Raw genomic sequence first — 139,545 nt, 5'->3', positions numbered from 1 at the left:
CCCCAGGAGGTGGGGGGAGAGAACTTCAACCCAGCGCTGAACAATGTCATTTTCATTGATGGCTTCAGGTACCAAAATGTCTAAACTGCTGTTGCCACTCTTTCTTCTAGCTTTGCCATTTCCCTTTCACGGATTCTTTCCCTAAATTTAAATATCATCCTTTAAGGATAGTCCTTATAAGGCTCTGTTAGTCAAAGCATATAAGACCAGCAAAAGCCTGAAAAGAAGACATTTGGCCATGTATGTGACTTACCTTATTTATATCTGGGGGTTCTGGATCTGAATTAGTTGATCATGCAAGGCTGCATTTAAAGAAAAACTCATGTTACTATATATGACAAGAGTAAAAACATAGCTTGCCTATGATGGCTCTATGAGAAATGACTGATCAAAGTAGGCCTCTCCTCCCTTACCATTAACCCAAAAGCTAGTTGGATTAGGCTTCCCAACCCCCCCCCCCACCCTGGCGGGGGACCCCTGAATTTGCCACCTCCTCCCCCGCTCTCCAAAAATCCGGAAGCGGGAGAAAAACGGCGCCAGTTTTGGTTCCACTCTCCCCAATGAGTTTCCCAGTCCTTATTATTGGGCGGCAGCAGGTAACTTTTTGTGTTGCCGCCGCAGCAACACCAGCGCCGCCAGCCCGGGCACAGACAGCAGCCACCGCCCGAGCTTCAGGCTGCCTGAGGAGAGCGGCAGAGGGTCTCCTCTCCCTCCATCCCACCAGGCCCCAGCAAAGGAAGAGGCCGCTGGCCGAGGCCCACCAACCCCAACTCCACGGCGGCAGCAGCGTGGAGCTCGTACCCCCCCCCGACTCAGAAGCCCACCACTGAGCGGCCAGGCGGGAGGAGGCAGAGGAGAGAGGAGAAGAGAAGCGGAGAGGGGAGAGGAGAGGGCGCTGGCCGGACACCTGCCTAGGCTGCCCAGCCTTTGTTTCCCGGCGCCTCTGGGAGCCTCTCCTCTCCCAGCAGCGCAGCCTCCTCTGACCTTCCCCCACCCCTTTCTTGGCCCTACCTGGGGTTTTTTTTCTTTCTTTTTTTTTGGTCCTCATTAGCAGGCTGGGAGTTCAACGTCACCCATGGCAACCGGCTCTGCTTCTTTCACCCTCATCTTCCTCACTTCCCCCCCTTCCCTCCCCTTCGTGCTTGACCCAGATGTGTGGCTTTGCCTTGGCCCGGGTGCTTGCGGAGAGAGAGAGGGGAGGGAAGGGGAGCCCTGCCTCAGGAATGGTGGAAGAGAGTGGGGGGGAGATCGGGCCAGGGGTCATTTTTGTAGACAAATAAGTGCTGCTGCAGCGGCGGGGGGTGCACGCTGCCGAGGCCAGGTGAGGTGGAAGTCCAGCTCGTGCGCCTTCCCAAGGTAAGCCTAGCCTTTCTTCTCCTCCTCCTCCTCGCCTCCCGCTTTTCTCTCCTCCCTCCCTCCCGTGGGGGCCGGCGCTGCCTGCTTGGGTGTGAGAGAACCTCCGCCTTCCCTGCCTCCCATGCCATCCCTCCCCAATCCCCGTCGTTAGCGAGTGAGCAAAGGAGCGGAGCAAGGCATGTGCTGGGAGCAGCGATGGCCCAGGGCTGGGGGGCTTGTGGCGAGCGGCAGCAGCGCTGAGGCGAGGCTGAGGGGAAGGTGCCCCTATCCTTCATTATTTCCTATGGAGGGAAGGAATTTAAAAGATGTGCGGTCCCTTTAAATGTGAAGGCCAGAACTCCCTTGAAGTTCAATTATGTTTGTCACACCCTTGTTCCTGGCTCTGCCTCCAATGTCTCCTGGCTCCACCCCCAAAGTCTCCTGGCTCCACCACCAAAGTCCCCAGATATTTCTTGAATTGGACTTGGCAACCCTAAGTTGGATGCAACTCTGTGGGAGCAGGAACAAGTTCATTTGAACCAAATGGTTAAAATAGGGAAGAAGATTATTCCCAAATGACTTAGCAAAGTTCTTTTCCAGGAGGATGGTCCATTGTTACAGCATGGTTACAGTAATAATAATAATAATAATAATAATAATAATAATAATAATAATAATAATAATAATAATAATAATAATAATAATAATAATAATAATAATAATAATACTTTTTATTTGTATCCCGCCCTCCCCGCCAGGGCAGGCTCAGGGCGGCTCACAACATACGAATGTAATATACAATAAAACCATACATAGTGATTACAATTATAATTATAAAATCATCATTAAATCAATTTACAAGTTGTATTAAAATTAACATTGTGGTGCTATAACTTAGGTCTTTAGTAAAATTCAGTGGCTAAAAACATGTCCAGCGGCACTTTCTTGGCTCGGTATTAGGTGAAGGCTATTTTGAAGAGGTAGGTCTTACAGGCCCTGCGAAATTGGTCTAAGCATTGTAGGGCCCGTACCTCCTCCGGGAGTTGATTCCACAGCAATGGAGCTGCAATGGAGAAGGCCCGATCCCGGGTGGTCTTCAATCTGGCCTCCCTTGGCCCAGGGATATTCAGCTGGTTCTTTCCAGCTGACCTCAGCGCTCTCTGGGGCTCATATGGGGAGAGATGGCCCCTCAAGTAGGCAGGTCCTCAGCCATATAGGGCTTTAAAGGTGATAACCAGCACTTTGTAACGGACTCGGTACACCACTGGCAGCCAGTGCAGTCCGCGCAGCCCCGGCTGTATGTACTCCCATCTTGGGAGTCCCAACAGCAGCCTAGTCACCGCGTTCTGCACCAGCTGCAGCCGCCGAGTTCGGTACAAGGGCAGCCCCATGTAGAGGGCGTTGCAGTAGTCCAGTCTCGAGGTGACCGTAGCATGGATCACCGTTGCTAGGTCCCGGCACTCCAGGAAGGGGGCCAGCTGCTTCACCCGTCAAAGGTGAAAGAACGCGGACTTGGCATTATCCATTGATAATGAAGGCTCCAGAAGAACCCCCAAGCTCTTGACCCTATGGGCCGCTTTCAGCAGCACACCGTCAAAAACCGGCAAGGGGATTTCCCTTCCTGGGGCACCGCGGCCCAAGCAAAGGACCTCTGTCTTCGTTGAATTCAACTTCAGCCCACTCAGCCTGAGCCAACCTGCTACGGCCTGCAACGCTAGGTCCAGGTTTTCTGGGACGCAGTCAGGTCGGCCGTCCATCAGTAGATAGAGCTGGGTGTCATCTGCGTATTGGTGGCACCCAAGCCCAAGCCTCCGAGCAATCTGGGCAAGGGGGCGCATGTAGATGTTAAACAACATCGGAGAGAGAACTGCCCCTTGTGGCACCCCGCACACTAGCGGGTGCCTCCGGGACAGCTCTCCCCCAATTGCCACCCTTTGTCCCCGTCCATCAAGGAAGGAGAAAAGCCACTGTAAGGCCGACCCCCTATTCCCTGAGTCGGCGAGCCGGCAGGCCAGTAGCCGATGGTCGACCATGTCGAACGCAGCCGACAGGTCTAACAGCATCAGCACCACCACACCGCCTCGATCCAGATGCCGCTTGAGGTCATCCACCAAGGCGACCAGCACTGTCTCCGTCCCATGATTTTGCCATTATCTTGATCTGAACTGATAGCTTATTTTGAACAATGGGAATGGAAAAACCAGGGAAGTGATCACATCCTCCTGCATAGAACAAGACAGCATTGTTGTGTCTGCTTGTTTTCCTGGAAACTATTGCATTTCTTCTTTCATACAATGGTGGGGGTTAAGTTTAAAGAAACAAATCTAAGGAATGGCAAGGATGCTCATTTGATTACCTTTATTTTGGAAGGTGGAAATTGCTTATGAAGTCCTGTAAAGATTTCTCTGTCAAGACTATGGACTGAAGAAGACCACAAAATCTTACTGCTGTCAGAATAAATATTTTTGGCCAAGTTTACAAACAGAAAAAGGAATAATGAAATGATGTACCTGAAGACAATGTCACTATGGACTGGGGGAGAGAGGAGAAAGGGCTATATCTTAGTGGTGGCATTTTTTTTTTTTACTCAGAAGGTTCTAAATACAGTAGGTGAGGTTGGCTCCTACTACAATTTATAAGAACATAAGAGAAACCATGTTGGATCAGGCCAATGGCCCATCCAGTCCAACACTCTGACACACAGTGGCAAAAAACCCCAAGTGCCATCAGGAGGTCCACCAGTGGGGTCAGGTCACTAAAAGCCCTCCCACTCCCCCCCCCCAGCACCAAGAAAACAGAACATCACTTGCCCCAGACAGAGAGTTCCATCTATACCCTGTGGCTAATAGCCACTGATGGACCTCTGCTCCATATGTTTATCCAATCCCTTTGTGAAGCTGTCTGTAAGGTTTCTACTGGCAAAAGACAGAGTAGGGGCCCCTTTTGACCATCATGCAGACATTCTGGATCTTATTAGGACCTAAATAAACAAAAGCCATGTGAGATGGGGGTAGTTTTTTGCAAAGAACAAGGAAACTGGACAAGATTGAAATAAAAGTCATTGGGATCTAACCCCTGCTATTTACAGCTAAAGATAGCAAGTGCTAGAAAAGATCTTTGTCTTCCTGAGTTCACAAGGTACCTCTAAATCACTTTACACTGTTATGTTGATGGCAAGGCAGAAAAGTACTGACAATTAAGAAGATGGTATCTCATTCTTAAATTGCAGTTATGGTGATGACATTGATTACAATAATCATGGCAGTGGTGTTACAATAGGCACCAAGGAAATGATCAGGATATCCTTATTTGCTCTACCCAGAGGAGTTGGTTGGGTTGGAATAGGGTGGGATAACAACAACCTCCTCCATGTGTTTAAAACTGAATGGTTGCCCTCTTGGTATTGTTGTTCTACAAGATGGCAAGTATAATTTGACACATGGATTCTGGATATCCAAAATGCTGCTGTCTCTTCTAAACTCTGCCCCCAGTGAACACTTGCATTCATTTTATCATTGGCCAAGTTTAAGATGTTGCTGAATTATAAAGCAGAGCCTAAGAACCTTTCTTTGGAATATGTGTTCCCATATAGCAGGGGTGGCCAGCAGTAGCTCTCCAGATGTTTTTTGCCTACAACTCCCATCATCCCTGGCCAGCATATTGGCTCAAGGTTATACTCCAATAAAACATGTTAAACTGAGATGGTGCCAGGTTTCCTGATTGACAAATTAGAGAACCCACAGCTGTATTAGGAAATAGGAAAGGTCCCCTGTGCAAGCACTAGTCGTTTCCGACTCTGGGGTGATGTTGCTTTCACAATGTTTTCACGGCAGACTTTTTACGGGGTGGTTTGCCATTGCCTTTCCCAGTCATCTACACTTTCCCCCCCAGCAAGCTGGGTACTCATTTTACCAACCTCAGAAGGATGGAAGGCTGAGTCAGCCTTGAGCTGGCTTCCTGAAAACCCAGCATCCACCAGGAATCGAATTTAGGTCGTGAGCAGCGCTTAGGACTGCAGTACTGCAGTTTTAACACTCTACACCACAGACTATACACACAAACAATATACATAAAACTGCATGACATGCATACGTAATAGATATAAATCTACAAAACCAGCAACGAAAAAGGGAAAACCAAAACTATTGATAAATGTACAAGTTAATACAAATGTAAACAAAATACAGACTATCCACACAAGCTGTTTGAAATGATAAGGATCTGAGAGGAAGCGGAAATGCAAAACAGATCACTGGAAAGGGTTCATGAGTTGCAATGACTGTCAACTAGAGAAGCACGCACATAGTTAGCCAGTAGTTTCTAAATCCAGAAGTCATCTGATTTAGGGTTGCCAAGTCCAATTCAAGAAGTATCTGGGGACTTTGGGGGTGGAGCCAGGAGCCTTTGGGGGTGGAGCCAGGAGACATTGGGGGTGAGGCCAGTTGCAAGGGTGTGACAAGCATAATTGAACGTCAAAGGGAGTTCTGACCATCACATTTAAAGGGACCGCACACCTTTTTAAATGCCTTCCTTCCATAGGAAATAATGGATAGGGTCTTCTTTTGGGGCTCATAGAATTGGACCCCTGATCCACTCATTTTGAAACTTGGAGGGTATTTTGGGACGAGGCACTGGATGCTATACTGAAAATGTGGTACCTCTACCTCAAAAAACAGCCCTCTCAGATAGGGTCTTCTTTTGGGGCTCATAGAATTGGACCCCTGATCCACTCATTTTGAAACTTGGAGGGTATTTTGGGACGAGGCACTGGATGCTATACTGAAAATGTGGTACCTCTACCTCAAAAAACAGCCCTCTCAGAGCCCCAGATCCCCTTGGATCAATTCTCCATTATTTCCTATGGGAATAAGTCTCCATAGGGAATAATAGAGTTCCCAGCAGATATTTCCCTCCCCTCCCCCTGCTTTCTGAAGACCCTGAAGCAGGGGGAGGGCCTTCAAACCGGGGGATCCCCTGACCCCACCTAGGGATTGGCAACCCTAAAAAAGTACTTCAAATAGAAGCTTTATAAGGACACATTTAACTTTCCCCAGCTTAAATCAATGGGACTTAAAAGTACTTAACTTATGATGAACGTAGCAAACTACTTTTCACTGAGTTAAGCTATTGTTACTTCTAGTGCAGTATGACTGGTTTGAATGGAACCCATGACCTTTTGCACAAAGCACAGGAATTCATATGAACACATGAAGTTGCCTTATACCCATCAAGGTCAGTACTGTCTAACTGCTGGCAGTGGCTTTTTGAGGTCTCAGTTTAGAGGCCCTTCACATCAGTTGTGACCAAATTCTTGGAGATGCCGGGAATTGAACCTGGGACCTTCTGCATGCAAATAAGATGCTCTGCTATTGAGCCACGGCCACCCCCACTGATTTTTGCCTCCATCCCTCCAATAAGCAAACCTCTATTCTAATTGGCAGCAACTTTGCAAGGACTCAGGCTGTGGCTTTTCCCCAACACTGATACCTACCTAAGTTCTTTTCATTTTGAACAGCCATGGATTGGGATAACCACCATGCAATCCAGATGTTCAGCTGCAGTTCCTCTGTGTCTAGCCTTGACTGAATTGTTTCCTCAGAAAACAGTCAACACAAAAATTGAGCTAAGAGTATTTGCTTGAGAATTCCCTCTACCCCCTTGTATCAGCTTTCCTTTTTTCCTTAAACTTGGGTTTCAAAAGCAACACAACAAGAAGACATTTTAGTACCACATGGGGTCTCTGTAATGAATGCAACTTGCCTATCCAAGCTAAACTCCAGCAAATGCGGATTCTTGAGCTGTCAATTTTCAGACATTTGATAAAAGACCACATTGCTGAGACAGATCTATTAATCTTGTCTCCCCATTTTGCTTTCTTATCTTCTGTAGTGATCAGCCAATTAATAAGCTGTCAGTCACGACGGAGTCTCAAGACAACATGTCGCCCATCTTAGAGGTGCCTTTGCCCCCAGGGCTACAAACTTGCCATGGCTAAACGACATTTATATCAGCTATTTTGCACCATAATGGAAAGGTGTGGGGGTACAGCTCCCTGAAAATATGAACATCATAGTTTTGAAAGACTAGGCCTCCAGCATCAAAAAGTGCAATGTGTTCTTGTTTTACCTTGTGATTGGGTTACATAGCAGCTATAGTATGTGGTGTTCTGGGCCCCCAATGGGGTAATGAATGGGGTAATACTGGACCTGGGGGAGATATCTCTCAAATTTTGCTCAGAGAGTGCAAGGGGCCATTACTCCTTGGAGCGAGGCCAGAGGCAGAAGGGAAAGTTAAAAAATCAATCCAGCTTCACCTGAAGTCCAAATCAGAAACAAAATAGGGGGCATTATTTGTCAGAGACACTGACAAGAAAACAAAGACTGTTGGAGTGTAGGCCAACAGTGTAGTATAAACAATATTGTGGACTGTTGGGGTCTCTTTTCCATAGTGTTGCCAACTCCAATTCAAGAAATATCTGGGGTGGAGCCAGGAGACATTGGGGGTGGAGCCAGGAGCAAGATTGTGACAAGCATGATTGAACTGCAGAGGGAGTTCAGGCCATTACATTGAAAGGGACCACACGCCTTTTAAATGCCTTTCCTCCATTGGAAATAATGAAGGATAGGGGCACCTTCTTTGGGGGCTCATAGAATTGGATTCCCTGGTCCAATCCTATTGAAACTTGGAGGGTATTTTGGGAAAAGGCACCAGATGCTATGCTGAAAATTTGGTGCCAATATCTCAAAAAAACAGCCCTCCCCCCTGTCAAGTCTGGCTTTAACTCTGGCTCAAACAAAGAGCATGCTGGGTAGAACCAAAGTGTAACCAAATGCTGCTAGCAAACCCTCTCGTGTTCCCCCTCCCTTCCTTAGAGAATATCCCTGCTTTGAAATGGTGATGTGTGAAAAGTCTTATCTGAACCTTCTCAGCTCAGGCTCGAGGGAGAGGAAAGAACCTGAAAACATCAAGGCCAGCTAGCCTCTAATCAACATGAGAATGTATTGGTAACATCTATGTGTGAATGTCCTCTGCACAATTCCCCTACCCGTAGGAATCCCTTTGAAGTATTCCTTATATGCAATGTATTCGGGGAGGGACAGTGGCTCAGTGGTAGAGCATCTGCTTGGGAAGCAGAGGGTCCCAGGTTCAATCCCTGGCATCTCCAAAAAAGGGTCCAGGCAAATAGGTGTGAAAAACCTCAGCTTGAGACCCTGGAGAGCTGCTGCCAGTCTGAGAAGACAATACTGACTTTGATGGACCAAAGGTCTGATTCAGTATAAGGCAGCTTCATATGTTCATATGTTCATCTACTGTATGTCCTTTAGTCTTTTCAAGCCTTGGCTTAGGCCACAAGTACTCGGTATCAATAAAATAGTTTCTTTGTACCTACAACGATTCATCATTGAATCTGCAGACTTGACATTTTGAAAAGACTCCCTTTCGGAGCTCAACTGCCCTGGCAACTTTGTAACCTGATGGCCGAAAAGATTCCAGGAGACGGAGAACTCCCTAACCTGGAGGAAGAGCCGGCGGCACCTTGGCATGTCTTAGATGCCAGACAAGCCGTGTTTTCCCCTCCACAGTTCCAGCTCATGGTCACCCCTCAGCAGTGGCAACCGCGAACCTCAACCACCACAATGGACGAGGCACCTGCTCGCAGGGAAGCGATCATGACCCGCCACAAGAGGAGAGTGCAGATGACCGAGACGGAGCCTGACAACCCGGGCGCCCTGGAGTCGGGCGAGGCCGATGCCACCCTCGATGTCCGAGAGCAGGAGGAAAATCCTGAAGGTGAAGAGAAAGGGGGAAAGGAACCGCTGCCTAAGGACATGCATGAGGAAGACGCTTGCATGTTTCAGGCCATGGTCCGAAAAGAAGTGGATGGTGCGATCAAGGGCCTGAAGGATGAGATGCAGGCTATGACCACCCAGATTTCCCGCGACCTGGGATTAGCTGGGTCACAGAGACCCCCTCAGCCTCCACCGGCATGACTACCCACGGCCCCGCCACCAGCCCCGGCGGCACCGCAAGTAGCTGGGCAAGCACCGCAGCAAGCAGCACAGGCGGCCCCAAGGGATGGAGGTCGCGGCAGGGAACTAGAGGCCACCTTTGACGGGGACCCGGACGAGGTGGAATACTTCGCCATCCAGGTGAACAGCTACATGTACTACTGGGGGAACACCTTCCCCGATGAGTTCAGCCGAGTAGACTACCTGGGGTCGAAACTGAAGGGAGCCGCAAAGAGATGGTACGTGAGCCTGTACGAGGCCATGAGCCCAGAATTGGACTATGTACAAACTTTCCTCCAGGCTCTGTTGGCCCAGTACGAGGACCCGCTCCAGGAGACACGAGCTTTAGCTGCCTTGCGGGACATGCAACAGGGTTCCCGAACCATCCGTGAGTACGCCACGGAGTTCTGAGCCAACGCGGCCAAAGTACGGGGATGGAGAGAGCTGATGAAGATCGAGCACTTCATCTAGGGACTGAACACAGGTGTCCTTGGATTGGGCCCTCACCCAGGCCAGACCCACCACTTTGGTAGGATGGATACAACTGGCAGGGGAGGTCGAGACCAACATGAAGCAAGTGGCGATGCAGCGTCAGCACCAGTCCGGGAAGGGGCCGCAGAAAACTCCCCCCCAAGGCCAAGCCCAAGAAAGCCGCCGGGGGGGGCACCTACGGGGCCCCGCAAGTGCTTCCACTGCAGCGACCCGAATCACCTCGCCTCCAGCTGCCCAGCCCTCCCTAAGGTTCCACCAGGGGGGCCAAAGACAAGTACCCCGACTCCCAAGAAACTGACCGGCCACCCTAAGGAAGCGGCGAAGAGCAGCCTCACCACAGTGGAGGAGCCAGAGGAGGATGTACTGCTGTCGGCAGAGCTGAGTGACCTGTCTTCGGTGCCCGAGCTGGCGGGAAATGAGAACGACCTGCTCTAAAAGGTGCCAACCAGCAGGTCGAGGAGGAGCCGGCACCACTGAGGGTGAGAGTAACGGGACGTTTGTATTTTGTAGTAGTGAGGCTGCTGAACACTAAACTGAAAAGGTTCATGCAGGTGCGGGCCCTAATAGCCTCAGGGTGTAATTGGGAACTGATCACCCCCAACCTGGTGGAAGCTCTGGGACTCGAGAGCTCCCCTTTACCCTGCCCGATGCAGTTCGAGTAGATGGATGGGTCGGTAATGCGAGGGGAGCCGTGCAGACTAGAGACCCACTTTTTGCCAATGGGAATTGAGGAGCACTGGGATGAGGAGTCCTTCATCATTGCCCCTTCATGCTCCTACCCAGTAGTTCTGGGGGTGGGCTGGTTAGCGAAGCATGAACCCCACATAAGGTGGGGGGCACAGACTATCAGGTTTATAGACACCCTTTGCAAGACACACCTCTGGGACCCGGCCTGGGGTCCGCGGGCTCCGGTGGCCAGGGAAAGGGTGTGTATGTCGGTGGAGAAGATCCACACCATCCCCAAAGCATACCGGGACTTGATGGGGGTGTTTAGTGAACAAGGAGCGAACCAATTACCTCCCCACTGGGACACAGACTGTGCCATAGAACTGATCCCGGGGGAGACCCTGCCCAGAGCCAAATTGTACCCCATGGGCTGGAGAAGAAGGAGCTCTGCAAATTCTTAGACCAGAATTTGGAGAGAGGATTTATCAGACCGGCAACGGCCCCCCACGCGGCTCCAGTCCTGTTTAGGAAGAAGAAGGATGGCTCGCTTAGGCTTTGCACGGACTTTTGTGGGATTAATGCGATTTTCACAACCAACGCCTACCCCATCCCCCTCATCCGAGCCTTGTTAAGCACAGTATCTGAGGGCAAGATCTTTACCAAGTTGGACTTGAGAGATGCGTACTTCTGAGTGCGCATCAAGGAGGGGGACAAGTGGAAGACCGCATTTAACACGCCCATGGGACAGTTTGAATACCTAGTCATGCCCTTCGGACTACAGGGGGCCCCGGGGGTATTCATGAACTTTATAAATGATGTACTCAGAAAGTTTTTATTTAAGGGGGCGGTGGTGTACCTGGATGACATCATTATTTACTCACAAAATGAGCAGTCTCATGTGAAGTTAGTGAGAGAGGTGCTAAGCACCCTGTTGAAGCATCAGCTGTATGCCAAGTTGTCTAAATGTGAATTCCATAAGACCGAACTGGATTATTTGGGGTTTCGGGTGTCGGGAAAGGGGTTAGCGATGGACCCAGCCAAGGTGCAAGCAGTGTTGGAATTGGCTCCCCCGAGGACACGTAGACAGCTCCAATTATTCCTCAGGTTCACAAATTTTTATAGGACCTTCATAGAGGGGTTCGCCCAGATCGCCCTCCCCCTGACCGAGTTGCTAAAAACCAAGGAGAAGGGACCAGAGGCGAAACAGCCGGGAGCCCGTCTCAATTGGAGTCCGAAGTGCCAAACGGCCTTTGAGAAATTAAACGCTTGTTCACTAGTGAGCCAGTCCTGAGTCACCCTGACAAACAACGGCCCTTCATTGTGCAATGTGACGCTTCCGATGTGGCCGTCGGAGCCATACTCATGCAGAGGGACAGGGAAGGGCGACTGAAACCTTGTGCCTATATCTCCAGAAAATTCTCAGGCGAGCAAAGAAACTGGTCAGTCTGGGACAAGGAGGCTTTCGCAGTAACTTTTGCTTTGAAAATGTGGCGATCCTGGCTGGAGTGAGCCAAAGTGCCTTTTGAGATTTGGACCGACCACAAAAACCTCAAAGCCCTTATGGGCAAGAGGAAGCTGAGCGAAAAGCAAGTTAGGTGGGCGGGATTCTTCTCCAAATTTGGCTTCACTCTGAGGCACATCCTGGGGGTGAAAAACTTCTTAGCAGATGCTCTATCCCGACTCCCGCAACATGAGAGCCAGAGGGAGGAAGTGGTGGACTCTTTAGTTCCCCCCTCGCAGGTAGCTGCAGTAGTAACCACACGGTCTCAGAAGAAGAGGGACTTGGAGGGACTAGGCACCGAGAAATTGGCCACAGAGACTGAAAGGGAGGGAGACGACTGCCCAGGAGACATCCAAAAGAGGGGGCTGTGGTATAAAGGAGAGAAACTCTATGTCCCCAAAAGCTTAAGAGCGGAGGTGTTGCAATTCTGCCATTCTAACAAACTGGCAGGGCATTTTGGCTACATCAAAATGCTCCACTTAATCAGTAGACAATTCTGGTGGCCGTCCCTCAAAAAGGACGTGTCGGAATTCGTAGCCTCATGCCCCATCTGTATCATGGCAAAGAGAAGGGGTGGTAAAGCTCCGGGGCTACTCAAGCCCCTAGAAACGGCCAAGCGCCCCTGGTCAGTGGTGTCAATGGACTTTATTGTGGAGCTGCCGCCCTCCCATGGAAAAACGGTGATATTGGTGGTAGTGGACACTTTTTCCAAACAATCCCATTTCATTCCTTGCGCCCAACTGCCCACGGCTAAGAAGTTAGCCCTCCTCTTTTTCAATCACGTGGTCCGGCTCCACTCATTCCCCAACAAGGTTATTAGCGACCGCAGCCCGCAGTTCGTTGCCAAATTCTGGCGGGAGTTTTGCAAACTAGCCGGAATAGAGCAGGGGTTGAGTTCCACCTACCACCCCCAGACGGACGGACAGACGGAATGTGTAAACGGACTTCTGGAACTATATTTACGTTGTTTCATTAACCATCGGCAGTCCGACTGGGTAGATCTGCTCCCATTTGTTGAATATGGGTACAACAATAGCATGCATAGCTCCACCAAAGCTTCCCCCTTCTCCACTGTAAACGGATATGAGGGAAAGCCAGTGCCACTATTGCCTGGAGAAGACCCCTCGCCTGAATCAACGTCTTTTGAGCAATGGTGGCAAGGGCCGAGCGGAAGCTGGAAAACCATCCAGGAGAATTTAGAAGCGGCCAAGGAAGCCTACAAAAAACAATATGACAAGTCCCATGTTCCAGCTTGGGACTTTAAAGTAGGAGACTCAGTATTTGTATCCACTAAGAACTTGCCACTCAGCCAACCTTCTAAGAAATTGGCATATAAGTCTTTGGGACCTTTCAAAATCTTGAGAGTTATTAATCAGGTAATGGAAAAGCTAGAGCTGCCAAAAATGTTTAGTAAAGTGCACCCTGTATTTCATTGCAGCTTGCTCCGTTGGGACCCCGGGGCTTTTGTCTGGCACCCTCGAGCACCAGCCCCACAACCTATCCTGATTGGGAACCAGAACCACCACGAAGTCCAAGAAATCCTGGACTCTAAAGTCAAAAGGGGTGTCTTATACTATCTAATAAAATGGAAACATTTCCCCTCCAGCGAAAATGAATGGGTGGCCGAGAAAGATATATCAGCACCGGATCTGATCAAGAGGTTCCATCAAAAATGTTCTAACAGGGCAGTAGAGGCAGCTTAGGGGGGGCAGTATGTAAGTCTGGCTTTAACTCTGGCTCAAACAAAGAGCATGCTGGGTAGAACCAAAGTGTAACCAAATGCTGCTAGCAAACCCTCTCCCTTCCTTAGAGAATATCCCTGCTTTGAAATGGTGATGTGTAAAAAGTCTTATCTGAACCTTCTCAGCTCAGGCTCGGGGGAAAGGAAGGAGCCTGAAAACATCAAGGCCAGCTAGCCTCTAATCAACATGAGAATGTATTGGTAACATCTATGTGTGAATGTCCTCTGCACAATTTCCCTACCCGTAGGAATCCCTTTGAAGTATTCCTTATATGCAATGTATCTACTGTATGTCCTTTAGTCTTTTCAGGCCTTGGCTTAGGCCACAAGTACTCGGTATCAATAAAATAGTTTCTTTGTACCTACAATGACTCATCATTGAATCTGCAGACTTGACACCCTCGAGCCCCAGATACCCACAGATCAATTCCCCATTATTCCCTATGGGAACCAATCTCCATAGGGAATAATGGAGTGTCCAGCAGACATTTCCCCTCCCCCTGCTTTCTGATGACCCTGAAGCAGAGGGGAAGGGCCTCCAAACTGGGGGATCCCCTGCCCCCACCAGGGAATTGGCAACCCTACTTTTCCAAGAGTTATGCTTGCTGAGGCAAGGGGAAAGTCCATGACTGGAGAGCTCAGCACATACGAAAGTTTGGAAACACTAATGCTGCCAAACTGAAACAACTATGGTTTGATAGAGAGGGTGGGGTTTGGGGAGGGGAGGGGCCTCTGCATTGTAAAATGCTATTAAGTCCACCTTTCAAAGTGGCCATTTTATCCAGGGGAGCTGATCTCTGCCAGCTGGAGATCAGTTGTAAAAGCAGGAGATCTCCAGGCCCCATCTGAAGGCTGGCAACCCTAGTAGGTGATGTGAAAGACCTCAGCCTGAGGCCTTGGAGAACTATTGCTACTCTTGAGTAGACAATACTGACCATTATGGATAAAGGATTTGAGTCGGTATAAGACAGTTTCATGTTCATTCATAGACAGAAGATTCTGCCTTCTTTTCTTCCCCATACATCTCAGACCAATCAGATCTGAAATGCTGAATGGGATGCTGTAGTGGTGGGAGAGGTCTAAGGGACTTCAACATGCAACAGCCAACAGGAAAAAAGGGAGTTGGGGTTTTGGAACAGTAAGAGGTATGCTGGAATAGATAGGGCCAGCCTTAGACTTTCTGGCACCCTAGGCAAGGCTAACTTCTGCCCCCTCTCTCCACACTGATAATGTCACCTAGTCACATGGGGGATGCCAATTCAGTGCCCCCAGACAATTGCCTAATTTGCCTAGTGGCAGGGCTGGCCCTGGGAACAGGCAGGGAGTCCAATAGAGATTTTAGAACATTGTTTAGCCAAGCAGGGTTTGTGTGCTGTTCCTATAAAAAAACAATGAAGTGTGAATGCTTGTCTGGTTATTATTTCCAAGTCTGAGCTTCTTCAAAAACACGGTTTGTAACAATCAAGCATAGAGCACCTCCCTGTTCTGGCAACTTGTATGGAAAGGAATTAACAAACACAACAAACTTGAGTGTGTTTGTTACCTTTGACTCAACCAATATAACCCAAAGACTGCATATTGGATCTAGGAGGAAGGATCCTGGTGAGTATTGGCAGCTGGGTGCAGGATTACAGCTTTACACAGGATTAAGAGATCCTGTGTAAAGGAAGAAATAAAAATAAACAAACTCTATTTTGCCTCACACTCCTAAAGCTAAAGATGGATCTTTTAATAGAAAAAGTGTGTGGTGAAGTGATTCTAAATCCTCCAGACTAAGGGACTTGGCGTAGGGTGCTTAAATCAAAAAAAGGCCTGATTTAGGAGTTGTGCCGAATAGGTCCCCTTTCGCCACCCAAAAAAGCTTTGGTGGGGGATCATGCGATCCACATAGAAAAAGCCATGCAGGTGGCAAGATAAGGAAGGAAGAGGAGAACCAGAATGAATAAAAAGCTGGCTGGATCCCACCCAGAAGGGCTTTTTTTAATCAGAAATGCAAAGGCAGTTCTGGCTGGCTTGGTGTCAGGGTGTGTGGCAAATGCAAATGAGTTCCTACTGGGCTACTGCTACAAAAAGCCCTGTGTTAAACAATGGTGTCGGGGGTGTGGCTTAATATGCAAATGAGTTCCTGCTGGGCTTTTTCTACAACCCCCCCTGCCATCTAGTGTGTGCAAAGGTACTCTAACTGGCATCAGATCTCCAGGGTCTCTGTCAGCAGTCTTTCACATCGCCTATGACCAGATCCTTTTCACTGGAGAGGCCAGAAATTGGAATTGGAACCTTCTGCATGTTAAGCAGATGTTCTGTCACTAAGCTAAAGCCCCGCCTTCCATCACAGGACTGTGAAGCTTCATGCTACTGCTGCTTGCATGGCATAGACTGATGTAATTTGAACGAGCTGATAAACTCCCCTGTAATTTTCACCTTCTTTCATCGTGGATTAAACACTGGGAGCACAGGAGTGATGCAGATTTTCAAAGCTGGGGGAGCCTCCCTTGGTCTTTTTCAAAATCTGGCAGATTGGTCTGCAACCTCTTGCACAAAAGCCATGTGTACAGTTTGCTGAATTAAAGGAAAAGGAAGAATGTTCTGAAAAGTTGGAACAGGCAAGCCCTGGAGCATGTTTGGAAATTTCTTTCACTGTGTCTTTCCAGCTTGGTGGAACACAATGTCCAAGCATTTAGCAAAAGGATGCTTTAAAAAAACCTGAAAGAAACAGATGAGTATGGATAAGGTCAAATAATAGTAGAAAGGGCAGGGGAAGAGTTGTGAGTTACAAAAGAGTACTCTACGTGCTCAACTTCTTTAGGGGATTTTTGAAGACCTGCCTAGGGTTGCCAGGTTTGGATTGGAAAAAAACTGGAGACTTTGGAGGTCGGTCCAGGAGAGGGCGGGGTTTGGGGAGGGGTAGGGCCTCAGCATGGTACAGTGCCATAGAGTCCACCTTTCAAAGCAGCCATTTTCTTCAAGGGATACAATCTAAGTAACTGGTACCGATGTACAAATGGGAAATATACAAAAATCACCAGTCAGCAATAAAGATATTCACACTTTCAATGTGTGTACATGCATTTGATTCAGTGCAAATATAATACAAAATAATAACAAATAATAATATAAAGGAACAGTAAGGTATCTGTACTCCCTCAACTCATGCACTATGAAATTTCTACATAGAACACAGCCTTAATATAGTCTGTAGCTAAGTGCTGTAGGGTAGAGTCCTTAGTAGTTCCGCTCGTGATGTTGTCATGGAGAGAATAAGGAACCATATAAAAAGGAATCCTCACGGTTTTGCTTGTCTGGTTCTTTGTCAGCCTCTTCTCTCACCATTTTTCAAAGCCACAGTGTAAGAAAAAGCCCCCTACTTTTCATACACATGGACATCGTGATCACTAGTATGGTTGCCAGGGTGCCTGGAGTTTTGACTTGCACACGTCTGCTCTAAGAAGTGGACTTTGCCCATGGTTTCTAAGGTTTATGTGACTACTATAAGCCTCAGCTTTGCAGCAGCATTCTACATCTCTGGATGGGTGTTAGCCAGAACTACAGACGAGCTTCCAGCTGCTCCTTGTGTGCCCAGTCTTGGCCACTGCAGTGGAAGAAGCCACACCACCATGAACTGTACAGGCAAACAGTTTCCAGCCTGTTTCCATGATCCAAAGGCTAATACCACCAGAATCCATCTTGTTTTCCTGATTCCATTACAGCAAAGCAAGAAACTCACGTATCCAACAGCTGCTTCAACTTCTGCATAAGGCAATCAAGCTTTTCTTAGGCGTGGATCCTGCCAGACCGCCTAAGCCTTTGTCCAACGGAACGAAGGACAAAGACTGGTGCCAAGAAGAAGACTAAAGAAGAGGAAGACCATCTTCAACCAGAGCCAAGTTCCTTTGTGTACACCGGGTGTTACCTAGGCAATGATTTGACTCTCTATTGTCACCCTTTTAGATAAGTTTAATAGTCTTAAGCATCTCTCCACCCAGTAATCTCCCCCATTCTTCTCCCCAACTGTCATTTTGGAGCCTCATCCTGGTCCATTGCAACCTGAAAGTTCAACCAGGTATCCCTGGACCAAGCTTGTTCATTGGTCAGTCATGGGCACCCAATTAGGTGCCACCAATTAACTTGCTATTGGCTACTCCAGAAGTCCAGCCCTTATGGTCACTGCAGAGCCTCCCCTTTCTCCTCCCTGTACCTCCCATCCCCTGAGGGTCTAAGTCTATTTAACCTCTGACCCAGCTCCACTCATGTGTGCATCTAGCAGTACCCCAGTTCCGCTGTCTAGATCCATTCCCGATTCTGGTCACAGTTGAGGGTCCCATTTCCCCCGTCCTCTTCCGTCGCCATTGGAGCCTTCCTTGAATACTACGATAGGTAAATATCACCCTGTTTGTCTACCCATGTGTTGTCGCTATATCTCTCTCTATTTTTCTTAGGACTGTATGTATGATTGTATGAGGATTTTATCTTGTGTGTAATCCTATATTTTTCTGGAATAAATTTTAATTGTTTTACTTAATTAGAGTCCCTAATATTTTAAGCATTAATTTCTGGATGTGGAATCTTGTATCCTAATTAAAAGATCCTAATTAAGCCAGGTGCCCACCTGACAATTCCCCATCCTCGTTTTGAGGGCATTTTGGCTTACAATAGTAACTTTGTTTCAAACACAGATCAACACATGCTCTAAACCTCTGCTGCCAGCTTTCACAGATACTTCACAGCAGAATTGTGACCACAGTATTTTCTGACAGAGCCTGGTCAAAAGTGGGGGGGTCAGAAGGTGTTTTAAAAACATCTTTATTTTTCTTGCAGAGTCACATTTCTACTTTCCTCTATACATTCAAGTTGCATTGCCAGTTATTAAGATCAAATTTTTAAATGTTAAAGTAGTGGTGGCTGCTACAATACTGAAACATCTTGATACTAAAACCATTGTACTGATCTATATTATGAGTCAGGGATATGTTGACTATCCAGATTTTTTTATAAGTGGTATCTGCTTTGTTTGGGGAGTGGGTTCTCGGCTGTTATTGTCCAATGCACACCTTTCTTATGTAATCTTCAAACAGTGTGTTTCTTTCAGCCACCTTTGTGTACCATTAAAGATCCGTGAACACAAGTGTGCAAAGAGTTTTATTGATATGTGACATTTTGCAAAACTCACATACACCACACTCTCAATTGACTGGCAACTGGATACCATTTTAAATATGCTGAACATAAGAGCCCTGCTAGAATAGACCAGTGGTCCACCTAGTCCAGCATCACACATTGGCCAATCACTTGCCCTGGATGGCTGGTAAACAGGGCAAAGAGGCCATGGACTCCCCCGGATGTTGCCCTGTAGCACATGGAACATGAAAGTTTCCTTTAATTGCCATGACCAGCACTCTCCTCCATGCATCTGCCTAATCCTCTTTTAAAAACATCTACACTTATGGTGATTACTACATCCATGGCCAGTGAATTCTACAATTTAATTATTGCTGGTAGGTAAGAATATCATCTGTGTGATCTTTCGTGCACCCGGCATCTCTTTTAACCTGGGCTCTCCATTGTTTGATATGAACTTTCACCATACCAGACATCCATGGCCTGGAGCATTAATGTTGCCCATGAGTGGCATTGCATGCATCGCAGTGCAATTTAAATACAATGTTGGCAGCATGTAAGATTGCATGCATGTGTTCCTGTTGCCCACCCACATGGCATTTAAATCAGGCCTGGAGTTCTGCCTCAACACTTTCCCTGAAACAGCTCCATTCAGCTTGGACATTTGCAAGGCTCTGTTTAGATATTTTGCTAAACACAAGACAACCAGATAGAGATGAAGGAGGGACTCTGGTGTATTTACCATTAGCATGAAAAAAAGATCTGTACAGGACTCCAATTGTCTGCTGTTCAAGCCACAGATACAGGGGTTGGTTGAAAACCTAGCAAACCACATCTATTGTGCATGGGCTTAAAAAAATTCTTCTTGAGTATGCATTTGCGGAGAGGGCGGGATATAAATGTAAAGTAATAAATAAATAAATAAATTTATGAAAATAGTTATGCCCTGCTTTTCATTTGAGGCTCAATGCGGTTTAAATCCAAACTGAAAACATACAAGGTACAAAACTCTCCAAGTTAGCTCCCTTCCCCCACCCCCCCAAAAGTCTATATCCTATGCCTCATTAAAAACCCCACTGCAGACATGAATATGAATTAGATGAATTTGTTGACATACTTTAACTGGAGTGTTTGCAATAAAGAGCAGGGCTTTCTTATGGGCAGGAACTCCTTTGCATATTAAGTCACACACCCCTGATGTAGCCAATCTTCCAAGAGCTTACAGGGTTCTTATTACATGGCCTACTGTAAGCTCTTGGAGTACTGACTACATCAGGGGTGTGTGGCCTAATTTGCAAAGGAATTCTTGCTGCAAGAAAAGCCCTGAAAGAAACTATTATTACTGATTAGACTCTGGGTTTGTACACAGCAGCTAGGGTTGCCAGTCCCCAGGTGGGAGCTAAGGATCCTCCAATTTTGTGGGCTCCTACTTGTTGCTGAAGCTCCGCCCCCAACAGCCATGACCCTGTGTGACACCCCCAAAATGATGACATCACGCAGAAGTTATGTCATCACACTGGGGACAATGCACAGCAATACTCTAGTTTGAGGACAAAACTCTATGGTTGCCTAGGTCTCATGAAGGGCTTTTTTGTGCCTTCAGGTTTTTTGTGTCATCAGAATAATCCTGATCATGGTGTTTTGGTCAAGGGCCACTAAGAAGAATCTGTTCTCTTCTTGTTTTAGACCAATTAACTGGGCATTCACTGAAAACACAGCATCATTCTCTCCAGTGCAGGTTTTCTTCTCTACGACAATTTTTCACAGTTCCTTGCAGGGAATTTGGACAGTCAAATGGAAAATGAATACACAGAAAGAAAGGGGCAAATGTATATAAGCATATTTAATTTAACTGAAATGTAATTTTAGAAGTATAGTCAGTGTGTATTTAGAGAGAGGATATATACAGGAATTTCATGAATGGCTTTGTGGAGAGAGCAGCCTAGGAACAAAACAATCCAATATAACTTAAGCTCAGATTGCCTTGGGATGGCACATTAAGGGATGGGATTTGGCCCAGCTGACAACTAAACAGCAAATTAAATTAGATGTAACAAGCAGAGGACCTGCAAGGACTTGGGAAGAGCATCTCATTTTCCACTTCAACTCTATTTCCTTTTTCCCTTTCCCTGAAAGCCCCCACAGCCTCTTGCTTCTTTCTGCCTTCTTCTCTCCTTTCCACCCAACAGCCAACCTATCCTTATCTCCCCCGCTCTGTTTTCAATTTTCCCTCCTTCCCTGGCAGCCTCTCCCTTGGAACAGTCTAGCCAAGTTGCACAGTGCCATTTGATGGGCAAAGGCCCAAACAGGCATAGAAAGGGTGCTGTTTCCTCCTTGACAGTAGTGAGATAGTAAATTTCAGAAACCCAGTGCTAGGAGGTAACAGCATGGGAGGTCCTTAGCCTCTGTGCCAATTTGTTGGTCCTCTGGGGCAACGGGCTGGCTGTGTGTGAAACAGGATGCTGAACTAGGTGGAACACTAGATGAAAGAGGTAGAACATTAGTAGACGAGGTCAGAGAAGATTCTGCCTGGGTCACCTGACAAGGAGCAGGGCACCAAATCATCACTACCAAGACATTCATATCTGCTACATTTGCAAACTTCTGCAAACATACACTTAGGGTAAATGGAGGCCAAAACATGAGAACACTGGGCTGACAAACTAAGGAATGACTGGGAAATGGGAAGGAGGTGAAAAAAAGGATGACCCCACACCACATGTCCACTTGCGGTTTCTTCTTTCCCCAGATCCTATGCCAAGACTTGATTGAGAGTCCATGCTAAGACCAGCAACAGAGTAGTGGTGAAGAAAGATAGTCCCATCCCATTGGTTCTTCTAACACCTGTATTCTTGACCCTGATGTTAGCTTGGCTAGGCTGAGTGAACTCCATATCAGGGATATGCCAATGAATCCAACCCTGGTAGGCAGTCAGACGGATGTACACACCGGGACGGTTCCTCTCAGCACAGCCTTCTCCCCAGCTCACAATACCAGCCAAGAGCCATTCTTTGTTCATCTTGCACATCAGTGGGCCACCCGAGTCACCCTATAGAGACACAAAGTTGTGAGATACATAGACCCCTTCCTGAAGAAAACTAGATCTGTGTGCCCTTCAAACTTGCAAGGAAGGGGGATCTTTTGCCTTTTGCATTGACTCTGGCTGGAGGTTTCTATCAAATCTACTTGATCCTTGGTGGAGGGGAGCATGACCCCCCAGGGCTGCGATTTTAAGGGAGAGACCAATGCTCATTTAAAAAGTAGTAAATACAGACATTTTGAGGAGATGTATGACTGCTGACTCAGTTTCCCCTGCCTGTATTTGTAGTTCAGTTTTTATTATTTGATTTTAAACTATTTAAAATTGCCAATCATGTTTGGAATGCATTGGACTTGTTGCCATTAATAATTAATTATTATACAATTTAACTCCAATGGGCTGAAAAATAAACCTGAAAGTATTTAAGTGCAATTTAATACCCAGAGAGGGCACTGCTTCTCTCACAACACACTATTAAGTAAGTAAATTTATATACTGTATTAATACAGATTCATATCTTAAAGAATTAAAAGGAATAATACTGAGAACATAGTTAGATACAATTCACAGTCAATGTCTAATAGAACCATCATGTGGGAAAATATGAGAAAGTCCCCAATAAAGCAGTTTATGATGACAAATAATAGCTTCTCTAAATGTAGTCCATTATGTATGTGGTGGAAAGCCTGCAAGGCAGACATAAATCTTGTTATCAAATTGTGTGAAGGCCGAAGTCTGTCTCAATGACAAGTATCCTAGGTAGGCTTCTTGTTGAGGTTCTTCCTCAGAATGTCAGTACAATCACGCAAGAAAACTTCAACTGGAATTAAGATAACATTAATGAATGAATTATTGCTCTTCCTTAACCAGACAAGGAGAGGAGCCCAGGATGGAAAAAGAGCCTGGGGTACTCGAGATAGACTACGGTCTTCACACAATTTGATAACATCAAGATTAATGTCTGCCTTGCGGGTTTTCCACTGCATACATAATGGCCTATATTTAGGGGAGCTATTATCTGTTGTCATAAGCTGCTGCACTGGGGACTTTCTCCTATTTCTCCACATGATGGTTCTATTATGCATTGATGGTGAATTGTATCAATCTTTACTATCAGTATCACTCCTTCTAATTCTTTATTTATCTGTATTAACACATTATCTAAATTCATTTACTTGGTAGTGTTTATTAATGTTCATATTAAGTTTTCATACAGCTTATGAATGTTAATTAGCATTTTGAATTACAGACGTATGCTGTGTTCCCTTGTTAGTGGTGCCCCTCACAACACATACACATTTCCTAATAGATCCAAGCAGGTAGCTGTTTTGGTCTGAAGCAACAGAACAAAATTAGAATCCAATGGCATCTTTAAGACCGACAAAGCTTTTATTCAGGGTGTGAGCTTTTGTGTCCACAGACACTTCCTCAGATGGTGAGACAGTCTGAGGAAGTGCATGTGCACACAAAAACTCTCACCTTGAAAAAAACTTCATTGGTCTTAAAGGTGCCATTGGACTCGCTATGGGAAAGAGACATCTGTGTGACCTGGGAGGGGAAGATAGATTGCTTGAGGAAGGCAATCTTCTACCTTGCAGGTGTCCTTCATGCCCTCAGCATAACCGGCACACATCATGTCATCCTGGATGCTTTTGGGGGGCATATTCTGGCCCATGTCAGTACTATATAGTCTCCTGCATGTCTGGGTGTCTATTATGGGCACCAGGAGCTTTTGGAGCTTCTTTGGAGCTGGTAGGTCCTCTGAAATGAAGAATACAAAGCGATGGGCAGGCAACATAGGAAGTGTCAGCGAAGGTTCATTGAAGTTCCCAAATAAGCAGATGTTATTTGAAACAAAGTTGCCTTTATTGTATACTCCAAAGTTACCCCAGCATGATAGGCATTGGAACTGATGATGAGCAGTTCAAATCATTTGTATTTAACATCTAACATCAAAGCAATAGCATCTACACCCCAGTTCCCAAAACAAAGGCTGCTTTTGCATGTGAGAGTTTCACACGGCTCCCCCCTTATCTTTTCAGTTGGTAGTTACAATTCCCGGCGGCAATGTCCTTGCTGCCTCTAGAGAGGAGGTGCCTCTAGGGAGGAATCTGGCAGACACTTTCTACTTCAAAGCAGGCCTGCAAACCTTTGATATTCCTGGAAAGCTACTTTCTACTTCACCCCCCCCCCCTCTAATGTTCTATGGCTATAGGTTAGTGAGCATATATGCGCATTGATCAATATGGTTAGTAACCAGCAATTAGCAATAATATCAATGAACAGAGCCTGACATACTGCCCCCCCTAAGCTCTTGCTTGGGGTTTGTCTGGGTGCAGTAGGTAAAATTGCTTAAGCAGTAGCGGAGCATTTAGATCAGAAGCTTTAACCCATTCATCACAGCTGGGCGGGAAGTAGCGCCAGCGTACTAGATAGTAAAGCACCCCCCTTTTGATCTTAGAGTCCAGGATTTCCTTGACTTCGTGATGCTTCTGCCCTTTCACCAAGATAGGTTTGGGTTCCGGACCTCGAGGATGCCACCTTGACCCAACCAGATCTCGACGAAGAAGGCTGCAATGGAAAACAGGGTGCACTTTACTAAACAGTTTGGGCAAGTCCAGTTCTACAGTCGCTTGGTTGATTACTCTCTTTATTTTAAAAGGTCCCGGGAACTTGTAGGACAATTTCCTGGAGGTCTGTGGCAGAGGCAAGTTCTTGGTCGATCGGAACACCGTCTCTCCCACTTTGAAGTCCCAACTTGGTCTATGCTTTTTGTCAAACTGGTTTTTGTAATCCCTTTTTGCCACCTCTAGATTCTCCTGTATTATTTTCCAAGTTCTCTCCAAGCGGCCCCACCATTGTTGACAGTCCGTGGGCTTGGAATCACCTCCCCCTCCTGGCAGCGAAGGGAATGGCTTTCCCTCATAGCCGTTCACTGCCTGGAAGGGAGTCATTTTGGTAGAACTGTGAAGACTGTTGTTATAGCCATATTCAGCAAACGGCAGCAGCTCCACCCAGTTAGATTGTTGGAAATTTATGTAGCATCTCAAATATTATTCCAGAAGCCCATTCATCCGCTCACTTTGTCTGTCCGTCTGCGGATGGTAGGCGGAGCTCAGCCCCTGCTCCATCCCCGCCAATTTGCAAAACTCCCACCAGAAGTTGGCAACGAACTGCGGCCCGCGGTCGCTAATGACCTTATCGGGGAATGAGTGGACCCAGACCACGTGCAGGAAGAACAAGTATGCTAGTTCCTTCGCTGTGGGTAGTTTTCGGCACGGAACGAAGTGAGCTTGCTTAGAAAAAGACTAAAATTGCTTAGAAAAAGACTAAAATTACTGTCCGCTCCTGTGAGGGAGGCAATTCTACAATAAAGTCCATTGACACCACCGACCAGGGCCTCTCGGCCGTCGGGAGGGGCTGTAGCTGCCCTGGCACTTTGCTCCCCCTCCTTTTGGCCATGAGGCAAGTCGGGCAGGTTTGCACAAAGTCTGAAATGTCCTTTTTCATTTGGGGCCACCAGAATTGCTGGTTCACCAGGTGGAGCGTTTTTACGTACCTGAAGTGCCCAGACAGTTTATTGGTGTGGCAGTGCTGCAAAACCTCCAACCGCAGGGTCTTTGGGACATATAGCCTCCTCTCATAGTACCAGAAACCTCCCTCTCCTTTTAGCAGCCCATCTGGCCGCTCCTCTCTCTCCTTTTCGCTTTCTACTATTAGTCTATCCCCCCCCCCCAGGGCCTGGCTCCTTGGAGGTCGCTTTTGACTGGGTTCATATTGCCCCCGCCACCACCTCAGGGGGTATTAGGGAGTCAATTATTTCCTCTCGTTGGCTCTCATGCTGGGGGAGCCTCGAGAGGGTGTCCGCTAGAAAGTTCTTAGAGCCAGGGTGTCATGGGCTGGGGCCAGGCCAGGCGAAGTCCAGGGGCAGTCCAAGGTCTGTAGCTGGGTAGCAAGGAGGGTCCAAAGCGCCAAAACCAAATCACAGTCCAGGTGTCGTAGGTCAGAGGTTCAGAAGCCAAAGTCAGGGGGTCCAGAAGTCAATGCCAGAGTCAGGGGGTCCAGAAGCCGAAGTCAGAAGCCGAAGTGGATGCTAGAATGTCAGGTAAGTGACTAGTTGCTTCCACAAAGACTTCTCTCAAAGCCCACAGCTATATAGCCCTCTGCTGTCTGTTGCCCATTTGGGCTAATTGCTGACTCAGAGGGCAGCCAGGATCCTGCTGAGACTCAAGCACCCTCACTCCTAGAAGGGCCAGAATCCTTTCAAAACTCAGGGCTCAGGGAGCGTCTTGCTCGTGAGCGTGCCGCCCTCCTCCGATCCCTGAGGTCCTGACGAAGGCGGTCACGCACATGAGCCACCCGAGAGGGCGAGGCAGGGGGGCTTGGATCTTCTCCAGCAGGAGGCAGGGGCACTGGTGCAGGTGGCAGGGGCACAGTTTCTTCTGCAGGCTCGGCTTCTTCTGCAGGGCCCCCAGCACCCATGACACAGGGATGTGTCGCAGGGTGAAGTCAAATTTGGCAAAGAAGCCTGCCCATTGGATTTGCTTCCCCGTGAGCTTGCAGCGCCCCGTGAGCACTTCCAAGTTTTTATGGTCCGTCCAAATTTCGAACGGCACCCGCGCTCCCTCCAACCAAGACTGCCAAGTTTTTAGGGCGAATGTCACGGCAAATGCTTCCTTGTCCCACACTGACCAGTTACGTTGTTCATGGGAAAATTTTTTGGAGATGTAAGCGCATTGCCGCAGTTGGCCCCCCTTGTCTTTCTGCATTAATATGGCTCCTACGGCCATGTCGGAAGCGTCACATTGAACCATGAAGGGTTTAAGCTTGTCAAGGTGCACTAGCACTGGCTTGCTCATGAACAGTCTCTTAAGAGTGTCAAAGGCCTTCTGGCACTCTCGGGTCCATGTTAGCTTGGCACCCGGCCTCTTGGCATCTGGCCCCCTTCCCTTCGTCTTTAGGAGGTCTATGAGGGGTAGGGCCACCTTGGCGAACCCCTGAATGAACGACCTATAGAAATTTGCGAACCCGAGAAATGATTGTAGCTATCTACGTGTTCTCGGGGGTTCCCAATCTAGTACTGCCTGTATTTTCGCTGGGTCCATGGCTAAGCCCTTCCCGGACACTCTAAACCCCAGGTAGTCCAGTTCCTCTTTGTGGAACTCGCATTTGGATAACTTAGCATACAGCTTGTTCTGATACAGGGTGGTTAGGACCTTCCACACGAGCTTCACATGCGAGGGGAGGTCCTTGGAATAAATAATGATGTCATCCAGGTACACCACCACCCCCTTGTACAGGTATTCTCTCAGCACTTCATTGATAAAGTTCATAAACACCCCTGGGGCCCCCTGTAGTCCGAAGGGCATCACTAGGTACTCGAACTGGCCCATGGGGGTATTGAATGCTGTCTTCCATTTGTCTCCCTCCTTAATCCTTACTCGGAGGTAAGCATCCCGCAGGTCCAGTTTGGTAAAGATGGACCCCTCCGAGACGGTGCTTAACAAGTCTTTAATTAAGGGGATCAGGTATGCATTAGACATAGAGATCCCGTTTATCCCACGAAAGTCAGTACAAAGTCTAAGGCAACCATCCTTCTTCTTTCGGAAGAGCACCGGGGCAGCGTTAGGCGCTGTGGCAGGGCGGATGAGACCCCACTTGAGATTTTTGTCCAGGAACTTCCTTAGTTCCGCCTTCTCTGCCCACCCCATGGAGTATAGCTTCGCTTTGGGGAGAGACTGGCTGGGGATTAGCTCAATGGCACAGTCAGTGTCCCGGTAGGGGGGCAATTAATCGGCCTCAACCTCGCTAAACGCCCCCCGCAGGTCCTGGTACTCATGGGGGATGGTGCGGACCTCTTCGACTGACACGCACAGCCTCTCGTTCTTCGGCGGGGCTTTGGGGCCCCACTGCTCCCACCAGAGGTGGGAGGCGCAGCGTCTGTCGGTGAAGTCTATGGTTTGCTTCCCCCACTGAATGTCTGGTTGGTGCCTGGCCAGCCACCCTACCCCGAGCACCAGATCGAATGAAGAGGATGGGGCGATCACAAAAATTTCCAAGTCCCAGTGATCGTCGATCTCCACAGGGATCCTTTGGGTCTCCTCCACACAGGACTCGCCCTTCATTACTTTCCCATCCATTTGCTCGAACTGGATCGGGCGTGGGAGGGGCTCTCGGGGCAGCTCTAACATGTCTACCAGTCTGGGGGTGATGATCTCCCTTGTACACCCCGAATCTATAAGGGCTCTGGCATGCACGAACCTCTTCAGCTTTACATTCAACAAAGTCAATGGAACATACAAAAGGGAGCCAGATATGCTCACCCTCAGTGGTGCCGATACTTCCACAACCTGCCGTCCGGCACCCATCAGTGCAGGTCATTCCCGTTTCCCACCAGCTTGGTTTCCCAGGGGTCCTCCCCCAGGTCCTCTAGCATTATAGAATCCTTGTCTACCACCATCGACAGGGTGGTGCTGCTTCGACTCGGCTCCTTAGGCTTGGTTGGTTTCTTGGCCCCTACCGATCCCGGCTTGGGGGTTAAGGGGGGGCCGTGGGGAGGGGGCTCTGGGCAGTTGACCGCCAGGTGATTCGGGTCCCCACACCGGTATCATTTGCGGGTCGAGGGAGGGGGTTTTGCCGCTCCCCCTCCCTCTTGGGCCAGGCTTCCGGTTTCAAGCTCGGCTTAGCTTCTCACCCGGCTCTGTCCCCTTGTTGCTGCTGGCGTTGGAGGGCCACCATCTTCATGTTGGTCTTGACCTCGCCTGCCAGTTGTATCCACCTGACCAACGTGGTGGGTCTCGCTTGTCCCAGGGCCCGATCTAGTAGGCTAGCTTTTAGGCCCCGTCGGTACGCTGTTATTTTCATCATCTCGCTCCAACCCCGGATTTTGGTGCAGTGGGTCCGGAATTCAGCCGTGTATTCCCGGATGGTCATCGTCCCCTGCTGCAGGTTCTGGAGCGTGGCGATGGCCCTCATCTCTTATAGAGGGTCTTCATACTGAGATAGCAGGGCTTGGAGGAAGCCCCCCACTGTGTCTAGCTCGGGCCCCCTGGTCTTGTACAGGCTCATATACCATCTCTGGGCAGCCCCTTTCATCTTCGACCCCAATTAGTCGACACGGCTGAACTCTTCCGGGAAAGTATCCCCCCAGTAATGCATGTAGCCGTTCGCTTGAATTATAAAGTACTCCACTCCTTTGGGGTTCCTGTCAAACGTAGCGTCCAGCTCTCGGGATTTCGCTCATCTCCCTGGGCCGGCCGGGACCGCGGGTGCAGCCAGTCCTGCTGGCGCGGCTGGGGCTGCTGGCGCCGCTAGGGCGGCCGGAGCTGCTGATGCCTCCGGGGCGGCCGGGGGTGCTGCGGGCGGTAGCCGAGCTAGTCTCCTGACTCCCCCCATCAGGGCGCAGTCGATCTGCTTCTGGACTTCTTGCAGCATTAGGGCCATATTCTCCTTCATCTCACGGCTCAGGTCCCAGGCTAGGGTGGATACCTCCCCTTTTAGCGCCTCGACTGCCTCTGGGTACTTCGGGGAGGGCCCGTCGTCCTCATCTTCCGACTCCGATCCCTGTTGCCCATCGTCGGGGTTGGGGGATCGCTCCCCTTTGTACGTGCCCGGCGGCGAGTCGCTGCCGCCCCCCAGGTTCCCCTGGTTTCCTGGCCTGCTGAGGATGGCCTCGTGCTGGATTGTGGCCTCGTCCATTAGGGTGGTCGAGGTGCGGGGGTACCATGCTCTCGAGGTAATGAAAAGTTCCTGTATGTGCGTCATCCCCCCTAGTTTGGCAGGGCTCCTCTCGGTAATATGCCGTACCAGAAATGTCGGGATGTCGATTGGGTCTGAAGGTTCTCGGTCACTGGGTGCCTTTTCAGCCATCTGCTACAAAGTTACCAGTGCTGATAAACCTTCATAGGGATCAGTTCCAAAATGTCAGCGAAGGTTCATTGAAGTTCCCAAATAAGCAAACTTGTTATTTGAAACAAAGTTGCCTTTATTGTATACTCCAAAGTTACCCCAGCATGATAGGCATTGGAACTGATGATGAGCAGTTCAAATCATTTGCATTTAACATCTAACATCAAAGCAATAGCATCTACACCCCAATTCCCAAAACAAAGGCTGCTTTTGCATGTGAGAGTTTTACACGGCTCCCCCCTTATCTTTTCAGTTGGTGGTTACAATTCCCGGCGGCAACGTCCTTGCTGCCTCTAGGGAAGAGGTGCCTCTAGGGAGGAATCTGGCAGACACTTTCTACTTCAAAGCAGGCCTGCAAACCTTTGATATTCCTGGGAAGCTACTTTCTACTTCACCCTCCCCTCTAATGTTCTATGGCTATAGGTTAGTGAGCATATATGCGCATTGATCAATATGGTTAGTAACCAGCAATTAGCAATAACATCAATGAACAGAGCCTGACAGGAAGAGGTTTTCAAGAAAGCCATTGGTCTTTCTGCCAGTAAAAGAATGGGTAGTGGGAGCATGGGGATCTCAAACTGGACTCCCAGCAAGCCCCTTATCTCACTAGCTCTGTGCTTCAAGAGTGCCACGTAGGCCACAGTACTAGCCCTGCCACCACCTAACAACACTCAGGCAGGTGATCTCAAGGACTAATCCCTGCTTGCCAGGCCCTATAAAGCCTTCAGAGACTGTTCTTCAGTCTGAGCAAAGCCTCTATGGAGAAGATTTTCCCTGATCTTCTGGTTTTTTAATATCTGACCACATGCCTGCCTGCCTTTTTTTCAGATAAAAAAGCATGTCCCTAGATTCACACCATGGAACACCATGAATGTATGGAATATTTTCATTTTAGAATTAGAAAACACGTTTTTTGAGTCTCACAAATGCCCTGTAGATGTTATGGGAAAGATGTACTTGATCTATGTTAGGAATATAAGCAACATGCTTTTTTTGCTGTGCATAGGCACATCAGTCAACTGTGCTCCCTTGGGACATACTGAGCTTTATGCATGTGAAAAGGGAGGTGGGTGTCCCCTTTGACCACCTAAAATAACTGTGATGGGACTTCACATCTGAATGAACAAAAGAAATGTGTAACTCAAATTCTCCAACAGACATATGGTTCAAATGTCAATGACTAGATTTGAATGTTCTTGATTTTAATTGAATTAGCATGTGGAAATTCCACTGACCTTGAAGCCTCCTTTATTTCTGGAAGGATATTGATGGCATAATGTCTGTATAACCAGCCAAGAAGTGGCTTCATGGGGCACTTGCTTCTCACTATGGCAGGGGCATCAAACATGAAGGAGGACTCCTATCAGGCCCCCGAGCAACTGGCTGTCATCTGCTTTCTTCTCCCTCTCTCTTGCTTCCTTCTGCAAAACAGTTTGCTTTGCAAGGCTTGCTCAATCGCACAGGAACTACAGAGCAAAACCTCTATCTTCTCCATGGACTGAGGAAGGGGGAGGGGAAGAAGAGCTTGTATTTCCAGGCAATCGCACAGCAAAGCTACTGAGCCAAGCTTGTCTTCTTTCTATTGGCTGAGGCTCTTCCTCCTCCCCCATCCCCTGGGGAAGGAAGAAAAGAGCCAGAGCTTCCTTTGCCCAGTTGCCCAGTTCCCATGGAAGAAATAGAATGAAAGCACCTTTAAGATCAACAAGTGCTAACGTTTTAAGCATGTTTTAAGTTTTTTAACATATATCTCCTGATTTGTGTTTGTCTGTATCCTTTATAAAGTTTACATCTCTGCTACTTAATCTTAAACAGGTATACACATGGCTTGGCCTGACATGGCTCGCCCCAACAAGGTCTTATTTATGTCAGATCCGGCCCTCATAACAAATGGGTTTGACACCCCTACTGGTCTTTCAATATACCAATCCTGCTTGCAACAGCAGACTACATACGTCATGGTGGCACTCTGCTGTCTGCTATAAAAAATGAGGCACTCAGAACTCATAAGGAAAAGATTGCAGAATTCTAGAACATTCTGTTTCTGCAATTTCAAGAAATTCAGAGGAAGCTTTCATTGCTCAATAAGAAAATCTCAGTTTTACCCAAATCAACTGTGCAGCATACAAAAACTTATATGCAAATCAAATGTTGTATTATGATATAAGAATATTTTACATCAAAAATCATAACACATATCATGAGACAATTCCAAATACATAATTCCAATACAGTATACAGAATGAATAAATCAATACAGAACCAACTCACTACTAAGAGAACATAGCATCAACGGGCTTTAGCTATAGTCAATTTTTTTAGAGTCTCCCAATTCTGGAATTCTGCAAGTCAGTTCAATGATGCCAGAATATCCTTATATAAGCCATTTGATAGATGCCATTCACTGAACTCTGCTCACAGATCTGGCCAGTGGTTCAAACTGACAGTCTTCATCAGCTTTACATTTCATATGGAATAGTAAATTTTGATATAATTCATTGAAGCACCAATCCCAATTAAAATCAACTGTAGTTCACAGGTTTCTATGGCTGGTCATGCTTCTCCTCCAACCACTGAAACTTGTGAAACTAGGTTTTTGTTTGCTTTGGGTAAAATTGAGTACTGTAATACAACTGTTAGAGCCCCATGGTGCAGAGTGTTAAAGCTGCAGTACTGCAGTCCTAAGCTCTGCTCATGACCTGAGTTCGATCCCTGGCAGAAGCTAGGTTTTCAGATAGCCGGCTTGAGGTTGACTCAGCCTCCCATCCTTCTGAGGTTGGTAAAATGAGTACCCAACTTGCTGAGCGGAAAGTGTAGATGACTGGGGAAGGCAATGGCAAACCACCCTGTAAAAAGTCTGCAGTGAAAACATTGTGAAAGCAACATCACCCCAGAGTCGGAAACAACTGGTGCTTGCACAGGGGACCTTTCCTCTTTCCTAATACAACTGTGGGTTCCCTAATTTGTCAGTCAGGAAACCTGGCACCATCTCATGTTAACATGTTTTATTGGAGTATAACCTTGAGCCAATATGAGTTAATTTTCATTTAAACTTTGGACAGTTTTCAAACTGGCCAGGGAGTTATTACAAGAGGTGAGCAAATCAATATACACAGTAGCCGTTGTCTTTCTAGTCTTTTTGTCATTCTTTATTTTCAGAATCAATAAATGCCAATAATAAATAGAACTACTATCATGCAGAGAAGATCCACAAAAATCTGATGTTAAAAAGTGGTCCTCGTGCTCAAAAAAGGTTGGGAACCACTGTTTCAGGCTGCTTTTGTTATTTACCCTACTTCATCACTTTGCTTATCTGTTTGAACCTCTGAGTAGGGGTGTGCATTCGGTTCGGCCAAACCGTATATACAGCCGAATAACCACTGATTTGGCTGTATACGGAATCGGCTGTAGCCGATTACCATTGAAGCCTATTATGCGGCAGCCGAATACGGCTCGCTGTATACTGCCGAATAGCTATTCGGAAGTATACGGCTGTCAATGCAAAAGGTGGGAAAGTAACTTCTTCAGCCTCAGGGGAGCTGCTTGCCTACTTTCCCGCCTTTAGTAGCCTCTTCCCGCCTCTTCCCGCCTCTCCCATAGCCTCCCTGGGATCAGGGAGGGGGAGGAGGGGGAAGAGGAGCCCCAGCAGCCAATCCAAAGCATGCATTTGCAAAATGCATTGCAAATGCATGCTTTGCAGGGCTGTTGTGCAGCTGATGGCCCAGCCATCAGCTACATTGTTGTTATTTTGATATTTTGCTTACTTGGATATCCAAGTAAGCACTGTTGTCTGGCCAATCAGAGAGCAGTGCTATTTTTTGAAATTGCTCTCTGTAGGGCCAGAGAACCTTTTTAAGGAGTCTTCCTGGCTGGACTCCTCCATTGCTGCTGTGTTGGTGTATGTTGGTTGGTGTGAGAGATTGTGCTGCTGCTGGCTGGCCCTTGGCTTCAGCTGCTGCCTGCTGCTCTCTCACTCAGCCTTACCAGACTTCCCTGGAGTAGAGAAGACAAGGTACGACAGTTTTGGGGTTCTTGTTTTAGTTTTTGTTGGTAAAAGGACTAGAGTCCCTTTACTTGTCCAGATTTGGGTGGGTGAGTACTGGATGGGTAGCCTATTTGGGGTTGGGGTTAGGTTCTGCTGGGGGTGGGGGCCTGGGGTGGGGGGGTTTGCTAATTTGCCCATATCTTAATTTAGTGAGAGGACTTTTAAAAGTGCAGTGTCCTTTTACTTCTCCTGATTTGGGTGGCTTGGATTTCTTGGGGCTAGGGTGAAGGGTTTTTTTTTTTGGGGGGGGGGGGGTTGGCAAAGTTCCTGTATTGTTAAAAGTTGAGGTTTTTACTGTTTTAAAAGTATTCAGTGTTTGATTTGTTGCTGCTGTGTTGTGCTGCTGCTGTTCCTTTTCTCTTCAGGTTATTGGGGGTGGTGGTGCTGTTTGGCCTAATTTTCATTGTTTAAAAGGCCACTTTTGTCCCCCTTTTCCTGGTTCTGGTTTTAGGGGTGGGGGTGTTGTTGTTGACTGATTTGGCCTGAGTTTTCTTATTGGTGAAAGGCCACTTTTTAAACACTTGAGTTGCTTGGTCTTTTTTCCTGTTGTCCCTTTTCCTGGTTTGGGGGTGGGGGACTGGGGGTGGGGGTGTTGTTGACTGATTTGGCCTGAGTTTTCTTATTGGTGAAAGGCCACTTTTTAAACACTTGAGTTGCTTGGCCTTTTGTGATTCTGCTGGTTTTGTTTTGGTTTTTTTAAATTACCTCTGGTTGGTGTGGGGGTTGGCGAGGGTATGTGTGGGCTGGGTCACTTTCTTGTTGTTATAGAGTGATTTTTGGAATCTGAGTGTGCTCTTGGTTTGGCTAGGGCCACTAAATAGGCTGCCCCACTAATAAGGGTGTTTTTAGGGATTGTGTTTTTTTGAAATTTAAAACAAAATTAATCCAGTTTAAGGCTTCATCTCCTTTCACAATTCAAGTAGGCCAGACAGGGGTGCTTTAAAAAGATTTTAGGTTTCTCATAAAAGGCAGCATGACTACTAGGCCACATCAGGCTCCCTTTTAAAGAGACTAGGGTTGCAGCAGCGGTGCATCTGGCTTTCAGCCACTGAAAGTCGGTGCATCCTTAGATTTCCATAGGGTAAATGGATACCCTATCGTTTTAGTGAACGATCTTGCTTCCATAGCAGTGCCATGGTCGGATCACTATGCCCTCAAGGCTCGTGTGGACGTCCCACCCCAACCCCGTTTGGGCGGCGAGCTTATTTTAGCTCGCCCGCGGAGCCTGATGGACCCGGAACGGTTCCTGACGGCTCTGCGGGATCCCTGGCCCCCTGGCGATTCCCTCGATGACCTGGTGGAGTCTTGGAATAGTAGGCTCGCCGGGGCCATCGATGAGATCGCGCCTAGGCGTCCTCTGCGCCCTCGTTCAAGGCCGACACCCTGGTATAACCAGGGGTTGCGGCGGTTGAAACGAGGACTCAGACGACTAGAGAGGCAATGGCGGCGTACCCGAGATGAAGCGACTCGAACATCTTATAGAGAGGTTATGAAGTCCTATGAGATGGCAGTCAAGGCCGCAAAGAAAACTTACTTTGCGGCAGAGATTGCGTCCGCAATTTCGCGCCCGGCACAACTGTTCAATACAATTCGGACCCTTACAACGCTGCCACAGGGCAGACCAAATTTTAATGAATTGGAAATTGGCTGTGAGGCTTTTGCGGATTTTTTTGCGGATAAAATCGCATCGCTCCGTTCCGACTTCCCTGCCACATTAGATACAGCTAGTGAACCTGAGGCTCCGTGCCTGTCTTCGGATTGTGTTCTGGACGGCTTCGGCGCGCTCAGCCTGGAAGAAGTTGACAGGATCCTCCTATCTGCACGCCCAACAACTTGTAAATTGGACCCATGCCCCTCCTGGCTTATTAAGACCTGCCAGAGGGAGCTAAGATATCCTATACGGGATATCATAAATAGATCCCTATTGGAGGGACATTTTCCATCAGCGCTTAAAGAGGCGGTGGTCCGTCCCCTCTTGAAGAAAACAACGTTAGATCCGACCGAATTGGCACACTATCGGCCGGTATCGAATTTGCCCTTTTTGGGCAAACTTATAGAGAGGGCAGCGGCGTTGCAGCTACAGAGCTTCCTGGAGGATGCTTCTGTCCTTGACCCCTACCAGTCTGGTTTCCGCCCGGGCCACGGGACGGAGACGGTGCTGGTCGCCCTGGTAGATGACCTTCGGCGACATCTGGATCAAGGCGGCTCGGCGGTGCTGATGTTGCTGGACCTATCGGCAGCGTTCGATATGGTCGACCATCGGCTTCTGGCATGCCGCCTTGCCGACGCAGGGATTCAGGGGTTGGCCTTGCAATGGCTTTCCTTTTTCCTTGACGGTCGGGGACAAAGGGTGGCGATTGGGGAGGAACTGTCCCGGAGACACACGCTTGATTGTGGGGTGCCTCAAGGGGCGGTGCTTTCCCCGATGTTATTTAACATCTATATGCGCCCCCTTGCCCAGATGGCCCGAGGGTATGGGCTGGGTTGCCATCAATATGCTGATGACACCCAGCTCTATCTGCTTATGGACGGCCGGCCCGCCTGCGCCCCAGAAAATCTGGACCAGGCGTTACAGGTGGTGGCTAGGTGGCTTAGGCTGAGTGGGCTGAAGCTGAACCCGGCGAAGACAGAGGTCCTTTGCTTGGGTCGCTGCGGCCCGGGAAGGGAACTCCCCCTGCCAGTTTTTGACGGCGCTCCATTAACAGCGTCGGGCAGGGTTAAGAGCCTGGGGGTGCTGTTGGAGCCTTCATTGACTATGGAGGCTCAGATAGCAGCCACTGCCAAGTCCGCTTTTTTTCATCTTAGGCGGGCGAGGCAGTTGGCCCCCTTCCTGGAACGTGACGACCTGGCAACAGTGATTCATGCTACGGTCACCTCGAGGCTGGACTACTGTAATGCCCTCTACATGGGGCTACCCTTGTGCCGGACCCGGAAGCTGCAGTTAGTGCAGAACGCTGCTGCCCGGCTGTTATTAGGGCTCCCAAGATGGGAGCACATTCGGCCGGGGCTCCAGGGTCTGCACTGGCTGCCAGTAATATTCCGAGTCCGGTACAAGGTGTTGGTTATTACCTTTAAAGCCCTATATGGCCTAGGACCTGCCTACCTTAGGGACCGTCTCTCCCCACACGTTCCCCAGAGAGTACTACGCTCAGGTTCACAAAACCTGTTGGTAGTCCCCGGGCCAAAGGAGGCCCGTCTAAAATCCACCAGGGATCGGGCCTACTCAATAACGGCACCTTATTGGTGGAACCAGCTGCCGGAAGAGGTGCGGGCCCTGCGGGATTTAGGGCAATTCCGCAGGGCCTGCAAGACAGTCCTCTTCCGGCAGGCCTATGACATTAGCTGACAATGTAAAACATCTTGGATGGAACAAAATGTATCTATAGGCCGCCGGTTTTATTCTATCTTGTTTTTTTACTAATTTATGGATTAATTGTATTTTTAAATGTTTTAAACTGAAGTTGTTTTAATTATTATGTTGTAAGCCGCCCTGAGACACTTAGGTGAGAAGGGCGGGGTATAAATCTTAATATAAATAAATATAAATAAATAAATAAATAAATAAACCACAGCTTCTCTCAAGTTATAGGGGACACCTGATTTCTAGTTTGCAAGGAAATCAGGTTTGTCCCAGGATCTAGTTAGGAGAAGTTTAACTAGGAGGATATAACAAGGATTGCCTTCATCTCAAGCTAGCCTTTTATAAACTGCAGCCAGGTAGAGGCAGGATCACCTAGTCTCCTAAACTTTACCAGACTACTACCCCAACCCAAAGAAGGACAGGTTAGGGACCAAAAAAACAAATAAACAAGCTTTGGTGGGAGGGTTTTAAAAAAGAAGTCAGGGCACCTGTTGGTTCAGGGTACAGTGCAGTGAGTTAGGTATGTAAAAAAACCCCACTCTCATTTCAGGTTCTGTGAGACTGGCCAAGGGTGCCATGAGTGACAGGCAACAGAAGAGGGGCCCTGGGGGCAAGGCCAAGGAGAAGACTAGAGGGGTGGAGGGGAGGGGGAGGACCCAGGTCTTTCCCCCACCTGTGCGTAGGGCCACTCCACAGCCGCCTACCAGCACTCCGACCTCTGGCCAGAGTGTGATGAAGAAGAAGGCCCACCTTGGGCCCTTCATTGAGGCTGCTGCTGGGGCACCCCCAGCAGAGGTGCCATTAGGTGCTGGCACTGAGCAGGGGTCTGCTGCTCGGGCAGTCTCTCCTCCAGCTGATGTCGCTCGGCCTCAGCAGTCGGAGGAGGGGCAGAAAGAGCAGCCCTCCTTGGAGATGAGCTTTGAGGACAGTTTTCTGTCCAAAACGATCACCCCAAGGAGGGTACAGAGTGTCATGCAGGAGCTGGAGGAGAAGCTGGTTGAGGAAGACCAGCCCCCTTCTGCGGTTCCTTCGGGCACCAGCAGTCCTTCAGGGGATGGCCAGGAGGGGAGGCTGCATGGGGTGGAGGGGGAAGAGATGGAGAACACGAGGTGCCTCCATCTCTGCCCACTTCCCCCCGGTGGCCAGCCCCTCCTGCCACCCCGAGACATGATGTGTCTGCCCCGAGCACCTCAAAGGAGGTGGCTCCAGACACTCAAACTGCCAGTCAGTTTGGGCATCCGTTCATCTCTGAAGTATGGAAGCATTTCCAACTAATGGAGGATCCACGCTATGCGCAGTGCCAGCTGTGCAGGGCCCGGATCAGTCATGGGCAGGACCCTGCCCACCTGACTCTGGGGGGGATATGGAATCACCTGCGGAAGCACCACCTGGGGGTGCTTCTTAAGGGGGAGAAGCAGGCTGGTGCTGTGTTGTCCAAGCGGCCAACAACACCACCCAGCCAGGAGGTCCGTCCCATCGCGACTACCTCCGCTCTCCACGAGCGTTCCGTGGGAGAACAGGGACACCAGGCATCTCTGCCTGAGATGTTTGGTAGGGGCACCTCTGTGCCAAGAGGGGGAATCAGGCACGGCAGGAGGGTGATTGCCTGGAACCTTGCCAGGTTGGTCGCCCATGGGCTTCCATTTTCAGTGGTCGAGAATCCTGGGGTGCGGGGGTTGCTGGAGTACCTGGCGCTCTGGTACAAAATTGCTGCTAGAACCACCCTTAGCAGAACCATTGTGCCAGCTGTTTTCAGGGCGACCAGATCTGTGGTGAAGGAGTATTTGTCCCATGCTGCCGGGGGGGACTTTTCATTTCACCTCAGATATCTGGACCTCCCAACATGCATTCGAGGGGTATCTCTCCCTGACTGCGCATTGGTGGCAACCCAGAGAGCTGCAGGGTGGGGGTAGCAGTAACGACAGGCAGGGTCAGGGCCGCCGAGCCGGCTATCGCTGGGCCTTGCTGCACGCCGAAGCAGTTGACACGCCGCACATGGCAGACACTCTCAGAGCCATCCTCTCATGGCAGTTAGAGGGCTGGGTAGGCAGCGGGGACGTCGCCAAAGGCTTCATGGTGACTGATGGTGGCTCCAACATCAAGCCGGCAGTCCAGCGTCAAGGCCTAAAACGCCTTCCTTGCATGGCCCACCTTCTCCACCTTGTGGTTAAGGATGCATTGGGACAGATGAAAAGCCAGGATCATCTGTATCTAGCTGCGACCCATGAGTACCGACTTCTGCTCCAGAAATGTCAGCACATCACGGGTCACTTCTCACGCAGCAATACAAACTCGTATCGGCTGCGTGAGAAACAGACACTGACAGGCGTGCCAGGGCACCGCCTGATCGGTGACGTCAGCACATGCTAGAACTCCACCTGCGCCATGCTGGAGCGCATGGTGGAGCAGAGAGCAGCCCTGGATGCCTTTGTCTCTGAGACAAGGGTCTTTCAGGATGAGAACCGTCTCACCCAAGAGGATTGGGTGGTCATTTCTCAGACTGTGGAGGTTCTTGGGCCCTTCAAGACCTACACAGAAATGATCTCGTCTGACACGGTGAGCATCGCACTGGTTGTCCCCATGGTCCAGATGGCCTGTGAGGACCTGGCCTCGTTTCTAATGCCAGCTCAAGGCTGTGCAGACGTTTGTCCAGAGGTGCGCACCCTGGTTGTTAGGCTGCAGGAAGGGCTTGAGACCCGCTTTCAGACTTTCACCCAGGATAAGGTCTACATGATGGCAACCATGTTAGAGCCGCGCCTTAAGGGCACAGTCGCCGAGCGGGCCAACGAGCTCGATCGCTGGCGAGACGCACTCTCTCAGAAGGTCGAGCATTCCAGAGTCAGGGGGGGCCCAGTGCCGGTAGTTGAGGAGGAGGGGGGTGGAAGCAGCTCATCTGTGACTTCCGCTGCTGTTGTTCATCCCCAGCCTCCCCAGCTAGGCAGTGTTTCCCCCCAGACTCACGCCACGAAGAGTGCTGAGGTGACATTCATCGGGCCGGTCATTGGCCCCTCTAGGAGTGGTAGGGCACCGAGAGCGAAGACGGGTGCTGCGATGGTGAGGGACTATCTTTTTGAGCTCCTCAAGCTGCAGGAAGCGTCTCCTTTGGACTACTGGGTCACGAAGGAGCGGGTCTGGCCGGCCCTCTCCTCCGTGGCCAAGGTGTTCCTCTCCTGCCCACCGACGAGCGTGTAGAGCGAGCGCATCTTTTCACATATGGGCGACATTGTCTGCCCACATCGCAATCGCCTGCAACCCTGGACAGTTGAGCAGTTGGTCTTCCTGAAGGTCAACTTGCCAATGTTCGGCTCCCCAAACATGGACTTTGAGAGTGAATGAAGTGATCGCACCTACTTGTGCCTGCATCCTCTCTTGGCCCGCGCTTGGAAGGTGGTTGTAAAACGCTCCTCCACTAAAAATTGGCTAGAGTCCAAAGACAGCCCAAAAACTCACTCACAAATTGATTGGCAGTGCATCCCCCCCCCTCATCCCTCCCCAAACCAAAAGTGAATGCTGGTTTAAAAACTGCAAAGCGATCCAAATTTCTCTAGTCCTCCATCCACACATGCCTAATAATACTGAAAGGGCCATTGCAGCCCCCAACTGTAACCGACATCACCCACAGGCCCAGCCAGGATAACCCAGTTTTTTTCAGGGGCAGGAGGAAGAAAGAGGGAGGTGCCAGTGATGATGACAGGCAGCCAGCAGCCATACCAATGCTGAGGTCCCTCTAATGGGACAGTGATGCTGGTGTGTTACTGCTGAGCTGAGATAGAAGGAATGGTTGCCTTCCTCTCACATAATCTGAGGCCCTCCCAGTGATCTTCTTCATTTGGGGTGCAATTCTGGCTCGCCTCCTCGTGGTGCACCCTGGGTAACGCGAAAGAGCCGGGACCAGCCAACCATCCATCATTCAAGGTAAGTCAAAATGCTTCTTGCTTTGTGTCAGATACAGAATGATGTGGAGCTAGGTGTGGACGTCCACCACTTCTCTTGTTTGAGACTAGAGTTGTGTTGTTTGGGGCAGGGCTGGAGAGCTGGCATCTGTAGATTGTGTGTTCTGTGGCAGGGAAGCTGGCACCTGGGTGAGAGACCCAGAGCCAGCCGGCTTGTTGTGGTTGGCCAGCTCTCCCCGTGTTGTTTGGGGCAGGGCTGGAGAGCCGGCATCTGGATTTGCTGCAGCCAGGTCTCTGCAGAGCAGACCTTGAGCAGATTGTGTTTTGTGTGGCAGTGACGTTGGGTTTACATTGGTTCCAGGCCTGCAGGGTTTATAGAGTAGATAGAGGGCTGTAGTGCATTTGGGTCCTTTAGAGATTCTCTGGTGTGAAGTTAGGTTTGGCTTTGGGTGCCCCAGGAATTGGACCCCCTGGTCCAATTTTTTGGGGGGCCTTGTGGGTTTTGTGTGGGACAGTGCCCTGAAGCTGCACAGCAGTTTGGGGGGCTCTCCTCAAAACCTCTTGCTCCCCAGAGCCACTTTTCCCACGACAATTACAGTGAGGAAGTGTCTCTAATTGGTTTTTTCTCACCATTGGGAGCAGTGTTCTTTTTGGGGTGCCCACAGATGGGTGCCGTCTTTTTGGGCCAGGGGGGTTGCATGCGGGCGAGTCCCCTGAAGCTGCCCTGCAGTTTTGGGGCCTCTCCTTCAAACCCCCCTCTGGCCAAAGCCATTTTCCCCACAGCAATTGTAGTGGAGGAAGTGGCTGATTGGGCTTTCCCCATCATTGTTGGAAATGGGCCTTTTGGGGAGCCCAAAGACAAGGACCCCCTGGCCCAATCTTTTTGGGACTTGGGGGGGGGGGGGGTTGGAGGGGAGAGTCCCCTGCAGGTCCTCTGCAAATTTGGGGGCTCTCTTTCAAACCCCCTGTCCCCCAGTAGCCTCTAATTGTGCCCTATGTTTCCATTGATTTCAATGGCCCATAGGGTATAATGATGGAATAGGGGCACCCTCTTTGGGTGCCCCTGGAATGGGATCCCCTGGCCCAATCTTTTTGGGACTTGGGGGGGTTGGAGGGGAGAGTCCCCTGAAGGTCCCCTGCAAATATGGGGGCTCTCCCTCAAACCCCCTCCCCTCCAGGCGGCTTCAAATATACCCTATTTGCCATTGATTTCAATGGCCCATAGGGTATAATAGGGCCGTATATTCGGAAATAGCCACGTATCTACCGTATATGTGGCTCTTCCGAATGCGGTATTCGGGAGTATGCGGGAATGCGGGGAGTATGCAGGGATTCCGAATCCCCCCCCCCCCGTATACTTCTGAATCCGTGCAATACCGCTAATCCTGTTGATGGCATTCACAACTAACTTTTCCACCTCAACTCCTCCCTTTCCCCTTTACACAGAGAATTTACACTTGAAAGATTCATAATGGAATTCACATCAAAACTCTGCCTCAACTCCTCTCCCCCGGTCCATGATCTTCCCATAAGAAAAATTCCCAGTGTGTTCTTCCCTTCACAAAAGCTTATTCCACAATAAGTGTTTTAAGGCGTTGTACAACTTTTTGGTGTTTTTGCTGCAACAGAATAACACTACTATCCTTCAATAATGATTCCATATTTTTAATTTGGATGTGGTTACTTACCTACAGACAAGAAACACTAGAATTGACTTCAAATTTTCAGAAGCTCTGGACAATGTGTTCTCCAGTGTTCCCCAGCTAAGCATCCTTCCCCATGCCCCCAGAGAAGGGAGCACAGCACTACACATTCACTATTCTTTAAGCCCCATCAACACCAGAAGGAATGAAAGAAATACAACAGAGTCATAATTCCCTTCCTCCAAATGTACCTCTGACCAGAAAAATAGGTGGTAGAGTTCATTAGCATAACTCATTAGTATATGCCGCCCTTCCACCAGCCACAAGCAACCAAACGCAAGAAAAGAGAGCCCCAGGCAAGCGAGGTTTGCTTGGGATGACTGGAGATCCAGCCAGTCCAAGCAGGCCTCACTCACCTGGGACTCTCTTGGGCTGTCAAAAAGCCAGCAAGCCACTCGTTGCCCAAAATCACATAAGAAGTGGAGAAAGGATGGTGTGAGCTTCTCTAGGGATTAATGAGGGCTGCTGGGAGCATAGCAAAGCCCCTGGTGGCTGGCTGGCTGCCCGCTCTCCTAATCCATGGATTGTTATGCAGCTGCACCTACTATTCAATGGACAAGGTAGGTGGAGAGGAGGAAGGGGAGCCCTCAGAAAGGTCCTGTGAGCTCCTGCTGAATCTGAGGCCTGCCTCTGATACTGCAGAGACCCTTTAGCCATCTTGCACTCCTGGAGTGAGTAGATGGGCCAAACATCTCTGGCAGGCTGCAAGTTCTCTGCTAGGCTGTGGGCTTCAGTCAACATCTTCCATGGCCATAGGGTTGCCAAGTTCAATTCAAAAAATATCTGGGGACTTTGAGGGTGGAGCCAGGAGTCTTTGGGGGTGGAGGCAGAAGACTTTGGGGGTGGAGCCAGGAGCAAGGTTGTGACAAGCATAATTGAACTCCAAAGGGAGTTCTGGCCATCACACTTAAAGGGACCGCACACCTTTTAAATGCCTCCCTTCCTTAGGAAATAATGAAGGATGGGGCACCTTCTTTGTAGGCTCATAGAATTAGACCCCCTGGTCCAAACTTTTTGAAACTTGGGGTGTATTTTGAGGAGAGGCACTGGATGCTACACTGAAACTTTAGTGCATCTACCTCAAAAAACAGCCCCCCATTACCCCAGATACCTGCAGATCAATTCTCCATTATTTTCTATGGGAATAAGTCTCCATAGGGAATAATAGAGTTCCCAGCAGACATTTCCCTCCCCTCCCCCTGCTTTCTGATGAGCCTGAAGTGGGGGGAGGGCTTCCAAACCGCAGAATCCCCTGCCCTACCTGGGGATTGGCAACCCTACATGGCCATGCCCAAGAAACAAGATAAACAGCACAGCAGAATCCATTGATGTCATTCAGCTTAGATGGTTGTGATTTTGTTTGGAGAACATAAGAGAAGCCATGTTGGATCAGGCCAATGGCCCATCCAGTCCAACACTCTGTGTCACACAGTGGCCAAAAATTTATTTTTATATATATATATATATATATATACACACACACATCTCTCTCTCTCTCTCTCGGCTTGACTTCGCGAATGAAGATTTAAGAAGGGTGCAGTAGTCCACGTCTGCTGCAGGCTCGCTGGAGGCTGACAAGACCAATGCGGGACAGGCAGATCCGGCCACAGTGGCTGCAGGGAAAAGTCTGATTTGGGGTTGGTGCTGTAGCAGTGCAATTCTTCCTCAATCTCCTTTTGTCCTCAAGATCAGCTATGCGTGCGTTCTCAAAGGAAGCCTGGTGGATGGTGTGCCTCCATGCTTTGCGATCTGAGGCTAGGTCAGACCACTGGTGATGGTTGATGCGACAGGTGCCAAGGGATTTCTTCAAGGAGTCCTTGTACCTCTTCTTTGGTGCCCCTCTATTTCGATGGCCGGTGGAAAGTTCGCCATACAGAGCAATCTTGGGAAGGCGGTGGTTTTCCATCCTAGAAATATGCCCTGCCCAGCGCAGCTGCGTCTTCATCAGCAATGCCTCGATGCTTGTAACCTCCGCCCTCTTGAGGACTTCAGTGTTGGTCACAAAGTCACTCCAGTGAATGTTGAGGATGGTGTGAAGGCAGCACTTTGTGCCTTTTTTCAGATGCTTGTTGCTCCACACTCTTTTGTGCAGTTGGCCAAATGCACGGTTTGCCTTTGCCAGCCTGTTGTCAATCTCCTTGTCGATCTTGGCATCTGAGGAGATGATGCACCCCAGGTAGCTGAACTGCTGGACTGCAGAACTGATTCACCCACAGTGATGCAGAGAGGGTGATAATCTTCCTGGGGTGCAGGCTGGTGGAGAACTTCTGTCTTCTTCAGACTAACTTCTAGGCCGAATAGCTTGGCAGCCTCTGCAAAGCAGGATGTCATATGCTGCAGAGCTGATACCGAGTAGGAGACGAGCGCAGCATCATCAGCAAACAGTAGCTCTCGGATAAGTTTTTCCATTGTCTTGGAGTGAGCCTTTAGTCACCTCAGGTTGAACAGGCTGCCATCGGTGCGATAGCGGATGTAGAAACCATCATCATCATCTAGATCTACTGTGGCTCTTTGAAGCATCATGCTAAAGAAGATCGTAAAGAGAGTTGGCGTGAGAACGCAGCCTTGCTTTACACCTGTGCCTATTGGGAAGGGCGCCGAGAGGTCGTTGCAGTGTCTGACTTGGCCTTGCTGGTCTTCATGTAGCTGGATGATCATGCTGAGGAACCTTGGGGGACATCCTAAACGTTCCAAGATTTGCCACAGGCCTTTCCTGCTAACGGTATCGAAAGATTTGGTAAGGTCGACAAAAGTCACATATAGACCCTTGTTGTGTTCCCTGCATTTCTCTTGGAGCTGCCTGAGAACAAATACCATGTCGGTGGTGCTCCTGTTAGCTCTGAAGCCGCACTGGCTCTCTGGGAGGAGTTCTTCTGCAATGGTGGGCACCAGTCTGTTCAGGAGTATTCTGGCAAGGATTTTGCCTGCGATGGAGAGCAGGGTTATCCCCTGGTAGTTGGAGCAGTCTGACTTTTCCCCTTTGTTCTTGTGTAGAGTGATGATGATTGCATCGCGGAAGTATATACATATATATACACACTGTGGCTAATAGCCACTGATGGACCTCTGCTCCATTTTTTTTATCTAACCTCCTCTTGAAGCTGGCTATGCTTGTAGCTGCCAACACCTCCTGTGGCAATGAATTCCACATGTTAATCACCCTTTGGGTGAAGAAGTGCCTCCTTTTATCTGTTCTAACACGACTGCTCAGCAATTTCATCGAATGCCCACAAGTTCTTGTATTGTGAGAAAGGGAGAAAAGTGCTTCTTTCTCTACCTTCTCCATCCCATGCATAATCTTGTAAACCTCTATCATGTCACCCTGCAGTCGACATTTTTCCAAGCTAAAAAGCCCCAAGCGTTTTAACCTTTCTTCATAGGGAAAGTGTTCCAAACCTTTAATCATTCTAGTTGCCCTTTTCTGCACTTTTTTCAATGCTATAATATCCTTTTTGAGGTGCGGTGACAAGAATTGCACACAGTATTCCAAATGAGACCACACCATCAATTTATACAGGGGCATTATGATACTGGCTGATTTGTTTTCAATTCCCTTCCTAATAATTCCCAGCATGGCGTTGGCCTTTTTTATTGCAATCGCACACTGTCTTGACATTTTCAGTGAGTTATCTACCACGACCCCAAGATCTCTCTCTTGGTCAGTCTCTGCCAGTTCACACCCCATCAACTTGCATTTGTAGCTGGGATTCTTGGCTCCAATGTGCATTACTTTGCACTTGGCCACACTGAACCTCATCTGCCACGTTGACGCCCACTCACCTAGCCTCAACAGATCCTTTTGGAGTTCCTCACAATCCTCTCTGGTTCTCACCACCCTGAACAATTTAGTGTCATCCACAAACTTGGCCACTTCGCTGCTTACTCTCAACTCCAAATCATTTATGAACAAGTTAAAGAGCATGGTGTCAGACGTGTAACTTGCTTGAACTGAAATGTAGAATAGAATGCTTGACATGTCTAACGCCATGATGTACCCTTGTATGAACTCTGCTTTACTAACCCTGGGAGTTGTAGCAAATGCCTTTCCTCCCCCCCCCCCCCCCCGGCGCATTGTAACTGCAAGAGTGAAATCTCACCCCTATGCAAAAAGCCAGCTGCAGCTTTGAAGTCCACATCCTCAAGGACTCTTCCTCTGGGAAAGAGATAACATCCTAAGAAGAGCTGGCTGTCTCTGGGGGTGTGAAAAAGACTGTATTGTTTCCCGCCGGTAGAAACCTAGAAAAGACTGGCTCCAATATTGGGCCAGTATCAAACTCAATCTACCTCCATGCTGTATGTGTGCTCTCAATAAATGGATTAATTGTTAAAGCAACATGGTCCGTCCTTGCTTGAAGTTCCACGTCTTGACATTTTGAGTTTGATCACTCCGGGAACTTATCCGAACTGGAAACTTGGCTGGATGGCCGCCAAGACGCCAGATAACGGAGAGCCCATCGAGCCAATTGAAGAACTGACCATCCCGAAGGGAGTGACGGTGGTGCGGAGAAAGGTAAAGTCACCGACACATTTCTCGACCCTACTCTATACCCCAAAGCAGTGGAAGCTGTGGACCTCAACGGCGTTGATGGACGAAGCGGCGGGGCACTACACGGCGCTACTTTTTTTTTTCCCACCATTTTATTTATATTTACACAAAGCATATTACATAAACACATTATACAAATTGAGGTTGCTTGTGGATTATACTGTCATAAAGCATTCATACATCCTTGTTACATTGCCTAAGTACTGTTTCCATGGCTTATATTATCATAATCTCTTAGAAACTCTTCCCTCTAGTTATCTCTTTTTATTAACCCAATCATAGAATTTTCCCCATTTCTTAATTGCATCAGATCTAGATAAACCTCTTATCATATTAGACAAGATATCCATTTCAGCGACATTTAGAATTTTTTGTATTAAGTCATCCCTTTGCGGTATATCTTTCTGTCTCCAGACTTTCGCAAATAAAATTCTAGCAGCCGTTATAATATAAACCGTGATGTATTCATCTTCTCGTGGAGTATTGTCTCTAACCAAGGATAGGAGCATTATCTCTGCTTTGAATTGTATATTTGCTTTTAATATCTCCCTTAATAGATTATAAACCATAACCCAATACTTTTTTGCTAGATCACATGTCCACCAACAATGAAAAAACGTACCTATCTTTACCTCACATTTCCAGCACTTCGGTGACACCGTAGACTTAAATTTACTCAACTGAGACGGGGTGAAGTGCCATCTGTGGAACATTTTAAAAAAGTTCTCTCTAAAATTAACCGGTTTAATTATTTTGTAATTATTTTTCCATAAGGAGGCCCATTGTTCTATCGTAATATTTTTCTCTAAGTTCTTAGCCCACCTTATCATTACCTCCTTAACGACTTCATCTTCTAAGTCCATTTGTGACAGATAGTTATATACCCTTTTGATTGTTTTTTGTGGGCCTGACAGTAATAATTTATCAAAGTCAAAGTTCTTCCTTGTAAATCCTGATATTTTATCTCTATTATATTTTACAGTAATCAGCACCATTATCCACCAATCTATCTTCACTCCCTGCATATCTAGCTCCTCCTTATTTTTTAATTTATCCGTATCATCCAAGAGATCACTGTATCTAATTGGGTTTGTGGTCTTCCATAATTGAGGCTGCACAGAAGCTTCTTCGGGTGAAATCCATCTGGGAGTCTTCCCCCCATATATCTTATTTTTAATCTTGAACCAGCCTTCCAAAAGAGACTTCCGTATCAAATGGTTTTTAAAATAAGTCTGAGGTTTCCCTAGATACCAGAGATTTGCATGCCAACCGGCTTGGAGGTCAAACCCTTCTATCGCTAATATACGTTTATTCTCTAAAAGTATCCATTCTTTTAACCATAGAGTTCTGCAAGCTAAATGATATACCTCCAGGTCTGGGAGAGCCAGGCCTCCATTTTGCTTCTTGTCCAGTAAAATTTTCCATCTGATTCTAGGTTTCTTACCCTGCCAAATAAAAGATCTAAACTGCTGAGTGATCTTGACAAAAAACGGCTTTCTAACAGCAAAACATACCATTTGTAGCAGAAATAAAATCTTAGGCAATATACACATCTTAATCAAAGCGGCCCTTCCCATAAGAGATAATCCTAAATTATTCCACTTTTTGATCGACACTTGCGTGTCTTTTAGAAGCGGTATGAAGTTATTTTCATATATGGTACTACATCTGTTTGATAGAAGTACACCTAAGTATTTTATTTTTTGTTCTAATTTACAGCCCATCTTATTCTCGAGTTCATGAGATGCTAGAGTCGACATATTTTTCGTTAGAATTTTTGATTTCTGTTTGTTTACCTTTAAACCTGCTACCTTACCATAGTCAATTAATTCTTTCAGGGCCTCCTCGGCTGACTCTACAGGATCTTGCAGAATTAAGGCCATATCATCTGCGTATGTCAAGACTTTATATTCCTCTCCTTTCGCCTTAACTCCTTTAATTTTAGCGTTTGCCCGGATCGTATTATTTAAAACTTCCAAAGATAATATAAATAAAAGGGGGGATAGCGGACAGCCCTGTCTCGTGCCTTTCTCAAGTATTATCTCATCCGTTAAATCTCCGTTGACCACTATCCTAGCTGACTGTTTATCATAAATCGCTTGAATATTTTTCACAAAATCCCCTCCACAATCCATTTTCTTAAAAATTTCAAACAAAAAATTCCAATCAAGATTATCAAACGCTTTTTCTGCGTCAATAAAAATAAAGGCAACCTGCTTATCTCTACATAAGTCCAGATATTCCATAATGTTAGCAAGAATACGAATATTTGTCCGTATATATCTGGATGGTAGAAAACCCGTTTGATCCGGATGAATTATGTTGTTTAAAATCTTTTTCAGCCTGTTTGCTAAAATTAACGAATAGATTTTATAATCCACGTTCAATAAAGATATTGGACGATAGCATCTAATATCATCTGGTTGTCCATCAGGTTTAGGTATAAGCGTCACATTACTAAGTCTCCAGGAGTCTGGTAATTTTGCAGAATGCCAGACCTCTTGAGTTAAATTTTTAAAATGGTTAATTAACAGATCTTTAAAGGTAATGTAATATTCTGCAGGAATGCCGTCTGGGCCTGCCGCTTTGTTTTTCTTTAGTTTAGACCAGGCTTCTTCTATTTCAAACATGGCAATTGGTTCATTTAGAATTTTTATTTTATCTTCCGGTATCTTCATCAAAAGGTTTTTGGCTAAATAGGCCTCCTGATCTTCCTTAAGTATGTCGACCTTTTTATACAAATCTGTATAGAAATCTTTTATTATTGTCTTTAAATCTTCCGGTCGGGATTTTGGTCTTCCTTCTTTATCTTTTAACACTTTAATTATTTTTTTTTTCCTTTTCCTTCCTAATTCTATAAGCTAGCCATTTTCCTGGCTTATTTGCGTTGTCAAAATATTGTTGCTTAGAATACACTATTTTCCTTTCCATTTCCTCCAGCATAGCTAAATGGAGTTTATGTTTTAGATTCCTAACTTCCTCTTTAATTTCCTTTTGTAAGGGATCAACCTTTAGCTGAGATTCCTTTTGTTTAATTAAATCAGTCAGCTCTACCCTTACTCTAGCCTCTTCCCGTCTCTTATTCGCTAAAAAGTTAATGACCAGTCCTCTGAAAAACGTCTTGCTCATTTCCCACACTGTCGTGTGGGACAACTCATCATGTGCATTCACTTGAAAAAAAAAGGTCATTTCTTTCTGTATAAATTCAACAAACTTCTTATTTTTCGTCAAATTATGGTACATTCTCCATCCAGATTTCCTCTGAGATGAGCCGGTGGTGCCACCGGGGGGGGGGAGAACCGGCGGAGCCGCCAGAGGGGCCGGACACACTGGCACAACCAGTACAGCCGGTGCCTGCCCCGCCACCGGCACCCATCCGACCCGGGGGACCTCCGCCACTGCCTGCGCCAGCTCCGTGTGATGGCACGAGGGGAAGGGAACTCCAGATCACCTTGGATGGGGATCCGGACAAGGTGGAATACTTCACGATCCAATGCAACAGCTTCATGACCCATTGGGGTGTAACCTTCCCCACCGAGGCCAGCAGAGTAGACTACCTGGCTTCCAAACTGAAGGGGGTGGCCAGAAAATGGTTCATTAGCCTCTACGCCATGAGGGGCCCTGCGCTGGGCTCGGTATACGAATTTCTACAGGCAATGCTCCGCCAGTTCGGGGACCTGCTGCAGGAGACGAAAGCCCTGGCCCAACTGCGCAAGATCGAGCAAGGGCCGAGGTCGATCCGAGGGTATGCGGCGGAGTTTCAATCATTCTGCTCCAAAGTGAGGGGTTGGAGCGAGCGCATGAAGTATGAGGCATTCATGAATGTCCTCAATGCGAGCGTTCTCGATCGTTGCTATACCCAGGGCCAGCCCGAAACGCTTGTGGGATAGATCCAGTTGGCAGGTGAAGTGGAGACGAATCTACAGCATGTAATAATGCACCGCCAGCAACAAATCAGCGGGAAGGGGGTCCATGCCCTTAAGACCCCCCCTAGGCTAGAGGCGAAAAAGACCCCGATCCCGGTAGCGAGCTCCAGCCCGAGTGCGGGGAGAAGGTGCTTCCGATGTGGAGACCCGGGGCACCTAGCCGCCAACTGTCCTGAAAAGCTACAAACCACCCCTCCCTTGGCAAAGGGACCGGCAAGCACCCCAAAAAAGGGAGCGGGAAGGCCTAAAGAACCCAGTCGGGGCAACATCGCCACGTCGGCGATTGACGAGGACATTATGCCCATTGAGGATTCCAGCAAAGAGTCGTGGGATGTCGAGCCGGCGGGAAACGACAGCGACCTGCACTGATGGGTGCCAAGACGCAGGTTGTAAAGCCACTGGCACTAATCACGGTGAGCATAACGGGAGAACTGATGTTTATACAAGTAACCCTCCTGAACCCCAACCTGAAGAGATTCATGCATACCCGGGCACTAATAGATTCAGGGTGCACCAGGGAGATAATTACCCCCCGCCTGGTGGAGGCCCTTGGGTTGGCTAGAACCCCCCTCCCTCAACCCATCCAGTTTGAGCAAATGGACGGGATAACAATGAAGGGGGAGCCGTGCACGGAAGAGACTCAGGCAGTACCGGTGGGGACAAAAGAACATTGGGGGATCAAGATTTTTGTAATAGCTCCCTCATCAACGTTTGATGTGGTGGTAGGAGTGGGGTGGCTGGCCAGGCACCAGCCCGACATCCAGTGGGGTCCCCACACCATAAACTTCACGGACTGGAGGTGCACCCACCACCTGTGGAGGGAGGAGTGGGGCCCCAACCCACCGCCGTGGAACGAAAAAGTCTGCATCACGGTGGAAGATGTTAGGTCGATCCCCAGGGAGTACCGGGACCTGAAGCAGGCGTTCAGTGAGGAGGAAGCCAACGAACTGCCGTCCCACAGACCCTCCGACTGTGCAATCGAACTGATCCCGGGGCAGGAACTTCCCCGAGCAAAATTGTACTCCATGGGGTGGGCAGAGAAGGAAGAGCTTAGGAAGTTCATCGACAAGAATTTGAAACGGGGGTTCATTAGACCTGCCACGGCACCTCACGCCGCCCTCGTCCTATTTAGGAAGAAGGCTTAGACTTTGCACCAACTTTAGGGGGATCAATGGGATTTCCATGTCTAACACCTACCCCATCCCCCTTATAAAAGACCTCCTTAGCACAGTGTCAGAAGGGAAAGTTTTCATCAAACTCAACCTCCGGGACGCTTATTTCCGCGTTAGGATCAAGGAGGGGGACGTGTGGAAGACAGCGTTCAACACACCGATGGGACAGTTTGAGTACCTAGTAATGCCATTTGGCTTACAAGGGGCACCGGGAGTATTTATGAATTTCATTAATGAAGTGTTACGGGAATTCCTGTACAAGGGGGTGATGGTGTACCTGGATTAACCAATTATTTATTCCAAAGATCTAGAGTCCCATGTGCCCCTGGTTCGGAAAGTATTGACCACTTTATACCAGCATAAGTTGTACGCCAAATTGTCCAAGTGCGAGTTCCATCAAACGGAGCTTGACTACCTGGGGTTTCGGGTATCGGGGGAGGGGCTAACAATGGACCCTGTGAAGGTCCAAGCTGTACTAGACTGGGAGGCCCCTCGAACCCGACGGCAGTTACAATCTTTCATCGGATTTGCAAATTTCTACAGGGGGTTCATAAAGGGGTTCGCCCAGGTGATCTTACCCCTGACCGAGCTGATAAAAATGAAAGGGAAGGGAACCGAGGCGAAGCAACCCAGGGCGAGCTTTCACTGGACGCAGGAATGCCAGGCCGCTTTTGAGAAGCTGAAAAGGCTTTTCACTAGCGAGCCGGTGCTAGCCCACCGCGACGAGCTGAAGCCCTTCGTGGTGCAATCCGACGCCTCTGACATGGCTGTAGGAGCAATATTAATGCAGAAAGACGAGGAGGAGAAGCTAAAATCCTGTGCATACAGATCCAAAAAATTCTCTAATGAGCAGCGAAACTGGTCAGTGTGGGATAAAGAGGTGTTCGCCGTCACCTACGCCCTAAAAGCTTGGCGGTCGCGGCTAGAGGAGGCTAGGGTTCCCTTTGAAATCTGGACTGACCATAAGAACTTAGAAGCCCTAACAGGGAGGAGGAAGCTAACCGCCAAGCAAATTAGGTGAGCGGGGTTTTTCGCCAAATTTGACTTCGTGCTGAAACACATCCCCGGGTCGAAAAACTTTCTAGCGGATGCACTCTCACGGCTGCCGCAGCACGAGACCCAGAGGGAGGAAGTAATATACTCTCTCATTTCTCCCTCGGCCATCGCAGGGGGGGTAGCGACCCGATCAGGGAAAAAGACCGACCTCGAGGGACTAGGGGGAGGGGAGAAACTGAAAGATGAAGTAGAAAAAGAAGCGGGGAGCCTCCCCGACGGGGTCGAAAAGGAGGAGAAGGGATACTGGTACTATCAAGGGAAAATCTATGTGCCCCAGAGCCTCTGGGCTGAAATTTTACAGCATTGCCATTGTAACAAACTCGCCGGGCACTTCGGGTACGTGAAAACCCTGCATCTAGTGAACAGGCAATTCTGGTGGCCACAAATGAAAAAGGATATTTCAGAATATGTCAGCTCCTGCCCGGTCTGCATCATGGCATAAAGAAGGGGGGGGAACCCCAGGACTGCTCCAGCCTATCCCAACAGCAACATGTCCCTGGGCCGTGGTCTCCTTAGATTTCATAGTGGAGCTACCCCTCTCTCAGGGCAAAACGGTGATCTTGGTGGTAGTGGATACTTTTTCTAAGCAAACCCACTTTATCCCATGCAAACAGCTCCCCACCGCAAAGAGACTAGCGCACCTCTTCTTCCACCACGTGATACGGCTCCACTCATTCCCCGAAAAGGTAATTAGTGACAGAGGGCCACAGTTCGTTGCCAACTTCTGGCGGGAGTTTTGCAAAATAACCGGGATGGAGCAAAGGCTGAGTTCCGCTTACCACCCTCAGACAGACAGACAGACGGAGAGGGTTAATGGGCTGCTGGAGCAGTACCTGAGGTGCTTTGTTAACTACCAACAGACCAACTGGGTGGAGCTGCTGGCCTTTGCTGAGTATGGGTATAATAATAGCGTCCACAGCTCTACCAAGGCCTCCCCTTTTCAAATTGTTTATGGATACGAAGGGAAGCCTTTCCCTGCCTTGCCGGCTCAGAATGACTCACCCGTTTCGAACACGTGCCAGCAATGGTGGGAGGGATTCCAAAAGGGGTGGAAGCTGATTCAGGAAAACTTAGAGAATGCCAAGAAGACTTACAAAGACTACTTTGACAAGAAGCACTCCCCCCAGTGGGAGTTTAAGGTGGGCAAGACAGTGTTCCTATCCACAAAGAACCTTCCCCTGCCCCAGACTTGTCGCAAACTGGCATACTAGTTCTTGGGTCCGTTCAAAATAAAACGAGTCATCAATCAGGTTACTGTGGAACTAGAACTGCCTAAAATGTTTAGTAAGATCCACCCTGTTTTTCATTTCAAGGACTCTGGGCCCACATTTTGGCATTTGAAGTACTTCTTCACCCAAAGGGTGATTAACATGTGGAATTCACTGCCACAGGAGGTGGTGGCGTCCACAAGCATAGCCACCTTCAAGAAGGGGTTAGATAAAAATATGGAGCAGAGGTCCATCAGTGGCTATTAGCCACAGTGTGTGTGTGTGTGTGTGTGTGTGTGTGTGTGTGTGTATATATATATATATATATATATATATATATATATATATATATATATATATATATATATATATATATATATATATATATATATATATATATATATATATATGGCCGCTGTGTGACACAGAATGTTGGACTGGATGGGCCATTGGCCTGATCTAACATGGCTTCTCTTATGTTCTTATGTTCACCCCCGCCCTCCAGAGCCATGTCCTATTCAAGTGGAGGGCCAGAGCCACCATGAGGTGCAAGAAATCCTGGACTCCAGGGTCCAGCGGGTGATCCTGTACTATCTGGTTCGCTGGAAGTATTTTCCCCCCAGCTGTGATGAGTGGGTAAAATCGGGAGACCTATGGGCCCCTCAACTGTTGAAAAAGTTTTACCTACTGCACCCAGACAAACCCCGAGCGAGAGCTTAGGGGGGGCAGTATGTCAGACGTGTAACTTGCTGAAACTGAAATGTAGAATAGAATGCTTGACATGACTGACGCCATGATGTACCCTTGTATGAACTCTGCTTTACTAACCCTGGGAGTTGTAGCAAATGCCTTTCCTCCCCCCCTCCCCGGGCGCATTGTAACCGCAAGAGTGAAATCTCACCCCTATGCAAAAAGCCAGCTGCAGCTTTGAAGTCCACATCCTCAAGGACTCTTCCTCTGGGAAAGAGATAACACCCTGAGAAGAGCTGGCTGTCTCGGGGTGTGTGAAAAAGACTGTATTGTTTCCCGCCGGTAGAAACCTAGAAAAGACTGGCTCCAATCTTGGGCCAGTATCAAACTCAATCTACCTCCATGCTGTATGTGTGTTCTCAATAAATGGATTAATTATTAAAGCAACATGGTCCGTCCTTGCTTGAAGTTCCACGTCTTGACACATGGGACCCAGTACTGAGCCCTGCAGCACTAGAGACTGAGTCCTGAAGAATTACAAAGTCATTACAACTCACACAAACTAAAATTAGACCTCTTCACAAAGGACAAAAATAAATAAATACAGTGGAATTAGAGATCTACCAGAGCCAGAGGACAGACAACAGGAAGAGCTGAAGCATATGGGCAGGAAGAAAATTCTGTACCACTCTTAGTCCATCTCCTCATACTTACGTCCCTCACTGATATCTCCCCAGCCTGTGACCCAGCACTTCATTCCTGGGGGAAATTGCACATTGGCTGCAGGTAGACAGATGGGTATGATGTAGTTGGTGAACCTGACTAGTTGAGCCAAACGCACCAAGGCGATATCTCCACTCGTGGCTTCTCCTGCATACCGGGGATTTCGGATGATTTCTCCAACTCCAATAGAGAGTTTGTGGGGCCAGGAGTTCTCCAGTGTGTTGGCTCCCAACAACACATTGAATTGGGATGGATTGCTATTCCTGTAGGTGGATGGATGGGAAACCACAATAAGGAACAATGCTAAAATAATGTACAGTCTGTTAGCTGGAATTAAGAGGAGATTGGCTGTCATCAGGGGCAAGGACTGAGATGCAAACAAGAAGACATCTTGAATCTGACAATGTAAAAGTGGACTATATTGTGTTGCAAGTTGCAACAATCCCACTGGTAGACTGGCAAAGGAAAATAAGGCAAAAAGGAATTACTGTTGCACTGATGGTATGATGGCATTTCCAAATCAAACCCAAAATCAATGTTAAGCCACTCTAGAATTCAGCAGAAACTCTCTGGTAAACTGTAGACTTCCCACTGAATTTTAGAACAGCATGGCATCATTTTCAGGTTTGCCCCCCAAATGACACCATGCCATTCATGCAAGAATATAGCCATGACTCTTCCCGTATCCTCCCACCAAGTGCCAACCACTGTCTGCCTAGCATCTCACAGAGGTCTGAGAGGAGCAGAATGTGGCAACAGACCCAAAACAGAAAATCTATAATCTATATCTATCAATATATACATGGCTTAAGCATAAGAGAAACTTAGAATCAATAAGGCAAACAGAAATGCTTTTAGAATGTTTTGTGTGTGGTTCTGCCTGAGCAAAGGAGGAACCAGCTGGTGGCTAGGCAAACAGCTAGCTAAACAGTGAAATTTGTAACATCCTAAGCAAACCGCAAGCTGCATGCTTGTTTAAGAAGTACTTCCTCTTTTGCTAAGCAGAGAGACTGATATGCATACTAGCATAAAATACAGAATAAAGGAGCAACAGTTATAATGGATGAATAATATAGCTAGGAAAATGTTATTTGCGTTTCAAGGCGTAAAAAGGTTTATTAGAACTAAAGATTGCTCTTTATCAACACAAGGAACTGTAATGATGTATAGAAAAAGCAGAAGTTATAGTAGGCATTTGCAGGAAGCCCACAAGAGTTAGAAGCAAGCAGGCTGATAAACAAACAGGCCTGAGTCTAACCGCAAACGGGTCAGGTGCAGAGATGTGAACGGGTCAGGTGCAGAAATATGCCCGTATAAAACCAGCTGAAATGTATTGAGGTGGGCATATAGGTTGAGAAATGGTATAAAAGGCAGCAGGTAACTTCAGTCATCGCTCAGATTCTCTCTGATGCCCGTGTACAGGGCCATGTGCACGTTAAATAAAGAAAAGCTGTTTTCCTGATTTCGTCTCCGCTGCCTCTGTGATTGCTCCAACTGAAATTGGTAATGTATAAATGGGGTTTTCCTGCTACATAATTTTGGCGAGCCAGCCAGGAGGGGCATTTAGCCCCTGATTAGCCCAGTCGACTACCGCTGTTGGTGGGGAGGACCAGATCCACGGTAGGAGCTCCCGGCTGTCCTTTTGGCCGACCGTCCTCTGCTCCCCCCGTCTTCAGTTGACTTCGACCGCAAGGCCTAATCGACCTAGGGGGGACGGCGACAGGAACCAGCTTTACGCCTTGGGCATAAGGTAGTGGCAAGTATAGGACCTTGTGCTCAACGTGACAGATTTCCTCCACGTGAAACAGTCTGACTGCAGTAATAAAACCTCTCCATATGAGATAATATGGTAGGTGACCCAAAGGGTCACCAGACGCCCATCTCAGGGGGAAGGCGGGTAGGAACACCCCGCAGCAGCACTCGCAGGACCCCGCAGAGCGAGAAGGGAATGAGTTGCCTTCCGCCTGTGGCCTTCTAACAGTGTCTGAACGACGGAGAAGGAGAGTCTTCTGCCGGCGGGCCTTAGTTGGTTCCGCATGCAGCCGCTGCATTAGGCTACGTGCTGCATTCGAAAAGGGGAAGGGACGAAAAGCGACCCTTCTGCCACCAGTAGGGGAATAAGTGAAGAAGAAAAATAAAACGGCTGTGTCACCCGCCAGGGAGAGGCCGCCTCTTCTTCCATCAGGGGAAAATTTTATGTTTAATGTTTAGGGAAATTGTGTGTCCAATGTGTTTAAAAATGCTTTGTCTGTCTGGTTAACCATGAGAGAATTACAGTCTGGGGGACGCCCCTGATTTTATGATTGCCATCCTGACATAGGTTTTAGTGAAGGAGGCCGACTCTTCTTCCATCAGCGAAGAAAGAATTACATGTGTCAGAAATATATTTTGTCCGGACTGTGTAGTATGTATGGTGTAGCCTAGGCTCCCATATGTGTTCCCCCTCCCTCCCTTTCTGTTCTAGCTGTTCTGTTTGTCTGGAAAAAGAGGGGAGGCATTCTCATTGTGTTTATGATACGGAGGACTACGGCCCATGGGAACCCTCTGATAAATTTCAGTGTTTGGTCAGCCCCTGGCTAACCACGCCGAATAAGTTGTCCTTCCGCTGGCAAGAAACCCTTTGCCCCTATCTTCAGATCTAATTGTGGGAAGGGTTTCACGACACAACAACTGGGTGGTTAATAAAGCGACGTACTAAGACTTGCGCTGGACGGTGGATTGGAGCCTGGGTTCGGTGGTATTTCCTCAGGCGAAAGGAAGGGGGTCACATTTACGCCTGGGAGATTAAATACCAAACCGCCCATCCTGTAACTAGCAGGGGGATAGTAGATTGGGAAGCAGTGGATTGGGCCCCTCTGCTTGCCCGGGACCCATTCGCTGTAGAGAATTTTCATTTCCTGCACTGCGACCGTTGCTCTGCAGAAAATTGCTCACCCAGCCCTCACCCAGAGGTTGAGCCCAAGCTTGACTGGTGGGTTGCCGTTTTAGATGCTGGATGGGACCCCTTTAACACACAAGCAGCGATTGACCAATATCTTGACGACATAGCCGTATGAATCCCTCCCCAGACTTCCAGTTGGAGGACCAGCTTTATTGGAGCCCCCACCAGAGGTTCCTCAAGCTGGTTGGTCCCTGGGTTCACACCCCGGACTTGCTGACCCTCTGTTGGTGCACTCCAATGCACCATAGGCACAGGCACAATATTTGCCTGTGGAAAGGAGAACGGGGGGGACAACTGCTTGGTTGTTAAAAGGTCAACTTAGGGGGCCGACTGGAGGCTTGGGACGCGCACGGTGGTGCTTCCTGAGGAAAACTGGGGAGGGCCCCCTACTCGTTTGGAAAATAAAAGGTCGAACTGCCATCCCGGGGGGATTAGCGGTGGAACCGTTTCCCCGGTAGGGCTGCCACTGAGGATCTGACGGGGACAGTCGCCACTGTCACCAGGCCATCCTTAGTCGACCCTCTCTGGGAGGCCTTCCAATTGGCAGAACTAGAGCGGCCTGGGCCGCGAGAGGTATATAATTTTGTCTGCACGACAGTGTAAAGCCTGTCTTAAACAATGTGAAATGTTTCTGAAATATTACTGCAGTCTCTTACCCACCCGTTGGAAAGTGGGAGGAGATTCCCCTGAAAAATGTTGGAACCCATATCAAGAGTTACCTCATATTCCCTGGTAGCATACTTATTGGATAGAGTTTACGCCGATTTCAAGGCACTAAGTACTATTCACCCAGTTTCTCGATCATAAAGAGCCTGCTAAAAGTAGATGGCTCAATGAGGTTTTTTTTGTTTTTGGAATGGCCTACATTTGAAATGTTCAGTCATCTGAGGATTTATGCCACCTGGGCTAGTATATATTATTTTTGGACAGGCATCTCAGTCTCAGGGGCAAGGCAATTTTAGTTAAGGAACCCCCCCCCCCCCCCGGGAATTAAAAGTTAGGACTTAGAGCAGTGTTTCTGCTGCCCCTTATAAGACGCCTAACACAAAACCCCCAGTTTTACGCTTGCCACTTTACAGGAAATTCCTGTCGGCCACGCGATGCAATTTCCGAACCACGACCAAGCTTATAAGAGAAGCGACTTGAGCAGCATCCAATTTGGGGAAGAAGGGCCAGTCGAAGCCGTGTATCTGAAGGACAGTAAAGGTTGCAGCACAGCTGAGGTGCAGAATAAAATAAAAGCAGTCTCAACCCTGAGGCTCAGGCATTTGCCCCCACTGGAGGTCGGGATATCTTCTTGTCCAGCTTTCCATCTTCTGACCAGTCTTTTAACCCGATCTTCACTGCCGCCACCTTTGCGGCCACTAAGTTTGGCTCCACTAAAGTGAAGAAAAGCAGCGGACGGCTGAGTTGGGGTATTGTTTACCCAGGAAAGTAAAAAACTGTGAGTTTGCTTAAATAAGTTTTGTTCCTGTACAGCTTGCTGGGAAAATAAGAAAATGGAGGCATCAACAGATCAGGAAATGACAGAGAAAATGTCACCGTCCCCTCCTCCAAAGACTATGCAAGAAGCCCAGGTTGGGGCCTGCCCTGATTGGAGTCATGAGCTGGAGGAAAACAGTTCCCATGCAGCCACCTGTGGGGAACGAGCCAGAAAGACAGAGGCTCCAGCCCAGAACGGGTCCGGGAAGAAGCCCACTGCAAGGACCTTCATCACTCACGAAGGTACCTACAATCTCGAAATCAAGGGGCAGAAACGGTTTATTATGTTTAAGAAGCTGAACGATGCCCTGGAATTCAAAGATGCCCAGGGAGACCTCGCAACGGGGAAGAAGACCTTGAAGGCCCGTGGTGGAGGCAGAAGACCCCGAGACGATCAAGAAGAAATGGGACTCCGACTCCCGGGTACGCCAAGGGCCATGCGACCATCATTGGCACATGACGAGTGCGCCCTGTGCCACGGTTTTGGCCACTACATGAATTCCTGCCCCAATGAGCGCCCAATCACCCCTCCCCAGGTTTGGGGGAGAGGGAGAGGAAGAGGCCGAAGAGAAGTGCTCGACCCCCACTGGCAGATGATGACTGCACCTAGGGCTATGAGAGTAGCCACAGGATGGTATCTCGCCCCCTACAAGTGGGGCCCTGCAGCTTGGAACGAGGTCTCAGACCTAAAGACTGTAGCCGAGATTGCACCAGAGAAAGAGGGCCACGAAAACGCAAAAGGCCTGGAAGAAGCAGCTGGCCCGGCCCCAGAACCAGATGTGAGTCCACAAGAGCCTCTCCAGGAAGAAGAGAGCCCGGAAGAAAGCTTGGAAGAAAATCCCAATTGCTAAACCCTGGGGTTAAGTCACAAAGAGGGGACCGGGACCCTTTGAAATAGCTTTGATTTATTTGCATTTTTTGGTGTTTAAAACAATGCTTTTCCTTTGCTAGCAGCAGCTCTGTGCAGAAGATTTGTTTGCCCATGAATCAAGTTATTCGAGTAGCCCCAGAAGAAGAAGGTAGGATAATCCCTGGGAAAGTTGAGTGGTCAAAATGTGTCACAAGCTAGTTTTAGCTTGACACATTGCTTAGTGCCTTGCTCATACTGAAATGCCTAGTAAGAGGAAAAAAGAGATTGAGGTAATCAAGATGCTATTCATGAAAAAGCTGTTTGAGAAGAAGAAGAATAATAAAATGAGAAAACCCAGCCCCCTAGAAGGAAATGGTATGTGTTTTGGGCTTTGTAATATAATAATAATAATAATAATAATAATAATAATAATAATAATAATAATAATAATAATAATAATAATAATAATAATAATAATAATAATAATAATAATAAACTTTATTTTTATATCCCGCCCTCCCCCGCCAAGGCGGGCTTTGTATTGCTTTTGATTGTTTTAACTGTGCAGTCTAATCAGAATTTTCCTAGATAGGCTTTCCAGGTGCAGTTTGCTCTAGGATCTGGTCATCTGAAAAACCAACCTCTGGGTCCCACCTACCGGAAACGGTGGGAACTCACAGACAACTCCCTCTGGATCTCTGCCTACCGGAAAGGGCAGAATTCACAGGCATCTAAGACAACCCTTATCTGCAGCCACACTAGCTGGCGACTCTACGCTCGGGAGAAGAAAGCCATCATGGGAGTGACGGCTGGGTTCGGCGAAGATTTGTATAACTACCGTAATTTGTGTAATGTATAGGATGATGAAAGTAATCAAGCTCAGCTTGAAAGAGGGGAATGTGGCAACAGACCAAAAACAAAATCTATAATCTATATCTATCAATATATACATGGCTTAAGCATAAGAGAAACTTAGAATCAATAAGGCAAACAGAAATGCTTTTAGAATGTTTTGTGTGTGGTTCTGCCTGAGCAAAGGAGGAACCAGCTGGCGGCTAGGCAAACAGCTAGCTAAACAGTGAAATTTGTAACATCCTAAGCAAACCGCAAGCTGCATGCTTGTTTAAGAAGTACTTCCTCTTTTGCTAAGCAGAGAGACTGATATGCATACTAGCATAAAATACAGAATAAAGGAGCAACAGTTATAATGGATGAATAATATAGCTAGGAAAATGTTATTTGCGTTTCAAGGCGTAAAAAGGTTTATTAGAACTAAAGATTGCTCTTTATCAACACAAGGAACTGTAATGATGTATAGAAAAAGCAGAAGTTATAGTAGGCATTTGCAGGAAGCCCACAAGAGTTAGAAGCAAGCAGGCTGATAAACAAACAGGCCTGAGTCTAACCGCAAACGGGTCAGGTGCAGAGATGTGAACGGGTCAGGTGCAGAAATGTGCCCGTATAAAACCAGCTGAAATGTATTGAGGTGGACATATGGGTTGAAAAATGGTATAAAAGGCAGCAGGTAACTGCAGTCATCGCTCAGATTCTCTCTGATGCCCGTGTACAGGGCCATGTGCACGTTAAATAAAGAAAAGCTGTTTTCCTGATTTTGTCTCCGCTGCCTCTGTGATTGCTCCAACTGAAATTGGTAATGTATAAATGGGGTTTTCCCGCTACAGCTGGAGAAATTGCTGAGACAGCTGGAGAAATTGCTGAGAATTTCTGAGTTTTGAAGGACTTCATTCTAAGGTTTGTGGGGCTGCCTAAAATTCTAAGGTGTGATAGCTGGGGAACTGCTCTTTGTTTGGTTGACTGCTCTTTGTTTGGTTGACTGGCCTAAGGGTGAAAGAGATTGAGAGTGATTGCTGCTGATTGCTGAGGAGTGCCTCTGCTCCACCTCTTTGCATTTTAAGCTGCGCCTTGCCAAAGGCTGAGCACATCTCACAGAGGTCTGAGAGGAGCAGAGCAGCTCTGATAGCTGAGACAGCTGGAGAAATTGCTGAGAATTTCTGAGTTTTGAAGGACTTCATTCTAAGGTTTGTGGGGCTGCCTAAAATTCTAAGGTGTGATAGCTGGGGAATTGCTCTTTGTTTGGTTGACTGCTCTTTGTTTGGTTGACTGGCCTAAGGGTGAAAGAGATTGAGAGTGGTTGCTGCTGATTGCTGAGGAGTGCCTCTGCTCCACCTCTTTGCATTTTAAGCTGCGCCTTGCCAAAGGCTGAGCACATCTCACAGAGGTCTGAGAGGAGCAGAGCAGCTCTGATAGCTGAGACAGCTGGAGAAATTGCTGAGAATTTCTGAGTTTTGAAGGACTTCATTCTAAGGTTTGTGGGGCTGCCTAAAATTCTAAGGTGTGATAGCTGGGGAATTGCTCTTTGTTTGGTTGACTGCTCTTTGTTTGGTTGACTGGCCTAAGGTTGAAAGAGATTGAGAGTGATTGCTGCTGATTGCTGAGGAGTGCCTCTGCTCCACCTCTTTGCATTTTAAGCTGCGCCTTGCCAAAGGCACGAGCCGATGGGCGAGAGCTAAAGGGCTCTTGGCCTGTGGCTCTTCGCCTAGGGGCTCTCTAAGGACCAGGAACCCAGATCCCTGATTTCCTTGTTCTCCAAATAAGGTAAGTTCCCAATAAGGTAAGTTGAGGTAAGGTAAGTTGACCCTCCAGAAGGGGAGCCACTTAAACAAACAGCATTAAAGAGGACTGTATGACATGTATGACTATCTGCCCAAAGGACAGAAGTCTTGGGTGTGTGCTCGATGCAAGGAGCTCCTGGTCCTCAGGGAACGAGTTCGTACCCTTGAGGCCGAGGTGACTGCCCTGGAGAAGCAGAGACGGTCAGTTAGGCACTTGGGGAAGACTCTTGGGGGCGTATTAGATGAGCCCCACTCTGAACGTAGCAGCCCCGTTGCTGTCAGAGAGCGTGAGGGTTGAGAGGGAAACGGGCAACCGGGCTGAGGACAAGGGGAATGCGCCCTTAAAAGGGACCTCTTCTTCGGTTGGTGAGCAGGTATCCTTTCGCGCCAAGGAACCATCCCTGAGCAGGGGGAGAGGGGGGGGGTTTGGTAGTTGGTGATTCGATCCTTAGACAAGTAGACAACTGGGTGGCAAAACCGCGTACTGACCGTATGGTGACTTTCCTGCCTGGTGCGAAGGTAGCGGACATTACGCGTGTAGTAGATAGACTGATAGACAGTGCTGGGGAGGAGCCTGTGGTTGTGGTGCATGTTGGCACCAACGATGTGGGGAAATGCAGTCGTGAGGTCCTGGAGGAAAAATTTAGGCTGCTAGGCGGGAGACTTAAGGCCAGGACCTCCAAGGTAGCCTTCTCAGAAGTGCTACCTGTTCCATGTGCAGGGCAGGAGAGACAGGCACAAATTAGAAGTCTCAATGTGTGGATGAGACGATGGTGTAAGGAGGAAGGGTTTAAGTTTGTTAGGCACTGGGATGCTTTCTGGAACAAGCCGGAGCTGTACAAAAGAGACGGTCTCCACTTGTCCCCGGATGGAACCAGGCTGCTGGCGCTTAAAATCAAAAAGGTGGCAGAGCAGTTTTTAAACTAAATCTTGGGGGAAAGCCGACAGGAGATGAAATGTCTCTGGTTCGGGAGGACTCGTCTCAAAGAGATGAAGGGTAGCTGCTATTTTTCTACCGGGTAACGGACTAGAGTTGTCCACTGTGAAGGTGACAAACAATATGGACTGTCTGCCAGAGTCTCGAGGCGACAGGAGGAAGGTGGCGGGCCTAGCTCGCCTGGGAAATTATAGATGTTTGTATGCAAATGCTAGAAGTGTTCGAAGTAAAATTGGTGAATTGGAATGTTTAGTGTTGGGAGAAAACATAGACATTGTGGGAATTTCAGAAACTTGGTGGAATGAGGAGAATCAGTGGGACACGGTGATTCCTGGATATAAGCTATATCGGAAGGATAGGGAGGGAAGGGTTGGAGGTGGGGTGGCTCTGTATGTCAGAGAGGATATACGGTCCAGTAAGACTGAGATCAGAGAATTAGATTCACTTTTAGAAATGCTTTGGGTTGAAATAGAGGGCCCAAAAGGAAATTTAACTATGGGAGTTCGTTATCGCCCACCAAATCAAAAGAGAGAGGACGATTATAATATGATGGAAGGCTTAAAGATAGCAGCTAAACATAAAAACTGTGTCTTAATAGGTGATTTTAACTACCCGCAGATTGATTGCGCCAATATGTGTTCTGGTCGAGAGAAAGAGATTGAGTTTCTAGATGCTCTCAATGACTGTGCTATGGAGCAGATGGTCTCAGAACCTACCAGGGGTGGGGCGATCCTGGATTTGGTCCTAAGTAATGCCCAAGACTTGGTGAGAGATGTAAAAGTGATTGCGCCACTTGGGAGCAGTGACCATAATGTTATTGATTTCACCGTTTGTATAAATAGGGAGTTGTCCAAAAAGACCGCCACAACCACGTTTAACTTTAAAAGGGGTAAATACACTGAGATGAGGAGGCATGTGAGGAGTAAACTGAAAGGAAAGGTACATACGGTCAAAACCCTTGGGGAAGCTTGGATGCTATTTAAAACTATAATCCTAGAAGCTCAGATAAAATACATACCACAAGTTAGGAAAGGCACAAACAGGCATAAGAAAAGGCCTGCATGGTTAACAAACAAAGTAATGGAAGCTGTAAAAGGTAAGAAGGACTCCTTTAAGCGGTAGAAAACCAGTCCAAGTGAGATTAATAAAAGGGAACACAGGCTGTGGCAAATCAAATGCAAGACTGTGATCAGGCAGGCAAAAAGGGACTATGAGGAGCATATTGCAAAAAACATAAAGACCAACAATAAAACTTTCTTCAAATATATTAGAAGTAGGAAACCAGCCAGGGAGGCAGTGGGGCCCTTGGATGACCATGGGGTAAAAGGATTACTGAAGGAGGATAGGGAAATAGCTGAGAAGCTAAATGAATTTTTTGCCTCCGTCTTCACTGTGGAAGATGAGAACTTTTTGCCCGCCCCAGAACCACTTATTTTGGAAGGGGTATTGAAAGACCTGAGTCAGATTGAGGTGACAAAAGAGGAGGTCCTACAACTAATAGACAAATTAAAAACTAATAAGTCACCGGGTCCGGATGGCATACATCCGAGAGTTCTGAAAGAACTCAAAGTTGAACTTGTGGATCTTCTAACAAAAATCTGTAATCTTTCATTGAAATCTGCCTCCGTTCCTGAGGACTGGAAGGTAGCAAATGTCACCCCCATCTTTAAAAAAGGTTCCAGAGGAGACCCGGGAAATTACAGGCCAGTCAGTCTGACTTCAATACCGGGAAAGTTGGTAGAAACCATTATCAAGGACAGAATGAGTAGGCACATTGATGAACACGGGTTATTGAGGAAGACTCAGCATGGGTTCTGCAAGGGAAGATCTTGCCTCACTAACCTGTTACAGTTCTTTGAGGGGGTGAACAAACATGTGGACAAAGGAGACCCAATAGATGTTGTTTACCTTGACTTCCAGAAAGCTTTTGATAAAGTTCCTCATCAAAGGCTCCTTAGAAAGCTTGGAGTCATGGAGTAAAAGGACAGGTCCTCTTGTGGATCAAAAACTGGCTGAGTAATAGGAAGCAGAGAGTGAGTATAAATGGGCCGTCTTCGCAGTGGAGGACGGTAAGCAGGGGGGTGCCGCAGGGCTCGGTACTGGTTCCCATGCTCTTTAACTTGTTCATAAATGATTTAGAGTTGGGAGTGAGCAGTGAAGTGGCCAAGTTTGCGGATGACACTAAATTGTTCAGGGTGGTGAGAACCAGAGAGGATTGTGAGGAACTCCAAAGGGATCTGTTGAGGCTGGGTGAGTGGGCGTCAATGTGGCAGATGCGGTTCAATGTGGCCAAGTGCAAAGTAATGCACATTGGGGCCAAGAATCCCAGCTACAAATACAAGTTGATGGGGTGTGAACTGGCAGAGACTGACCAAGAGAGAGATCTTGGGGTCGTGGTAGATAACTCACTGAAAATGTCAAGACAGTGTGCGTTTGCAATAAAAAAGGCCAATGCCATGCTGGGAATTATTAGGAAGGGAATTGAAAACAAATCAGCCCGTATCATAATGCCCCTGTATAAATCGATGGTGCGGTCTCATTTGGAGTACTGTGTGCAGTTCTGGTCGCCGCACCTCAAAAAGGATATTATAGCATTGGAGAAAGTCCAGAGAAGGGCAACTAGAATGATTAAAGGGCTGGAGCACTTTCCCTATGAAGAAAGCTTGAAACGCTTGGGACTCTTTAGCTTGGAGAAACGTCGACTGCGGGGTGACATGATAGAGGTTTACAAGATAATGCATGGGATGGAGAAAGTAGAGAAAGAAGTACTTTTCTCCCTTTCTCACAATACAAAAACTCGTGGGCATTCGATGAAATTGCTGAGCAGACAGGTTAAAACGGATAAAAGGAAGTACTTCTTCACCCAAAGGGTGATTAACATGTGGAATTCACTGCCACAGGAGGTGGCGGCGGCCACAAATATAGCCACCTTCAAGAAGGGTTTAGATAAAAATATGGAGCACAGGTCCATCAGTGGCTATTAGCCACAGTGTATGTGTGTATATAAAATTTTTTGCCACTGTGTGACACAGAGTGTTGGGCTTGATGGGCCGTTGGCCTGATCCAACATGGCTTCTCTTATGTTCTTATGGGGTAGGGTGTCAGACGATGGGACCTCAGAATCAACCAGACCTTGAGTTGTTGCAAAGTTAGGCTTTATTCTGTAATCCATAGGTATCTGAGCACAAGGAAATTGAGACCGATATACTTTGGCATTGTGGAGATAGCTATATGGGAATACATCAAAGGGAATCCTACAAAGCCACAATTCCAAAACATTATTGAGCTGAGGTGCAAAGTTTCACACAGTCTTGTTCTCTTATCTATTGTTACTGCTAGTCTTCCGGGGACAGTTCAGAGCCGTCCTTGAAGGTGCCTTATCTTCAAAGGGTGGAATTTCTGCCTTTGTTAGTATCAAGGGAAATGAAGGTTCACAGTAAGCATTGGTAACACCTGCATTTTTGATATGCGAGGCCCTTTCTCATGGTTAGTAACAGGGTTCAAAGATGGCTACAGTGCAGCTAAGCATTTCATTCAGTAATGTTACAAGACATTTTATTCAGCAAGGTTACATCGGCTGACATAGGGATCTGTCTCTCCAAAATGGAAGATCTAGCAGCCCTAGTGGTGGGAGCAGCAGAAGCAATCTAAGAAACTCCTGTGCTCAACCAGGCACAAATCTATCTGGAAAATTCAAGCCTAAAACTTAAACTGATGCAATCAAATAATCACGTCCTTACATAGGCTTCAAGAGTATCTGCCTCACTATGTCCTTGAAATGTGAATGACTACAACAATGGGGTGATATCTGAAACAAAGTGTAATATTATTAGAATCTGTGTGCTACAAAGCTGCAGAAATCAGTAGTGCTGGAATGATACTTTCTGCCTTAAAGCATTATTGCTGAAGAATCCAGTAATACTCAACAGGCTATAGAACTAAATGAAGGGAGGTAACATGGTGACTTTGGTACTTAGAGCAGGAAATGGTACATTTTTATGGCCTTTCTGCTTCTCCCTTCCAGTTTCTTTTTGTTCAGGAATACTCACTGTTGAAAACAATGTGCTGCTGTCACAACCCAGTCTTCAGAGATTAGGGCCCCTCCACACACATGTTTACCCATCTTCCTCAAGCTGACCTGCCACGGCCATTCACCTTCCATAGAGTCTTCACCCCCCACATTCCTGTTGATGGCAGTGGGTCGCCCACATACTACAGAAAGTAAGAAAGTGAAAGGGGTTAAATTCCATATAGTGTACCTTCTGAATTTTGTTTTAGGGTGCCTGCTTGTCTATAAAGGACAAGGCAGGGATACCCAAGTTTAGTGAGTCTGGTGCTTTGGGAATTTTGAGAAAGAGCAATGGGTGCCATCACAAAATGGCTACCATGGGGAGGACAATTACAAAATGTTTGGAAGTTTCAAGCCAAACATCCTTCTATACAGGGATCATTTCATAGAAAAATAGTTGCTGGAGTTCATTAGCACAACTCATTTGCATATGCCATAACTGCTGACTCTTATCTGGGAGAACCTAGTTTGGTTCCCCACTTCTCCATTTGCAGCTGCTGGAATGGCCTTGGGGCAGCCATAGCTCTCACAGATGTTACCCTTGAAAGGGTAGTTGCTGTGAGAGTTATCTCAGCCTCACCCACCTCAGGGTGCCTGTTGTGGGGGAAGAAGATAAAAAAGATTGTAAGCCGCTCTGAGAATCTGATTCAGAGAGAAAGGCAGGGTATAAATCTATGGTCTTCTTCTGACATCACTGGAAGGTGTATTAAATTATATCAGTTCAGCATCTGCGCTAAAATGCTTCTTGAGTTACAATTGTCATAATAAAACCTTACTCCCATTTTACTTTTTTAATTACTTTCTCCTATGTTGCCACAATGGCATGAGGAAGTTTTTCATCTGTCTGCTTTATATGTTTTGGTTATTTTCCCATTTTTTGGGGGGAAAATATTAGAAAGTTTGTCAACTCTTAGAGTTCAGCAAAATTCTCACAGGGGGTTTGAACAATGGAGCCCAGAAGAAAGTATTTGGTGTGTGTGTGTGGGGGGAGTTAAGAATAGAAGAGCACAAAAAAATTTAGAGGTTCCTGAGCTCCATTCCTGTGAGCTCATGCACAAAATGAGGCCTGCTTCTATTGAACAAACTAAATGTGACAGCAAATTCATGACAGCCTCAAGTTCACTGTCACCATTTAAAAGTTATTTTAAACTGCCCTGAGGTGTGAAGGCTTGATCCTGATTGGACCTATGGCATGGAGCTCTTCCCACCCACGCACACATGTGGCTGTTTCAGCACTAGAAAAGGTGTGAGGATGGAGATAGCTCTGGACCACAGGCTCAACCACAGGGAAGGCAAAATTGTGATAGCCACAAGTTTGCTGTCATGTTTTTATGTTCTTATGTTCTCTTCTCTTATGTTTACTTTGGCCCTATGGTAGATGCAACTATTTCCAAATGGACACTTGTTACAGACCCAAAGAAGAAGAAGAGTTGGATTTATACCCTGCCCTTCACTCAGAGTCTCTGAGCACTTTACAGTCTCCTTCCCTTCCTCTCCCCACAACAGATACCCTGTGAGGTAGGTAAGGCTGAGAGAGCTCTGACTGAGAACTGCTCTTGAGAGAAAACAGCCCTGAGAGAACTGTGACTGGCCCAAGGTCACCCAGCTGCCTACATGTGGAGGAGTGGGGAATCAAATCCAGTTCTCCAGATTAGAATCCACCACTCTTAACCACTACACCAAAGGTGATACCTTGGCAGGGGAGAGGGGTCTTCTGAATCACTTCCTCCTCCATAGATGTAAGCCAGGACTCACTCTTTGCTTTGGGGAGGAGGTGCTTTAGGTAAGAAAGAAGTGGGCACATGAAACATATTAGTGAGCCCACACCGGAGATGACTGACTTAAGGACCCATTTGGGTTAAATGAAAACTCACCTCGCTGAGAATGAATCACTTGGTGACTACCTGTAAAGGAAAAGGAAGAATCAGGATATGGCCCACTGCAGTCCAGAAGAATACAGTCAATCTTTGTCAGTTGTTATCTCTGAGTTACTATTCATTTGAATTACACCAGGTGTTTATTTATAAATGGTATATGCTGATTCTCCAGAGACCTGCTTGAGGCAACTTACAACTAAAATCTTTAAAAGGAAAGCAACCATTAAAAAGAAAGCCACTAAAATAAGATGATACCATTAAAACAAGTCACTACAACCCATGCCGATATAATTAAGACAAGGCTGAATGTAACAGCAGCCTAAAATACACATCAAGCAGCCCAAAACTGTGTGGATAGAATTATCCTCAGGCAAGAAACATATCATAAATATTCTCATTTGGATTTTTGGGTTGATTTTAGCCTTGTCTATCAATCTTAAATGTTATTCTACATTTTTTTTCTTTTACTATACCAATAAAGGCACTGTCTGTCTGTCATTTTGATTTTTGGGTTAAAAAATAATGATTTCAATTAGGTAGAGATTTCCCCCCAAAATATATTTAAAAAAAAAAAAATTCCGGCTCTGTTTGATGCCATTTTTTCTCTTGACTACCACAGCTGCCTGGCTCATTTTTTCATCTCTGGTGAGTTTTTTTTCTTCAATTAGTAACATGGCTGAGCCCAATCAATCAAGAATCATGTAGTGAATAGGATATATTGCAACACTACAATACCCAATCCACTTTGATTATGTCCTGACATCACTAAGGGCAAGTGAAGGCAATTATAAAGGAGGAGGAGGATGTTTCCACAACTACTGTACACTCCTAAGGACACTTCCCTGAGACTAAGCCGCATCAAGCAGACTTCAGTGGAATTCTAAGAAGACCTTAGGCCCATATTGTTCATCATTTGGGTGGTTCCATTCACACATGAACTGTTCACAAACTACAGAAAGCATTTTGTAATCCACATGGAGTCCAAGTGAAGAAAGGCAAACTATAAATAATATAAATAAAATAAAACATAATAAACACATTATGTGCACTTGATTTTTCTTTATGCATCTGAATGTGTGATTAAAACCCCACATCCATCCAGGTCCTGGTCTCCAGTTTTGTTTGTAAAATGAAGATGGATTAGCTCTTTCTTACAAACAGGTATATACATGTGCATGCAGGTTGCACATCTATTAATTTATCTTGAAGTGAGCAAGGTAGAAAAGTAGACAGGGTAGTTCTGGAACACAGGAAGATAGAGAGTGATGGAATAACTACTAGAAGTAACTCCATAGAAAATTAGAGAGTATGTGTGTTACCAATTACTGGCAAGCAATGTTCCCTCTAAGCTGCAGAATCTTGTGAGCAAAAGTTCTACTTTGTGAACTACTGGTATTAAAGTTGTGAGCTACTGCCAATCCCCAGGTCCCAGCCAGGGTTCTTCCTCTTTCCCAGGCTCCTTCCCCCCCAGTCAGCTGGCCAGCAGGGGGAAGCCCCGCCCCCAGAGGACCATGTGCCTTTGCACCTCCAGAGGCTTCAGTCTCCGATTGAAAGGCTTCCTCTTGGGATGGGGTGTCTATGTTACTTTGGAGAAGTTGGCAGCAACTCGTGAGTAGAGAGGCCAATCCCTTGCTTTAGAGTCGCCAGAAAGCGGGGGTGGGGGAGGGAAACGTCTGCTGAGCACTTCATTATTCCCTATGTGGAGATCGATTCTCATAGGGTATAATGGGGAATTGATCTGGAGGTTTTGGGGGCTCTGGGGGAGCTGTTTTTTGAGATAGAGGCACCAAATTTTCAGTATAGTATCTAGTGCCTCTCCCCAAAGTACCCCCCAAGTTTCAAAATGATTGGACCAGGGGGTCCAATTCTATGAGCCCCAAAAGAAGGTGCCCTTATCCTTCATTATTTCCTATGGAAGGAGGACATTTAAAAAGGTGTGCTGTCCCTTTAAATGTGATGGCCAGAACTCCCTTGGAGTTCAATTATGCTTGTCACACCCTTGTTCCTGGCTCTGCCCCAGTGTCTCCTGGCTCCACCCCCAAAGTCCCCAGATATTTCTTGAATTGGACTTGGCAACCCTATATTGAATACATTTTCTATAGATTCCCACCTATCTGAGTTTACTGCTGAATTTTCACTGAAGTGAAATGCAAAACAAACTTGAATAGCTCTTCTCAAATGGAAGATCTGTAGGAGTTTAAGTGATGTTAAAAGTATTTTAGACAAGCTAGCAACAGAAATTTGCATTTGAAAGGACTTTGAAGCAGGTCTACTCAGAATCCTACTTTAGTGGAGCCTTCTCTCAGGAAAGTTTTCTTTCAACTGCACAATCTACACTGGAAATTTCTCTTTGGTATTCCAGAATGTTTCCTGTTTAGGTTTAGATATTTTTGTTCTTTTTTTCCTTCTCAAGAAAATAACAAATCTAGCAGAATAATTTTCTTTGCAAAAAGGTATTGAAAGTTTGCTTATAAACAACATATTGTTCTAGCTCTGGAATTGTCTTTCAGTTTTAATGCCACATGCTTGGTTTTAACTAATTTTTTATCTTCAGCAAAATCCACCCATTGCAATCTAATAATCTCTAATTAGGTGTAATGGACACAAAGTAATCCATTCCAAACCAGCTATAATTGCTACTTTTAATTTGAGGTCTCCTGTAAATTAATCTCTGGCATAATCCAAACTGTAATCTATCCCATTCCTTGCTCTGTAAAATTTTATTATAACTGCTGCTAGTAACAAGAGAACACTTCATTCTTTATGCCCACGTGAAATATGTACAGTCTTCTGGTTCATTCACTAGCAAGTAAAAATCATCACTTTCACTGTAGCATGATGGACTATGTATTTTCCTGCATGGAAATGATCTCCATGTGGGAAAAATATAAAATTGGATGGTTCTACCAATAAAACTCTATCAAAGATGGTTTCATGGGCATTTTAAGTCACTGTCCTACAGCTCTGAAACTGCTCCCTTCATGCAGAAATTCCAAACTCCAAAGTCAAGCACCTTCTTGAATGTATTAGTAACAGGCTTATCAACCTCCTGTAGGATTCCCTGCGATCTCCCGTTTTTACAGTTGATCTCCAGCTAGCAGAGATCAGCTCCCCTGGAGAAAATGGCTGCTTTGAAGCAGAGTTGGATTAACAATTAGGCCAAGTAAGCACTGGCCTATGGGCCCCCATGCCTTTAGGGGCCCTGGGCTGGTGTTTCCTCCCATTTTTCTTCCTTTTTGCAGCCCTCCCAGCTTGCACGAGCAGCCAGCAACTGAGCTGCTCTTTGCCTGACTTGTCTAGTGTGGCTGCTGCTGGTGTTATCGCCAAGTTTGCCTCTCTCTGCCTCTCCCCTGCAGCTTAGTAAAAGGGGCTTTTAAGAAGGTGCCTGCAGGCTGCAGCGGAGGCTGCAGGTGGTGAGACAGGCAGTCAGACTCTGAGGGGGCCGCCAAGATTTTGACTCCCTAGGGGCCTCTACAGGGTTTAATCTGGCACTGCTTTGAAGGGTGGACTCTATGGCATTGTACCATTCTAAAGCCCCTTCCCAAACCCAGCACTCCTCAGGCTCCACCCCTAAGTCTCCAGGTGTTTTCCAACACAGACCTGGCAACTCCCAATGGGTCCTAGATGTCACATTTTGGTTTGCTTCAGAAACTGCACCATGCCATTGCTTCAACTGTGCCCCACCTGATGTTGCCAGACATCCCTAGTTTCCTGCCAGGTGCCAGCCACCAGTTGGCAATACTAGCACTGGAATTCTCCCAGTGTGACAAATTTGGGTGGTTGCTGAAATTCAAATGGTTGGCCATACCAAGTATGCTTCTTCATCTATAGGCCAGCACAGTGCATAAAAATCAGCAAGGTTTTTTTTAATGTAAATACATTTTTGAGATTATAAATATGATTTTTAAAAAATAAGGTATTTTATTTTAGGGAGGGAAAATATAGCAAATGCCTCTTTTAGGAAAAAAAATATAAAAGCTAAGTGCAATACAAACATGGGAAAGCTAGGCATTGGCAAAGAGGAAGGTTTAAAAAATAACAGCATGCACACACTTAGAAGGATAGCTGAGAACAAAGCATTGGGTTGGATCCAACCAGCTTTTCTGTGATTGAAAAGGGCAAGGACCACCCAAAAAGACTATACTGGGGATCATGGGACCTGCTTGGACAAAAGCCATGAACAATGCTGGGCTACAATAAAAAGAGGAATTGGGTAGCACTAAGTTAAAAAGTTGGCTGGAACTAACCCATTGGCTTTAAAGTACAAACAAAGAAATCAGGAACGTCGATCTCACATATCAGATAGCTCATAGCCAGGGCCTCCATGCTGAGTGTTATTTCTGGAAAACTGTTTTCATTTAAAATAGGTTGGTGAAATTGTTATTTGAGAAGACTTTGCATGGGTAAGTTTTAAAATTGATGAGCTGACTTATGACAGACAGATTTTTTAAAAAATGTTTTGCAGCTAACTTGTTTTTCTTTATGACGGTAATGAGGTGTTGTTTTCCATACACACTTTTCACCAATGTTGTTACATTGTGCCGTTGGCTGCCCTGAAGGCACACAAGAACCACATTTGGCAAGCCATTTGATATGGAGCAAAATCAATAAATAAACCAAGTTTCAACAAGATCCCCCCAAAGTATGAAGAAACCTGACAAATAAATTTCAGAGTGGATGCCTGAAGCAACAAGGAAAGCATTTTTTCTGGCAAACGTTCATGGTTGGGAACTGACAGAAACCTATTATCGCAGTCACAAATTTCTCCTGATAAATCCAGATGTATTTTCAAGATCATCTGGTGGAAATAGCCCAACAAATGAGAAGGGAGCACTCACTGGAGAGGACCCTGATGCTGGGAAAGACAGAAGGAAAAAGAAGAAGGAGATGGCAAAAGATTAGATGGCTGGACAGCATTACTGGTGTAACTAACATGCATTTGAGCAGACTTCGGAGGATGGTAGAAGACAGGAGGACCTGGCGTGACTTGGTCCATAGGGTCACAAAGAGTCAGACTTGACTGTGTAACTGAACAACAAGTCCCCTGTGCAAGCACCAAGTCATTACTGACCCATGGGGTGATGCCACATCACAACATTTTCTTGGCAGGCTTTTTGTTACGGGGTGGTTTGCCACGAGGCTCATAATCTCTGCTTACCCACCCTCTATTTTATATATATTCCGACTATGTGTGTGTGTGGTTAATATTCACACACATCATTCAAATGCCTAAATGGTGAACTACCATTCACTTGAAAGGATGACTAGTCATCAAGAAGGAGACAATTGTATTAAATTCACATATAAGTTATGGTTATGTAAAGTAATAAAAAACCCGATAGATAGATAGATAGATAGATAGATAGATAGATAGATAGATAGATAGATAGATAGATAGATAGATAGATAGATAGATAGATAGATAGATAGAGTGAGTGGGTGGGTGGGTGGGTGGGTGGGTCATTTTGGTTGTTAAATTTTAAAACAGGCAACCCCTTGGCTCCTTCTCCCAATCAAAGGACTGCAAAATGATATCTCTTCTTCAGTCTCTTATGAATGCTCTTTTTCTCATTTGTCCCTCTCTTCTCCATCCACCTTTACCCTGATCTTGGTAGGCACTGCTTTTCTCTACTATGTACTTCAAACAGCATGTGAACCAAAAATTACTGTTTGGTGAGAACAGTCCAGCAAAAGTAATACCTGTTGTACAAAACTGAGAGCCATTGGTTTGCAAAATGATCTGCAAATTCCAGGGAAAACTTTGTATGAGCTAATTACACGGACACTTCTCTGGTGTTCTGGTGGAGACAGGCTCATGTGGTTTTCTCATTGCTGGTACAATTGATTATAGGGATTCCATATGCCAAGTTTCCCTGCATTTTCCTTACCCTGCAGTTCCCCATGTCAGCCATTCCCCCTATTGCCACCAGGGGAAGTTAAAAATCAGCAACTGTCATCTCATTATAATGTTATAAACTGTCTACCCATGGCCTGTGTGCGGGAATAGGCCAAGTAGGCAGCTGCCTAGGGTGCCTCCTGGCCTAGGGGGCACTGCCAAGCACCCCTTCTCCCCACGTGCAGCGTGTGTGTTCCTTGGCACCTGCTTTCCCCAATGGGAAGCAGACTTTATGGAGCACAGATACTGCCCGGCTGTTTTTGCATTCCCCGGGTTTGTTACAGACCTGAGAAATGCAAAAGCAGATGACGCCTGCACTGTGAGCTCCTCGGAGCCTGGCAGGGATAAATTAACCAATTGTAAAAGCTGAAGAAGAGCCAATTACAGTTTCTAAAAACTAGCGCCTGTTGAAGTTGTGTGCTGCCGCTCATCGTTCCTACTCTACTTTAACAGAGCCATGGGGTGGGAGCCATAGCTCAGTGGTAGAGCATCTTTCTTACATGCACAAGGTCTTGTCACTGGCACCTCCAACTAAAAGGATCTAGTAGTATTCTCACAATTTTTATTGCTTAATCTCACATTTTTTTTAAAAAAATGTTTAAAATAATAACTGTAAATTAAAAATGTAAATAGTTTTAAGTTTCTTCATTTCTCCTACAATTCTCTGTTTTTTTAAAATTGGGGGGTGGGGTGGTGCTAGTGAGCATCTTGCACCTGCTCTGTCTAGCACCTGCTCTGTCTACCAGATTCTCTGAATTTCCCACTTTCTTTTCTTCTTTTACATAATTCTCTGGACTCTTTCGCTGTGAAGATATAAGGGGGAAGGCAATGAAACAGAATAAAGACTTACTTTTTTTTCCATTTGTCAGCCGTTGCTACCTTTCTCAATACATATTCAACCCTGTTTATGTGTGTTTGTGTTTTTAATTGTCGCTGCACAGGACAGTAGGAGGAAGAGGGGTGTAGCCTTTTGTGAGATTAGCTATTTCTCAACCAGCAACAAAGCCGCAGTGTGAAGACTGTCCATGGAAAGGGTGAGGCATGTGGCCACATCCAAAGCCAGAATTACTGCCAGTGATTCACAATCTACTGGCAAAAAACCTGGATGGCAGAAAGCTTGAAAGGTTATGTACCTCTAGAGTTCCACTCCTGTGGCATGAGCTAAAGTGGAATTCATTCAAGGAGATTGAATTTATATCCTGCCCTTCACTACCCGAAGCAGTCTCAGAGCAGTTTACAATCTCTGTTCCCTTCCCCTTCCCACAACAGACACCCTGTGAGGTAGGTGGGGCTGAGAGAGCTCTTCCAGAACAGTTATAACTGACCCAAAGTCACTCCAGTCTGGGCGTTTTCCCACAGAGCTTACCACGGAGCGACATCTCTCTTCACCGCACAGCGTCTGCACGGATTTCCCACCAACTGCTCCGCAGAACCAGGAAGTGCTGGACCTTTTGCGGCGCAGATGTAAACCGCTAAAAACCAGTTTACATTAGCGACACAAAAGCCACGGCTCTTCCTGGTTATGTGGAGCAGTTGGTGGGAAATCCGCGCAGACACTGCGCAGTGAAGAGGGACGTCGCTCCGCGGTAAACTCTCTGGGAAAACTCCCCAGTTGCTCGTGGAGGAGTCAGAAATCAAACCTGGTTTTTCCAGATAAGAGTCCGCACACTTAACCATTACACCAAACTGGCTCTTAGGCTGCCCTGAAGACAGGAGAGCTGTCATGCTTACCTTCCAACATGCCGCAGTTGAAAACAGGGACTCCCTGTTTGTCCTACAGATGATCCCAGACCAAATTCCCTAATCCCATCCCCTCGCTGAAACTGTACTCTGCCTTCTGCGTACTGCATTCTTTTACTTTTCAGCCCCACTTCTTTCCTTCAAGGCTTTTGCCAGCCTCCTTTGCTCAGGAGAGATTCATTTCCAGATTGGATTGTAAATCAATCAATCAATCTGAGGTTTCCTCCTTGCGGCTGACAAAATCTTCTACAGGCTGCATCTGATAGCAAAAAAGTTAATCTCCACAGTTAAGATTTTCATCTTGACGGGGTCACAAAACTCCTGTTGTTCTCTAACCTGGTTGTTCAAACCCATTCATTACACCATTAGCATCAGATGTATAAACTGATACTCAAACAACATGTGTGTTATGAATGTTTATGTGTTTTTATTGAATTGTTTTACTCTCTTTTTTTGCTATCATGTTGCAGCCAACTTATGACAACCCCTTAGGGTTTTCAAGGCAAGAGACATTCAGAGGTGGTTTCCCATTGTCTGCCTCTGAGTCATAACCCTGGGCTTCCCTGGTGGTCTCCTGACCAGGACTGACCCTGCTTAGCTTTCTAAGTAATGAGATAGATCAGGGGTGGCCAAACTGTGACTTTCACAGATGGTATGTGGCTCTCAAATCCTCCACTGGAAAAGGCATTTGTCTCTTTAAATCACTTCTCCAAGCCAGCTGGCAGCTTGGAAAATGCATTTAAAGTTAAAGTTGCTTTCTTTCCACCTCTCCCTCCCTCCTCCCCTCCCCACCTCCCCACCTCCCTCCCCTCCTTCCTTCCTTCCTTCCTTCCTTCCTTCCTTCCTTCCTTCCTTCCTTCCTTCCTTCCTTCCTTCCTTCCTTCCTTCCTGTCTTGCGGCTCTCAAACATCTGATGCTCATGTCTTGCGGCTCTCAAACATCTGATGTTTATTCTATGTTGCACTTATGTTAAGCAAGTTTGGTCATCCCTGAGATAGATCTAGTCTGGACCATATACTCTATTTTCAATGTTGTTTTAATGTTGAACTGTTTTGATGTTCACCAGCTTGGAAGAACCTATCTGGATGGAAATATGACATAAAATAGTATATCTTGTAATATGTAAACAGGGGTAGCCCATCCCAATCACCAGTCCAGCCTCATCTGAAGAAGTGAGCAGTGACTTACAAAAGCTCCTTATTAATTTGTTTGTCTTATTTGTCCCTTGCATGGAACTGAATGTAAAATGGCAGGCTGTGTGCTGCAGTGTCTTAGTGTTTGTGTGTCCACATTAATGTGCATGCATGCTAGAGACAGGGTGCATTTCCTACACTCCAAGATTTAACTTCTGGCGATCCTGGAAAGGGATCTCTGCCCCGAAGAATGACTGCACTAGCAATGCACAATGAGAACATTTTAACAAGTCATTCCCTAAGGGTTTAAAAAAAATAAGGATAATATCTATTGTACTCTAAGCGAGTTAGCGTGAGCTAGCTCAATGTTTTAGCCTCTGGCTCACACATTTTTGTCTTAGCTCAGGAAGGATGGCCCCAGAGCAAATTAATCTATGCAGTAACCAAACTGTTTGCTCACAACTTTAATGCCAGTAGCTCACAGAGTAGAATATTTGCTCGCAAGGCTCCGCAACTTAGAGGGAGCATTGAATTTGTACTCATCCTGAATGAATGTCGATGTAGAAGAAACATTCAGAAGAAATAAGTAGTACAAAATGAACCGTACCACTTCAAACCCTGGTACAGGACCACATTTTTGGAATGTTTCCCTCTGTTAAAAGCTTCCTGCAAATAGAAAACAAACACCACACCCAAAGAGACAGGTAGAATATTTCTCCCTGTCATGCTAGCTTTCTGTTTTCAGGGATTTTTTTTCTTTTAATGTGAAGAAATAGTCAAAGCTGGAATCCACCACCTTCAGTCTAAAGTGGCATGGTCTATTCACTCCCCTCATTCTTTTGACTGTGTGAATCAGGTTTTAAAAATTTTCAGTAATTAATTATGCAATTGGAATGTGCAGTTTGATGTAATTTTCCATTCCTTTAGCTCATTTATATCTCTTCCTCCTGTTCCCCACTGCTGTTCTTGGTGAGCATCTGCACATTGACTAAACATTGACCAAAAAAAGCAGTCTTGATGTAACTGCACATCAGTTCATCTCAAGGTTCTTGTTGTGTAGTGTTTTACTTATATCCAGGGCTTTTTTTGAGCAGGAATGCACAGGAATGCAGTTCCGGCTGGCTTAGTGTCAGGGGGTGTGGCCTAATATGCAAATAAGTTCCTGCTGGACTTTTTCTGCAAAAAGCCCTATGTAAAATAAGGGTGATGTCAGGGGCTGTGACTAAGATGCAAATGAGTCCCTGCTGGGCTTTTTCTTCAAAAAGAGCCCTGTTTATATCCATATGTATACCTGAACATTGGGTGGGGGCAGAGTTTTTTTTGTACCAGGAACTCCTTTGCATTTTAGGCCACACACTCCTGATGTAGCCAATTCTCCAAGAGTTTACAGGGCTCTTAGCAGAGGGCCTACTGTAAGCTCCAGGAGGATTGGCTACATCAGGGGTGTGTAGCCTAATATGCAAAGGAGTTTCTACTACAAAAAAAAGCCCTGGGTGTGCGGGGGGGACTGTTAGCCTGCATGTTTTCCCCAGCAGAACAAATAGAAACTTAAGAGGAGGCAGATTAAATCACAAAAATGGTCCAGGGGGTAAGCGTAAGAAAGTCTTAGATGACCATGAGCAGAAACAGATTATCTAATTCTGAGCAAAGAAGGATCTTCCCAAACTCCAGCACAGTTATGTCAGATGGATTTGAGCATAACAACCAATTTGTCTAGTGCAGTCATCTTGGCATTCCATATTCATTAGTTCAATTAGTGTCAAGACTTTGTCTTCATTATATCCATGCTTTGGAATCCATTAAAAACCACTCGCCCAAATCACATCATAACAAAAGCTGCCTGTCAGTCATGCCATGCTGAGTTATTGAGCCATCTGCTATAGAGTAACAAAGCAATGAACACAGAAGCAGTAGCAAATGTAACTGGCAAAAGGATAATCCACTTAATCATTAGCCATTTATCAACCAAACAGTGTGTGTCTTTCAGACTGCTTGCAGGTTTCATGAGGCATGCCTATGTCAAATAAACTAGTTAGACATCAACCTAATAACTTTGTTGTTCAGTCGCACAGTCAAGTCCAACTCTTTGCAACCCCATGGACCAAGTCACGCCAGTTCCTCCTGCCTTCCATCATCCTCCGAAGTCTGCTCAAATTGGTTTACATCAGTAACACTGTCCAGCCATCTCATTTTTTGCCGTTCCCTTCTTCTTTTGCCTTCTGTCTTTCCTAGCATCAAGATTTTCTCCAGGGAGTGCTCCCTTCTAATTTAGTGGCCAAAGTATTTGAGCTTCAGCTTCAGCATCTGACCTTCCAGGGAACAGTCAGGGTTGATTTCCCTTAGGACTGACTGATTTGATCTTCTTGCAGTCCAAGGGACTCTCAAGATTCTTCTCCAGCACCACAGCTCAAAAGCATCTATTCTTCTGCGCTCGGCCTTCCTTGTGGTCCAGCTCTCACAGCCATACATTACCACTGGGAATACCATCACTTTGACTATATGGACTTTTGTTGGCAGGGTGATGTCTCTACTTTTTATTATACTGTAACATTCCTGTTTGTGTCGAATGATTGTTTGTTCCTGTCTTCTTCTGGAGAGCCAGTTTGGTGTAGTGGTTAAATGTGCGTACTCTTATCTTCATTCCCCACTCCTCCACTTGCATCTGCTAGCATGGCCTTGGGTCAGCAATAGCTCTGGCAGAGGTTGTCCTTGAAAGGGCAGCTGCTGTGAGAGCCCTCTCGTCCCCACCCACCTCACAGGGTGTCTGTTGTGGGGGAGGAAGGTAAAGGAGATTGTGAACCGCTCTGAGACTCTTCGGAGTAGAGGGCGGGATATAAATCCAATATCTTCTTCTTCTACTGTGAATATTTTGCGTTGTTCTGCGAAGGGGCACCTGCAGATGTTGACCAAAGGCTATCTGTCGCCCTCCAGTGATCACAGTTTGTTTGAAATGCATAGGAATTTTGGTTAGTGGCCTACAGCAGATTGCACTGGGTTAGTATCTGGTTACAATATGGAGTCAGTCCGGCTAACAGCACACAGGAAAGTTACAAGTTCTGACAACTACGGCTCCCAGAATTCATTGAAAGATGTCATAAAGGTTAATTTTATTGCGAAGGTATACATTGTACAAACATAGAACTCCTCCTGTGGAACACCTCTGAAATATGGATGAACTGGAATAGGAATAAGTTTCATAACCATTTTCTCCTCCCACAAAGCAAAGGTTCCTCCCTCTTTTCAGCAATTTTTTTCACTGTTTTATGGAAAGGTGTATGTGTGTTCACTGAGTGTCAGGGAAAGAAGGGATACAGCCTGTTGCCAAGGCAACCATAGCAATACTCTCTCAAAATGTGGTGCATATCCAGTTGAAAGTAGAGCAGTGCTGAGGAACAACCTTCTTGCTCAGCTATCACATTTTTCTCCCACTCTTCATCCAAAGTTATCAGGGAGGCATACATGACACTCTCCTCCTCCTCAGGTTTTTTCCTCGAGCTGTTTTGAAAGAAAGTGACTGGTCCAAAGTTACCAAGGGAACCTGGTGGTTGGATGGGGATTTGAATCCAAAGTCTTCTCACCATTTTACCACAATAGGACTACTAGAAATGGATTAGAGGGACACATTTCTTGGGGCCTTGGTCCCTACAGAGAATTAAAGAAACAAGCAAGTCATGTGATTAGTAGGAACTCTTTTGCATATTAGGCCACACAGCTGACAGGGCTCTTATTACAGGACCTAGTGGAGGACTGACATCAGGGGTGTGTGTCCTAATATGCAAAGGAGTTCCTGCTACAAAAAAAGCTTTCCTGTAATGGTTGGAATTGGTCATAGGTGACTTAAGTGGAGCCCTGAGGGGAATCTTTGCTTGAGGATTCTCAAAATCCAAAGATGATTATTTTGAAATTCAAGCAAATGAGTTTTTGCCCTAAGATGTTGCTTCCCTCCCACAGTTTGTGAAGGTCTGGGGAATAATGTCTGCAAGCCAATGCAAAATAATCAGCAAAATGATTGGAAGGCTGAACTATTTTGTGAATACCTTCACATTTCTAAAATGGCAGTTCTTATTGCAAGAATCCACAAAAATTTGACACACCATTATTCACAAACTCTCTTCCATAACCATTCTGTCCTCAGAGATTTCACTGGGAAATGGTTTTGGTTCTGTATATCTCGCCCCCTCAAATATTCACACACAGGGAGATGTCCTCCCCACCCCAGATTGCACACGCCCCAAACAATGCACTCCCATAGATCATTAATCCTATCTGTCACACCGCCCAGATTGCTATTCAGTGTAAATCAAGCAGCCCTGATCTCTCTTATCCCATAATCACTTGGATGGCATATAACATTCCCGGCAAGCTCACACACCCTTCTTCCCACAAAATATCTCCAGCCCACAGCCATGGCAATTCAGCAGTCAAGGCAGAAGGCCACCAAAGGGAGCAGCCATGAACAGTGAACTTCAGTGATATAAATTTTGATTTATTAAGATTTATTCCTTTAATTTTCATTCTAAGTTGTTACAAAAAAGATACAGGGTTGGATCAAGACCAGATTTTCCACTTATACAAAGCACTTCTTTCAGTGGAACATTACGTTCCTCCCCCCACTCAAACACACTACAGCCCACATATCTCCCTAAAATGCTGTTCCTGGGGAACAGGCAGGGCCAGTGTGTGGGAGTAGGCAAAGTAAGCAGTCACCTAGGGCACCACCTGGCCTAGGGGGCACCACTGGGCACCCCCTCCTTGACGCATGACTCTGGCTCCTGACCACTGTCACCTTGTCCTCTCCCATCACCAAGCTGCCCTCAACAAAGCCAAGCCACCCCCTCTCCCCGATGTGTGACTTGGCCTCCCACCTCATCATATCCTGCCACCCTCCTGCCTGACATGGCCGGCAAGCACTTATTCTCACAATTTTTTTTATAACATCACCTTTTTTTTGAAAAATTTAAAATCAGTAAATTAAATATGTGAAAAGTTTCAAGTTTGGAACTCTTCAATTTCCCTATATTTTTAAATAATGGAGGGGGCGTTAGTGGGTGATTCACCTAGGGCACCGAAAGCCTAGCACCGGCCCTGGAAATAGGGGACTCTCAAGAACAGCATGAGTGGCAAATCTGGGGTGTGTTGCAGGAAGAAGAAATTGAAAGAAATTTTCTCAGTCCATCTGTTAGCAAAAATTTAGTCAGAATCTAATCCATTGTATCTCTAGGCCCAAAGGTTCTCTCTTTTGACAGCAGACCTGCTCACCAGTATGTGAAGTTTTCCCTCTATGACACACCAATGGCAGCCTAGATGCTCTTCCTGGTATAGATTATGCTCATTGTATAAATGAGTACTAGAAGGAGCTTTATGGGGCAGATTGGGAAACAAAAGTGACCCTGGAAGGGTCCATTCCTGGCCTGGCACCCACAATGGAAGATGAAAAGAAGAAGAAGACTCCAAATTTATACCCTGCCCTTCTCTCAGAATCAGAGATTCAGAGTGGTTTACAATCTCCTATATCTTCTCCCCCCCACAACAGACACCCTATGAGGTAGGTGGGGCTGAGAAAGCTCTCACAGCAGCTGCCCTTTCAAGGACAACTATTGTGAGAGTCATGGCTAACCCAAGGCAATTTCAGCAGCTGTAAGTAGAGGAGTGGGAAATCAAACCCGGTTCTCCCACATAAGAGTCCGCACACTTAACCACTACACCATACTGGCTCTTAGGATGAGCAGCTTGCTTTGGCAACTTCATCCAGGGTGGGGGGGGGGGGTGACTCAATATTGGCTTCCAGAAAAAGATTAGGGTAAAAATGGTTTCAAAAGAACCAGGAAACGAAAAAACAGGGAATAACAAAAGCAAAAAACTAAAGGCACAAAAATACATGCAGAAATCCAGGGATAAACTGAAGCACCAGAACCAAAGAGGGGGGAAAAACATGTAGAAAATCCCTGAATTACCATTTTTGGTAATGCTAGAGGGCCTTTTGACTATTTTACAGGGCCTCAGCATGTCTTAATCCAGCCTTGGCAAGGCTTCACACCACAGGAAATCCATGGATTTGACCTGCTTGTTAACCACTGGATATTATGGGACCAAACATAGAAAGAACAGGCTACCATGCCTAGCACACTTTCTCTGCACATGACAGAGAATATCTTGGAAATGACCTGAGAATAAAAACACTATGCCTATTGTAAACATTGCCACATGAATGGGGGAAAGATGCCTTTCTCTTTACCAGAGGTTTAATACGTAGAAATGCACCTTATTAAACCTCTGGTAAAGAGATAGGCATCTTCCCCACATTCATTCCCCCCATTTTAAATATCACCAGATGTTGCTTGTAGATCAAACCAGAGGCAACTGGTTTAATGACTGATTTAAAAACTGTTAATCCCATCTATAAGTAAATTTAAAACCTTGGCTGGATTTGTATCTGGATTTGTAAGTAGGATTTTAACTACTTTTTTGGCCATTTTTGAAAATAAAACTTTCATTTTCCTACCTTTTTTAGAATCTCATGGAAATTTCAGATTTGTCTTATCAAATGCCTTCTGCTGTTTGACTATAGTCCTCTGTTTTCTGGCATCTGCATTGTGGATAAATTGTCTCTTAATACTGGGATTCTTGCACTCCTTTATAGACAGTACTGAACATCTGACTTTGGGCAGATTTAATGATCTTCATTACCTTCTTTAAATAGACAATGGTCACAGCTTGTGGAGTTTTCTTTTTCTATTTTTTTTAACATTTTGGTTACTTCTCTGGTTCAGGAGAGACACTGGCCTGTATCTTACCATTCCACTAAGCAAACTGCGAAACCTTCCTGTAGCCTTAGGAGACTTGGACTTGGCCTGGTCCCACCCACTGTATTTATATCCCATTTTGACCATGAAGGATGTACTATTGAAACATAAACTTTGATCCTCACAAAACTCATCTCCTTTCAACAACTACCTCTCTTTCTTGATTTCAGAGTTTGGATTTTGCAAGGTGGTTATAAGAACATGATATAATAACTGAATGATTACTACGAGTGCTGAACCAGCTTTCTGGGAGGACATGGGCTGATTCTGCACTAACCTTGCTCTGTGCCAGGCTTCCATTTCTCTCCAGAGCAAGCTAGCAATTTTGCACCAGCTGCTCTGCACCACCATTTTGCGCAGGGAAAACCCACAATTTGCCGTGCCGCAGTGTAAACAAACAAACAAAAAAAACAACACAGGTTTATGCTGCAGCTTAGCAAACTGCGGGTTTTCCTCACACAAAATGGCTGCATGGAGCAGCTGGTGCGAAATTGCTAGCTTGCTCCAGAGAGAAACAGAAGCCTGGTGCAGAGCAAGGTTAGTGCGGAATCAGACATGGTACAAACAAAGGAAACAATGCTACATATGAGTGAAAGTGAGATCTATTTGACTCACCTATAGATTTGGCAGAGATTCACTATCTGCTTTTCAGGTGTCCTGGACACTCTGGTCCTCCATTGCTGGATTAGGACAGACAACAGATACCTTTGTTCTGGCCCAACAGCATTATTTTTGCACCTTGTTTTATTTCTGCCTCTTTCAGATGACCCTCTGACTGGAAGTAGCTTTGGGGTCTGAGCCCTGAGTCCTAGCTTGTCCAGTTCCACCACAGTCAATAGGACTGGAAAGGCTTTAATCCTAAGAGATCACTTGTATGAACAGATTTCCCTCACTGATATAACAGGAGAACTCCATTTCACCACACAAGTATAACGAATTCTAAATTGAGTCAGTTAATCCTTTGGCAATGATCCAACTAACTTTTCTACTGGTGAAAAGGGAGAGGAGGATTCTCTTATGACCACCCAAAAAGGCCATGCTGGGGGTAATGGACCCCAATTGGGAAATAAGCCAGGTGGAATGGGGGTTGTAGTGAAAATGAGAACTGAGCAAGATAGAGCAAAACAGCTGGCAGGATCTCACCCACTCAACTGCCAGTCACCAAACATGTACAACAATTAAAGGTTAGGCAAATCAACAATCCCCTAAGTTTAACAAGATCCTGAGATGGGCTTCATGCCTGTGTTTTGAGGCCAGGCTTCAGTGGAACAGCATATACTTTGTATGGCAAATGTCAGAGGTTCAATCCCTGGTGTCTCTACATAAAATCTACCTGGTAAGAAAGCTGTGCCTAGAGCTGGTAAGGTTAGCATGCCAGGCAGATGAGAGAAGTTTGGGTTTAAATCCCTCTTTGATCGTGGAGCTCACTAGGTGATTGTGAGCAGTCATTCTTTTTCTGTTGTAACCTACTTCTCAGGGTTGCTGTGAGGAATCACAAACACAACCCTGAGTTCCTTGGAGGAAGAACAGGACAAAGTGTGATAGATAGGAAGCATCTCTCCAGCCTGGTGATGTAGAGCCAGCAGGGCATAGAAGACAGTGTGGTATCAGACTAGAATCTGGGGAGCCCAGGTTTGAATCCCTGCTCTGCCATGGAAGCTTGCTGATGACTTTGAGCTAGTTACACACTCTTAGCTGGACCTACCTCACAAGGTAGTTGTGATAATAAAATGGAGAAGGGGGAGAATATTGTAAGCCACTTTGGGCCCCAATCAGGAAGAAAAATGAGTTCTAAATTAAATAAATAAATAGTTCTGTATTCCACATTGATTAACACCTCAACATTAGGTTTGGCAAGACCCTAGACCACCAGCATGGGATGGGGGACATAGGGTCGCCAACTCTAGGTTGGGAAATTCCCAAAGATTTGGGGGTGGAAACTGGGGAGGACAGGGACCTCAGTGAGGTACAGTGCTATGAAGCACCTTCCAAAGAAACCATTTTCCCCAAGGAAACTAATCTCTGTAGTCTGGAGGTCAGCTGTAATTCCAAGGGATCCCCAGGTCCCACCTCGAGGGTGGCATCCCTACTTAAATCCCAAACTTTTCCTTAATTTGGGAAATCCAGGAGCTCTGATCCCCATGTCCCTCCTTTGAGTTCCAGTAGTCTAGTTTTGATCCTGGGAGAAATTAGCTGGATTGGGCTCTTCTATCTGCTTGATTTCCCTTTGCAGAGCTGGAAACCCAAAGACCTGGCTGTCATACTTGCACTCACTACAATCTTTAAGCATCACTATCCTATAAGTGGATTGGAAACCAGAATCTGTTCTCTTTTTGCTTTTTTCTGTTGTTCCACCCTTGCTGTTCCACACACAGAAACATGTCACACTGTACAATTAATCAAGAGCCATCCTTATCCACTGTACTAGAAGTTGTAACCAATTGCAAACACCAAGCTTTTACTCCTACTTTACTCACTGGAAGGGTGAAATGGCCCTTTAATTACTTTAACTTGCCCATAGAAATGGACAGCATGGAAACAGACAATTAAGCCACCCTCAGTAACCATATGTATCTTGTCCATGGAAACCTCAGGAATCCTTGGCTGTCAAATCTACCATCTAGTTACAATAATTTAGAAATCCCATCCATCACTCTTTGTTTAGGTCACCCATCCTCCAAGAAGCTCTGTGTGACATAAGTAGTTCTCCCCTCCCTCAGTGGTTATCTTCACATGGAAATAGGTTAGGCTGAGTAACTAATCAACCATTACCCAGAGAGTGTCATGACATGGTGGGGACTGAACCCCACTCTCCCAGACTGTGTCCCAATACACCAATTCCTACACTACACTGGAGGTTGGTCCCACAGCAGATCCTTCTAACTGACCAGCTCTCACTCACCTCTAAATATAAAAGGATCATCTCCTTTCAAACCCTTACCTCTGTTGGGTGCTTCTTCCTCATCACAAGGATTATATCCATAATAACGTGTACACATTCCTCTTCCTATCAACAAGGCAGCCAACACCAGCAGAAGGACTTCTGCCAGTCCACATTTGGTTACTCCTTGTTTCTGTATCATGATTCACTTTTTGGAACCCACTGAGATCTTCTGTTATCAATTAATCCTTCTCAGGAAAGCGAATAGCAGCAAGAGGGATGCCCTCTGGGTGACAGGACTCACTTCTCTGCAAGACTCTGATGCTTTAATACCCAGCCATGAGAAAGGCGGACAAAATGTCACCCAACCGGTTTGACAGATGTTCTAGGTTGTGAATGTAGCATCTGACAGCCAAGTGGGAAGCTAGTGGCTGAAACCTAAGACATTCAACGTCAGCCAGATGTGCTCCTGCATGCATCCCCTTGGAATGAGGTAGTCCCTAATGAAGAAATGGTACCCATGCAAAGCATGGCAGATATCAAGCAGAACAGATTACTTATCTAAAGCATAGGTCTTGAGAGAAGTGGACTCCTTATTTGGGCTTTGGATTTCTTTTTTAGACATTTCATGCACATGGAAGAAATAAATGGGTTAATAAATTACAAGAATGGAATATAAAATGCAACAAATGGAACAAAAAGATTCTGGTCAACCAGCACTGAGTAATGGGGCAGTGCTGAGTTCTCCTCAACTGTATGTTTCATTTTTTGTTATGTTCCCCCTCACTTCTGCTGTGTACGTGAATAGAAAGACAAAAAGTAGAAGCTAGAGGGATCCAGCCAGCTTCTTCACTGAATCTCAATCTATTACCCTTCTTACTACAGCCGTCATCTCGTGTGGCTTTTGTCCATCCATCCCATTATCCCCACTAAAGCCTTTCTGGGTGGTCCTTTTTCCACCAGCAGACAAGCTGGTAGGATCATGCCTTATCTCTGCTTTCCAACTTCTCTTGTGCCACTATGATAACCTTGCAGTTGTATCATGCTTCATGAGTGTGTGTTCTAGTTTTGCCCAATTGACTTGCATTAGAATTCAGCAACACCTTTGTGGCATTCTATATTGTTATGGGACTGGAATTGCCTGCCCTATTTCTGCTAAGGGAAACCCATACTTTGATATCACAAATGAGATCCACTAAGAATCTTGCCACCTGTGAGTAAACCATCATTGTGGGCCACCTTGTTCCCCACATCTGCCTGTTTGACTTTCATTTGAATTCAACACTTTTGTGGGATTCTCCATTGTGATGGGACTAGAGTTGTCTGCCCTGTTTCTGATAAGGTAGGCCTGTGCTTTGGTTTCAAAAATGAGGTCCGCTAAGAATCTTGCCACATGTGAGAAACCATTATGGTGGGCCACCTTGTTCCCCACATCTGCCTGCCAGTGGTTCAGTGCTGTGGTTTTGTTATCATGTATTGGTTTGCTTATTGCAATGTTTTAATTAATATGCCTTGTCTATATTGTGTATGCAGACATATCTGTCTGTCTGTGGTTTCTCCAATGCTAGCTATGACATGAATGTAAGAGGCATAAAGGAAAACCCATGAGATTTTCTTATCCCATTAAAAAAAAAACTGATTCCATGGGAGATGTGGTTGGATTTTGCCCTGGCGTAGCAGAGATCAGACTTAATGGAATGAACAACTGGATAGATAACTATCTGACAAGACTTTGTCTCCTCAAATCACATTCCTGCAAAGCTGAACAAAAGGCTCTTTATGGCATGGCAGAAAAACAACCATTCAGTTTCCCTACCAGGCAACCTACCAGCTTGAGGAGACACTTGAGGCAATCTGAGTGATTCATTCTGAAAACAGGAGATTTCTCCCTGGTCTCAGGTAGAGAAGCATCTTCCCCTCTTTGATTACTTTCAGTTCCTTTTTGCAGGAGATGCTAGGAAGTGAACCTGTAACCTTCTGCAACGATGTATCTATGCCACCACACCACTGAGCTTTGAGACCTTCCTGGCAAATTCTTCGGTAAGGATACCTGTATTTTGGACTCCAGTAGTTCTCCAGATCTCAGTCAGGTATTTCCCAGACTCACTGTCCAACATTGTTTTAACTGGAAAATCCAAGGATTGATCCTGGAATCTTCTTGAAGTAAATCATGTATGCAACCCACTGGTGGTCATACCTCTCTTTTGTTATTTGTTTTTCCACACATGGAGGATAGATCCATCAATGGTTACTAGCTATGATGGCTAACGTGGCAGCAAACCTCTGAAAACCAGTGCTAGGAAGCAACAACAGAAGGCCTTGGCCTCTATGTCCTGTTGTTGGCCCTCCATAGTAACTGGTTGGCCAGGGCATGAAACAGGATGCTGGAATGGATGAACTGATGCAGCAAGGCTCTTCTTATGTTCTCCTAAGGCAGCTTGGCCCATTGCTGAGCAGTTTCACCAGCAGTAAGTACTGTTTTATTTTATTTTATTTTTATTTATTGGATTTATATCCCGCCCTCCCCTCTGAAGCAGGCTTAGGGCGGCTCACAGCAAGTACCAAAACAATAAAACAGATAAATGCAAGGATTTAACAATTAGGACAGATTAAGTAATAGCAATTAAAATAATTTAAAACAATTCTGGTGCTAATATAATTTAACATTTGGCCTTCATCTGCCTTCCTGTGTTTTTTTTTAATGCTTAACTTCTTCCTTTCCTTTGTACCCATAGAAGCTTATTGATTCACAAATATCGAGCAGCAGAACACACTTATTGCTTATTTTTTTGATGCAAGGGCTTTGATGCAAGGGTTTGTGGGAGGCCTGTAAGTGCAGGAGTGAGGTGAAAAGTTGGAAAACCAATATAAAGCACAGGCACAGCAAAGGCAGCTGATGATACTAAGCCAAAGGGGAGTGCCCAGAGGTGCAGAAGTCAAGGATCCATAAAGCAGAATGGGAGCTCTCTTGTGGCAGCCAGTATTGCCTGTTGAGTTTTGGAAGCCACTAGTGGTGTTTCCAAGGCTGCAGAAGTCCATCCCCCCTGTTTCTTTGATAAGCACCAATGTCTGCCATGTGAACCACCAATACGAACTGCATAAACCTTCAAAAAAAACCATGGAGGTTCGTGGGAGGTTTGTTGACATGACTGCATGACTTTTGGCTCGCAAACAATGAACCGGGTGATTTTCATGACAGATTTAGGTTCGTGATGAGGTTTATACCCATTCCTAGTTGGGATCATATCTATTTGTACAAATGTTTGTGGAAGGAATTAATCATATACTAAATCTCTGACATCCAAGAACCCCTAAAATGTTACGCCTCATTTCAGATTTTTTTTTAAAGAATTCAAATGTATGGTATTAGATTTTATATTGCCAAGCAACATACTATTGGCTCAGAATCAGAAATTTGTGATAAATATGAACATTAAAAGTTGGATTTGCAAATAGCTAAAATTCTGCAATTAAGCAAAATAATTTGTTTAAAAGACAGAAGGCAGTGAAAATCTTCATATCTGACAACTTGGAAACCCTTTCTTGTGTTTTGGCAAATAAAACAGAAATTGAATGGTAGGTTTTAATGTAAATTTAAAAATAAATTACTGCATGGCACTGTGTGTAGCATAGTCAGGAGATCTGAGGATTGTCTAGCTGCCTGAAGTATTAGTTCTTTTAGCACAAGCTTATTTTGGGGGCTGAGAGAACTCTGAAAGACAAGGTCACTCAGATGGCTTCATGTGGAGGAGAGCAGAATCAAACATAGTTCTCCAGATTTGGGAACATCAGTTTTAACCACTACACCATGTTGGCTCATGTTGGATTAATTGTTGCACTCTCTTTGAAAATGAAATCTGATCTAAATGTTGAGAGTCTTCAACAATGAGATAACTCTTTTCTTTTGAAAATAAGTTTCATTTATTGATTACAACAATGTTACTCTTGCAGAAGGTCTTTGAGAGTGATAACGTATAGGGAACAAACACTAGCATTTATGGGGATACATCAAAGCCTGGGGGGTTTAAATCATTCTCATAATAAAGTTACATTCAGCTTTCAGAGGTGCTTGATTCACACGCTTGTTATCTCTTCCGTTGGGCCATCCCTACTCCCCCTCCCGGCTGGTGTCCTTGCTGGCGCCTGGGAAGCGGCCGTACTCCTCTGCACTTCAAAACCCTTTATGGCCTCTGGCGCCCAATTCCCTCCCGCCTTCCTCTTCCCCCTCAGGCATGCCTAAAGTTCTACAGGGGATCATTGGGGTTAGTTGCAAGTAAATAAACATTATAAGAGGCATGGTTAGTATCAATGGAACACAAGCTGACATAATGTTCTCTTTAATTGTTGGCTTTTTATGTTTGTACTGTGGAAGTGTTTGTGTTTTAACCATTTATTGATAACATATGGTTATAAAACTTCATTATACATTTCCTGTACTAACCCATATGGTATTTCAATCCCCCCTCCCTCCAATGTTGACTTCCCCGAAGTTATAAATGTAAATTCAATACTAAAGATACTACTAACCGATCAAAGTTCAATATTTTTTTTTCTCATTAATACTAAAAAATTGTCCAATGTCTTTTTACATTCCACTCTTTCTCCATATATTCTTTAAATTTCTTCCACTCCTTTTTAAATATATCTAAATCATAGTCTCTTAGAGTTCTAGTTAGTTTGTCCATCTCACTCCACAATAAAACTTTCTTAATCCAGTCCCATTTCTCTGGTATTTTTTCTTGTTTCCACAGCTGCGCATACAATGTCCTAGCAGCTGAGAGCAAGTACCAAATTAAAGTCCTGTCTTCCTTTGGAAATTTTTCTAATTGTAATCCAAGCAAAAAAGTCTCTGCAGTTCTCTTAAAGTCGTAACCCAAAATGTTGAAGATTTCTTGTTGTATCATCTTCCTGTACTCTTTCACTTTTTCACAAGTCCACCACATATGAAAGAAAGAACCTTCATGTTTTTTACATTTCCAACATCTATCTACATCTTTTTACTCATCTTGGCCAGCTTTTTCGGAGTCATATACCACCTATACATCATCTTAAAACAGTTCTCTTTGATACTCTGACAAGTTGAGATCTTCATCGAGTTCTTCCAAAGGTGCTCCCACGTATCCATTTGTATTTCTCTGTTCACATTTATTGCCCATTTGACCATTTGAGACTTTACTACTTGATCTTCTGTAGACCATTTCAATAATAATTTGTATACTTTCGATATCAATTTTTCATTATCTCCAAGCAGGACCCTTTCCAGTTCTGTTTGTTCTCGTCTAATTCCCTCCAATTTAATATCATTTTCCATCAAGCTTTTAATTTGCTGCATTTGAAACCAATCGTACTTATTATTTAGCTCTTCTGAGGATTTTAATTAAATTTTGTCTCCTTGGATTTTGAGCAGTTGATTATATGACATCTCTCTTTCTTCATCGGATTCAGCTGTTATTTTTATTACTTCTGCTGGCACTATCCACAGCGGTTTTCTCTCGTCTCCATATTTCTTATATTTTATCCAAGTATTTAGTAAACTGTTTCTGGTATAATGTCCAATAGCTTAGAACATGCTTTTTTAAATGAGACTAATTTTGTTTTCCTCCTATCTTCCTAGGCAGAGATATTGATTTTTAACAAATTTGACAGTTTTTCTCCCTTTTAAAATGGGAATTGTTGTTTCTCTATGGTTAAGTTCAGTTCCTAGAGAGTGTCATGGCTGGGGCCGGGTCAGGCAAAGTCCAGGGGCAGTCCAAGGTCTGTAGCCAGTAAGCAGGAGGGTCTGAGGCGCCAAATCCAAATCACTGTACACGTATCACAGGTCCGAGGTCCAGAAGCAGAGGTCAGGGAGTCCAGAAGTCACAAGCCAAAGTCAGGGAGTCCAGAAACCAAAGTCAAGCCAGAGTGGATGCTAGAACTTCAGGGAGATGACTAGTTGCTTCCACAAAGCCTCCTCCCAAAGCCTACAGCTATATAGCCCTCTGCTGGCTGTTGCCCATTTGGGCTAATTGCTGGCTCAGAGAGGCAGCCAGGATCCTGTTACAACTCAAGCATCCTTGCTCTTAGAAAGGCCAGAATCCTCACAAAACTCAGGGCTCAGGGAGCGTCTTACTTGTGAGTGTGCCGCCCTCCTCCGATCCCTGAGGTCCTGACAGAGGCGGTCACGCACACGCGCCACCCGAGAGGGCGAGGCAGGGGGGCTGGGAACTTCTCCAGCAGGAGGCAGGGGCACTGGTGCAGGTGGCAGGGGCACAGTTTCTTCTGCAGGCTCCACTTCCTCTGCAGGGTCCCCAGCACCCATGACATTATCCCCCCCCCAGGGCCCCCCTCCGTCGAGGGGCCTGGGAGGTTGGGGTGGTCGTTGTGGAACCGTTGCACCAAGTCCGGGGCATGAAGATTGTCCACGGGCTCCCAAGACCGATCTTCTGGGCTGTATCCCTCCCAGTCCACAAGGTACTGGAGGCCTCCACGATGGTACCGGGAGTCCAGGATCTGGCGCACCTTGTATTCTTCCTCATCATCCACCAACATCGGTGGTGGCGACGGTGGGCAAGGAGGCCGAGCTGGGTCAGGGGGTGCAACTGGAACAAGGAGGTAGCGATGAAACACGGGGTGAATGCGGACGTGGGGTGGCAACTGGAGCCTGAAGGCGACAGGGTTTATTTGTTCTCTGACGGGGTAGGGTCTAATGAAACGCGCATCCAGCTTGTGAGACCGACCAGGCCGGCACAGGTAGCGAGTTGATAGCCACACCTGATCCCCCGGCTGGATTGGGGGGCCTTCCTGCCTCTTTCGGTTTGCAGCCAGTTTATAGGCTTCCTTGGCCCGCTGTAGCTGCTCTCGGAGCAAGTCTTGGCTGGCGCGGAGTTCTTGTAGGTAGGCCTCGGCGGCGGGGACATTCGTGGGTGGCAGGATCGCTGGGAAGAACCGAGGGTAGTACCCGTAGGTTGCAGCAAATGGGGTCATTTGGGTGGAGGAATGGACCGTGTTGTTGTATGCAAACTCCGCTAGAGGCAACAGAGTGGTCCAGTCGTCCTGCTGGTAGCAGGTGTAACAGCGGAGATATTGCTCTAGCGTGGCATTGGTGCGCTCTGTCTGACCATCCGTCTGTGGGTGGTAGGCTGAGGACAGGTGCACTCGAGTCCCCAGGCTGGAATGGAGGGCTTGCCAGAACCGAGAGGAGAACTGGGGGCCCCGGTCTGAGATCAGGTGGGCTGGGAGTCCGTGCAGATGAAAGATGTGTTGCAGGTAGAGCTGGGCCGTCTCCTGAGCTGTGGGAAGTTTCGGGCACGGAATGAAGTGGGCCACCCTGGTAAATAGGTCGACGACCACCAAGATGCAAGTCTGACCCTTGGATCGTGGAAGTTCCATGATGAAGTCCATCGAGATGGTATCCCAGGGTCCTGAGGGTGTGGGCAAGGGCTGTAACAACCCCGAAGGTTTGGCCGGGACATCTTTGGCCCGTCGGCAGACGTCACAGGAGCTGACATAATGGGCAACATCGGAGCGAACTCATGGCCACCAGAATTCTCGCGTCAGCAAGTGGGTGGTTTTATGCTGTCCAATGTGCCCGGCGGGTAACGAGTCGTGGGTCAGGCATAGCACTTCTGCCCGCAAGGGCCCGGGCGGCACATAGAGGCGTTCGCGGTGTAGCAAGAAGCCGCCCCGAGTCGTGAACTCGCCTGCTGAGTCATCTTGGAGTGCCTGGAGGTGTTGCTGGATCCAGGGATCGTTGGCCTGGCTAGCACGAATGTCCTCCACGAGTGTGGGTGAAGTGGAGGTGGCTGCAAACACTGAGGGCGGCAGGATGGGAGCAGCGGGCGCGGTCTCAGTTGAAGCAGGGGCGTATTCCGGTTTCCGGGAGAGCGCGTCTGCTTTCCGGTTCTGGGTATGGGGGATGTAGGAGATCCGGAAGTCAAAGCGGGAAAAGAAGAGGGACCACCAGATCTGGCACTGGTTGAGACGGCGGGTGGTCTGGAGGTGCTCTAAGTTCCGGTGGTCAGTGAGCACTTGAACAGAGTGGCGAGCCCCTTCGAGGTAATGCCTCCAAACCTCAAAAGCTGCCTTGATCACGAGCAACTCCCTCTCCCAGATGGTATAGTTCCTCTCCACGGCAGTAAGCTGGCGCGAGTAATAGGCGCAGGGCTGGAGTGGCTGAGATGGCTCCTCGTGCTGGGACAGCACTGCTCCCAGGGCCACGTTGGAGGCATCAGCTTCCACCGTAAAGGGAAGCTGGGGGTCGGGGTATCTCAGGAGTGGCCCGGTGGCAAAGCGGGTCTTCAGGGTGGAGAAGGCGTTATCGGCCTCTGGGGACCAGCGGAAGGGTTCTTTGGGGCGGAGTAGTTGAGTCAGGGGTGTTGTCAGGGATACATAGGCCGGGATGAATTGCCGATAGTAGTTGGCAAAACCAAGGAATCGCTGCAGGTCTTTGCGATTCTGAGGAGCCTGCCAGGTCAGGACCGCTTCCTCTTTTTTCGGGTCCATGAGGATCCTCTGCGGTGACACAATGTGACCGAGGATCTCGACAGAGCGCAGGTCGAAGTTGCACTTCTCCAGCTTGGCATAGAGGCCATGGGTTCGTAGGCGCTGCGGGACCTGGTGGACGTGCTCGGCGTGCTGGGCAGGGTCGCGGGAGTAAATCAGGCTGTCATCTAGGTATATGATTGCGAAGCGGTCGAGCAGGTCCCAGAAGATGTCATTCATGAACCTCTGGAAGACAGCGGGGGCGTTGGTCAATCCGAAGGGCATCACCAGGTGCTCGTACTGCCCGTATCGGGTCCCAAACGCGGTCTTCCACTCGTCTCCGGGCCGTATGCGCACCAAATTGTACGCTCCACGGAGGTCCAGCTTGGTGTAGATTTGGGCCCCCTTTAAGCGATCCAAGAGTTCAGGGATCAGTGGTGGAGGGTACCGGTCATGGATGGTGATCTTGTTCAGGGCCCGGTAATCATTGCACAGCCGGAGCTCCCCACTCTTCTTCACGAAGAGGACTGGAGCAGACAGGGGAGAGGTCGAGGGTCGGATGAACCTGCGTTTCAGGTTCTTGTCCAGGAAGTCTCGCAGAGCTGCCAACTCAGGCTCCGACATAGGGTACAGATGCCCCACCGGGAGTGGTACCCCAGGTACCAAGTCAATGGCACAGTCATAGGGCCGGTGAGGGGGAAGCTGATCAGCTCCTGTCTCTTCGAAGACATCGGCGAAATCCGCATACTTCGGAGGGAGCTGAGGACCACCACTCGGGATGCCGGCTGCTAGAGTGGTGGGAGGAGTCAGATGAGGACAGGGGTCTCGGAAACATAGTTCCTGCTGGGCCCAGTCCACGATGGGGTTGTGCAGCTGCAGCCAGGAAAGGCCCAGAATCAGCGGGAAGCGAGGCATGTGGGCGACATTAAACTGCAGCTGTTCTTGGTGCTGCTGGACGTGGAAGGTGATGGGACAGGTCTCCTGGGTGACGGGCCCAGAACGGAGGAGACGCCCGTCAATAGCCTCCACCAGCGTCGGAATCTCTTTTGTCTGCACAGGGATCTGGTGCTGCTTTACGAAGGCAGCATCTATGAAACAGTGGGCCACTCCCGAGTCCAGCATGGCATACACGAACAGCCAGCGTTCGTCCGGCAGACGGAGTTTGACTGGTAGCAGGAACGGCCCCGGGGTATCAGCCCGCTGTTCGGAGGACCCAGCTAGTCACCCCAGGCTGGGGGGTCCACTTACGCCTGGGGCTGCCCTTTTGGCGGTGGTGGCAGCAAAGGTCCGGGTATCCGATGCTTAGCAGGGCAGCCAGAGGCATAGTGGCCTGCCGTGCCACAGTAGAGGCACAGATTCTGCGTGCGGCGTCTGGTCTTTTCCTCTGGGGTCAGGTGGGGTCGAGCAGCTCCAAGCTGCATAGGCCCACCCTCGGTGCTGGTACTAGCTAGGGATGAAAGAGGAGCCAAGTGGCACGGCGCAGGGAGCTGGCGCCCTCTGGTCTTGTCTTGGCGGCGACTTTCCAGGCGGCCATCGATGCGGAGGCAGAGGGTGATAAGTTGTTGGAGCGTGGGTGGTTGCTCTACGCTGGCCAGTTCATCCAGGACTTCCTCTGCCAACCCCTCGGTAAACTGGTCCATCTGGGCAGCCTCATTCCACGCCAAGTCTTGGGCCAGGAGCTTGAATTCGGTGGCATACTGAGCCACCGAGGAGTTGCCTTGTTTCAGCGCCCTGATCTGCCGGTTGGCTGTGGCTGCTTGGACTGGGTTTGAGAAGGCAGCAGACAGGTGGGCCTCAAACCCCTGGTAATCAGTCAGTAGGGGAGAGGACGCAACCAGCAAGGGTGTGGCCCATTTGGCCGCCTGCCCCTTTAACAGACTGATGATGAAACACACCTTTGTTTTGTCATCGAGGAAGTCCCATGCTCTCAGTTCGAAGTACAGCCGGCACTGTGCTAGGAAAGCAGGAAATTCTTCCACGGCACCCCCAAATCTGTCAGGTGGGGGAACTGGGCACTTGGCTGGAGCACTGGCCGCAGTTTGTTGCTGCAAGTGCACCACTGCCTGTGTTAGCTGCTGTACCTGGGCTTTGAGCACAGCCAATAGTCCTGTGGTTTCACTTGCTTCAGCATCCATCTTGTGGAGTGGGTGTTTGTCGGGTGGAAGCAATCTGTCATGGCTGGGGCCGGGTCAGGCAAAGTCCAGGGGCAGTCCAAGTTCTGTAGCCAGTAAGCAGGAGGGTCCGAGGTGCCAAATCCGAATCACTGTACACGTATTGCAGGTCCGAGGTCCAGAAACCGAGGTCAGGGAGTCCAGAAGTCACAAGCCAAAGTTAGGGAGTCCAGAAACCAAAGTCAAGCCGGAGTGGATGCTAGAACTTCAGGGAGATGACTAGTTGCTTCCACAAAGCCTCCTCCCAAAGCCTACAGCTATATAGCCCTCTGCTGGCTGTTGCCCATTTGGGCTAATTGCTGGCTCAGAGAGGCAGCCAGGATCCTGTTACAACTCAAGCATCCTTGCTCTTAGAATGGCCAGAATCCTCTCAAAACTCAGGGCTCCTCCAATCCCTAAGGTCCTGATGGAGGCGGTCATGCACACATGCCACCCGAGAGGGTGAGGCAGGGGGGCTGGGATCTTCTCCAGCAGGAGGCAGGGGCACAGTTTCTTCTGCAGGCTCCACTTCCTCTGCAGGGTCCCCAGCACCCATGACAGAGAGGTCTTTCTTGATTTTGGTCTTAATTCCTTCCTAGTTCAAATGTCAAATGTCACAGCTTTTGTAATCCTTACAGACTTTGTATTATTGGCCAGTCCCTTTTACTTCCTGGTGCAGATTGCTCTGATCTCGTGTCTAGTATGAGATTTGTGAAGAAGCCACAGCCACAAGTATTCAAAACAATTTGTCCTTTTCTCAAATATCTTTTGAGGCTATTATGTTAACAACATCCAGTTTTCACAGGCTGAATTTTCTTTCAATTATGCCTTAGTTCAGTTCAGTCTGTTTAGATTCCAACAGTTTGTAGGAGTGTATACACAACAAGAAGCGATCTTCTTTACACATCACCAACCGCAGACCACACTCTGTCACAACAACTCCCTCTTTTATTTTCAGATTCTGCTACAGCCTTTTTACTTTCAAAGTTTCAAAGTTCAAACTTGACAAGGTAATTATCTTTATTCAGTTACGCTTCAACTTCATCTGTTTATATTCCACACAACGTTTAAATAATGTTCAAGGACTCTTGGAATAAGAATAGATCAAAGTACCTTAACCAGATGTTCTTTCTTTCGGCACTTCGGCTTTCTTATCTTGCAATTAAAGTCAGTCAGGCTTTAAGTGTTTGGATTCCGACAGGCTTAAGTCAAATTAATGACTTTAATTCCACTGCAGACACATGGCTGACGGTCCCTCTATTGCTGGATCTCAAGATCTGAAGAAGGCAGCTCCCTGCCTCCTCCTAAATCGAAATCAACAGCTAAAAGAATTTAACGTCATCTTGGATTAACCTTTGACTAAGATTAATGGGCATAGATCCCCCCAGAGAGGTTTTTAATACCCTGAACAGTGAAAAAAAATCCACCTTGCTAGGGAGCTGCAGCCTGTCTTCCAAGCCAAACAGGAAGTCTGTACTGTGGAAGTGTTTAATGGGTTCTCTTCTTTTATATTGTGGTTTCCTCTTATATAAATGTGTCAGAACTTGGACGAACTTCAAACGAGTCCAATACTTGTTGCAAGTTAGGATCTTTATTTGAAGAACTACAGTACTATAGTAACGAAATAACAGTAATGGCGATTCTGGGCAGTTGGTTACATTTTATGCCCACAGCAAAGCATAATAAAACAATAATTCACACGGTCTCAAATGGTTGTCTCTTCTTCCCAGCCTCCGTTATCAGCAAAGGAGGATGCCCCCCTATTGCGAAGGCCAAACGGCCTGGCTTCAAAGGCCACCTGTGGATGTTAAGCAGAGACTCTCTGCCGCCTGCCTTACTGCCCTAAATATTTGGCATAGCAGAGAGGCCTGGGTCAATGACCGCTGTCACTCCTTCTAAGTTACAACATGGAGTCAGTTTGGCTAAAGCAAAGCAATCAAAGTTACAAGTTCTGACATACTGCCCCCCCTAAGCTCTTCGGCTTGGGCTTGTGTGGGTACAGTAGGTGAAATTTTCTGAGCAATTGCGGTGCAGATACATCAGTAGCTTTTACCCATTCATCACAGCTAGGGGGAAAGTACTTCCACCTAATCAGATAATACAGCACCCCCCTTCGGATCTTAGAGTCTAGAATATCTAACACCTCATGATGACTCTGACCCTTCACTAATGTCGGAGGCGGCTCCGGGGGGCGAGGATGAAACTGCATAGCTCCAGGATCCTTGCGAAGAAGGCTGCAATGAAAAACAGGGTGGATCTTACTTAGGGATTTGGGTAACTCCAGTTCCACAGTCACTTTATTGATAACTTTCTTTATTTTGAATGGTCCCAGGTATTTGAGGGCAAGCTTGCGGCACCCTTGAGGAAGGGGCAAGTTCTTGGTGGATAGGAACACTGTCTCCCCCTCCTTCATTTCCCACTGCGGGGCATGTTTTTTGTCAAAGTGCCGCTTATACTCCCTTTTTGCTTCTTCCAGATTTTCCTGAATCACCTTCCACCCTTCCCTTATCCCCTCCCACCACTGGAGGCAAGAAGTGGGCTCTTTCGGTCCTGCAGGAAGGGGGAGGTTTGGGAAAGGCTTCCCCTCGTAGCCGTTGACTATTTGGAAAGGGGAGGTTTTGGTAGAACTATGGAGGCTGTTATTGTATCCATATTCTGCGAACGGCAGAAGTTCCACCCAATTTGTTTGTTGGTAATTAATGTAACACCTTAGATACTGTTCGAGAAGCCTGTTCACTCTCTCCGTCTGTCCGTCCGTTTGCGGGTGGTAAGCGGAGCTAAGACCTTGCTCGATGCCAGCTAGCTTGCAAAACTCCCGCCAGAAGTTGGCAACGAACTGTGGCCCGCGGTCACTAATGACCTTCTCGGGGAATGAGTGTAGGCGGACCACGTGATTAAAGAAAAGCTGGGCCAATTTCTTAGCTGTGGGCAATTTCTTGCAGGGGATGAAATGGGCTTGTTTTGAAAAAGTGTCAACCACTACCAGTATCACTGTTTTCCCTTGGGATGGAGGAAGTTCCACTATAAAATCCATCGACACAACGGTCCAGGGTCGACTGGCCGTGGGGAGGGGGACGAGGTGGCCGGGAGGTTTTCCTCCTCTGCGTTTGGACATGATGCACGTAGGGCATGCTAGCACGAATTCAGAAACGTCCCTTTTTAGTTTTGGCCACCAAAATTGCCGAGTGATGAGGTGAAGGGTTTTTACATACCCAAAGTGACCGGCTAGGCGGTTGGAATGGCTCTGTTCTAATACCTCCTTCCTCATAGACGTAGGCACATAGATTTTACCTTTGTGGAGCCAAAGTCCCCCCTCCCCTTGCTCTAGTCCATCGGGGCGCTCTGCTCCTTCTAAGTCTGCCTCTGACGCAAAGCGTTCCTTTTGTGGTAATTCCGGGGCCCCGGTCTTTTTTCCCGAACGGGTAGTGACCCCTCCCGCGATTGCTGAGGGGGGGATGAGAGAGTCGATTACTTCCTCTCGTTGACTCTCGTGCTGAGGCATGCGTGATAGTGCATCAGCCAAAAAGTTCTTAGTGCCTGGGATGTGTTTCAGCACGAAGTCAAATTTTGCAAAGAATCCCGCCCACCGGATTTGTTTGGCTGTCAGTTTGCGGCGGCCCGTGAGGGCCTCTAAGTTTTTGTGGTCGGTCCAAATTTCAAAGGGGACTCGGGCTCCTTCTAACCAGGATCTCCAAGTTTTCAGGGCAAACATTACTGCAAAAGACTCTTTGTCCCACACCGACCAGTTTCTTTGTTCGTTTGAGAATTTGTGTGAGATATAGGCACAGGGACGCAGTTCCCCCTCCTCGTTCCTCTGCATCAATATGGCTCCTACGGCGACATCGGAGGCGTCGCATTGCACCACAAAGGGTTTTAGTTCATTGGGGTGAGCCAGTACTGTTTCAGAGGTGAAGAGTTGCTTAAGCTCCTGGAAAGCCTGGTGGCATTCCGGCGTCCATGTCAAGTGCGCCCCGGGTTTTTTCGCCGCTTCCCCCCTCCCCTTCGTTTTTAGGAGCTCCGTGAGAGGAAGCATCACCCGGGCGAACCCCTTAATGAATCCGCAGTAGAAATTGGCGGACCCGAGAAAAGATTGTAACTGCCGTCGGGTTCGGGGTGGTTCCCAATCTAGAACAGCTTGGATTTTTGCCGGGTCCATCGCAAGCCCCTCCCCCGACACTCGGAATCCCAAGTAGTCTAGTTCCGTCTTGTGGAACTCACATTTAGACAGTTTAGCATACAATTTGTTCTTACATAGAGTAGTCAATACTTTTCGCACTAGGGGCACATGGGATTCAAGATCTTTCGAATAGATAATGATGTCATCAAGGTACACCACCACCCCCTTAAACAGAAACTCTCTCAACACTTCATTTATAAAGTTCATAAAGACCCCCGGCGCTCCCTGGAGCCCGAATGGCATCACTAGGTACTCAAACTGTCCCATAGGTGTGTTGAATGCAGTCTTCCACTCGTCTCCTTCCTTAATCCGTACGTGAAAGTACGCGTCTCTGAGATCGAGCTTAGTAAAGATCTTGCCCTCGGCCACTGTGTTCAAAAGGTCCCTTATCAACGGGATCGGGTAAGCATTGGACATAGAAATCCCGTTTATCCCGCGAAAATCTGTGCAAAGTCTAAGCCCCCCGTCCTTTTTCTTGCGGAATAGTACAGGGGCAGCATGGGGGGCCGTGGCTGGTCGAATGAAGCCCCGTTTCAAATTTTTGTCAATGAATTTTCTCAGCTCCGCTTTCTCTGCCCAACCCATGGAATACAGTTTTGCCTTTGGCAGAGTCTGCCCGGGGATGAGTTCGATGGCACAGTCCGTGGGGCGGTGCGGGGTGAGTTCGTCTGCCTCCCGCTCACTAAAGGCTTTCCTCAAGTCCCTGTATTCTTTGGGGATCGATCCTATCTCTTCGAGGGTGAGGCAGAGTCTTTCATTCTGCGGGGGTGCTTTCGGACCCCACTCGGGTCTCCAGTGGTGGTGTTCACACCGCCAGTCCGGGAACCGCACGATTTGCTCTGCCCATCGAATGTCCGGTTGGTGTTTTGCTAGCCATCCCGATCCCACCACCACATCGAAGGAGCAGGACGGGGCTATGACAAAAGTTTCTACCCCCCAGTGCTCTTCTGTTCCCACAGGGGTGGCCTGGGTCTCTAGGGTGCACGGCTCCCCCCTCATAGGCGACCCGTCCATTTGTTCAAATTGGATGGGGTGGGGAAGGGGAGACGTGGCTAACCCCAGCACTTCCACTAAGCGGGGGGTGATAATGTCTCTCGTGCACCCAGAGTCAATCAGGGCCCGGGCGTGCATAAATCTTTTCAAGTTGGGGTTCAAAAGGGTGACCGCCATGAACAATAGCCCCCCAGTAACTCTCACCGTTAGTAGTGCCGGCGTTTTATTGACCTGCTTCGTGGCACTGGTTAAAGCAGGTCGCTGTCGTTTCCCGCCGACTCTTGATCCCAGGACTCCTCGCTGGATTCCTCTATGGTGGTAACATCCTTGTCAATCGCCAAGGAAGTGGCGACGGTGCCCCGACTGGGCTCCTTCGCTCGCCCGCCTTTCTTTTTCGGCGCGGTGGGCGTCGGTTTGGGCTGCGTCGGAGTCGGTGTTGGCTTCCCCGGGCAGTTCGCGGCCAGGTGACTCGGATCCCCGCACCTGAAGCACTTCCGCGCTGCGGTCGAGGGGGTTGAGGTTGCGGGGCCCCGCTTCCCTTCCGTCTTGCTCGGGGAGGGGCTCGACTTTCCTCCCTTCTTGCCTTGTTGCTGGCGTCGCATCCCGACGTGCTGGAGGTCGGTCTCTACCTCCCCGGCCAGTTGGATCCATCCTACCAGGGTATCTGGTCTTCCCTGGTGGTAGCACCGGTCTAAGATGTTCGCGTTCAGGCCATTCTTGAACGCGGTGTATTTCATTACTTCATTCCATCCCCTGGCTGCCGCGCAGTGGCCCATGAACTCGGTAGCGTACTCTTGGGTGGTGCGGTTGCCTTGCTCTATTCTTTGTAGGGCCGCGATGGCTTTCTCTTCTCGCAGGGGGTCTCCGTACTGTCGGAGCATCGCCTGGAGGAAGTCTGCCACGGTGGCTAGTTCGGGTTTCCGTCCCGTATAGAGCCCCACGTACCATTTCTGAGCCGGTCCCCTCAGTCTGGAGGCGATGTGGTCTACGCGGCTTGCTTCCGTGGGGTACCCCGCTCCCCAGTGCGTGAAAAACATGTTGCACTGGATCGTAAAGTACTCTACCGCTTCTCCGTCCCCGTCGAAGGTGATTTTCAGCTCCCGGTGTCCTCCCCCGTCTCCTCCGGCCGGGGCGACAGGAGCCGGAACTACCGGAGCCACTGGCCCACCAGGTGGAGGGGCCGGGGGTCCCGCCGGAGGGCCGGCTGGCGGTCCCACGGGTGGCCCAGCCGGGGGACCTGCTGGAGGGCCGGCCGGGGGCCCAACAGGGGGTCCTGCTGGAGGGCCGGCTGGCGGCCCCGCGGGGGGTCCTGCCGGGGGACCGGCCGGGGGCCCTGCCGGTGCGCCTGCCGGAGGGCCCGCTGGTCCCCCCCCCGGGATTTGCCCTGCGGCCACGACCCCCTGGAGCGTGCGTATTTGGTCGCGGATCGCTCCCAGGTTCTGCTGCATCTCCTCTGCCATCAGGGTTCTGGAGGCATGAACCTCGTCGTGGATTTCTTTCACCCAATCGAACAATTCATTGCATAGTGTTCGGATCGGGTCCCCTCCGCCGTAAGTGCCAAGCCCCTCGTCTCTGGGCTCGTCTTCATCCCCTTCTCCCCCGCCCGTGGCGATAATTCGGTAGCGTTGCTCCGCGGCCTCCATAGCGGCCGTAGACTTCCTCGGGCTCCAGGTTCGGGAAGGAAAGGCGTCGACGGAGAACGGCGCGGGGACTTTAATCTTCCTCCTCGCGCCAGTTACCTTCGGGTCGAGGGGTTCCTCGTCTGGTGGGATATTGGACTCTCCGTTGTCTGGGGCCAGTGCCGCCATCGGGCCAGGTTGCCAGTTCCGATAAGCCCAAACAAAAGGGTTACTGTTATAATATCAGAACTTGGACGAACTTCAAACGAGTCCAATACTTGTTGCAAGTTAGGATCTTTATTTGAAGAACTACAGTACTATAGTAACGAAATAACAGTAATGGCGATTCTGGGCAGTTGGTTACATTTTATGCCCACAGCAAAGCATAATAAAACAATAATTCACACGGTCTCAAATGGTTGTCTCTTCTTCCCAGCCTCCGTTATCAGCAAAGGAGGATGCCCCCCTATTGCGAAGGCCAAACGGCCTGGCTTCAAAGGCCACCTGTGGATGTTAAGCAGAGACTCTCTGCCGCCTGCCTTACTGCCCTAAATATTTGGCATAGCAGAGAGGCCTGGGTCAATGACCGCTGTCACTCCTTCTAAGTTACAACATGGAGTCAGTTTGGCTAAAGCAAAGCAATCAAAGTTACAAGTTCTGACAAAATGTTTGCATGATTTTTTTTCAAAGAAAGAAAGAAAGCTTGCTTGCTGCTTCACCCACAGACATCAATCCAATAAAAAAGAGTCTTCTATAATTAAAAAGCCATTCTACAGCAACATTTTACAGGAAGACATCAAAAAACAAGCAATATAAGAAAACCCATAACTGAACACATACATTGCCAATAATTGATATGTAGCTTAATAAACCACAAAGTTTCTAGAGCCCAGATACTTATTGTTGCTAGTAATTTATTAGGAATTTGCACATGTGCAGTCTTGCAATATGTAATAATATACATGGGAGCACCCTGCACATTTGAGGTGGTGCACTGTCATAAATCTGTGCATGGTTTTCACACTCATGCTTGATAACTGTTCATCTCTGTCATTTTCCTTTCTGCAAAACATCTCTAAGAAAACATTCCGTCCCATTTTTTTTTTTTTTTAAATTGCCTACTGTTCCCCTATGTATGCTGGTTATTCTGGAATCCACCTTGGAATATACCATAATTTAAAATCTTTGTTTTCTTTTCTTTCTTTCTTTCTTTTGAAGAGCCCTGTTTGGTTCTGCACAGAGCTCAAGAGCCATATGTTGCATGCAGACCCCAAGCAGTAACACATCACATATTATGGGGTGGATCCAACCATCTCCCAAGGAGCCTTTCTCCATCCTAAAGAGACTTCATCCAATTTAAATGATTATTTTTCCAATGGAAGAAGTACCGGTACTCAAAAAATGGAGGAAGGCTTTGAATCTGAGCTACAAGTCAAACTTGTGCTGGTGCTGCGAGGCAGAGGTCAGTATCTTTTTTCATATTTGGTGACAATGCTCATTAGTGCAGAAATACTAAAAAAGTACATGAGTGTCAAGTCTGTGTAAAACTCTGGTCAAGTCTGTATCTAACTTTGGCTCAGGCAAAGAGCATCCTGGGTAAATTGGATTACTTGGGGTTCCGGGTGTCGGGAAAGGGGTTGGCAATGGATCCGGCCAAGGTGCAGGTGGTCCTTGAGTGGGCTCCCCCGAGGACACGTAGACAGCTCCAACCTTTCCTCAGGTTCACCAATTTTTACAGGACCTTCGTAGAGGGGTTCACCCAAATTGCCCTACCCCTGACAGAGCTCCTAAAGATGAAAGGGAAGGGGCCAGAGGCCAAGTGGCCCGGAGCCTGGTTAATTTGGACCTTGAAGTGCCAAGAGGCCTTTGACAAACTAAAACACCTCTTCACAAGTGAGCTGATCCTGAGCCACCCTGACAAGCAGCGGGCCTTCTTGGTTCAATGCGACGCCTCCGACGTCGCCATCGGAGCCATTCTCATGCAGAGGGACGGGGATGGGAAGCTAAAACCCTGCGCATACATCTCCTGGAAATTCTCAGGGGAGCAGAGGAATTGGTCAGTGTGGGACAAGGAGGCTTTAGCAGTCATGTTAGCTTTAAAAACCTGGCGCTCATGGCTAGAGGGGGCCAAGGTACCCTTTGAGATCTGGACAGACCACAAAAACCTCGAGGCCCTCACCGGGAAAAGGAAGTTAAGTGAAAAACAGGTCCAGTGGGCAGGGTTCTTCTCTAAATTCGACTTCACCCTGTGGCACATCCCCGGGACGAAGAATTTTCTAGCGGATGCTCTCTTGAGGCTCCCGCAACACGAGAGCCAGAGGGAGGAGGTAGTAGACTCACTGATCCCGCCTTCCCAAGTAGCGGCCATGGTCACTACCCGATCTCAAAAGAAGAGGGAACTAGAGGGGCTCGGCAAGGAGAAGCTCGCCGCAGAGACAGAAAAGGAAGAGGAAGAGCGGCCAGAGGGAGTGCAAAAGGGAAGGGACGGATTGTGGTACAAGTGAGAGAAACTTTATATCCCAAAAACCTTAAGAGCGGAGATACTGCAGTTCTGCCATGCCAGCAAGCTAGCGGGGCATTTTGGTTACGTAAAGACCCTACATCTAGTCACCCGACAGTTTTGGTGGCTGTCCCTAAAGAAGGACGTGTTGGAGTACGTAGCCGGCTGCCCCATTTGCATCATGGCTAAGAGAAGGGGGGGAAACCGCCGGGGCTCCTACAGCCCTTGGAAATGGCTAAACATCCCTGGTCAGTAGTGTCCATGGACTTCATAGTGGAGTTACCCCCCTCTCATGGGAAAACCGTGATCCTGGTGGTGGTGGACACATTCTCAAAACAAGCCCACTTCATTCCGTGTACTCAGCTGCCCACCGCAAAGAAGCTAACCACCCTATTCTTCGATCACGTGGTAAAACTCCACTCATTCCCCGACAAGGTCATTAGCGACCATGGGCCGCAGTTCGTTGCCACCTTCTGGCGGGAGTTTTGCAAGTTGGTGGGAATAGAGCAAGGGTTAAACTCAGCCTACCACCCCCAGATGGACGGGCAGACGGAGAGAGTGAACGGGGTCCTAGAGCAATACCTCAGGTGCTTCATCATCAACCACCGCCAGTCAGATTGGGTCGACCTCCTTCCCTTTGCAGAGTACGGTTATAACAATAGTGTGCACCACTCGACCAAAGCCTCTCCATTTTCCACTGTGTACGGCTATGAGGGGAAGCTGATGCCCTTGTTACCAGGGGGGGGGAACCTTCCGGGGAGCCCTCGGCTTTTGAACAATGGTGGCAGGGACCGAGTGGGAGCTGGAAAGCAATTCAAGAAAATTTGGAGGCAGCAAAAGAGACCTATAAAAAGTACTATGACAAATCTCACACCCCTGCCTGGGATTTCAAGGTGGGAGATTCGATGTTCCTATCCACCAAAAATCTACCTCTCAGCCGGCCCTCAAAGAAGCTGGTTTACAAGTTCCTAGGGCCGTTCAAGATCAATTAATCCCGTGACCATGGAATTAGAGTTGCCCAAAGCCCTTTGTAAAATACATCCTGTATTTCATTGCAGCCTTCTTCAGCGGGACTCCGGCTCGTCGACTTGGCATCCTCGAACACCAGCCCCCCCCACCTGTGCTAATTGGGAACCAGAGTCAACATGAGATCCAAGAAATCCTGGACTCTAAAGTCAAAAAAGGAGTCTTGCATTACTTAGTGAAGTGGAAACACTTCTCTGTCAGCGAGAATGAGTGAGTGGCAGAAAAAGACATATTAGCTAAAGATTTGATAAAAAGGTTTCATCAAAACAAAACCGACAGGGCGGTGGAGGGAGCTTAAGGGGGGCAGTATGTCAAGTCTGTGTAAAACTCTGGTCAAGTCTGTATCTAACTTTGGCTCAGGCAAAGAGCATCCTGGGTAAAAGCCAAACTGTATTCAGTTGCTGCTAGCTTAAACTCTCCCTACCCCCCTCCTTCTCTTAGTTATGTAGTGTTGCTTTGAAATGGGAATATGTGAAAGCTTTATCTGTGCCTTCTCAGGCTTGGCTCAGGGGGAGTCTGGAGCCGGCGACACTCAAGGCCAAAGCAGGCCTGAGAACGAATTGGTAACATCAATGTGTGAATGTGCCCTGCATAGTCCCCCCTCCCTGAAGAATCCCTTTGAAGTGTACCTATATGATTGTATTCTACTGTATGATCCTTAGTCTTTCAATCTTAGCCTTGTTGAAGACAACAGTATCAATAAACTAGTTATTTTGTTTCAACAACGACTCGTTATTGAATCTGCCGACTTGACAATGAGTTGTACCAGGGGTGGAGTTCTAGCAGGAGCTCCTTTGCATATTAGGCCACATACCCCTGATGTAACCAATCCTCCAAGAGCTTACAAAAAAGAGCCTTGTAAGCTCTTGGAGGATTGGCTACATCAGGGGTGTGTGGCCTAATATGCAAAGTAGTTCCTTCTACAAAAAAAGAAAGCCCTGTGTGTGTGTAATGTAACAGTCTGCTATCCCTCCTAATATTTGTGTGATTTAGTTTGGTCCTATTGGATGGAGCTCTTGTTTCAGTTTCTAGTTTTGTATGTTAGCTGTAGTTGTTGATTATGAGAGTTGTATCCATGCAAATAAATGATTGATGTTTGGAGCCACCGTGTCTCTGCTGAATGGACCTGAGAACAGATGCCTGAGTGAATACTCTAACCTGGGAACCCACCACCAAAGGAGGACATTAACATGTATTTAAGGAAATAAATAGTATGTTGGGCTGAAAGCTCCCTTGTCTCCCTCTGCTGTGGCCCCTAGCACATCTATTTCTTCGCAACCAGCAGTCATGGGTGTCAGGACAGTCTCGAAGAAATAGAGCTACCCCAATCTGAACATCCGACGAAGCAAACCACTGAAACAGCCGGCTCCAGCGTGCAACCCCGTCATTGGAACATGTGGGGTTCTTTTGCAACTTTCTTACCCACCCACTATCTTTGAAACATGGACTGGGTCTTTATATGAATTCTTTGGAAAGTGGAGTTTGATGTGCATTGGAAATGTTCATGTCTGCTTATCTGCAGTTTGGACATGAGTCTTTTTGGAGTATTGTATATATTATAAACGTGTATTGTTGCACTTTGTAAATGTTTGATTTTTGTACTCTTTGAATACTTGCAGAGAAGCACTTTTTTCAACGAGATTAATTTTCCAGTAATTGATAGCCGTGTGCCTCTTTTTTTTATTTGCTTGGTGTTCTACCCACAGCTTCCTCTAGTGGCTTGATCATAACCAGGAAGTCTCCTTTGGTTGAGCCTCAAACAAAGGAGACAGACAAAGCATTGCCCCTAAGAAAACCTTAACTGATTGGCAGGAATATACAGGAGAGCATGATGTTCAAACATTCAGGGCTTTATGCCATTCATGGCTATCATTCACATTAAAAATTGCCGATATCCAGCATGCTACACCTTCATAACCACATTCATAAATTTCAAGTGAACACAAATTAACACTTAGTCACCACTACCTCCCTTGCTGAGTGCATTGGGGCTTTCTCCCCAGTAAGTGTGCCCAGGACTGAAGCATTTGCAGTCGCTTGGTAAAGTGCCCTTAAGAGTCTTTCTCTAACACATAATTTCACTCTAAGCAAGCCCAGTGCTTTGGAATACCTCATTTTTCCACCTGCAACATGAAGATAATCATCGCTTCTTCCGCTAATGAGTTACGCCACACCCTTGCTTATCTTCATAAAACTCCTCAAAGATGCTAAGCAAACACGGTTACTGCTCTTACGCATCTCCAAGAATGAGAAGCCTCAAAATTATTACCCAGCTATTAGAAACTTGGGAAACAATATTGCTAAGAGATGTGGAGGATACAAGGTGGGACCTCCTGAGTTGTCACTGAGTGACAAGTACAGCTAGGACAGGGGTGGCTAAACTTGCTTAATGTAAGAGCCACATAGAATTAACATCGGAAGGAAGGAAGGAAGGAAGGAAGGAAGGAAGGAAGGAAGGAAGGAAGGAAGGAAGGAAGGAAGGAAGGAAGGAAGGAAGGAAGGAAGGAAGGAAGGAAGGAAGGATAATTTCTGTTTGGGGGGGAAATGTGGAAGCCAACAGGCTGTTGCTTTTCAGCATTTCTAATATAGCATTGCTATCCAATATTATTTTAGCTGAAGATTCTAGTGTTTGCATTTGGGGCTGCAAAAATAACCTATCTTCCACCACTGAGCTACCATGTTTTCCTATATGAATGTAGGTCCCCTATCTCCCAGAGTTTAAACTCAGCAACCCCAATGCTTTTCCAGATCAAGGCCAACTTCAGATTTCTTGGAACCCTGTTGACAGCCTAGAGTCACTATTCCTCATGGTGAAAGATGTGAAGCTTCAAAAGTCCAGAGGCCTCAATCTGGATTCAGAAGCCGGGAGGAGCCTCTGTGGTTCTGTGTCAGGCTGGGCATCAAGCAATTAACTGCTTAACTGAGCTTATATAAAGCTGCAGAGTTTTGCCAGGTAGGTGTAGCTTGCAGGATATAGGTAAAGTAAGGTGAGCCGATGATGACATTGCAAGATGTAGAAATCTCAGTGCAGAGAGCACGCAGAAATGGTAAGTTTTCCAGACTTTCTGAAAACCATACTGATGCATAAGCAACAGCTTAACGCTCTTGGCTTTCAAAATCCTCAATATCCTGTGTCACTGATCCTTTTTTTCCCCACCAGTCCTTTGACTGGATCTAAGCATAATGAATGGATGCCTGGTTCCTTCTTCTGGCCTTGGGAAGAGCACAGGCTAACTGTACAAGACAATGGGCTGGGACCAGATGGCCAGCATAAGCTGCCTCAGGGACACTCCATGACCAGACCAAAAAAGCACATTCAACTGCACACATCTGAATTCTGTACCACTCCTGCCCTCACCCTATTCTTACCTGTCATCCTGCCATGTCAAAAAGCTACCACATACATTGTGGTAGCAAAATGGTGAGGTGCTTCCAGGAAGCCTTTCCCAGCTTTCTGAATAACCGGGCAATGCCCGGAAAGCAGCAGTCAAGCGCATGAGCAATGTGACCACTCCTTCAGGTCGTGTGCAGCCCATCCCCATTCTGGCAGCAGGCTGCATGCCATCTGACCACCCCAGGGCACTTCTCTTTCCACCAGCTTACTTCTGGGAAGGGAGGCTGCCACCCCAAGCTGGCCATCTGTACCCAGCCATGGTCTCATATAACTCACCTGTGAGGGAGAAAACCAAAGAGTTGGAATATATGAGCTTATTGTAGTGTTTAGTACAATGCTCTACTTTTCTAACCTCTCAGAATCCTAAAAAGAACGGAGCATAGTGTGGAAAAGTCCAAAGACACTTTGGGTGAGATGAGAAGCACTTGCGTTGGCAACACTGTGTCTGGATGGAGTGTTTTCTACACGTTTTCCTCCATCGGCTCCCATTTCCCTTGCATTTCTACTCATTTTGTGGTTAACGTAATGAGGTGAGTCAATGAAAGCATAATTGGATCCATTCTACTGTGTCATTCCACTGAGCAGACAGATCACATTTGGCAGAGGAATTCTGCAGTAGACTATCCCTTGTCATAAGCCATCAGAAACTTCTAAAGGAATGGGAATGCTCCGCATTGACATGAGTTCATGGCCTTTCCAACTGCAAATGAATAACCTCTTGTAACCCCCTGCAGTCAGATTTCATACTGTGAGAAAATGACCCCTCTGTCACAAACATGGTTGCCAGGGCGCCTGGAGAAGTAAGCTTGCATCCGCCTGGCCAGTGAATGCGAGTAGAGCTATCCAGGGACTACATAAGACTCCCGTGTACCTATTACCAAGTATATAAAGTGCTTGAGACAGGCACAGAGTGTCTGCAGCCGCACACAAACATTTCCCCGCTACTGCGTGGAACCCGCCATGGCGAGGAGGAGGTTACGCCGCCACGGAGCTGTCCAGGCGAACGGTGTTGAAGCGCTAAGCATGGAAGCCACTGTGTTTCGCTTACACCACATGTAGCCATCTTCCTGCCTGGTGGGGTTTCATTCCTACTAAGTGGGAACCTCACGTACACACCTTGAGTCATTCCTAGCCCGCAAGCAACCTATCTAGTTTATAAATGGATTAATGGCTCCGCCATTAATCCTGATTGCCAAGTAATATCCTGAACAACAGTCCTCGCCCAGGAGAGTTGAGAAAGAGGAAGAATCTCTCCTGATACATCCAAGCCCTTTTGTCTACACCGGAATACCTAGGTTCATATCTGATTCTCTATTGTCCCTTTCCCAGTTAATCCCATCTCCTCCCAATCACCCAACCATTCCCATATTGATATCAGCGGAGCCGCCCCAGGCCCTGTCGCAACTTGGAAGTTTCCAGGATGCCCAGGATGAAGGTGATGTTCATTGGTTGAAGCACACATCCAATCAGGTGTCGCCATTGACACGCCATTGGTCCAGCCGATGTCCAGCCTTCCTGGTCATCAGCAGAACCTCCCATTACCACTCCCAGTCACCTCCCATCCCCTCAGGACTAAGGTGACTCTATATAACCTGTGGACTAGCTACCCACAGGTGTGCCTTCTACTCAGTAACCCCCATTCCCGCTGTGTAGTTACACCCCCGATTCCTGATCAGTTTCGGGACCTTTCCCCCATTCCCTCATTCGTCGCCATCGGAGCCTTCCCTTGGAGTCTGCGAGAGGTAGTATTACCCTGTATGTCCATCCTTTATGTTCCCCTATCGATCTCTCTATATTTCTTAGACCTGTGTGAATGTGTGATTGATTTTGTACCTTGGATGAAAGAACTATTGTTTCAAATAAATTACAATTGGTTTTATTAAATTAGAGTCCTTTATTGAGCTTTGACCATCTGAACGGTTGAGCCTCGTATACACAGATAACAAAGATTCCCTTTTAGGGCCAGCTGTCTCTCAATCTAATTCCCCAATCTCATTTTGAGAGCAGTTTCCCTAACAATACTGTGGAATGATATATAAGTCAGCACTCAAGCCCTTCTATGTTTGTTGACGTTTTGATAGGGGGTGTTGAAAATGGAGAGGCATTTCAGAAGTGGGACGGGATCCCAAATACTCAGAAGTAATTTCTGCTCTGTCTTAATACATTATCCTAAGCACTTTCTAAATCCCTATCATCTTTATAGCTACACCTGTTCCTAAAGAAATCTAGTTACCCTTCCAATGCAGGCTCTGGCTCCCTCATCTTAAACTAATCTGAGTCTCTGTCCACCATTTTCTTTTGCTGATGTACAAATTTGGAATTCCCTTTATTTACAGGTCTTGGTGAGCTGACTAGATAATTTAAATTGGGCATTTTGACAATGCCAGGTTGTGATTCCCAAGGAATCTAGTAGGTGCTGGCTTTCTCTTTCTGACTCAAGGAGTTGTCATTGCATTATCAATTCAAATGGGGTGAATCTTTTTAAGGATCAACTATACTCTTTAATCCACAAACCAAGCTCACCATTAATTGAGAGATTTCTTTCCACACTTGAGGTTGGATCCTTGCCAGCTTTCTGCTTTGTCTCTCTCAGTTCCCCTCCTCACAGCTACCCTGCCCCATGTAGCTTTTGTCTACACAAGTCCTATGAACTGCAGTGTAGCTTCTTTGGTGGTAACAAGGAGAAAGTGGTCAGATCCTACCCTTAAGTTTGTTCCTTTCAAAGAACTGTCACTAACGAGGTATTTAAAACTTTACAGCTCATTTCCCCCACATGTTCATTGCAACTAGCAATGTACCTATAACCAACAATCCATTCCAACCTCATTCTCCCCACCCCTGCTTTTTATCCTCACAACAACACTCCTGTGAGATAGACTGGAGTGAGAGAGAACAAATGACTGGCCCAAGCTCAGCCGACAAATTTCCATGGTCGACTGGGGATTAGAATCTGGGTAACTCAGATCCAGCCCCAACACTTGGATCAATGCACCACTCTAAATCAGACAGAAGATGGATTGTTCATCAGTAGAGAATTCATTGCATATGATGTAGTAATGTGGTGTAATGGTTAGAATGCTTATAGATCTAGGTAGGCAGCCATGTTGGTCTGAAGCAATGGAATGAAATTTGAGTCCAGTGGCACCTTTAAGACCAACAAAGTTGTCATGAGCTTTCGTGTGCATGCACTCTTCCTCAGATTCATTGAAATGGAAGTTAACACTTCATATATAGAGACAGATGGAGGCGTCTGTCTATATATGTGAACTGTTAACTTCCATTTCAATGTATCTGAGGAAGTCTGTGGGGACATGAAAGCTCATACCTTGAATAAAATTTGGTTAGAATGTTGCTCTCAGATGTGGAATATCTGAATTGAAAGTCCATTTCAGGCATGAAGCTTGTTGGGTGACCCAGGCCTAGACCAATCTGTCTTTCTCCTAACTTTCCTTACAAGAGTGTTGTGAGGATGCACTTGGAGGGCCAAGTACACTGTCTTGAACTCTGTGGAGGAAAGGATGGGTAAAAATGTGACAGATTTGTTTTGTAAAAGGGGTCTGAGCGAGCCCAGGGGCATCCAGTTCAGTTGTACTTACCCACTGTGGTTTTCTTAGCTGTCAACACAGAACTGATCCAGATGTTGCACTGATATCTTTTAACAAATGGACAATGAAGTTAAGAGCAGAGGCTTTCTACCCAAGGGATATGTGGAGACTGGAGACAAGCTGTAAGACATATTTGTGCATTTCTGTTTGTATCAGTGCCCTCATGTGGCCAAAAAGAGAGAATTACAGAATTCGGCTATTAAGTTAAAAGTGTGATTTCTTTCCCTGGGCATGGACACTTTCCTATTAGTGTCAAACACAGAGGAATGCCAAAATGTCAAAACCCCATGATGAGAAATTACAATATAAGCTAAGAGTATGAATCTCAGGTTGACCCAGTCTATTGCAGCAGTGAGAAAGTTGAATTTAGGGAAAGGATGAAGTATAAATCACCAAGAGTCAAGGGACTATTTATAGTATGGCCATATCTAACAGTGTATATTCTGGCCACTGTAGCACAAGGGATAAGGGCCAAACTAGACTGTCCCAACACTCGGTCTCATGTTCATGCATGGACCAACCTCTACAAACCTCTCCATCACTATGCACTGTTCCAAATGCTGGAAAAAGAAAGGAGGAGTTGCAGGATTCCCTCCCATACTGTTTCACACACACAAAGAGCCACAGGGGGGGCCAATTTGCCACTTTTTTGGGTTCCCCAAGAAGGAGAGGTTTTTTAAAAGTTAGTTCCCCCACCTACCTGAATGTGCTATGGAGCTCTGCTGTAGGAGGTCACTGGTTCAACTCTCAACCATCAAATTTCAACGCAAAATTCACTCTCAGTGCACAGGTATACCCTTCTTAGTCCATGGTGGCTGCCCTGTGTTTGGCCACAGGCCAGATGCTTTCTCTTCACTTTGGTCCCCAGACTGGAAATTACACTGCTGGACTTCCTGACAAGGGTGCTGTAAGGATTACAAGGTAATCAGGATTACAAGGAATCAAGCTTCATTGGAGCCAAAGTTGAGGGTGAAGAGCCTGGAGGTGTTCATGGATGCCTTGTTAACCATGAAGGCCCAGGTCACTACCACTTCCAGGTCTGCCTTCTTTCATCTGAGACACTTCAGGCAGCTGGTCCCATATCTCACCCTCTGTGACCTAGCTACAGCGACCCATGCAATGGTCATTTCCAGATTGGATTATTGTAACTCTCTCTTAGGGTTGCCAAATCCAACTCAAGAAATATCTGGGAACTTTGGGGGCAAAGCCAGGAGACTTTGGGGGTAAAGCTAGGAGCAAGCTTTACTCTCAGTGCACAGGTACACCCTTCTTAGTCCATGGTGGCTGCTCTGTGTTTGGCCACAGGCCAGATGCTTTCTCTTCACTTTGGTCCTCAGACTGGGAATTACACTGCTGGACAATTGAACTACAATTGAACTACAAAAGGAGTTCTGAAGCACAATTGAACTACAAAAGGAGTTTTGGCCATCACATTTAAAGGGACCACACTCCTTTTAAATGTTTTCCCTCCATTTGGAGTAATGAAGAATAGGGGCACCTTCATTTGGGGCTCGTAGAATTGGACCCCCTGGTCCAATCTTTTTGAAATTTGTAGGGTCTTTTGAGGAGAGGCACCAAATGCTATGTTGAAAATTTGGTGGCTCTACCTCAAAAAATACTTCCCCAGAGCCCAGATACCCATGGATCAATTTTTCATTATACCCTATAGGAATTGGTCTCCATAGGGAATAATGGAGTGCCCAGCAGACATTTCCCTCCCTCTCCCTTGCTTTCTGATGACCCTGAAGCAGGGACAGGGCCTCCAAACCAGGGGATCCCCTGCCCCCAACTGGGAATTGAAAAATACAATGGCAGCACAATATACAAAATACAGATATGCCAAAAATATTGTGCAAATCACACTCTTAAATAGTTGGTACAAATTAAATATATTATGAAAAGCATACAAAAGTTATCATAAATTCAGAACATTTTAGCCAAACAAAAGTCTCAAATGTAATATTTCAGGGAGGACCCGTCAAAGGCTCTTAATTTCACAAAGAGAGTACTAAGACTCAACAACAAAGTTCCACAGGAGTCCCTCCATTGCTTGTTGGCTTCTGAAGGAAAAATTCTTGCCTTCACCCAACCACTGGTTTTAATTGCGTTCCACTGCTTCTGCAGCTTCCTCATAAGCCAACTGAAATTTCCAGCCAAGGTCTCTCTCAAACACCCATTTCAGTATCTTAATTGATGGCTTAATTTGGCTAAAATGTTCTGAATTAATGATAACTTTTGTATGCTTTTCATAATATATTTAATTTGTACCAACTATTTAAGAGTGTGATTTGCACAATATTTTTGGCATACCCAACTGGGAATTGGCAGCCCTACTCTACACGGGGCTGTCTTTGACTCTGCTCTGAAAACTACCGCTGCTTCAGAACACAGCAGCAGTGGTGTTGGCCATTATGATATCCTGCATCCCAGGTGATCATCCCATTCTGCACCTTTTTTGAACAAGTTTCAAAATGTTTTCCCCACCTGGAATTGCAGCCAGCTCTGCTGAGGGGCAGAGTTAGATGCCTGTTCATTTCCCAATCTGAATGGCAGGTGGCATACATAGAACAGCTTTCAAAATGTGTCTCCCTTTACCACTCGGGAATCAAACCAAGATTCTTGAGTTCACACCCTTTACCTCAAAGTGCCTCCATCAGGCATTGGAACATGTGTTTATTGAGACATGCAGGTGTGGACTTTGAAACCTGGCCAAGCCCCCTCGGCATAGCAATAAACTATCACTAATCAAGAAAAGATGAGCCAGACAATTTGTATGTCAAAAACTAAAAGTGAGGGCATAAGTTCAGTCACTCTTCATCCTTCTTTGGGATTGGCAAGAGTTCCAGGTGTCAAGATATTTACAGAGGTCATTTGGAAGGTTATAAGGGAAAGACTGGAAGCCAGGAAACCGCTGCTGGAAGAAAAGAAATGGGGGACGGGGCTGGAAGCCAGGCCAGCTTTTCACAACCTTACATAATTTCCCTTCTTGCTACAGCCTTCACTCTCCCTTGACTTCTGTCTGGGCAGGTTCCAGAAGTCCCAGAATAGTCTTTTTTGCCAAAGTGGGGGAGTTCCTTCTGTGGCTCTACTTCCTTGTCAGACCAACCCCAGGCTCCTGGGTTTGGATCCTGGGGGGAAGAGTGCTTCTAACTTTGGGTAAAGAACATATCTGAGGTCAAGTCTGTTCTAAAACCCGAGATGTTCTGCCACCTCATTCCCTCTCGTTTGATTGCAGTGTGTGAACTAGATGCTGACTGTGAAAAACATTAAATCATAAGAACATAAGAACATAAGAGAAGCCATGTTGGATCAGGCCAACGGCCCATCAAGTCCAACACTCTGTGTCACACAGTGGCAAAAAATTTTATATACACACATACACTGTGGCTAATAGCCACTGATGGACCTGTGCTCCATATTTTTATCTAAACTCTTCTTGAAGGTGGCTATACTTGTGGCCGCCACCACCTCCTGTGGCAGGGAATTCCACATGTTAATCACCCTTTGGGTGAAGAAGTACTTCCTTTTATCCGTTTTAACCTGTCTGCTCAGCAATTTCATCGAATGCCCACGAGTTCTTGTATTGTGAGAAAGGGAGAAAAGTACTTCTTTCTCTACTTTCTCCATCCCATGCATTATCTTGTAAACCTCTATCATGTCACCCCGCAGTCGACGTTTCTCCAAGCTAAAGAGTCCCAAGCGTTTCAAGCTTTCTTCATAGGGAAAGTGCTCCAGCCCTTTAATCATTCTAGTTGCCCTTCTCTGGACTTTCTCCAATGCTATAATATCCTTTTTGAGGTGCGGAGACCAGAACTGCACACAGTACTCCAAATGAGACCGCACCATCAATTTATACAGGGGCATTATGATACTGGCTGATTTGTTTTCAGTTCCCTTCCTAATAATTCCCAGCATGGCGTTGGCCTTTTTTATTGCAAACGCACACTGTCTTGACATTTTCAGTGAGTTATCTACCACAACCCCAAGATCTCTCTCTTGGTCAGTCTCTGCCAGTTCACACCCCATCAACTTGTATTTGTAGCTGGGATTCTTGGCCCCAATGTGCATTACTTTGCACTTGGCCACATTGAACCGCATCTGCCACATTGACGCCCACTCACCCAGCCTCAACAGATCCCTTTGGAGTTCCTCACAATCCTCTCTGGTTCTCACCACCCTGAACAATTTAGTGTCATCCGCAAACTTGGCCACTTCACTGCTCACTCCCAACTCTAAATCATTTATGAACAAGTTAAAGAGCATGGGACCCAGTACCGAGCCCTGCGGCACCCCACTGCTTACCGTCCTCCACTGCGAAGACTGCCCATTTATACTCACTCTTTGCTTCCTATTACTCAGCCAGTTTTTGATCCACAAGAGGACCTGTCCTTTTACTCCATGACTCTCAAGCTTTCTAAGGAGCCTTTGATGAGGAACTTTATCAAAAGCTTTCTGGAAGTCAAGGTAAACAACATCTATAGGGTCTCCTTTGTCCACATGTTTGTTCACCCCCTCAAAGAAATGTAACAGGTTAGTGAGGCAAGATCTTCCCTTGCAGAACCCATGCTGAGTCTTCCTCAATAACCCGTGTTCATCAATGTGCCTACTCATTCTGTCCTTGATAATGGTTTCTACCAACTTTCCCGGTATTGAAGTCAGGCTGACTGGCCTGTAATTTCCCGGGTCTCCTCTGGAAGCTTTTTTAAAGATGGGGGTGACATTTGCTACCTTCCAGTCCTCAGGAACAGAGGCAGATTTCAATGAAATCATGAAATTTCAATGAAATCACTTGGATTGTACCATTTTGCATTATTTTGGGGTTTTTTATAGTCCAGGGGTGGCCAGACTGTGGCTTGGAAGCCACATGTGGCTCTTTAACACACATTGTGTGGCTCTCAAAGCCCCCACCCCTCCATCAGCAAGCCTGAACAAGCCATTTGTCACCTTAAATTGCTTCTCTAAGCCAGGTCAGCTGTAAGTCTGGAGAATGCATTTAAAGTTAAAGTTGCTTTCTTTCCACCTCTTGTCCCTGTCAGATGTTGGAGCTTCAAAGGAAACGAACCATCATTTGTTGCAAAGTAGTAGCGTTTATTTGATATCTCAAAGTTCTGGACAGGCAGTCATTGGAACTGATAGCAGGTATTGAAACATACATGGGTTTTAAGGCCTCACATCAAAGCATTCATAAACAATCCAACATTCTCACACTCTAGTGTCAGAAGTAACACTTTCCCTGCCCCTTATCGCTTGCGGCTCGCTTTCTCAAGGAGGAGCCCTGCTGGCTCTCCTTGAGACTTGCTATCTTCAAAGGCCTATTGCTTTGTTAGTGTTATGCAGAGGAGTTCACAGCATGGGTTAGTAACATTTCTGAGACCGTTTGAAATGCAAGGTCTTCTGCTTCACAGTTAGTATTAGGAATTCAAAATGGGGTTAGTCATGTCAAGAAACAAGTCACTGAATGCATTCAGTACAAAAGCACATTGATGTTCTCCAATGTCTGACATACTGCCCCCCCCCCCTAAGCTCTTGCTCGGGGTTTGTCTGGGTGCAGTAGGTAAAATTTCTTCAAGAGAGAGGGAGCCCTCAGATCAGTTGATTTAACCCATTCATTGCAACTGGTGGGGAAATATTTCCAACAAACCAGATAGTATAACACCCCTCTTTGGACCCTAGAGTCCAGCACCTCCTGCACCTCATGATGACTCGGACCCTTCACTTGAATAGGTAGGGGCTCTGGAGGGCGGGGGTGCCAAGACGTATTCCCAGGATCCTTACGAAGAAGACTGCAATGAAAAACAGGGTGAATCTTACTAAACATCTTGGGAAGATCCAATTCTACTGTCACTCTGTTTATCACTCTTTTGATTTTGAATGGACCTAGGAATTTGTATGCTAGTTTCTTGCAAGTCTGTGGCAAAGGAAGATTCTTAGTGGACAAAAACACACTCTCCCCTTCTTTAAAGTCTCATTCGGGGGAGCGCTTTTTGTCAAAATAGGCTTTATAGTCCCTTTTTGCCATTTCCAAATTTTCCTGAATGACCGCCCAGCCTTTTTGTACTTTTCCCCACCATTGTTGGCAAGTGCTAGGTGGCGCTGTTCCTTCGGGACTGGGCAACAGTGGGAACGGCTTTCCTTCATAGCCGTTTACTATCTGGAATGGCAAGGCTTTAGTTGAACTATGCAAGCTGTTGTTTTAACCATATTCTGAGAATGGGAGTAGCTCTACCCAGTTGGACTGTTGGTAGTTTATATAGCACCTTAGGTACTGCTCTAAAAGACTGTTTACAAGCTCCATCTGTCCGTCCGTCTGGGGGTGGTAGGCGGAGCTCAGCCCGTTCTATTCCAGCCATTTTGCAAAACTCCCGCCAGAGTTGGCAACGAACTGCGGTCCGCGGTCGCTAATGACCTTGTCGGGGAATGAGTGGAGCCTAACAACGTGGTGGAAAAACAAGTAGGTGAGTTTCTTAGCTGTCGGTGGTTGTTTACAGGGAATGAAATGTGCCTGCTTAGAGAAAGTGTCCACTACCACTAGCACTACTGTTTTTCTCTGGGAGGCTGAGAGTTCCACTATAAAATCCATCGATACTATGGACCAGGGCCGGTTTGCGGTGGGGATTGGATGTAGTAGTCCCGGGGGTTCCCCCCCCCTCCGCTTAGCCATTACACAGATGGGGCATGAACTCACAAACTCGGAAATGTCTTTTTTCATTTGGGGCCACCAGAATTGGCGGTTCACTAAATGCAGGGTTTTAACGTAACCAATTTGCTGCAGTGGCAATGCTGTAGGACCTCTGATCGGAGGGACTTTGGCACATAGAATTTCCCTTTGTGGTACCAAAATCCCCCCTCTCCCTTTAGAATACTTTCCGGCCTCCCCTCTCCTTCTTTTTCCGTTTCTTCAATGAGTCTTCCCCCCCATGGTTCTGGTCGACCTGTTTTCTTCCCGGAGCAAGTAGTCACCCCCCCCCCCCCCAGCCACTGTGAAAGAAGGGATGATTGAGTCTATGATTTCTTCCCTCTGGCTCTCGTGCTGGGGCAAGCGGGAGAGAGTGTCAGCTAGAAAGTTCTTGGAGCCTGGAATGTGTTTGAGCACAAAGTCAAATTTGGCAAAGAACCCCGCCCACCGGATTTGTTTGGCGGTCAGTTTCCTCCGTCCTGTTAGGGCTTCTAAGTTTTTGTGGTTGGTCCAGATTTCGAACGTCACCCGGGCCCCCTCCAACCAGGACCTCCAAGTCTTTAGGGGATATGTTACAGAGAACGACTCCTTGTCCCAGACCGACCAGTTGTGCTGCTCATTAGAGAACTTGCGCGAAATGTAGGCACAGGGCCGGTGTCAGGCAATGCTTCATTGAAGTCAACTGTGCTTATTGATAATGTTTAATCCATGCCTACTAACCCTAATACTTAATAAAATGCTAGTTATTAATGATTGTGCCCTGCACTGAAAGGAGGGGTGGGAAGAAGGTTGCCAAAACTCCAAAGAGCAGCCTGGCCTTTGAAGTGTAAAATACCAGGCTGACCGCTCTGGCGCCTCCTGGGCGAGAGCAAGGACACCAACAGGAGGGAGGATGTAACTATGCCTGGGGGAAGAGATAACCGGCGTGTGAAAGTAACAAGTGCAGGGACTGATGTAGATTTATTATGAGAAGTAGTTTGTAGCCCTAGTCTTTGATGTATGTTCATAAATACCAATGATTCCAGTTACTCGTTATCAGTTTCAATGAACATGTGCAGAGAGCAACATTGTTGTAATCAATTAATGAAACTTAGTTTTAAACAAAGCCAAGTCTGATCATTTTGGATACTTCAATTAATCCTTTGCTGACAGCCGGAGCCTCCCCTCCTCATCTTTCTACATTAATATGGCTCCTACGGCAACGTCGGAGGCATCGCATTGAACCACGAAGGCTTTAGCTCGTTTGGATGGGCTAACACGGGTTCACTAGTGAACAGTCTCTTAAGTTCATGAAAGGCCGCTTGGCAGCTAGGAGTCCACAGCAGCTTCGCCCCCGGTTTTTTTGCTTCCGGCCCCTTCCCCTTCGTTTTCAGGAGATCAGTCAAGGGCAGCATTACTTGGGCGAACCCCTGTATGAACCCCCTATAAAAATTTGCGAACCCTAGGAAAGATTGGAGCTGTCTGCGTGTCCTCGGGGGTTCCCAATCCAAAACCGCTTGGATCTTGGCTGGGTCCATCGCTAGTCCCTTCCCGGACACCCAAAACCCCAGGTAGTCGAGTTCCGTCTGGTGGAACTCACATCTCGATAATTTTGCATACAGTTTGTGCTGATACAGAGTCGTTAGCACCTTTCACACCAAGGGCACATGAGACTTTAGATCTTTCGAGTAGATAATGATGTCATCTAGATACACCACCACCCCCTTGTACAGGTATTCCTGCAACACTTCATTTATAAAGTTAATGAACACCCCGGGAGCCTCCTGCAAGCCGAAAGGCATCACTAGGTATTCGAACTGTCCCATGGGTGTATTGAACGCCATTTTCCACTCGTCCCCCTCCTTAATTCTGACCCGGAAGTAAGCGTCCCTCAGGTCTAGTTTGGTGAATATCGACCCCTCCGATACTGTGCTTAATAAGTCTTTGATCGGGGGGATGGAGTAGGCGTTGGGCATAGAAATCCCGTTTATTCCGTGAAAGTCTGTGCAAAGTCTCAGACTTCTGTCCTTCTTCTTCCAGAAGAGGACTGGGGCGGCATGGGGCGCAGTTGCTGGCCTAATGAACCCCCGTTTCAAATTTTTATCAATGAATTTCCGCAATTTGTCTTTCTCAGCCCATCCCATCGAGTACAGTTTAGCTTTGGGCAGTTCCTGCACCGGTATCAGTTCAATTGCAAAGTCTGTGTCTCAGTGCGGTGGGAGCTCGTTAGCCTCCTCCTCGCTAAACATCCTGCGGAGGTCCCGGTACTCTTTTGGGATGGAGCGGACCTCTTCCATCAACACACATGTTTTTTCGTTCACTGGGGGAGGCGTTGGGCCCCACTCCCCTGCCAGTGGTGGTGGGCAGCAGGCGCACCGCCGGTCTGTAAAGTCTATTGTCTGTTCTTCCCATTGTATGTCCGGCTGGTGGCGAGCCAGCCATCCCACCCCCACCACCACATCAAAAGACGATGAGGGGGAAATGACGAAGGCCTCTACCTCCCAGTGTTCCTGGATCCCCACTGGCAGTCCCTGAGTTTCCTCTGTGCAGGGCTCCCCCCTCATGGCCGTCCCGTCCATCTGCTCGAATTGGATCGGGTGGGGCCTTGGTCAGCAGGCCCTTGGTCAGCCCCAGGAGGTCCACTAGCCTGGGGTGATGATTTCGTGGGTGCAACCCGAGTCTACTAAGGCTCGGGCATGCATGAACCGCTTCAATTTTGGGTTTAACAAAGTCACTTGTACAAAGAGTAGGGACCCGGTTATTCTCACCCATAGTGGTGCCATCAAATCCACGACCTGCCGTCCAGCACCTCTCAGTGCAGGTCACTCTCGTTTTCCGCTGGCTCCGGCTCCCACGATTCTTCTCCCAAATCCTCAGTTATTATAGATTCTTCGTCAAGCACCATGGAGGTGGCAACGCTGCCCCGACTGGGCTCTTTGGTCTTGCTCTCCAATTTCTTTTGCCCAGCCGCTGCTGGCTTTGGGGTTGTGGGGGGTGCATGTGGCTTCTCCGGGTAGTTGGCTGCCAGGTGCCTGGGATCGCCACAGCGGAAGCATCGGCGCCCCGGAGTAGGTTTGGTGGTGTCACCTTGGGGTGCAGCCTTCTTTGGCTCCTGTTTCGTCCTGGCTTTGGGCTCGCAACCCCCTCTCACCCCTTGCTGCTGCTGCCGTTGCAGGGCCTCGTGCTTGAGGTTGGTCTCCACTTCTCAGGCCAGTTGTATCCAACCCACTAGGGTGGTAGGGCGGGCTTGCTGGAAGCATCGGTCGAGGATGCTTGCATTAAGGCCGCGGTGGAAGGCCTCGTACTTCATTCTCTCGTTACAGCCCGAAAGCAGTGTGCCCGGAAGTCGGGCGCATACTCCTTCATGGTTCTCGACCCCTGTTGCAGCTCCCGCAAGGTGGTGGGGGCCCGCACCTCCTGCAGTGGGTTGCCATACTGCTGGAGCATAGCTTGCAGGAATCCTGTCACGGTGCTCAATTCAGGGCCTCGGGCTTCATACAGGCTGACAAATCACCGCCTCGCGGCCCCCTTTAGCTTCGACCCTAAGTAATCTACTCGGCTGAGCTCGGTAGGGAAGGTGTTCCCCCAGTGGGTCATGAAGCTGTTGCACTGGATAGTGAAGTACTCCACCTCCTCTGGGTCGCCATCGAAGGTGATCTGTAGCTCTCGGCCCCGGCCCCCTGCCCAAGGTACTAGGGGCGGCTGGCCCGCGGGCCCCATCGGCCAACCAGGCAGATAGATAATCCCGGGAGGCACCGCGGGACCGAGGACCAGTGGTGGACCCGCTGGAGCTGGTGGCGCGCCTGGCCCGCTCAGAGGGCCCCGCGGTTGGTCTGGCTGCAGGGCTGGAGGAGGCTCTGCCGGCTCCTGTGGCTGGTCGACCGGCGGGTCGGCTGGCAGCTTTCCCGGCTCCGGGCGCTGTGCTGGCTCCCCTGGTGGGGCTCTCATCTGCTCTTGCATCTGGTGCAGCTGCCTCTGCATTTCATGTGAGATGTGCATGTTGATCAACAGGAGCTCATTTCGGATCTCCCTCATCCAGATCCGCATCTCGTTCTTCAGCAGCTGGACACCGTCCGCCCCTCTCGGGTCTCGGATGTCATCCTCCCCCAGGCCTCCGCCTTGGTCCTCCCCGGCCAGCGCTGCTTCTCCTTCCTGAGAGCCAGTTTGGTGTAGTGGTTAAGTGTGCGGACTCTTATCTGGGAGAACCGGGTTTGATTCCCCACTCCTCCACTTGCACTTGCTGGAATGGCCTTGGGTCAGCCATAGTTATCACAGAGGTTGTCCTTGAAAGAGCAGCTGCTGTGAGAGCCCTCTCCAGCCCCACCCACCTCACAGGGTGTTTGTTGTGGGGGAGGAAGGTAAAGGAGATTGTGAGCCGCTCTGAGACTCTTCGGAGTGGAGGGCGGGATATAAATCCAATATCTTCTTCTTCTTCTTCCACCCCCATTCCAGTGAACAGGTTACTGAAGCGTCCGGCTGCCTTGTCCATGAGTGCTGTTGAGGCGCAGGGCTGCCACTTCTTCGGGGTGAAGAGTAGCGTTGAGAAGTGCAGTGGTGATCCCCCTTTTCTCCAGTCAACTGTAACACACGGCAGGATCCCCTGCCCCTCTGTGAGTTCGGTGGGTTCTCCGTTATCCAGAACCTTGGCGGCCATCCAGCTATCAGGTTGCCGGTTCGGATAGACCCATATTGGATCAGTTCCAAAATGTCAGATGTTGGAGCTTCAAAGGAAACCAACCATCATTTGTTGCAAAGTAGTAGCGTTTATTTGATATCTCAAAGTTCTGGACAGGCAGTCATTGGAACTGATAGCAGGTATTGAAACATACATGGGTTTTAAGGCCTCACATCAAAGCATTCATAAACAATCCTACATTCTCACACTCTAGTGTCAGAAGTAACACTTTCCCTGCCCCTTATCGCTTGCAGCTCGCTTTCTCACGGAGGAGCCCTGCTGGCTCTCCTTGAGACTTGCTATCTTCAAAGGCCTATTGCTTTGTTAGTGTTATGCAGAGCAGTTCACAGCATGGGTTAGTAACATTTCTGAGACCATTTGAAATGCAAGGTCTTCTGCTTCACAGTTGGTATTAGGAATTCAAAATGGGGTTAGTCATGTCAAACAAGTCACTGAATGCATTCAGTACAAAAGCACATTGATGTTCTCCAATGTCTGACAGTCCCCCAACTATTTGCTTTCCTTCCCTCCTTGCAGCTCTTAGGTATCTGTCGTTCATGTCTTGCACCTCACAAACATCTGATGTTTATTATATGTGGCTCTTACAACTATGTGGTCCTACAACTTTAGACGAATTAAAAACTAATAAGTCACCAGGTCCGGATGGCATACATCCGAGGGTTGTTGTGGATCTTCTAACAAAAATCTGTAATCTTTCATTGCAATCTGCCTCTGTTCCTGAGGACTGGAATGTAGCAAATGTCACCCCCATCTTTAAAAAGGGTTCCAGAGGAGATCCGGGAAATTACAGGCCAGTCAGTCTGACTTCAATACCAGGAAACTTGGTAGAAACCATTATCAAGGACAGAATGAGTAGGCACATTGATGGACATGGGTTATTGAGGAAGTCTCAGCATGGGTTCTGTAAGGGAAGATCTTGCCTCACTAACCTGTTACATTATTTTTGAGGGGGCGAACAAACATGTGGACAAAGGAGACCCAATAGACGTTGTTTACCTTGACTTCCAGAAAGCTTTTGATAAAGTTCCTCATCAAAGGCTCCTTAGAAAGATTGAGAGTCATGGAGTAAAAAGACAGGTCCTCTTGTGGATCAAAAACTGGCTGAGTAATAGGAAACAGAGAGTGAGTATTAAATGGGCAGTCTTCGCAGTGGAGGACGGTAAGCAGTGGGGTGCCACAGGGCTCAGTACTGGGTCCCATGCTCATTAACGTGTTCATAAATGATTTAGAGTTGGGAGTGAGCAGTGAAGTGGCCAAGTTTGCGGATGACACTAAATTGTTCAGGGTGGTGAGAACCAGAGAGGATTGTGAGGAACTCCAAAGGGATCTGTTGAGGCTGGGTGAGTGGGCGTCAATGTGGCAGATGCGGTTCAATGTGGCCAAGTGCAAAGTAATGCACATTGGGGCCAAGAATCCCAGCTACAAATACAAGTTGATGGGGTGTGAACTGGCAGACACTGACCAAGAGAGAGATCTTGGGGTCGTGGTAGATAACTCACTGAAAATGTCAAGACAGTGTGCGTTTGCAATAAAAAAGGCCAACGCCATGCTGGGAATTATTAGGAAGGGAATTGAAAACAAATCAGCCAGTATCATAATGCCGCTGTATAAATCGATGGTGCGGTCTCATTTGGAGTATTGTGTGCAGTTCTGGTCTCCGCACCTCAAAAAGGATATTATAGCATTGGAAAAAGTCCAGAAAAGGGCAACTAGAATGATTAAAGGGCTGGAACACTTTCCCTATGAGAAATGTTGAAACGTTTGGGGCTCTTTAGCTTGGAGAAACGTTGACTGCGGGGTGACATGATAGAGGTTTACAAGATAATGCATGGGATGGAGAAAGTAGAGAAAGAAGTACTTTTCTCCCTTTCTCACAATACAAGAACTCGTGGGCATTTGATGAAATTGCTGAGCAGACATGTTAAAACGGATAAAAGGAAGTACTTCTTCACCGAAAGGGTGATTAACATGTGGAATTCACTGCCACAGGAGGTGGTGGCGGCCACAAGCATGGCCACCTTCAAGAGGGGTTTAGATAAAAATATGGAGCAGAGGTCCATCAGTGGCTATTAGCCACAGTGTGTATATATGTGTGTGTGTATATATATACACATATATTTTGGCCACTGTGTGACACAGAGTGTTGGACTGGATGGGCCATTGGCCTGATCTAACATGGCTTCTCTTATGTTCTTATGTTAAGCAAGTTTGGCCACCCCTGTTATAGTCCCTGATAATGGAAATCTAGCATGAAAGACGTTAGCCCATCCTGCTTCCTTTCTGCCAGTTTTACAAGTTCTGAGGGAGTCTTTTTAACAGGGCTGGAAAAGTGGCATTTCCCACCATCAGGGCTTTTTTTGTAACAGGAACTCCTTTGCATATTAGGCCACACACCCCTGATGTAGCCAATCCTCCAAGATCTTACAGTAGGCCCTGTCTGTTCATTGCCTGGTCTGTTCAGTTCAGCATGAAATAATTTGAGCACACATGTGGAACAGGTTTGCATCACATTTCTGCAACAATGCACAAAAATGTTAACAGTTCAAACAGAATGGCAGCCAATAAGTGTTACTAAGGACTGTTTAGCTGATGCTGAGTGGCTGGATTTCTTTTTTTAAGTACGGACTGCATATGATTTGTAGTTAATGACTGAATAATATAGTTAAATCAGGTGACTGAAATGGCATAGAACATACAGCATAGAGACTTTATTTGATTATACTTGTATGTTGTTATATAATATTTTTGACATTGTATAAGAATTATTAAGGTGTTCTTATGTCCAGCTCATCATTTCCCTTTTGTGTCAGTTTCATACACTGAGTGTCCCATTTTTTCCATTGGATCAAAGCAGCTATGCAGCAAGGTGTGGGGAGCAAAACATCACACTATCTAAGAACACGCATGTGTGAAAAATCTGATTGTGCTGCACTCTACTATTAGGAAGGAATAACTGAAGTCCTGGCTAATGGTAATCTAGCCCAAAAAACGATAGTCCAGGGGTGGACAAACTGTGGCTTGGGAGCCACATGTAGCTCTTTCACACATATTGTGTGCCTCTCAAAAGCCCCCATCACCCTGTCAGTCAGCTTGGAGAAAGCATTTGTCTCTTTAAATCACTTCTCCAAGCCAAGCCAACTGCCAGCTTGAAGAATGCATTTAAAGTTAAAGATGCTTTCTTTCCACCTCTCCATCCTCCTATCTATTTGCTTTCCTTCCTTCCTTCCTTCCTTCCTTCCTTCCTTCCTTCCTTCCTTCCTTCCTTCCTTCCTTCCTTCCTTCCTTCCTTCCTTCCTTCCTTCCTTCCTTCCTTCCTTCCATGTCTTGCGGCTCTGAAACATCTGGCATTCATGTCTTGTGGTTCTCAAACATTTGATGTTTATTCTATGTGGCTCTTAAGCTAAGCAAGTTTGACCACCTCTGTGCTAGTCCACTCCATACTATTTCTTCTAGTTGTACAAGTTCTCTTTTACCTTTTAGGGAGTATTTTTACAAGGGGAGAATATTAAAAATGGCATTCACCACCATCCTTCATTAGTGGTCCAGTCTAATTCACCCCTGAGGACCACCTACTGAAACTAGCTGTGGTTATTCTGTCATGAGTTGAACTTTGCACATGATCAAAGACACACTGCTACCACTGCACACTAAGGTCTTTTCTGCACTCTCATATTCCTTGCTTGTAAGTTCCTTTCTCTTGGGGGTGGGCTCCATTCTGCACATGTTTTTGCTCCCCCTGGTGATCAGTTCAATATCACACCAGTTTTTGTCCGGCATATCTCCCCGCAGATTTAAACTGCAGATTTTTATGCTGAACATAAACGGGTATGATATTGAAGCAACCACTAGAGGGAGTAAAATGTACAACACAGGAAAAAAATGAAGAAACAGGAACTGGGTGATTTGATACCACACAACTAGCATGACTCACCCAGGACTGGATGCTTGGTTGGTGGGTAGAAAGAAAGAAGTAAGCAGGGGAAAGTGAATATATAAGGGGTGCAAGGAGGAGGGAAAGATGAAGTGTTGGGGAAGGTTTGGTGTCGTGGTTGAGTGTGCAGACTCTTATCTGGGAGAACCAGGTTTGATTCCCCACTCCTCCACTTGTGCCTGCTGGAATGGCTTTGGGTCAGCTATAGCTCTCACAGAGGTTGTCCTTGAAAGGGCAGCTGCTGAGAGAGTCCTCTCAGCCCCACCCATCTCATAGGGTGCCTGTTGTGGGGGAGGAAGGTAAAGGTGATTGTGAGCCACTCTGAAATTTTGAGATTTGGAGTGGAGGGTGGGATATAAATCCAATATAATCATTATCATTAAGGTTTACAAGTCTTTGGGGGCTCCCCACTGTGCAACTGAACCTGGCAAGGTAGCCAGCACCATGCAACTGGGCCACAGCCTTCCCAGGTAGAGGTTACAGGAGAGAGGAAGGAGAAAAGGGTAAAGATTGGGGAGGGGAGGTGGAGTAAAGGTAGTGTCAAGTCAGCTGAATTCAATAACGAGTCTTTGGTTGAAACAAAGTAACTAGTTTATTGAAAGCAGAAATGAAGACCATGATAGAGATTGAAGGACTGGGGTACATGAACATTAACCAAGCATTTAAGGTATAGATCAAAGGATTCCTACGGGCGGGGCACTCTATGCAGTAGTCAGTCAGTCAGTCAGTTTAATACGGCTCTAGGCCAATCAACAACAACAACACAACACATCGATAACAGTACAACACAGCACAACACCAAGCTAAAATATCACATAACAATATAATAACTATATACAACCATCAAAGTCGTAATAAAATTATCTGATGTAGGCAATACTTAACTAAGGGCAACTTTCATTCAAATACAAGCAGTGTTAAATTTCTTCCTGAAGCTCTATGCAGTATATTTTCGCACAAGGATGTTACTCCCTCATTCCCAAACCAAGGCCTTGGCGCTTAACACTCCCACAGACACCCAGCTTGAGAAGGCTCCACAATCTTGCTCCCATATCAGCATTTCAAAGCAGACTACACAACAAAGGCATAGCTAAGAGGAGGAGGGGGGGAGGAGAGGTAGCTAGCAGCATTCGGTGTTCAGTAAGCGCCCAGAATCCCTTGCTTCTGAACTAGAGTTGGACATCATGTTAATAACAATACAGCAGACTTGACAGGTAGGTTGTTGGGGGGAAGGAGAGAAAGAAGCAAGGAAGAGAAACTGTTAATAGCATTGGGGGGGGGGGGGTGACATCCAACCCCACAACTCCTTTCTGGTTCCCTGCTTGCATTATATACATATTGAACACTAATAATGCTGCTGCTGAATCTCCCCAAAGCATTTATCCTGGATTAATTGCTCCTTAAGAAGCTGTGGTTTCCACTCATCGGGTCTCTGCAAGCTAACACCCTCTCTCATCCCTCCTGCCTTTCATCACAAACACAATCCAATTGCTTGCTTAGAAACACAGGTAGCTTCTCATTTTTCTCCTGCCCTGCATCCTTCTTTCCACCAGATGGCAGCAATAGTGGCGTTGCATCCCCATTCCTGACCTTATGCTGCTTCCCTGTGGCCAAGAGCCTACATTGCAATATTTGTGGTTCCTGCTGGAAAACATCAATTCAAGACTCCTTAAGGAAATAGACTGCTTGTGTGATAGCAGTCCAACACTGGCAAATATTTTTTATGGTCAGGTTGTGTGGAGCAGGGTTGACTGCAGGACTTTTTTTGTAGAAAATCCCCAGCAGGAATTCATTTGCATGTTAGGCTACACCCCCTGATGTCACCATTGTTTCACATAAGGCTTCCTCTACAAAAAAAAAAAAAGCCCAGCAGGGGCTTGCTTGCATATTAGGCCACACCCCCTGACAGCAAGCCAGCCAGAACTGCATTCCTATGCATTTCTGCTAAAAAAAAAGCCCTGGTTGACAGGATGTTTGTATGAAGGGAGGTTTCCATTCCTGGCACAACAGAATTAAGGAAATGGGACTCCATCCTCACAGCTCTGGGTCTGTATTCGATGTGCAGCACTTGTACACCCCTGCCTTGTCTCCCCTTCAAGAGTTTCTGGTGCCAAGCCCCAGGACCTTTTCAAACTGCCTTCAAATTCTATTTTAGTAGACCCATTTTACTAACCAGCTGCTAGTGAAATTTATTTACCTGTTCATACAAACCCACTTGCATCATGTTAGCAAAGCATAGTTGAGCCGTGTTTGAGGGAAACCGTTTTCTTCCATTTTCAGCCCCTCCGTTGCTTTTCAATAGAGAAGAGCCAGTTTGGTGCAGTGGTTAATTGTGTGGACTCTTACCCAGGAGAACTGGGTTTGATTCCCCATTCCTCCACTTACAGCTGCAGGAATGGCCTTGGGTTAGCCATAGTTCTTGTAGGAGTTGTCCTTAAAAGGGCAGCTGCTGTGAGAGCCCTCTCAGCCCCACCCACCTCACAGGGTGTCTGTTGTGGGGGAGAAGATATAGCAGGAGATTGTAAGCTGCTCTGAGTCTCTGATTCAGAGAGAAGAGTGGGGTATAAATCTGCAGTCTTCTTCTTCATGTGCTGTTTAAAAGGAACATAGTGCCTCCTACAATGCCACTTTTTTCTCGCCCTTTTTCAACATGATATCTTCCTCTGACCTTTTTTTAATGTTCTAAGATGAGCATTATAGATTCCAATTGCGACAAAATGCCACAGTTTAGTTATTACCAAGAGCTAGGCAGAGCATGAATATTACACCCATTCTAAAGTCACTCCACTGGCCACCAGTCAGTCACTGGGTTCAGTTCAGAGTTTTTGCTTTCATGTACAAAGCCCTTCATGGCCTTGGGCCTTCATATCTATATGGCAGCCTCTCATCTTATACTCCACCAGGACAGTTTTGTGCATCTGAACAGGGTCTTCTGGGTACCACTCTGCAAACTGGCAACTTAAACAACTGCCTGTACAGATGGATTTTTTGACTTCCACATTTCTGTTTTTCTGCAAGCTATGTAAAACAGAATTCTTCAAGAGGTCATTTCTTAACACTATATTATAGCCCAATGGTTCAGGAAGGTGTTTTATAAATGGAATGGGACACCACTGTGTATAGTATGTATTATCTGTAAGTATAATCCTGCTCTCACCGAATTGTTTTCTACTGAGGTAATACCGTTTTCTGTGTTGTGCAGCATATCATGTTTAATACTTGATGCTTTGATTTAGATTCCTGTAATCCTAGTCTTATTACATTGCAATCAATAGGATGAGACATCTAAATGAACAGGGACTTGAACTATGTAATCTTGAGTCTCAATGAAAAAGGTGAACTTGAATAATTTTTTTAAAAAAAATTAAAATCTGTGCCTCCCAGCGGATACTCTAACTACTGCACCACTCTATCTCATAGTGCAAGCAGGTGAGAATGGCCTCCTTGAAAAAGAGGTGCAGCCAGACTGGTAGGAGGAAGAGCAGAAAAGAGTGCAGACACATCAAGGAGTAGGGCTATGTGGAAAGGAGGTTCAGAACACCAGAATCTGGAGGCTAATACTGCAACCCAGCAAGGCCTTGCCAGACTTCAGTCACTGAAGCCTCGCTACAACATGGTGAACTATCTCCATCTAGGGTTGCCAGGTCTGTGTTAGAAAATACCTGGAGACTTTGGGGGTGGATCCGGGAGAGGGTGGGGTTTGGGGAGAGGAGGAGATGCAGCATGGTACAGTGCCATAGAGTCCACCCTTCAAAGCAGTCATTTTCTCCAGAGGAGCTGATCTCTGCCAACTGGAGATCAGTTGTAAAAGCAGATCTCCAGGCCCCACCTGGAGGATGGCAACTCTGTCACCATCTCAGACTAATTTCCCCCTGCCAAGAATGTAATTTGATGAAGGGGACAGGTAGAAGTATCTGAACTCTTACTAAAATTCCCAAGAGTCTTTGGGGGACACCATAACAATGGTGAAATTGCTATATATTGGGAGGGATCACAAATGGGGGAAAAAACCCACTTCCACTGAAAATAATTTATTGCAATATATTTATATCCACCTTTTGTCTCCAATAGATCCAAAGCTATTTGCATTGTCATTCTATCTTCTCCCTTTTCAGCACCCACACTCCCAAAAACCATGGAAATCATGCATTAAGGCTGCCAGCTGAACTTCCAATTCTATAGATTAGAGCCAACCAGACTTTTTCACTCAATTTCCTTCTTAGTATAGCTTCCATTCCACATGGTCAGGGGCTTTTTCCATAGAAAAAGCCCAGCAGGGACTCATTTGCATATTAGGCCATACCCCTGACACCACCATTGTTTCATGTAGGGCTTTTTAAAGAACAGGCCCAGCAGGGACTCATTTGCATATTAGGCCACACCCATGACACCACCATTGTTTCACATGGGGCTTTTTAATAGAAAAGGCCCAGCAGGGACTCATTTGCATATTATGCCACACCCCCGATGCCAAGCCAACCGGAACTGCATTCCTACACATTCCTGCTCAAAAAAAGCCCTGCACATGGCTAATCCTTGGTTCTATAATCTCCCAGCTGGAGTACCATGATATACTCTTGAAAACAACCCAGAAATTTCAACTGGTTCAGAAGATGGCAGCCCAGGTATTACCAGGAGCTGGCCAACAGGATCCTATCTCGCCTCTTTTAAAACAGGTACATTGGCTGCCAGTTTGTTTCTGAGTTCAACTAAAGTGCTAGTTATAAACTTTAAAGCCCTTCATAGCCAGGGGCTCACATATCTGAAGAACGAAGTGTCCCCGTTTGTCCCCATGCACCAATTATAATCCTTTGCTTGCTGTTTTTTGGTCATCTCCCAGCTTAAATTTCCTCACTTGCCTATTCCTTCCAAGTAATAGCTCCAACTCTGTGGAATGGGCTCCCTGAGGAGATGGAGGCTGCTGTCCTTAGTTTTTAAGAGGTGTTGTGAGTCTGCTTTATTCACTAGGGTGTTTTATAGAGTTTGAGCTATATTCAACAGGAGGGGGGGCAGTGATTTTTGCATTTAATTACGTCATTTTAATCACTATTTTTTAAAAAATTGTATTGAATTCTGCTGTTGAACAATAAGCCACCATGAGCCACAAACAACAAACACCCAAATTAATCAACTGCGAGAAGGCTGAGATGAGGAGACATTCTGGGAATGTGATTATATGATGGCAGTACAAATGGACCTTGATTTAACCCTCCAGGCAAATTCCCCTCAAAATAAAGAATCTAATTAAGAATCAAGGTTTTTGTTCACAGAAGAAAAGTATATCTGAGCTCATTGCAGGAGATGGAAATTCTGCAGAGGTTGTGGCCTTCAGCCTCACCCAGGTTAAGTCTTGAGGCTTGCAAGACAAACTGAATGATAAGTCCTGGCCCACCACACCTCAAAGACAAAAATATTATATACAGATATTAGTGGAACTGTGAGGTGCAAGCCAGGGAGGTCACATGGCAGAATGTTTATGTAAGAATTCTTAAAAGGGCATTCATCTATCAGGATTACACACAGAAGTCAAGGGTAGAAAAACAATGTTACTGGCAGCTCACATAGAGTGAGGAGAAACTCTTAATCCCTGTTTATACCATGAATGATCCAGTCATATTTCTGAATCAAGTATTGTTCCTCCATCTCAAATTCTATACATCCACCCAAATCCAGTTGCCAGTAGACAACAACTCTGAGGCCAAGGGAGGTTAGAATGTTCACCCACAGGGTTTTTGGAATGTTTGTTCCTTATGTCACATTTCTGCCTAATTGTTTTCATAGACGGTCACTTGTTTGCCCAACATAGACATCTGGGAAACATTTTCAGCAAGCTGTTGAGTACACAGCCTTGGTAGAATCAGATGTGTAAGAGTCAACTCAGATTTCCAAATCAAAACTGTGTTTTTTTAAAAAAAATTGTATCCAACCATTGAAAATTCTTCACTGAGACCATAGGAAATCTGACAGTGACCAGAGATCTGGGTCCAACCCCCAACTCTAGCATGAATCCCACCTTGGGCCTGTCACTATTATCTCAGCAAACTCTGCTTCACAGTGTTTTTGTAAGGGTGAATGGGGGGGGAGGGGTTAGATGATAGGTACAGCTATTTCTGTCCTGGTCCCCACCTGATGGAACTCTCTTCTAGATGACATCTGAGCCCTGAGGGGCCTTATGCAATTCTGCAGGGCCTGTAAGGCAGAGATGTTCCACCAGGCTTTCAACGGAGGACAGCAATGGTTGACACCTTTCTTTCTTTCTTGTCCACCCACCTTCCTCCCCCTCCCTCCGTACGCTGTGGTAGTTTGAAAAGAGACTTAAATTAGTAGGATGCCATCGTGCATTTTAGAGTTTTTTTGGCTTAATCTAACTTTCTTAAATATTTTACTAGAATTTTGATTGTACATTGTTTTATCTGTTTTACATTGCCCTTGGCCTGGATGGGTAATCAAGCAAGTCAAGAAGAAGAAGAAGAAGAAGAAGAAGAAGAGGAAGAAAGGAAGAAAGGAAGGAAGAAAGAAAGAAAGAAAGAAAGAAAGAAAGAAAGAAAGAAAGAAAGAAAGAAAGAAAGAAAGAAAGAAAGAAAGAAAGAAAGAAAGAAAGAAAGGTGAGAAGAAATTGTATTAAACTGTGCTGCCCCCCTTTCTTCTCTGTTACTTGAATACACATAAGAAAAGAGTAGCCTCACAGGAACATGCCATACTCAACACTCCTTTTCCTCAGTAGAGGGCAGAATCGTTCCCTGCAAATCTTCATTCCTCAGCTAGCATGAATACCTGTAAATACTCGATCCCATTTTCCCTGTCCTGCGGGCTTTTTGTCACAACCAAATTAAAGCCACCCACGATTTCCCTTCTCTCTCCTCTTGCATCAGACCATGATACAAGCTACAGCAGAATGGGGGGTAAAACCAGCCTGCCAGATGAAGCAGATGATACTCCTTGCCCTATACCCAGTCATTAAACCTCTGAC

At 47.0% G+C, this 139,545-nt stretch overlaps 1 protein-coding gene across 1 annotated transcript; it reads right to left on the bottom strand.

Annotated features, from left to right (window-relative positions):
• Positions 1 to 21,482: 21,482 nt before the first annotated feature.
• LOC132584009 (serine protease 27-like) lies at positions 21,483 to 89,653 on the bottom strand. Its single transcript, XM_060255777.1, has 7 exons — positions 89,430 to 89,653; positions 80,909 to 80,926; positions 79,142 to 79,150; positions 69,020 to 69,182; positions 56,119 to 56,390; positions 23,491 to 23,660; positions 21,483 to 21,908 (listed from the first exon to the last, which is right to left on the bottom strand). Exons 1-7 carry the CDS (start codon positions 89,569 to 89,571, stop codon positions 21,612 to 21,614), a joined length of 1,071 nt encoding a protein of 356 aa, XP_060111760.1. The 5' UTR covers positions 89,572 to 89,653; the 3' UTR covers positions 21,483 to 21,611.
• Between the last annotated feature and the right edge of the window lie 49,892 nt (positions 89,654 to 139,545).

Source organism: Heteronotia binoei, chromosome 15 (assembly GCF_032191835.1).
Source record: "Heteronotia binoei isolate CCM8104 ecotype False Entrance Well chromosome 15, APGP_CSIRO_Hbin_v1, whole genome shotgun sequence".
Lineage (NCBI taxonomy): Eukaryota > Metazoa > Chordata > Lepidosauria > Squamata > Gekkonidae > Heteronotia > Heteronotia binoei.
This window is presented reverse-complemented; position numbering and strand designations above follow the sequence as displayed.

Bases quoted from the DNA above. Each gene is read 5' to 3' on its own strand.
- LOC132584009 (XM_060255777.1), bottom strand. From the start codon at position 89,571: ATGATACAGAAACAAGGAGTAACCAAATGTGGACTGGCAGAAGTCCTT. The intron at 56,391-69,019 runs GTGAGTATTCCT...ATCCACCTACAG, and splicing joins GCAGCACATTGTTTTCAACA to GAATAGCAATCCATCCCAAT. The intron at 21,909-23,490 runs GTAGAAGATTGC...GTGTCTCTATAG, and splicing joins GCATGAAGGACACCTGCAAG to GGTGACTCGGGTGGCCCACT.